The 143,097-nt window shown below is 45.5% G+C and overlaps 1 protein-coding gene and 2 long non-coding RNA genes across 25 annotated transcripts; 1 reads left to right on the top strand and 2 right to left on the bottom strand.

Moving 5' to 3' along the window:
* Window positions 1-22,337: 22,337 nt before the first annotated feature.
* Window positions 22,338-32,672, bottom strand: LOC135579210 (uncharacterized). Its single transcript, XR_010471898.1, has 3 exons — window positions 31,417-32,672; window positions 26,706-26,866; window positions 22,338-24,056 (listed from the first exon to the last, which is right to left on the bottom strand). It is a non-coding gene; the product is annotated as an uncharacterized LOC135579210 (long non-coding RNA).
* A 7,898-nt stretch (window positions 32,673-40,570) lies between these two features.
* Window positions 40,571-52,355, bottom strand: LOC110360836 (uncharacterized). 2 transcript variants are annotated; one of them, XR_010471893.1, is made up of 5 exons: window positions 51,191-52,355; window positions 49,303-49,456; window positions 48,432-48,487; window positions 41,339-45,202; window positions 40,571-40,987 (listed from the first exon to the last, which is right to left on the bottom strand). It is a non-coding gene; the product is annotated as an uncharacterized LOC110360836 (long non-coding RNA). The 2 variants fall into 2 exon arrangements; XR_010471894.1 differs by having other exon boundaries at window positions 42,692-45,202.
* Window positions 52,356-52,765: 410 nt separating this feature from the next.
* SERTAD2 (SERTA domain containing 2) lies at window positions 52,766-137,456 on the top strand. 22 transcript variants are annotated; one of them, XM_065059790.1, is made up of 7 exons: window positions 52,767-53,284; window positions 54,752-54,857; window positions 56,950-79,993; window positions 100,283-100,464; window positions 100,689-100,782; window positions 111,798-111,905; window positions 131,870-137,456. In XM_065059790.1, exons 6-7 carry the CDS (start codon window positions 111,886-111,888, stop codon window positions 132,816-132,818), a joined length of 969 nt encoding a protein of 322 aa, XP_064915862.1. In that variant the 5' UTR covers window positions 52,767-53,284; window positions 54,752-54,857; window positions 56,950-79,993; window positions 100,283-100,464; window positions 100,689-100,782; window positions 111,798-111,885; the 3' UTR covers window positions 132,819-137,456. The 22 variants fall into 22 exon arrangements, 21 of the variants coding, with proteins under 21 accessions (XP_064915870.1, XP_064915872.1, XP_064915873.1 ...); XM_065059786.1 differs by having other exon boundaries at window positions 54,752-79,993; XM_065059785.1 differs by having other exon boundaries at window positions 53,679-79,993.
* Window positions 137,457-143,097: the final 5,641 nt, after the last annotated feature.

Genomic DNA, 143,097 nt, shown 5'->3' with positions numbered 1-143,097 from the left:
GTGAAGGGAATTAAAAAATACTGATGGCTGTAAGAGAATCAGGTCCTTCCCCTCCGTGTTACAGCACCAAGCAAGCAGAATACAGGACTTATTTTGAGTCATTTTCCTCAGAAAAGGTCCCACTTTGTGTAGGGAAGTTGATACCGAGACCTCTCTGAGGAAAGGCTGACAATTCCTTTTTCCTGCTGCTCATTAACTCCCACTGTTAATCTTTACCACACTCTTGCTGCAGATCAGTGGGATGGACACTTAGGATGGGATCTGTGTAATCTAGCTGTTGACAGCTAGAAATTCCATGTCTAATTCTTGCTTTTTCCATAGTCAACAGAGATACAGGGAAGGTCTTTCCCTTTTAAAAGATGTGTCTGATGCAGATGAGGTGAAATTTTCATCTGCTTTTGCCCCCTGGGTATGAGGAAGACCTAGACAATTGGTTTAGGATACCCACCTTTCAGGTAATTTCTGTCATGTGACATCCCTGACTTACAATGCAGGTCTCACCAAAACCAGACTGTACAACAATATCATAGAAAATCATCATTTTCGTCCCTCTGTGACTTCTGTATATGTTATACTTACCCAACATTACAGCTCAAGATGATTCTTTTGTTCCTTGGAGGAAATTTAACCTGGCAACTGAATTCTGTCCTGATTTTTTTCTGCCCCACCCTCTAAAATATAAATGTACCCTGGTCCTAAGGACATCCACATCTGGAGCTAGCTCTGAACTTCACAGTGAAGAACTTCACACTATAATAAATTCGAACCTCCAGACAGCAACACCTCTGATCTCTGGAGAAAGACAGATTTGATCAATAACTTCACAGTGCTGGTCATCTCAGCCAGAAATGAAGGTGCCAAAGACAGCTTCTGCCTTGTGAGTTTTTTTGGAGGGAAAGGAAAAAAGTGGAATCCACTCTGCATTACTTTATGGTATCTATCTGTCCTCCTGCATATGTCAGGTATTATTATGTACTACCATGAAGCACAAGCATAATAGACTATATGCAACAAGTACTTCTGAAAGAACAAAGCCCATGTAATAAAGTAGCACACAAAAGTGCTCCAATGACATTGATTTCAGAGGGTGGAAAAGCCCATGAGAAACAGAGAAGAAGGTTTTCCACACCTGAGGAAGGTCAACACAAGGTCTGAAAGAAATCAGACTTGAGTTTCTTTGCAGGGGGGAAGAGAGGAAGGCCTTCAAAGAGCTGTTTCCTTGGGTCTCACACCTGATCTGTGCCCTCTTGGGACAGGTTAGAGTGTCCCTCAGGCCATGTTTCCTACAAAACTGCAAACCAGCTGTGTGCAGCAGGAGTGCAGTGAACACTCATGGTGCCACTTTGCTTCCTTCGGTCTTCCTGCCACCATCTCCCTCTTCATAAGACCGGCAAAGTCATCTTTGGCTTTCAGGAGCTTCCTTGGCTCTGGCTGCTGTTTACCCTCTGTTCTTGGGAGACCAAGTAGAAGCCTGTAGGCTTAGAAAGATGTCATCAATCAGACCGTCTCCCATGACTGCTTTAATTTGAAGTAGTTTGAAGACTGACGCCTAAAAGGCATGGTGGGGGAAGGAGGGAGCAACATGAAAGGGGAGACGGCAGGAAGGAGTTGAGGTTTATACTTGAGTTTTTCAAGAGAATCTTGAATTAAGGTGCTCCTAAACATCCCAATGGAGATGTTCTGGGCAGCCTGCACTGTCCCAAGGGTCTTTATTACAAAGTGGCCTTGTTCTGAGGAGAACACATGAAAAGTGTGTGGAAGAGAACTTGCTTTCCACCAGGCAAAATGAAGTCCTCAGAAGAGGCACAGCATGCCATCTGAGTCAGGATGGCCTAGAGCACTTCCTTGGCATGCAGACTTTAGCTTGGCAAGTAGACTTTGTTGGGTCTGGGATGCCAAATGATTTGGACAGACTCCAGCCCCATCACAGACGTGCTCTCTGCCTGCCCTGGGGAAGAACATGAAGAGTGTTCTTCAGCTCTTCCTGGTGCCACTGGCCTCATCACCCTGTTGCAAGCTGGATGCAGGACCAGCCACCCACACGCGGCCACCTAGACTTATCAGAATGAGCCTGATTTCAAGACATCCAAAACCATGGAAAGAAAACGCCCTGACCCGCAGTGATGCCAGATCCCAAGAATATTCCTCAGGTCCTGCTGCACATATGTTCCTGGCTAGCAACCTAAATAATCCCGTCCCAAACACAAACCTACCACAGTGTCACACATGGATTTACTGTCTCTCCAAGCTAGGTAAGCTCTCATGCCTAATAAAAAATATTCTGAGGATGAAAATATAAACAACACCACACTGCCTTTCTGAGTGCATTTTCTAAAAGCAGAGGCAGGTAAGGAATTCTGCAAACACCACTTGCTTGCCCAAACTCCAACAAAATATAAACTCTGCAGACAGGGGTGGTTGACCTAGGGTAAATATTTAACTTATCCTCTAAAGGCACATGCAGTTTTACCAGCAAGGAGATGAAAAATATAGAATAATACCCTCCCAGACGCTTTGTTTACTCTTTTGAATCATTCTGGAAACAAAGTTGTGTTGAGCCAGGAGTAAATTTAAAACTAAGTGTCTTGTTTTCAAAACCCTAATCATGTACAAATGCGAAGAAAAACAAAACAAAAAGGTGTTGAAAAACAAAAAAAAAAGCTGGAAAACAAGAGCTGTGACTGCCTCCCAAGAATATTATTTTCTTCTTTGTAGCTTCTCCCTGAGATTTTTCTTTGAGGGGAAAGAGAAGGGAAAAAGGGCAACGATGAGCACAGATGTTCCAGATCTTGGATGTGTGACATCCTGCCCCAGCAGGGGACGTTGCCTCTGGCTGGCAGGGAAATGCAGGGTCAGGCTTCTCAAAACAAGCCAGGATGATCCAAACACACGCTGTGTGATCTCCTCTCACGGTGAAGCTTTGCTACCGAAGAAGCAAGGGAAACGACTATGGAAAACATGCTTGCATGAAGAGCTCATGAGTGCTCTAAGTAGACGTGCCTGCTGATTTCTCCCATGGTTGTGGGTTGGTAAAGTGCCTCGCCGGCTGCAGAAGGTTGGTTAGACAGCTGAGGGTTTGCCTGGCATTAACATTAACACCTCATGAATACATTTAGCTTTCCATTTAGCTATAGCTTTATTCAGCATGGCTGTAGATAAGGGTATCAGCAAACAATCATTGAATCTTAAAGAACCTTTTAAAAATAAGCACCAAGGCCTCATATTTGTTCTGAAGCTGTTGGTTTTCTTTTCAGGGAATACTGTCCCAATGGCACTCAGGAATTAATACACAAGCAGAGCACGACTTGATTTGCATCAGTTGTATGGAATATGCTATAAAAAGCTGTGTTAGGGAGAGAAAAAGCACGAGTAATTTCTGAACATTGGTTGTGATTCAGTGGCTAGAAGCAGCATGGGGAAATCTCTGCTCTTACACATTTTATCCCTGATCACGGTATGACAATGAATGCTGTATCCCTGGTTATGTGTGACAGTAAAATGGGATGACAGCAAACAGGAGTGGTAAAGCTTGTGCCAGGGAACATAGGGGACTGTGCTTTTTGCCCGCTGGCCTGTGGGGATGTCTTCCCAAGCTCCCAGCTTGCTACTGGAGTGTGACAGCGGCCACAGCAAGGGGCTGCGGGAGCAATTGTGTGGACCAAACAGGCCTTTGAGAAGTAACTGCAGCTTTAGAAATCCTCAGGGCCATACAAAAAGAGCAGCAAAATATCAGAAGAACAGTCATACTGGGAAGGAAGAACATAAGAATAAGCAATGCAAGAACATTCTGGGAATATTATACTTCTGAAGTACTAGACATTCTACAGCTCTGATGCTTCCAGGTGCAGTCCTTTGGATTTAAGAGCCTTCCATGCATTGGCCTCCTGCAAATTTGTCTGCAGATTTTTTGAACCCTGTCATCTCTTTTCCAGAGGTGGTGTTAGTCCCGTACAGAGCTCACTGCCTGCTTTTGTCACCCTCCGCACCTTTCCTGGCTCTTCCGTACTCCTCGAGACCAGAGCACAAGAGTGTGGCATGAACTGATGATAGGTGGAGACTCCTCTCTCCCCTTCTAGCTACAGCCGAGGCAGCAGAGCAGCAGGCAGGAGCTAACAAAGGCAGCCCGTTACAACCAGAGGAGTTGTTTCCCTACTTGATGCTGCTACATGCAATGCCACCAAGGTCCATGGCTGCAGATTCAATCATGGCCAGTAGTTAGAATCATAGAATCATTTTGGTTGGAAGAGACCCTCGAGATCATTGAGTCCAACCACTAATTTAACTCTGGCACTAAACCATGTCCCTAAGAACCTCATCTACATGCCTTTTAAACACCACCAGGGATGGTGACTCCACCACTTCCCTGAACAGCCTGTTCCACTGCTTCACAACCCTTCCCATGAATAAATCTTTCCTAATATCCAAACTGAACCTTCCCTGATACAACTTGAGGCCATTTTCTCTCATCCTGTCACTTGCTACTTGGGAGAAGAGACCAACCCTCTCCATGCTACAACCTCCTTTCAGGTAGTTGTAGACAGTGATAAGGTCTCCCCTCAGCCTCCTTTTCCCCAGGCTGAACAGCCCCAGGTCCCTCAGCCACTCCTTGTCAGACTTGTGCTCCAGACCCCTCACCAGCTTCATTGCCCTTCTCTGAACTCTCTCCAGCACCTCAATGTCTCTTTTGTAGTGAGGGACCCCTTGTAGTTACAAGGCCCCTTATGGCTGTGCATGGATTAGGCCGAAAAGTAACCTGCCTGGAGCAAAGAGCAATTGCTCCGTGTGTGTACGTGTTGCTATAATGCAGTAACAGGAGTAAAAGTGCTAAGGAGAAAGCAGGCTACTTCCATTTTCCAGGCTGCTATTTTAGCACCACACCACTTCACCTGAGATTGTCAGATGTGGTGTTACTGTAACAGCTATACTTCATCAGCGGGGGTATCTGAAATAATGTTGTGCCAGTGGCTAGCATAGAGCCCTCCCTTACTCCCTGAAGAATTAAGTTTATACCTGATTGGTATAAGAAGTGGAGACTATTGAAGAAAAAAAAACATTTGGTCATTTATGCCAAGACCCCAGGACTGCACAAATCTCTTCTAGGGCAGTGAGAGGCAAGTAGCTACCAGGACTGCATCTGACCTACTGCAGAAGATGGCATCTGGCCAGCCACGTGTTCTGCCTTGGCTGATTAACCGAGTGGGTGTATTAACCACCTGTGTAAAGTATCAAACCACTAAAAACTTGCTGTGTTTGCCATATCCACAAAATACAGATTTAGGAAAGTGTTTACAACTTCTTTGCCTCTGTCCTCCAAGGCTGCCATTCCGCCACTGGGTGCAATTCCCTCCTTTGTGACAAAGGGAGTTTGGCATTCAGGCCCAGGAGATGCCTAAGACCAACCCATTCAACAAGGCTCTAGATCTCTGAAGCTGTGAATCCTCAGATTTCTGCTGAGAGGTAATCTCAGACAGCTCCTCAGTGGAGCTTTTATGAAACTCACAGCAATGCACTTCCCGTGAGATCTCCACCCTTTGGTGACATTTTGGTGAAACTGCATGCTAGAATCAGCATCTACTAACGAGCAACAGATGGATGGAGCCACACAGGGACACATATCCCAGTGCATGTGCCAATGTACAATTTTGTAGGAACCAGGCTTAAACTTACCTTGTGTCTACTGTTGTCCCAATTCTGTGTGAATCACAAAGTAGTTGTCCTAATATTGGAGAAAGGGGGAATGCAGATTTTCTCCTTACACCTGAAAAGTTACTTAGAAATATGTGGAAATGTGGAGGAGTCACATATACATAAGGAAAATGGTAAACACATACTTGATGCTTTCCTGGGCAGTGAAATAAAAAAGAATTATAAAATAATATTTTTTTTCAAGTTAAGAGAAAGCAGAAACACAGAAGATCATGTAATGAGAGTGCAGTATGAAAACATCAAATTCTTGAGAAGTCACAGCAGCATGTTGCATTACCACTCTCTCCCTTTCCTCCCATCACATTTACACCACAGCAAACAAGCTTTTTACTGCCAAAGTCCACAGTTTTGGATGCTTTTCTTAGCCAGATCTAGAAGAGTACAGGGGTACCTAATGTCTGTCTGATGGCTGTGATTCTGATCTCAAAGCCTTTGAGAATCTGAGCTTGTCTAGGCTGTCTAGGCTACTTGCTAATGTAGGTATCTGAGAGAACAACTGGGAGCTCCAGAGGCTCTTTTATTAGCCTGAACTAAAGCAATTTTGGCTCCCTAATAAAGTAGCATCATTATCAAATCCAGGAGAAAACAAACAAACAACATACCCGTGCAGAGCAGATTACACAGTACTGTGGCTGCGTAAGAGTCCTGTCACTGCAAGTTTCGCGTTAACAGCCCTGCTGGGAATTAAGGCGAGGAAAACAAGGCAGGAGGAGCACGCACTTTCCACCTGCTGTAAATCAGAGCTGAGACCTCCTGCATCAGGGAGCTCAAGGTCAGGCTCTGGCACGGTGCAGCCCCGGAACAGGACGGCAGCCCCGGGCTGAAGGCCCCTGGTCCAGTGTGGGGGCTGCTGACCCACAAGGCTCGTGTGCTTCTCGGTCCTGACTCAGCCTTGTAACCACCAGCTTGCAAAGGAGCTTTAAGAAAGATAACCAGAGGCAAAGCCATCCTCCACCCCTTACACACCACTCCTTTTTGGAGGTGGAAGAGTGGCTCTGTGAGCGGCAGAGGATATGCTGAGCAGGGTCACCCCATCTTTCTGGGGGATAAGGAGAAGCAGCAGAGGCGGCAGCTGGAGCACGCTGAAAGCTTTTTCTGAGTGCAACAGGAAAAGAAACCATTATGCAAGCATGCTAAAAGCCTATTCATTGCTAAGGAAAGGGCTACTGAAAAATGTGGGATGCATGCCGAAAGCTGCCAGCCAGAGCGACAGGCAGATTATTAAAGCCCTTTGCAAAGACCCCTGTCTCCTTCCTTTGGCAGTGGCGATTCTGGACATGGAGTCATTTCAGACCTACCCATTGAAACCCTGTAAATAGCTGTCTGCAGGGAGGGGGAAGCTGGGTTACAGCTAAGGGGGTTTCGTCGTGTGGGAACTGTAGGTAAAACACCCATATCATGGCCAACTATGGTTGTGAAAGGAAGGCGAATGTGCACCCTGGAGAAGAACTCCTTGAATTATCAGACCTTACAGGGAGTGACTTGAACTCATAAAGGAAGCAAATGTGGCTGTTTTCAGCTGTGCTCCTCAGCAGGAAGCAATGCCAGCCTTCTCCACGCTGGCTGCTTGTGCGGAGTCTGTGCACACAGGAGGCTGAGGCTGGGGAAGATTTTCAGTCTTCAAATGGGAATAATTTGCCTTGAGTCAGCAGCTACCTGTTCTGACAGACAAGAGAGATGTCTCCTGCTTTCTGCCTTCAAATTAGTGTCATTCTTTCCCACATCCCCTTCCATTTCTTTCCCTTACCCCACCTCAGCTCTTTATCTTCCTGGAGCTCTTTGGAAATGGTGCCTGTGAGACAAACCCCAGGGAAGGGGCACCCATCCAAGGAACATGCCTCCTACAAGCCAGGCTATGCCCTTTGCCCTCTAATGTGATGCTGATCATGTGGCTTTTGAATGAGATTGCTGTGCCCATAACTATTACCTTTTAGGACTCAACATCGTACCTCCCTGCAGGATACAAGCTGGTGGAAACCCTGTGGTGGTAGGTGGTGGTGTACAGACATGGCAGATAAAAGTCCTACCATCACGGGTTTCTGTGGGGAGAGAAGAGAAACTAAAGCATGGGGAGGTAAAGCAACTTGCCCAAGGTTAACCAGTATGTCCAGCTCTTAGATCTGCTTTGTCCCATGCTGTCTCCTCCTTGGACCTGTACCACATCTTTGGAGGCAATAGTGTAGCTCCAGGCTGGGCGCCTTGTGTTCCTGCCTCTAGGAAGGGCTTGGCAGGGAACCAGCATGAAGGAGGAGGTGAAGTGATATCCTCATGGGGTTGCGGTGGTCTGTTGGCTAATCTTGCCTGCAAGGAGACTCCAACATCAGTGCTTTCATACCCAAGTGCTTCAAAGTCATGAGTCTGTCTGGTCCCTCCAAAATCACAAGGCTTTATGGTTTAAAAAGCACAAGGTTGAAAAGAAAAATAAGCCTGTACTTAATTTGGATTTGGATTTGGAGCCCTTGGGTCATATTTTTGAGCTTTCTGCCAAAAAACCACAGTATCTATTCTGCCCTTTGGCTAGGGAGCAGAGTATCTTCCTTTTCTGCTCTTTCACACATATTCATGAGACTTTTCAGAACCTGAAGTCTTTGAGCTACCTAACTCTCTGTCCACCTTCATTAAATTGGGCCAAGGGATCCAAGCTATGGGGTAATCAACTGGTAGACATATACATATCCACAAATAGTACATTAAATATACCCTGTGTCCCTAGAAAACAGCCAAGAAGTAGAGGTGTGAAAGGTTAGTGCTAGTTTTTTGAAGGACAAAACTACATCTTCTCAGAGTGGAGGAGAGGAAAAACATGAAAACACTTAATGTGTTGGAAAAACAGCCCAGGTACTGGACTGGGCATCTCTTTAGAAAGGCAAAAGCACATTCAATAACCAAGCTCAGCTGAAGCACAACCATAGAAAACAAACTGCCCACACCAGGAATTTGGGGAAAGGGCCAATACTGGGAAAGGGGGAGAAAAGAGCGCAGAGAATTATTTAGTCCAAGTGAAAACAGAGCAGTACATCTGAAAAACATAACAGGGAGGTGCATGTTACAACTGGCCAGGATGAAAAGAATCAAAAAAGAAAGGAGAGACAAAGACAGCTTTAGAAGTAATGACAGGGAAATCAGATTTTCAGGCAGAGCTCAGACATGTCAGCTAAGCAGAGCCTTGTGAGTGCTGCGCGATGCTTAATCCGAAAGGAATCCCAAATTCCAGTAATAATATTCACTTCAAGCCAGCAGATGCACTGTCTCACCTACACCCTTGAGGCACAGAAAAATACTGGTGTTTGGAGGTTTGCCCTTCCTCGCATCCATCCTGAATCCTGACTTACCTGTGCAAGGGCTGCAGCTTCTAATGAGGTAGGAAAGGAGATATTCAGCTGGGCCTGGCTGAAAAAGGGGTCAGAGATCTGCCCGCAGGGCCTGTTATGATAAGTCGAGGGGTAATGGTTTTAAACTAAAGAAGGGGAGATTCAGGCTAGACATAAGGAATAATTTTTTTACAATGAAGGTGGTGAAACACTGGAATGGGTTGCCCAGATTGGTGGTAGATGCCACATCCCTGGACAGGGCTCTGAGCAACCTAATCTAGGTGAAGATGTCCCTGCTCATTGCAGGGGGGTTGGACTAGATGACCTTTGAATGTCCCTTCCAACTCAAACTATTCTATGATTCTATGATCCTAAAAGCTTTGTGTCATTTTCACCCCAGTGTGACCAGGAGATGCATGGTTGAGATAGGACTGAAAGTCACTTTGATCTCCCTGGTTACCCTCCCCAAAATTAAAAGACTGAGTTCTTATCACAGAATCACAGAATGTTAGGGATTGGAAGGGACCTCAAAAGATCATCCAGTCCAATCCCCCTGCCGGAGCAGGAACGCCCAGGTGAGGTCGCACAGGAACATGTCCAGGTGGGTTTTGAATGTCTCCAGAGAAGGAGACTCCACAACCCCCCTGGGCAGCCTGTTCCAGTGTCTGTCACCCTCACTGAGAAGAAGTTTCTTCTCAAATTTAAGTGGAACCTCTTGTGTTCCAGTTTGAACCCATTACCCCTTGTCCTATCATTGGTTATCACTGAGAAGAGCCTGGCTCTATCCTCCTGACATTCATCCTTTATATATCTGTAAATATATCTGTTCTCCCCCAGACCACCATGCGTGCTGCCAGGGAGAGCTCAGACACTTCCAGTTCTGCAGCACATTTGTGCAAGTGGTGGCTGGGTAGTACTTGGTCCCTTAATGTTCTGGTGCTGAGCAGAGAGAAAGGAGAGCAGCCAAGGTACCTCAGGCCCTGCACAAGGATGAGCTATGGCCATGAGCCCCGTGACCAGAGACTGACTGCCCCTTGCCCTCAGCTGGAAACAGCCAGAGAAAGGGTTCAAGGCAAATTGTGAAATCCAGCCTGAGCCGAAAACATGAAGCTGATGGGGACAAGAGGTCAGTACCGTGGGTCTTGCAAGGTAGGACATTCCTCTCAGGTAAACCACCACTGCCTCTTACTTCTGCTCAATCCAAAGTGCAGCATGAGCAGCTGGGCGCAGACATGTCCTACCCACGGCAGCATACTCACCCATCTTGTTGATTCAGTTCATTCCCAGTAGGGCAGGATGAGGCAGAATTTGGCCCTTTGTCTCTCAGTGTCTGCTTGCAAACAGTGAACCGTGAAAAAGGAAGAGTTGGCAATTAAATGCTCAAAATCTGCAAGGACTTTGTCCGGAGTGGGTTAAGCAAACAAGTACAGATGGAGCGACCTATGATCTGCACTGTTAAGGGTGTACTCTATGCTATTTTGTTTGTTTTAATCACACTAATTTACGACCCAGGTTTCTTGCTTAATTAGTCAAATAAATAATGAGAAGTGAATGCTTAGAAGTAAGCCTCAACTTGTCCAGCTGGCTTATAACCTCTATTACTGAGCTGGGAGGGTTGATTTGATTTTGTCTGTAAGGTTTTATGGGCCTGTTCTCATGGTGCAGAAAATGGTGAAGAACCTAAAACAAAGGAAGGGGCTGAGCTTTTCAATGACCCTTTCTTGAAGACCGAGGTAGTGATCATGGGATGTTCTCAGAAGGATTATTTTGAGCAAAGAAGGATGCAAGCCTTTGAGATGCTGCTGTGCATGCCACAGCATTTGCCTGCAAACCTGTAGCAAGGTTCCTGCTTCATCCACAAATAATCACCCCAGGAACTCAAGGAATTCACTACAGCTTAGTGTTTCTCCCAGGAGAGCATCTCCAGACAGCTCCAGCAGGTTCCGGACACATTTTCCTTCATAGGACGTTGATCACCGTTGATCCTGTTCATGTGGAACAAGGCGATACCATCTCTCATGCGCCTCCAGGCAAATAAAGAGGACCGTGGGGAAGACAGGAAAAAGTCTTCCCTAGGTCAGTATTTTCAGACAGAAAGCTGTTTTCAAGGCATGAATTCTGATTATAAGGCAGAGTTGTTTTTTTCTACCTTGAAACCAATTTTTGTATAGCTTCAGAGGGTTGTTCCCTCCATACCGTCAAATAGAAAAAGCAATAATAAAAGAACTGTTGCAAATGCCTCCATTTTCTTTTTTCCCTACCCTCTTTTTCTTTCGACTGCTTTTGATTTTTTGGACCAGCTCTACTATTGGATAATTGCACTATCTAATCGCATTTAAACAGTTTTATCAAGATTGGGTAATTACATTCAGAGCAATTGGTGCACAAAGAATTTGGTGGAAGTATTTCACAAGAGGCTGAACCAGATAAATAAGAAGGGATGTGTTAGTTTGTGTGAGATTACACCACACATGTAGGGTACAGAGATCTGACTCAAACAGGGAAATATTATATTCGGGACTTTGAGCCCTTCTCGAGGACCTGGGCTCTATGCAAAGCAATTCCGACTGGCAGTGGGAGAACTAAATCTATGCTTAGATTTTCATTAACACCAGATAAACCAATTCCAAAAGCCAAAAAACTCACAAATATCTTAGAGGCTTCTCTTGTCATTGTATCAGAGGCCTCACTGGCAAATATAGCTTTTATTTCTGAATACAGCTGGTGACATTCAAATTTCTAATAATTAAACTGTTGCGTCCAGGTATGTAACTGTACTCTCAGCTCTCTTGTAACCAGCAGGAAGACAGCAATTCTCCTTTATCCTTGTGCGTATTAAAAATTATTTCCTGGGAGCTTATAGCCCACCATTTGTGAAGCAGGTATCCAGCATGAAGGGGACACAGGAGCTTTAGCCAACCTCTTGTTGATGGTTCCTCCCTTAGCCCTCCCTGTGGCTGGTTACTGTATGCAGAGTCTCCACCTCAGGAAGATGGGAAGGCTGGTGGGAAAGGTTACAGATTCTGGTGGAGGGTTTCTGGACAAACCTTGAGGTTCACCAGCCACGTGGAGAGCTGTGATGGAGCTTTGGACATATTGCATGGTTGTGCTGCTTGTCAGGGCCCCACGGCACACAAGCAGGAGGGGTCATTTCTCTTGCCTAGCACTGTGCTTTGGTCCTGGCGAGGAAATTAAATCCCCTCATTTTCTGCTCCCAGGGAAGGGTTAACCAAGGAGCAGGCAGGAATTGCGTGTCAAAAGCCCACTAGTAACATCTCTGATTTAGCCAAAGCAATTTGCAGAGCCTGGGATGAAACCTGCACCAGTCTGCCTGTTTACCCATCTTTCCTCTATCTCCCTCTCTCATCTGAAAGTGAGACACAAGTTTGTGAGTCACAAGCAGCCTAATTTGAGAAAAGCCGAAGCCACTTCTAAGAGCCTCTGGCTCATGGGCGAGACTCTGGCCCTGTTGGAGCAAACCTCCCGCCAGTCCCACCAAGGCAGCTGACCGAGATAAAACATCGCAAAACACTTCTCATTAAACGATCCTGGCAGAAATTGTTTCATAAAGGGAATCTTGTTGATGGTAAGTCCTTCAGGCCAGGGCTATGAATCCTCTGCATTAGCCATAATGTCCACACTAGGCATGAAGAGGAGCAATGGAGAGCAAAGCTGGGTGGACAGACCTGAGCCAAGGGCTTCAGCCTTGGGGCTTTCTGAGCGTTGCAGCCTGTGTGGGCACTGGACAGGCACAAGTCTGGGCGAAGCTTGACATTTCGCAGCTGCGTAGGCAGAATTTAGTTTTGCCACCAAAAGGATGAGGAACTAGGGCATATGCTGCATGGGAGCGGAATGGTGGGGACAGCCTTTGGGCAATGAGTTTCTGCTCCTCTTGGAGGGAGAAAAACAGGGGACTAGCGGGGCTGATCTTAGGAGAAGCTGGCCCCTCAGGCTCTGGCATAGGTGACAAGACCATGGTTGCCTTGCGTGATGATGATAAAGCCTCACCAGTTTCACTGTGAGGGCAGAGTTTGGCTTTTCTACCAGCAAACAGAAAAACCACACCAACATCAACTCCTGCAGCTGCAGATGTTGTCACGTGGTGCTCTCCTGCTATTGAGTACTGTCCATCCAAACAGAGCAGATGCTGAAGGCTGAAGGTCTGGCCCATGTTGCTCATGCCCCTGAGACCCAGGGGCTCTGTAAAAGGGAGCAGGGAGGCTGACGTTATGTTGAGGTCTTTGCCAGTTTGGATGCTGAGGTGCATGAAGGCAGCTTGCTGTGGGGGAAATGCTGTTTTCTCACACCCAGACATCTCCCCTGGGACAAGAACCCCTTGTTTACCCAGCTGGTCCCAGTAAGATGAATCGTGCTGGAGCTACACTAAAACATATGGCACTGCTGTCAGCAAGCAGGCTGAGCCAGCCCCTAGCTAGCATGAGCTAATGTAAAACCACTGTTTCTCTGAAGCTAGGCTGATGTAGAAACTGTAAAGTGCTGGTGTAAAGTCCACGGAGTCATTTCCTTTAAAATAAAGAAGCGCAGAGTATGACCATGACACAGCTGTGAAAGGAGACACACACAGACACATACTGTAAGCACAAGGTGGTCAGGATTGGTCATGGACTGGAGTTGTAGGAGCTGTCATCCCTCAAGGTGAATGTAGTGATACCTGGAGACACCCGTCACTTGCTCTGATCTGCAAAAGTGGAGTCTGCTTTGTAACTGTCAAAGATGGAAGTGGAAGAAGAAGTATTATCCCAGCGTGGTTGTGTACTTTGCTGGTGTAGATCTTTTGGGGTCTGCAGTGAGTGTCCACCAGGTTGCATGAAACCTGTGTGTGCTTGTCCAGCCTCCCACTGCACTTCAGGGGGATCTGATGTCCATCGCTGCCCCCCCTGTGTGTAGGGACCCCCTTTGTGAGTGCTGCAAAAGACTCCTTTTCTCTAGTCTGGTGCTGCAAAAGAAGCATGATTATTCTCCCTAAAGAAGCATAATTATTCTCCCTTCCTCCAAACATCTAAGAGAATGAAGGATTAGCTCCTGCACAACTCCAAGGCAATCTATAGCTGCCTGCGGTCTCGGAGACGCTCTCTGTGAAGGGAAGCTTGGTCCCACATCGCCACCATAAGCAGGGTCATCCCAAGCCCTCCTCATTGCCGGTGCCAGCTCAGGCCCTGCCAAGTGAGACTGAGTATTTCCAGTTCAGAGGCTCTGCTTGCATTTTATTTCCCAGGCATGACTTATATCCTTGCTGATGATGGATGTGTCCACACAGAGTGCCAGGCTGGACACAGCCTGTCCTCTAAACTGAGCCTGAGGTGCTGTGGGCACAACCAGCAGCTCCCAGTGTCACACAGTGGTTTTGGCTCTTTAAGATGTGTGTGTTCCAGTTTACTCACTTGGATCTTCGTCTGCCTCAGGGAAGTTGAACTGGCCAAAATGTGACAGAGAGTGGAGGACCCCTGGATAAAATACCGTCCAGGGAGGCAATGTATTGTTGTTTTACAAACCCTCCAGCACTCTGATGGATACCACAATACTTGGGCTCCCTAAGTAAAATGTGAGCACAGTGTTTTGCTCCTAACATCTTATTTAGGGGTCATTTCCATTTAGGGCAAAACCAGAGCTTTGGCAAATGTGGATATACCCTTGTCCTATTTGAAGAGCCAAATAGAAGTTGTAATCCCCTACTGAGCTCTTTAAACATTGCTGCTTTGCTCCATGAACCATAGAAGCATAGAATCATTTCAGTTGGAAGAGACCCTTAAGATCGAGTGCAATCATAACCAAACGCTAGCACTAAACTGTGTCCCCAAGAACCTCATCTATACATCTTTAGCTGGTCCCATTTCTCTGCTTAGATCAGGGGCAGCTTTCCATCAAACAGCTCTTAGCAGCAGCACAAGTCCCGGCTGCAAACTCTGAGCAGCTCCTACCTTCAGCCCCTTGCAAGCTCACAGAGCAGAGGCAGGAGACACTGACACCTCCTGGTACAGGGATCACTTGGAAACAACTCACAAGCCATCACCTGAGAAACTCTGGTTTGGGATATACCCAGCACCGCACACTGGGTTTTGCTCTGGTGTGTGCGCCACCTTGAAACTGGGTCGTCCTTTGACACATCAGGAGATTCTGCATTTTTGCCATGAATACATGGTGGTTTTCTCATTATTTCTGTAGCGTCCCACTGTTTCCCTGCCAAAGGTGTGTATTAGGTAAAAAATGACATTCAGCCTTTAAATACAGTTTGCCATACAGCTCAGTGTTTGCTAATATCACAGGAACTTTATTAATTTCTTTGAGAAGGTGGGTTTCATGTGGGCTTGAGTGCTCTGCCAAGCCCAGCAATCTGGGCAAATGTTTCTGTGTCCTTTCCCCGAGTGATGAACCATCACATGTACAAAAACACAGTGTTACACATAGACCGCACCATCTCGCTGTCGTTTGCTTGCAGGCAGTTCAATTTAGCAAAAGTTTTGCAATGGGAGTTAATTATGGAAACCCTGCTGGTGAGGAAGTCCTAGAGCAGACAAAAGCCAGACCTGAATATCTCCATTGCATTGCTAACAGAAGAGAAATGCAAAATAAAATTATTGAAACAGGTGCAAATCAAGATCCTCACCAACCTTTATCAAGATTCAGTCACAAGACTGAGTCGCAGTATTTTAAAGCTATTTGTAGGAGAGAGTGTCACAAATCAATACCATCCTGAAAAGGTGGACCAGCAATTATTCTCTGTGTTTTACAAGAAAAAAGGGGAAAAAAGTATCAACCATACTCAGTTTTTCCTAATAGATGCTTCTTGCTCCTTAAATACAATTTAAAAATAATAATGAAAAAGACAGTTATGAAGAGCACAACTCAAACCAGGCTCAGCCTTCAGAGTAACTTTGACATTTCTGATTTTCCTAGCAGGCAGCCCGCAGTTTGCTATACGAGTTCCCCTCCGATCCACCTCTTTGAGAGGCTGTTGGTGTGAAACCCATGCTCCCTGCCCCTCCGAAACCGCATGTCTCAAACCCCACCAGGCTGAAAAACGAAAATAGTGGAATAAAGGGGAAGCAAAGCTATTTTGATTGCATAGTGCCACCCGCTGTCGGAGAGACAGACAGCACCGTGGCTGCTGCTCAGGCATGGGCTGCGCTTGCTACTCAGATAAATAACTAAGATGTATCTAAGACAAATCATTCAGATATCTAAGACAGACAGGATATCTATAAGGCAGCTCTCTATATACACACAGCTATATACATACTGCTGGGGCCAGGCAGATGTGCATATTGATTCAAACAACCGACCTGAGTCTGGATGGGGCAGAGAACGCCAGTGTGAAGTGAGAGGTCCTGCACCGGCCTCACTGGAAAAAGCTTTGGACAGGTCTAGGGTTTGCAAGGGGCTGAGAAAACTTGTCACTTGGGTCCCAGCCCCGCTTGGTGGCCCGCAGACATAGAATTGATGGGCAAGGAGACTGGGAAGGGATGGAGAGATTAGGTATCAGCAAACAAGGGCTTATGCGCATATATCTTTGGTGAAGATGCTTAGTTTGTTGTTTGGATTTTATATGCACTTTGATTAACTGGAACACAGGATGTTCCACCTAAATACGAGAAGAAACTTCTTCTCAGTGAGGGTGACAGACACTGGCCCAGGCTGCCCAGGGGAGTTGTGGAATTTCCTTCTCTGGAGACATTCAAAACCCACCTGGACACCTTCCTGTGTAACCTCATCTGGGTGTTCCTGCTCCAGCAGGGGGGTTGGACTGGATGATCCTTCGAGGTCCCTTCCAATCCCTGACATTCTGAGGTTATGTGTGTTGGGACATAAGGAAGTATGTGAAGCATTTCCTCTGTCTGGATGTCAGGTGGAAAAATTTCACCCAAAGCATCATGCCGTGGCCTGGACTATGCCATTGCACATTTACAGTCCATCAGTCTGGCGAGAAGCTCAGATCAGAGCATCCCAACACATCCCTAAACCTATGAAACAGAGTATCCTGGAGGAACACCAGGTTGTATTTCTCCATACATCCATCACCCACGGCCAAGGGCAAGTCAAGCAGTCGGATAACAGGGCGTATGCTGATGAGCTGGGAGCTCTTGTGGGCTGGTGTACTCTTCTGCAGAGGTGCCCTCAGAGAAGAGATCTTTCATTAAGATTGTCACTTGCTACCATTTCCAGCCTTGCAGAGACTGCCTCCTCCTCAGCAGGCACTGTCCCCGGGAGGGGAGCACTTGTGAAATATTAATGCATTGGAAGAAATTACATTTGTAAGCACGGACTGCAGAGTGAGGAAGTGAATTAAAAAAGCCAGAACCCAGGAAATTAAAGGTAAGTTGTGATTTCCATCTGCAGAAAAGCGCACTGAGTCTCCCCAAGGTGAGGAGCATCCTGGGCTCTGCTGGGCTTCACTTCTGGTGGCTGCAGAGATGCTCCAGTTCCCATTGGGTTTGGGAACGCAGCTGGCTCTGAGCATGTGGAGCAAATTGATTTTCTACTCACCCAGGGATGGCTAAACAGCCTTTGCATTTGTGCTTCTGTGAGGCTGGAGAATAACCTCACCTGAACTTGTGCAAGAGGCAAAACTATCCCATTGAGTTGTTTGGGCATCTCTGCAGGGGCTACCCCAGTTTTAAAGGACTAAAAAAAACCCCAAATGCACATTTTGGGATCTTTAGTCAAACTGGATTGAACAACGGAGGAGAATGCAAAGCCAAGCTCATTTAGACCTTCACAATGGGAGGCTTCAGGTCCGTGATTCGCAGGACACAGCTGGGTGCTTGGTGCAGCTCTCGGGTATCTCCAGCACGTAGCTGCAAATCTTTTACACCATGTTGGAGCACTATAGACCCACGAGCATAGTGTGAGACCTCCAGGAGAAATGCGTATTCCCTCCTAAACCACCTGCTTTCTTTTCCTCTGCTCCCCATGTCTCACACTGAGGACTAGATTCCGTATCAGGGCTGGGAAGCTAAGATCTCTAACAGTGACAATAATAGTAAAAACAGGAATAATCAGGTTATTTTAGTGCTGTGATCATTAGGATCCCCTCATTGCTGCCGCTGTCTGTTGCCAGCTTCTGCTTTATTTACCTAGATACCTATAGGGAAGGAGTTTGAAAGCATCCTGTAGATGCTTTCTCAAGGTTTTTTCCACCCCTGCATAGGAAGAATCCTTACAGCCTCCCTAGCTTGGTCCTCGCCTCCCTCGCAGGAAGCATCACACACACGCTCGCATGCTGCAGGAGCAAGTTCTGACTATTTTAGGGACTGAAATTTCCCTGTCGGCATGGCAACTTTCAACTCCTCACCTCTGACGGAAGCTGCTTAAAATAGAAAATCCAGAAAGCGGGCATGGCGCCCCGTGCTCAGCAAACCCGGCTCTGGCACGGAGAAACTCCAGGGCTGAGGAGGGTGACCCATGGGCCATCACAGCCCACCCGCAATTTTTAAAACGTCACCTAAATCTTCGTGATCTCTGCTGTCTAAAGGTACTGTCTCTCTCTCTATCAGCCCTTCTTTACTCAGCAGAGCTTTGTCTGGTTATTCTCAGGTGCACCCAGAGCCATTGAACCTCCATCTTTCCACGGATGCAGATTCCATCTTTGATATATTTTCCCTTGGACCTCCAAGGCTGTCCAGTGCCATGAGATTGTCATTTTGATGAAGTCTTGCCAACCTCTCAGTTTCCTTTTAATCATGACTTTTTTTTGCTTTGGAAAATGCATTTATTTTTGTGACTGTTTTTTCCCAAACCATTTTTTTTCCAAGCTCACATACAAACAATGGTGATTGCACAGGGCCAAGCAGGCATGTGGTGTGTCTCCTCTAATCCCTGCTTAACCTAATTCATTTTCTGCCTAAGAACAAAATTCTGTGAGATTCATTCAAGGAGCTTGGATTACGTCTCTCTCAGCCTACAACACTCACATAGGATTAGGGAATGAAAAAACCTAGAAGTCATTGGTGAGCCACTAAACCTGCAACAGCCCAAACACCTAGAAAATCCCTTTCTGTGCCCAGATTTGAGCTGGGACCCAGGATGCAAAGGAAGAGCTTCTCCATCAAAATGTCATTGTCACCTCAGAGTCCAGTTCTCAGAGCTATTTTTAGGTCTTTGAGGATCTGGAGCGACCTTGCTGTCATGTTTTGTTTCTGAGGCTTTTTCCTTTTTTCCTCCTCTCTCTTACCCAAAGTTTTCTGAAGAGTTCAATGGGGGAAGTTAGGATGTCTAGGGGGTTTTATTTGTCTTTCTTGTGGGAAAGGTAGGTGATCTGAAAGTGGAAAAACAAAACCAATATTCTATGTAGGGAAGAAAGGCTTGTTTTGTACAAACACAATCAGTGCTGCTTGTTTTTGCTTCCAGGAGAGCTTGTTGACATTTTTCACTCAAAATACTTTCCACTCTCCCTCCAACTGATGTCTTCTTTTCCTGTCCCTTCAGTGCTGGCTGGTAAATAATATTTAAGGCATATTGTTTTTTTAAACAATTTATGCACTTCCACTTCAATGGTGTTTTGGAAGTACAAAAAATGTCCAAACATTTCCCCCCCACCCTGGGGAAACTGGGTAGTGAATATTAATATAAGGAAGTGTTCTCTCTCTCCTGGCTTTATTAATTCCCATCCCTGCCCACTGCTTCCCTCCCTCCCTCCTGTACCTGTCAAAGCTGCTTCAAGCAAGAAAGGGGCAACTCCCAGTTCTCCTCCAGAGAGCCCAAAGCACCCCACCAAGCAAGGTTGGGCCAGTAACCTTTGCTTTCCAAGGTAAAAATTTATTCACTTCTTAAAGGATTCCACTTTTCCTTTCATTTCGTAATTTGTGATCCGCAGATGCTCAACTGAGCCACCTTTAACAAGACATCTTTTGCAAGAGCCTGGTGCAGGCTCTTGGCTCCAGGGGGAAGCAGGAGACAGCTGGGAGGAGAAGTCACCTCCACATAGAGGAGCAAGCTGAGGACACTGTCCCCTGCAGCTGTTTCCAGGTTTTTAGGATATACAGACTCCCTTAAAAGCTGCCAGTGGAAATGGGGATCCCTGTATTTTACCTGACTTGCTTTTCTCATCACTGTTCATAGCTTCCCTTAGAGAAAAACCAGGGATGCACATTCCCCAGACTACATAGAAAACCAGGGGTTTGCATTTCTTACACATAATGCCAGAGGACATTTAATGCTTTACTACCAGGAGTGTGTGCCCTTGTTTGGCCTAAGAGGCAGTAAATCCCCATTTCCCTGACAAGGCTCCTCCTGAGCTCCTCTAAGCACAGGGGAGATGGATGCTACAGCCTCCAAGGAAGCCTGGGAAGAGGCTGGGATATCAAGAAAAAGCAGCCAAGCTGGGCAAGCAGGTACCAGATATTCACCCAAAGGACCTGTGGATAAGAGAAAAACAGCAGAAGAAATTCTGGAAGAAGAATGAAGGAGAAAAAAAAAGCACTTACAGTCTAATTTCCAGGCTATCATGGTGTGAGCCCTGCCAGGGCAACAAATTAGGTGTTTGGGAGTGATTTAGCGAGGTGTACTCATTCCAAATGAAAGCTTTCCTGGAGCTATTGAACAGAGAAGCAAAATGAATGTATTCATGTAGATGCGTTTATATGTGTGTCTACAGTGTCATTATTAACACAGTTAACCCCCAGGAGCTTTATTTCTTGATTCCGCTGGAAGGGACATGAGTCCTGAGGTGCCCTGGACACAAAGCCTGTCAGCCTGGTGCTGTGGGTGGGTTCCTGCAGGGGCGGGAGGGCTACAAAGGGTGCCTGTGCTCGGGCTGCCCAAATAGACAGGGTAAACACCCTCAGCCCTGCCTATTATAGGCAAGGGTGAGCCCACAAGTCCTGACTCACTCCCCGAGGGACATCGGGCAGAGGAGACCGTGGTCACACACACATCCCTCCTGCCCCACCACGCGCCTTTGCTGTGGCTGCAGCTGGCCTCTCGGAAGAGCCGAGCCTCTCCGACCTCTGCTCCCAAGGGAGCGCACCCCTCCTTTCCCAAATTCACCCCATTTGCCTCCTGCTTCTCCTCCCACACAGTCCCGGTTCCTCCTTCAGGTGCTGCCTCCTCTGTGGCAGAGACTGGAGGTGATCGAGCTCCCATGGAGCCATCCCTTGGTTAAAATTAGTCCATTGCTCCCTACTTATGGTGTTAATCCTGATGTGTGAGCAGAGGTGGAAAAAGCTCAAGGAAAATAAAGAAAAATTAAATATGTAAGTCCCCTCCCTGGTTTCAAACTTCTCAACTAGCCTCACAGCCTCACCAGCTGGTCAATTGCTGGCCATGTAATCATGTTGCTTTGAGCTTCGGCACAACGGATGGGGTAGGGACTTGTGTGTGTGTGTGTGTACAGAAGAAAGGGGATGGCTACAGTGAGGAGAAAGGGTTGAGGAGCAGTGCAGCAGGTTTGTCCCAAGGAAGAACGTTTCTCCCTTGCATCACCTTCATTTCTGCTTCCCTCTTCCCAGCCCTTCTCCATCCACCAGCTGAAACCCAAACCAGCTTTGAGCACTCAGGCTCTGTCTGAGGAAACAGAAACATGCCATGAGAGGCACAAATACTGGGATAAAGGGAGGCGGGATCTCTTTAAATTATTTTAAAAGGGCAGTTACTACTTAATATAGAATATGTTTCTAAGGAGAATTGCATAGGTGGGTTGTACTACTAGAAAGTTCCTTCCATACCTCAGGGTTAGTCTGGCTATTTATAATCCCCTCTCCCCCCTCCCCAAATACCCCCCTGACTGCTGCTTCTTGCAGGACATCTGCCAGAGAAGGATGGTACGACAAAGAAGCAAACATAAATCACAGCCACTAATTGCAAAGCTGTATGTATCAGTCCTTGCCCTTTTGTGCCTTTGCCTTCAATCCATGGCTTGCCCCTCCAATCTGTTTCCCTGTCATTACTGCTCTTTCACATCTCTCCATGCTGCTCCTCTTTATGTTTTGAAGCACAGCCTCTTCTTTTCCCTAGTCAGCTTGACTTCTTGTGTCTCCGTCCTTAAGCACCTCTGGCGTTCTCCTCTTTGCCAGCTTGTTCGCTCCTTTTGTATTTCTTCTCTTCTTCTTCCAGCACCATCATGCTCCTCACCTCCCTGCTTGTCCCTCTGAACAGACACAAAACATTTCGCTCTTGCCATGCTTTCCAGACATAAACTAATTACAGTCTACGAGCCAGCAGGCCAGCAGTATGATCCTTATTTTTGCAGTCCTTGATCCCACTGTGTCAATGCACCCATTAATGTGCACGGAGAAAGGATGAAGGTCTTTTGGGGAGATGGTCAGACCCAGCCACTACAAACATTTAAAATCGGTAAGAAAAGGCTAGTTCATACTGTAGAAGCACCTTATTGTCAGCACAGGCTGCTCTTGCTGCTCAAGAGAAAAGCCACATCAGCTGCGCTTTAATGTCAGTGTTAGAGAAGTTCCTTTTCCCTAGGATTCCCGTAGCAGAGACTCATGCATAGATTCCAGAAATTCTTCTAAAATAAATAGTTTATTCACAAGTTACAGCGTAGAACAGCTTGAGCTGGGTGCCTCCTGAAGAGGGACCCTTGGCAGAAAAACACTTAGACAATTATACCCCCACAATCCAAGACCCCCCATATGTCAGTCTGAGCCAACTGCAAAATTAGAGACTGGGGTCTCCCCTTTCTTCATTGGATCTCTTCATTTTTGTCAGGCAGGCTGTCAATTAAAGTTCTGACCTCCAGGTGCTATTTTGTACCCGCAACTGAGGAAAATAAGTTATTGGTAACAGCCTGAACAGCAAACAGCTCCTCTTAGATGCCATTCTGTTCCTCACTTTTCTACAAGGACGAAGCTCCCCTTATCTTCTAGCTTGAAGACTCTGTGGCATTTTTAACTTAACGAAGCAAAAAGTTCAAAGGTTCACAGCTTGCAGAAGTTATGCTAAACAAACTTACTTATGCTAAGTAAATTCTATATAAGCAGTTTCTAAACAAGTTATATAAGAAGCAGTATACCAAATAATTCAATAAACTAAGGCACTCCATTCCCTAACAGTCCTCCTGTGGTTTTTGTTAAGCATCTCTGCTGATATGTGCAGCTTGAGGTCTTTTACCTCATCCTTAAACATCAGCCAGCTTCCAGATTTCCAGGAATGGGGTTTTTACTGACCAGAAAAGTGTTGGAGGGCTAAGAGAGGCCACAGTTTTACTTTTAAGTGATTAAAAAATCCATGAGAAACAGATTCCAGGGGAAGAAGGAAACCTGTTAGGGACAACTAGGAATTAGCTTAGTGCTTCCCTGGGGGGGGAAATAAAATGCTGGGCAAACCAAGAACTGTCTCCAGGACACTGTTCGACTACCTGCAGAAAACGATGCCCGACATTTGCTGTCAGTGCTTCGTTCAAGCCTGAATCACCTCCACATGAGCAAAGTTGCTCCACACATTTCAAATGCTGAAAAATCAGAGGGAAAACAGGGTTAAAATGTTTAGAAGAACAAGGTAAACTGGAGAAGTTCTTCCATAAGCCAAATACTGTTATGTTTTGTGGCATCAGTGGGAAACTTCTGGACTATGGGACCTCAGTGCTAGCAAATCTTGTTAACAAGCTGCTCAAGTGTTTGCGTGAGGCAGCAGAAGAATAGGTTACGTGGCTTATTGATTTAATGACAACTATCGCTGCTAGGAATTGATGCTTTCATTAGAGAAAGCAGATTAGCAATAGGATTGTGGATGTTTGGCCAACTCAGGAGATGGCAGGGTACGAATGGTTTCCTCTATTGAAATATAACTTACAGGAAAGATCTAACAGAGGAAGACCCTGCTAATATCACAGTGCTATAACACAGCCTCAGTTTACTGGATTAAAAAATTCCACAGTTGCTGATACCCACTGAAGATTATTATTATGATACATTCCTTTAGAAAAGAGAGGTGAAGTATCTGATGAAATGTAGTGCTTGTCGCTGAATATCTTGTTGCTGAATATCTGTCTCTGAAGCCTCGGGAATAAGATTCAGCTTCCCCATATTGGAAATCTTGACTGATGATTCCAAATATCTTGGCTGATGATGCCTAGAAAAATATAGGCAATGTGAGGCAGAGAAGGCTTCCTCAGTTGGGGAAAAATAAAAAAAAAGAGACTGAAAGGGAATCAGAGAGTCACAGAAGGGTTAAGGTGAGCAGAGATCTCTGGAGGTCATCTTGTCCTACCCACCTGCTCAAGCAGGGGCACCTAGATCCAGTTGCCCAGGACCACGTCCAGACAGCTTTTGAATATCCCCAAAGATGGAGACTCCACAACTTCCCTGGGCTACCTGTGCCAGTGCTCAGTCACCCTCACAGTGAAAAAGCATTTCCTGGTGCTCAAGAAGAACCTCCTGTGTTTCCCTTTATACTCATGGCCTCTTGTCCTGTCATAGGGCACCACTGAGAAGAGCCGGGCTCTGTCTTCTTTACACCGTCCCTTCAAGTATTTATATACACTGGTGAGATCCCCTCTGAGTGTTCTTTTCTCCAGGCTGCACACACCCTGCTTTCTCAGCCTTTCTTCATGTGAAAGGTGCTCCAGTCCCTTCATCATCTTATTGGCCCTTTGATGGACACTCTTCAGTATGTCCATGTCTCCCGCACACTGAGGACCCCATAGCTGGACCCAGCACTGCAAGTGTGGACTCCCAGTGCTGAGCAGAGGGGAAGAACCACCTACCTCCACCTCCTGGCAACAGTCCTGATGATCACCTCATCCAACCCAATCTGTTGGCCTTCTTCAGCATGAAGATGCATTGCTGGCTCACATGCAACTTGATGTCTACCAGGACCCCAGGTTCTTCTCTGCAGAGGCACCTTCCAGGCAGTGAGCCTCCAGTGTGTACTGGTGCCTGGGGTTATTCCTCCCCAGGAGGAATACTTCCCCTTGTTGAACTTGATGACAGCTCAGTTCTCCAGCTTGTTGAGGTACCGCTGGACAGCAGCACAACATCTGGTGTTCCAGCCATTCTTCCCAGTTTTGTGTTGTCTGTGAATTCACTGTAGATGCACCATGTCCCATCAATGAAGTCACTAATGAAGACGTTGAACAGCACTGGCCCCAGTTTCAACCCTTGGGATTCATCATTTTGCCTGCAACACTGTCTGCAACATTCTGGGCCCAGCCACTCAGCTGGTTTTCATTCCACCTCAACCATCCACTCATCTAACCCAGGTTTTTTCAGCTTGCCTATGAGCGTGTTACAGAAGACAGTATCCAAAGCCTTTCTGAAGTCAAGGCAAAAAACATACACTGCTCTCCCCACGTCCACCCAGTCACCTTGCAGCAGAAGGCAATCAGGTGGGTTAAGCACGAGCTCCCCTTTGCATTTCCCTTTTTCTGCTGAAATAACAGCAGAGCCCAAGGATGTGATATTTTAAGAAAACTGTGAGATTAAGAGACAGATGCTAAGTGTTCGCAGTGCTTCTGACAGAGATAAACTGCAGTATCAGTTTCTATCAGATGGAGAGCACACAGCCCGCACTTCAGGGGAGAGGCTTAATGATTTAACAGGGCTTTTCCATCCCTCGCTAGCAAGGTTCAACTGCACATACAGGTACATAAGCATCAGGCAGAAACAATCGCAGCTGTAAATACATAATAAGAAGACCTAATTTGGGGACCAAGCGCTGGAGATGTTGTTTGGGCATATTTCATGGAATATGCAGGGTTTTCCTGTGTCAGTTTATGCCACACCTCCTAAGAGGAGGGATAATGTTCAGCTCTCTTACTTCTTTCTACCACCCTGGGGCTACTGCCTGTATTTTGTTTGGTGTTTCAGGCTGTTTCACTGGCATTTAATGTCCAGGGGAGTGTACAGTGATCACACACAGGGCGGGAGGGGGGTTGAAGAAGAATTTTCTGGCTTCTGCTTCCTCTCTTTCTTCTTTTTCTTGCCTGTCTCCCTTTCCAATTTGGCTCCAGTTTCTGTTTCCCAGTGGAGCTACTCCACGTTACCCTGCCAAACAAGGACATCTCACAGCCTGGCTTTGCAGGGGTAGCCTCCTCCCTGACCTTTGATTTGGTGGCAACCTCCAATCTTCAGTTAGATGGAAAACAAAGAAAGAAGATAAACTTCCACACGGTTGCTTGTGGCACAGTTTGTACCATGTTTGCTGGGGAACAGGGACTTAAACCTCTGGCATCCTCCCTGTCTCCGTTAATGAAGAGGGATGTCCTCTGCAAACTTCATCTTTGCTATACAATACTGAGGCTTTGGCCATTGAGAGCCAGTGTTTAATCATTTAAACATGACAGCATGTGTGGATCCAATGAGACCTACCAAGTTTTATCTACAAGGAGAAGGAAAGCTTGCAATGGTACCAACCACTCTATTTTGTCTTAACTCAGAATTGTCGACATGTATTTACTATGGCAGCTAATAATCAGGGTTTAACTTGCTAAAATTAAGGAAAGGGAGAAGAACACAGCTAAAGATCAAGTATACAGATCATCAGAGAGGAAAAGTACTGAAAATACCCCAAAACCTACCAGACTTCCTTATTGCTGCCACTGGGGAATGATATTTTTAAAGTACAATGGTAGATGGCAGCAAACAGACCAAAGAAGGAAAGAAAAAGATATGCTTTCAATGACCCCCTAAGAAATCCTCCTCCTTGCGGAAGCCTATGTGAAGCTTCACCATCCTGATTATTTTTCAACATCTTGCTTAAACCACCATACTGATTACAAACCTGATTCAGTTGCTCCTTAAAAATCAGAGGGTCTACACTAATTTGCACCCCAGGAGGATATGGTCCGAAATCCCACAGAAGCAGCTCCGGCACTCACACGTTTCACAGGATTTTTGGGTGCTCACCAGCTCCCAGGCGGGGTGTGTCCTCAAACGACAGAACTGAGAAGAAAAGCGAAGGGAAGAAAAAAAAAAAAGGCCTTTCAAAAACCAAGTAAAACCTGCTTGTGATGCAAAATTAACATTTGGCAGAGAAGTGACTCACGGGGGCTTCGTGCATCCCTCCTCTGAAGCAGCCAGGATCTTTTTCTGGCTTGTGAATCACCAGAAAATGGTAGATAAGCACGTCTTGACCTAAGCAAAAACTGAGGGTGTTAAAGAAGATGAATGGCTCTTCTCTGCTCTCTGAAATAGCACTGCTGGCAACCTTGTGATGCCAGGAAGAGGGGAAATAGCATTTACAGGGGTGGGTTAAGACATGGAAAGCCTCATTTAGAGCGGATTCTTGGGCTTTGGAAAGCCAGGCTGTGCATGGAAGGTGGATTCAGCTGTATGCAGAGCAGGCTCCTGCATGAGAAGGAGATGTCACTTCCTTCAAGGGCATTATGCCTTCTTTTCGTTCGTTTGGTTTTTGTTTGTTTTGTTTTTTTGCAGGACCCCACGCTTTAGAGGGCCTGGCGTATTTTCCAGATGCTTTTGTGACCCATAATCCCTCCCACAGTCTAAAAACCTACAGACTCCTTTGGGAAGAAATAGTGGGAGTGGGGGTCAGGAAAGCACCTGAGCATTAGCCTAAACCCCATCTATACTCTCTCCCTTCAGACACAGCCCTGCATGAGCAACACTGGGTGAAGCAGAGCCAGAGACTCGAGGACACACCACATGAATTACAGTTTCGCCAGATAAATTGCTATAAGATAGAAGGAAGGACATACGTATTTATTAAGTACAGCACACAAATTATTAATTTGGGTTAGAGGCTGACTGTGTGAAACTAGGGCTCTGTATGTCCCACAGGATGACATGCCACCAGTAGACCCAGCAGCTGGTGGTGGGCAAGCACAGCACCACCCACTCCACGATGCATGAAGCTGATGGACACATCTGGCTGTCCAAACACTACCCCAAATGCCCCAGATATGTTGCTCTCTTGCTTTTCGCCCATATGGTTGTGCTTTGCAGAAGAATGTCCTCAGGACCCCCGGCTGTCCAGGCAAGGAAAGGTAGGAAATAAATTTCATTTGTGATGGAATAGCTGTCTTGACCAGGGTTCTTGATTACTGAGGTGAAAACATCAGCCCTTCTTCTGCTCATTGTTTCATAATTATCTGCCTTGTCATACTTCATTCCTACATCTCCTTTAATTAGTTTTTAAATCCAGTTGACTCTCCACAGCAGCATCCTTGACTCAAGCAGCCTCTTGTCCTGTAGCACAGAGCTGATGATATTTTTTTTCTTCCTTTCATGTAGAATTAAGTTTTAGCTTTTGTCATGGCTACAAAACATTCTCTTCTCTCAAGAGAGGACTCCCTTTGGATAATGGCTCACCACAAAACAGCACCTTTCCAAGCATCCCTCATTAATTATCTCTCTGGTCAAGATTTCCAGAACCACCGCACTGCAATAGCATCATGACACTGATCTCATGGTTTAACCTGAGCTCAACTTAAACAACCTAGCTCAAGTTTTGTGGGAAGCATAGCCACGACTACAGAGAAGTACTCAGGGTGGTGGTGGGGGAAATCTTATCTGAGCTCTGTTTAACAGCAGCATTATGGTATCAATGCTGCTAAAGGCACCTGAAGGATGCCTGGGCAAGAGAGTGGGTACATTGTTCCTTGTGACTGCATATGTACAGGTGTGAACGTAGGTGTGCAAATTCAGGCTTTTGTGTTTCCCTTCTTCATACATGAAATGAAGGTGAAAATCACTTCTCCCATCACAGGAGAGCCATGTGGTGCTGCTGCTGAAGGGGACCCAAGGAGGAACCCATGAAGGCTTTCTACAAGGATGCTATGCTGCAGGATCGTCCACCTGCCGTAAGGTACCTGCTGAATCTTTTTGCCAAGAGACAAAAGAGTGATTCACAAGCAACATTGGTCCAGCCACACAGATCTGAGTACAAAACACTGCTTTAGAGAGGCTGCCACGTTGAGCTCTTCAGCTAAGCACGGCAACAAAGACAGGAAAAAAAAAGAGTAAAATTCAAATACTGCTATTGCTTTCATGGTAATGAGCACAGCATTATGCAGAATGATTTGTAATTTTACAGTGATGGCTATTATCTTCTGGCAGCAACCATGACTTAAACAAACGTCTGATATTCCAAGGGGCTGGGTTTTTTGTGCCTTTGACAAGAACCTCACCACAATAAGGAGACCAAAGAGAGGGAAACGCTGTTCTGCAGTGTCTGTTTCTCTCCTGATGTATGAATCATGGCAGCCCTTCCTTGGCGCTTATTATGCTTGGTGCTTACAGTAGCACTTTGATGTCAAACTCCCTTGAAGAGCCTTTTGCATAGCAATAGAAGAAACACACCCAGTGGACTCGCTTCTAACATTCTCCCCTTTCTTCAGATGGAGAAGTGCTTGGAGTGAGAGGGGATGCAGGGATAAACTCCACAGCTTGACTCAACACGATGTTAGGCAAATTCTGAATATGAATAAGCAATGTCAGAGCAATATCCAGTCTTTCAGCTGAGCAAACACCTTTCTTTATTCATTCATTCATTCATTCATTCATTCATTCATTCATTCATTCATTCATTCATTCATTTTTAGAATGCTTTTGAGATGGGCAAAGCGGGTAACAAGTGCCTGGGTAATAAGTGACTGAATGACTCTGACTGCACAGGTTAACTGCAAACCATCCAATCTTCCTTATGACTCATACCACCAGAAAAAAAACCCAAAAAAACCCCAAAGAAAACAGAAAACAAGAAGCGTGAAAGAACAGAGAGAATGAGAAATACTCTATTTTGCCTTTACTTTTTTCTTGCCTTTTAAATTATATTTCTTAGAAATCCAGATTTCAAACTACCCCAGTGACTGGGAGAACTTCAGACTCATAAGCTGTCTGGTCCTGGACACTGAATAGGATCAAACAGAAAATGGGATGAGGCTCCAGAATTAGAATTCTCTAGTTTGGGTTAATTCATAATATTAATATCTCCTGCCATCAGGTCTTGTTCATTCAAGATGCCTGGGTTGCTCAGGCTCTCCCAGCAACCACAAGAATACCCTGTCAATCCACAGGGATTTCCTATAGTGCTATTTTTAGAAAAAATTGAGAGTTTTCAATCAAAGAAAAACTGCTTAGTTCAGCATTCCACCCGTGCACGCCTCTCTGGTTTTCGATCAATCTTTACATTACATTTTCAAGTTGTGATACAAAATAAAGGAGGACTGAGCACACTCTCTAGGAAAATTTTGTAAGGAAAAATTTCGCCTTTCAAGCGAAAGGGCCATAATTTGCCCAAAGCTGATCCACAGTTGCAGAACCTCTTTGGTTTCTGGGGATATTTCTGTTTTTCGTCTGGCTACTTTTGATGGTTTATTTAAGGTGTTGTTGGCATGTATGAAGTATTTCTGGGCACTTTTTTAAAGCTTTTAAGGTTTTTTTGCTTTTATTCTGGAAGCGTTTGCGTGCTCAACAGCTGGCAAGCTGCTTCCAGCTCTAGTAGCTTGTCCAATAAAATATATTAACATTCCCTACAGCCTTGATACATTTCTGGGTTGCTCAGAAAAATAAACAGCTACCATTCCCACCTCGAAGCTTCTCACCAAGTACTCTGCCTGATATGTAAAACCCTGCTGTCCTGAGGCATTTGTAATTTAAAGTTGAGGGGATATGATGTACTATCTCCTTCGATTCCCATTGGGCCAGATTCAAGGTCATCTCCCCAGTATCTTCAGGAGACTTTGGCACAAACCCATGGCTTCTTGTTTTATAATTATAAGCCGCTTTTGAAAATCTTGCCTGATACCACTCAACGTCCCTTAGCACAAAGAAAGATGTTCTACAAAGTTGTTTTTTCCTTGCAATATTTTATTTTTTTTTCTTTTTTTCCAGGTAGGGGAGGAGTTAGCACCTCTTCAAGGCAATGCATGTTGGCAAACAGATGAAAGCCACAGTGAGGTGGTCTCCCAAGACAGAGGGACAGACTTCTTGGGTGGCTATGACACGTCTGTCTGGGGTGCCATGCCTGGTGGCCCCTTTCATCTGGAGGCAGGTAAGCCTGGCCAGCTGGCGGGTCAGAGCATCAATCTAGCCCCATTCAAGTAAAGCAATTTTTGCATATTTCAAAGATATGGCCGCTCTCCTCAGCCACTGGCAGCAGGCTTGGCTCAGTAGCCTCTCCATTCCCCTCCTCCTCAAGCCTTGGCTGGGCCCTGGAGTTGTCTAGTGTTTGAGAGCTTCCTTTTGATCTCAGATTTAGCCTTGAGAAGGGTAAACTCTTCCCCGCCAGGCCGGAGCCATCTAGGAGCTACTCCCCAATAAATATCTTCTCCTTTGTTTCCCCCAGGACTGTTATCTGGGTCATTGTTTTACCTTACCTGCTCAGCCATTCTTGAGGTAACCCAAAACCATATATAAACCATAATACCAGCAGCTCCCAGTTTGCAAGGTCTGTCTTCACCCATCCTTTGGATGCCCACCTCACCTTCTCCATCCTATTTCCCACCACATCGAGATCTTGCGAAGTTACTCACGTCCTCATGGTGATGTGTCACCAGTTCCCCCGTGGGTAAGATTTGCTGGGGTAACTCTGCATAGAGGATGTGGCCAGATCCTCACCCCTCTATGGCATTTTGGGGCAGAGTAGAGTGTCCGTCATCCATTTAAACAGTATTTCTGTGAAAAAAAAAAAACAAAAAAAAAAAAACAAAAAACAAACAAACAAACAAGCAAACAAAAAAACACACACACACACACACAAAAAAAACAACAACAAAAAAACAACAACCAAACCAAACCACAACCAAATATCCATAAGGCTCAGCTCTAGAACAGTGAAGATGTCTGTAAAGGAAAAAAAAATTCACATAGAGTCGACTTTTATTTCTCTGCTCAGCTACGTGTTTACCTCTGAACATGCACTTATGGCAGGGCTGCATTTCTGTATATAACACACCCCCCTTAGATAATGCACTTAATTGCTAGTGTTGGTAACTAGTGTTGGTGACTGGTCTACCAGGCTCCGTCATGATTATGGTGACGATGCTTGGGAGCCTGGCAGGTCCAGCACGTGTTGTCGGAGCTGCATCCCGAGGATGCCTGGCTGCCACTCGTGTCCCCAACCTGCTCCATCAGCAGCTCTGGGAAAATCAATAAGACCCACTTTCTGCTAGGGTGGGATGTAGAGGTCTGCCCCAGCGTGCAGGCTGCTCAGGCTAGTAGTTATCTAGGAGGTGGGAATAGCCCCCTTCATCTCAGCAAATTAACTCTGAAAGATAAAGACAATGACAATGAAGGAGCTGAGAGCAGCTGAGTTTATCACAGCTTTTAATTTAGAAGAAACAACCCGCTAATGTGTGCTCTGAGCAGATGGACGTCACACAAGCCAAGAGTTTTAGGAAGCATTCCTGATTTTTCCAGGCTTCTCTTCTTAAGACCTTCCCACTAACTTTTATTTAGCCCCATGGATGTTGGCAGGGGCCAAGGCAATGTGGTGGTAGACAGGCAGCCGGGGAAAGGTAAGAGGGACTGGCTGAAGCCCCTCCAACACAAGGATGGGTAGCACTGAGGCTGGTGTGACTTCTGCCCTGTGGGGATCTGCAATGGATAACCGTCTCCCATGAGCAGAGAATTTGCTCCTGGAGCTGTTGTTTCTGTGCTCATACTGCTTTTCTCACCAGGAAAACACCCTCTTTGAGGGAAGGACCTCACAGAAGCTTTATGAAGGTGATAGCTTGGCCCCAGCAGATAATTGAAATGCCAGATTTGCAAAAGCCTCTAAAGCATTTCATTTATTCCTCAGATGGAGTATAAAGAGAATTTCTGGTTTTCTGCCCTATTTTTCAAACCATTTTTTTGCTCTCAGGTTAGTTTCTGAAATACCCAACCCTGCAGGAAGGTTAGCAAGGGCTTGGTGTTCATGCCTTAGACTACAAGCCGGTGTGTGCAGGCACACAATAACTCAGAGCCTGCCTGGCTGCTCACTTAGGGATTTGCTCCTTGATGCACATAGCACCAGGAATAGGGTTTCACTGCCAAATAATCCTTCATTCTTTAAATCATCTGCCATGGCACTCTGAAATATCAAGCAATAAATGCTAATTTCAGCGATTCCCTGAGCCACATTCACAGAGCTTGTTCACAGCGTTCATCTGTATCGCTTCAGCCAAAAATTGTCGTAATACTTCTTCTTGGTAATTATTTGAAAAAGCCATTGCAATGTGCCACCTGCCCCTTTACACAATGTGCCTGTCCTGTTCTTTTACTGGCAGCTACAGGAACCAGATGCCAAGGTACGGAAGATAATTTCCCTGTGGCAAGGAACATCTGGCTCTTTGGCAAACTCAAAAGACCATTGCACCGAACAACCTCTCCAGCATCACTTTTGGTTGTACAATGAGGTTGTATGTGAGCTGGCAGCAAAATCATGCAATTCTAGGCACCTTTTGTCTTCAGGTGACTTTTGCATGTAGATCTGTTGCTTTGCTCAAAGGACGTGGTTTCTTGAAAGCTTCTCAGCTTATCTGTGTTGTCTTTGTTTCTCAGCTGAACTTTTTTGCTAGCTTCAAACCTAACCACTCTTCTGCTATTTACAGCAGCCTCTTCTTTAATTGTAAAAGGTTTATATTACATACGACACCAACATTTACAGAGCTTTTCCCCATATACCTCACATTTGCCTTGTGTTTGTCTCACTCAATTTCTAGCAGTTCTCTGAAACACCTAAATAAGCAGTTTTGTCATCCTGGGGTGTCCCTATAGACAGTGGCCCAGAAGATGCAAGAGACATTTCTCCCAACAGGACCCATAGTTAGGCAAGGTTGTCCTTTATAGGGTCTCTTTCCACTGGCTCTAGATAAAGCCTTGAATGACTATGGCCCTACCTTGGGCAGCCTGATGATGAGATGACACCAAGGGTGCTTTGACCAGACCTCAGCCAGGCATCACACAGGTATGCAAAATGCTAGGAGCTATGGGGCAGGGTGGGATTCCCCAGGTCCCAGATCAGAAGGACTCTGTGGATATGTGCTTTGGGGAAGCACTATGGGTATAAAACTCAAGGAAGCTTGGCTCAGCTTGAGAGCCAACAGCCATATGAGGTATGACGTGGCAAAGAAAGTAGCCTTCCAATAACGTTATTTTTTGGCTTATGAAAAACACGCCTTCTGTCTTCTATCAAATGCACTGAAATGTAGAGGCATTACATTAAATAATTTCCTCCTGATTTTTTTTTTTTTTTTTTTAAACCCAGCAGGTTTTTTCATATGTTAACATTTGCTAAAGTAGAGTGGTGAATTATTGTAGTAGAACTAAACTACTGTGGCTTGAAGAGTTTTGCAAAAATAGTTGTTTTATATTAGCCAAACATGGAGCATTGGTTAGTCTGAGGTAGCAGCAAATGAGGCAGAAATAAAAAACTTGGAAAGTTAAGAGACTTCTCTCTCTGGTTTGCTACTTATAGAGGAAGCATTCTCGATTTTGTAAGAAACTTTATTTACACCACTCCTTGAGCTGATGTTGTTCTTTGCCAGGACCTAGAATGTAAAAATTAGCAATAATGGACTGTCCTGCATCAATTTTGAGACATTTACATTTTGAATGTAGCTTATTGCTATTATTAATCTGTCATTAACCAACCTTTTCCCAGTACAGATTGGGAAAACCAGGCTGTTTTGAAAACAGGCTTTCCCTGTGCACTGGTAGAAAGAGGGATGCTGGACATGGTTTTCTGGGATCCTCATCTGGCTGTTCTTGTGGCACCTCCTGCCTGTTCCTCCTGCTTGCAGGGGAGAAATCCAGCACTGTGACCGACAGGCCAGAAGTCATGGTCTTTTTCAGCAGGTTTCTTCCAAAATCCATCGAGATGCAGGAGGGTTTCTCCCTCAGGGCTTTTGTTTCAGCAGCTCTAGCTGAACAAAGGGAGAGAGACTACCAGGTCCCTATCACAGCCACAGGCAAAAGTCCCAGGAGACCAGGCCAGTGAAAAACTAGGTGTGGGACAGCTGCTCTTGTGAAATGGCTGCGGGTTAAGTGTCTGAGTGGAAAAACTTTACTAAGAGGTGCATTGTGCTGCCTAAAAATAACTACTGCTCCATTATCCAAACCACATCCCTCCAGAGAGCTCCAGTATTTAAGCACATTTGGATGCTAAGAGGAATCCTAATCAGTGAGACATTTTGCTTTGGCCGCAGACCTCTCTGAAGTCACTGGGAAGCATCGGCAGAGGCGATGGGAGAACTTGGCCGTCACCCATGCCTACGCACTGCAGCCGTGAGTTTGCTGTTTTAGTGGTTTCCTTTAATTGGGGTGATCGCTCGCATGCAGACGAGCAAATTAAAATCCTATGAACTGGGCTATATAAAGAAGTTCACAGCTAGATGGACAAGGCTGGATGGACTCCGACAAGCAGGAGGCACCACTTGTCACCACATCATCTGCCCCATGGGAATACTGTGTGCAGTTCTGGTCACCACAGGATAAAAAGGATATAAAGCTACGGGAGAGTGTCCAGAAGAGGGACACAAAGTTGGTGAAGCGTTTGCAGGGAAAGCCATATGAGGAGAGGCTGAGTCACTTGGTTTGTTCAGCCTGGAGGAGACCGAGGGGAGACCTCATGGCAGCTCCAGCTTCCTCACAAGGGGAGGAGGAGGGGCAGGTGCTGAGCTCTTCTCTCTGGTGACCATTGATAGAACCCAAGGGAATGGCAGGAAGATGTGCCAAGGAGGTTTAGGTTGGACATTATTAGGAAAAGGTTCTTTACCCAGAGAGTGCTGGAGCACTGGAACAGGCTCCCCAGGGAGGTGTCACAGCCCCAAGCCTGACAGCATTCAAGAAGAGACTGGACAACACCCTCAGACACATGAACTGTGGGGTTGTCACATGCAGGGACAGGAGTTGGATCCAATGATCCTTGTGGGTCCCTTCCAACTCACAGGACATTCTATAATTCTATGATGAAAAGGCCCCTCCAGACGCTGAGTTTGCCTTTTCAAGAGTCTTTACCTGGAGGGAAGAGGCTCCCAGGGATCTGGTGTCTTCCCATGGGCTGTCCACAGCATGCTTTGAGAGGACCACAACCCAGCACACTAAGCCTGTGCCTCCAAGCTTGTTCTTCATCTGCCTCCCCATCAGCAGGACTCCTGGATCTTCCCCTCAAGCAGGTAGATGGGATTTTGGGTGGGAAAGGCAAAGGTACAGTTGAATGCAGCAACTCCCATTTCTCTGCCACCCTCACCCTGCTGGGGCTGCCCTTTATGGAGCTTGGCTTTGCTCCTTCCACAACAGCAGAGGATTCAAATATTATTGCTAAAAATAAATAAATAAATAAAAATTTGTCCCACAGCACTTCCAATCTCTAAAGCACCTCTTTTTCTTTCTTCCCAGCGACTTTCTCTCTTTAAATTTAAGATGGTGCTGGTCACCTTTGCTCCAAAAATACACAAAGCTGCTGCATAACTATTTTCCAAATAATTAATCTTTCCAGTGGAATAACTTAAAGCCCCACGTTTCCTGTTATGTTATACAGCTGCAATTTGTAACGAGAGATCCTGCACTGTGCTACGTGGGCAGAGGGCCAAGGACATGGCGCTTTACCTACACAAGAGCCCTACACAAATAATCCTTAGCCACAAGTTAAACAGTCAGGTACTGTTCGGTTCAAGAAAAAAGGAGATGGAAAACAAAAGCCTTTCTTCTGGTTGTAATTTCACAGTTCAGCATTAAAATTTCAGTGGTACTTTGTTTTATTTTATAAGTTTTGGTGTCTGGGAATGCCACTTCTCATGTGGCAGAGAAATACATGCACGGTTCAATCACCAAAACGTGTTTTCATTGGTTAATTTGCGTTCCAAATAAATATTTTTTTCTGCCATAAAGGTTATAGCCTTCTGCTTAGCTGGGAGATCAAGAGACACTTAAGCATAAGCATAGCAATCCTTGCTTAACTGCCCCAAACCAGGCTTGGGGTGGAATCCATGGGAGATGGCCAGGAGATAAGGGAAGCACCAGTTGCCCTGGCTGGGACAGTCCTTGGAGGGCCACCAGAGCCAGGCATAAATCAGAGCCACCCTGAGACAGTGAGAAAGGGTGCCAAGAGCTGTGCTGGTCCCCTGCCAGCCACAGCACAGGGGCAGCCCCGAGGTGATGCAAAGCCTCCATTGGCAAGACTTCTTCCCTCTTCTGCCTGACACAACAGGCAGTGCCGTCACACCAGAGCATGATGAGTCTGGACTCCTGAAATTGCTGAGTCTCACTTGCCACATGTGTTTTATACATCCATGATAACAGCATCACATGTTGCGGGGGGGGACAGAGGGCTTAGCTGCAATACTAGCCATGTTTATAAGTATCATAAATCAATGTCATTAGTATCGTATGTACCACTGTTATACTTCCCGGATAATGGTGAGAAGGACTGAGGTATGGCAAAAAATCTGCTGTTAATCCTTGTCTTCCCAAATAGAGCGAGAGCATCTCAAAAGCTTATATCCCCAGGTTCCAGTTCAGCACAACACATGGACACGGTGTGCGTGCTCCTGGGTCAAACTCCCAAGGCTACTTCACCCCTAAAGACACAGCAAGGAGCTTGTCAGAAGTTTGCTTTGGGATGGGAAGGTCCAAAACCATCTAAGCCAGTTTGACATCTAACTCCACGCTGTCACTGGGATTTTAAGCATCTATTTGCATTTCCAGGCCCCTAAAGATCCTTGGAGCACCTAACCCGTGGTTAATAAAGGGTAATGTGAGCAGGATGAGATGGAGTGGAGGATATGTAAGAGTAGACACTGGCTGCTTGCCTCCTCTTTTTGGCAAGGAGACAAGGATCTGAGTGCACTCCCTAAAATCACAGCTCAACCAGCCCAGCAAGAGAGCAAGCCCAGAAAGATTACTGCCAGCCCTTGCCAAATTTGCAGGACAGTCCTACATATTTCAGGGGGTACCATCAGACCCCTGGGTGATGGAGCGGGCTTGCTGGGAGGAATGAGCGAGGAGACCAGAGGCTGTGGATTCCCCTTGGCCACATCCACAGCTCCTGCTCGTAATGAGGGGACTTATCCCGAGTGATGGAGAAGAGCCTGGTGCCCATGTCAGGGTCAGATGTGCTGCCCTGGTGTCCAGGACACACGGTGTCACATCAGCTGCAACGTGCAAGAGTAACCCACCAATAGGGAAACAATTTGAAATTGGATGAACAGGAGAACAGCTTCCAAAAAGCATGAAAATTATCTTGTTTCATGCTTAGAATAACCCCATTACCACAATATCCTGAATGAATTATGCCATACTTTCCATGCACACACATACACAAAAAAAAATCCCCCTTTGGGCTACTTAACAACAGTGAGAAATTTTAGAAGGGAAAGCTTCTGAAAAGAGGGAATTTGAATAAAAATTGTCCTTTGGAACGTAACTACAAAGTGGGTATCATCCCTCTTTGATATTTATAATGGCAATCGTTCTCCTCATTGTGAAATACGTTTCTTTTGTATCAGCAAATTCTTGAAAAAAGCTTAATCTCGCACACACTGTGCATTAGGAACCTACTCAAATTAAGACCTCTTTGAAACACTGATCAATGCAGCCATTAGGAAGGCCGGGAAAAAAAGAAAAAGAGTAGCTCAGAGAGGGAAAATTATTTCCTTCTGACAACAGAGGGCTATTTATTGTAAACATGGATGGCGGTAGCTTATGGTGTGTTATAAGCAATAATGTTTGTGTCCTGATTTTTGCTATCCAAGACTGTAACTGTTGAGCTTGCACCCAGGCAAGCTGTCCATAATAGACTCAATCCCTCCTCAAGAGCATATAATGTCCTCCTTTCACAAGGGTAAGTACCCCACATGCTGTTAAACTCCAGGTGCCTAACGGAGCTGCCATTGCAGAGCTGTAGAAGCAATTAAATCATGGTCATCCTATCATGTCTCAGTGGCCAACTGGACTGTGATGATGGAAAAATGAAGCCCTTGCAAGCAGGCTGAGGAAAGAGATGTTCAGAAAAGAAGAATGAACATCCACCTTGTTTCATTAGCTGGCTCCCAGTAGCTAACAAGAGCATCAGCATGCTCATCAAAATTTATAGGTCCTGCCTAAAGCTACCAAAATATTGACTGAGCTATCAAAACATGAAGGTTATTAACACAAAGACCTCCTTGCTTTATAGAAAGCTAATTTTGGGGGACCAAGAGTGCAAGTTCTCAGGGAATTGCCAGGCATGGCTGTGACCTCTTGGTTTTGCAAAAATAAATAGCAGTGGGGGGGAGATGTCTTGGAATTAGCATCATGACCTGACATGCGCAAAATCAACCCTTCATGGTGCAGAACGGATCTGGTTCCTGTACAGTCGGTATATCTGAGGGTTGTGTGAGCCCTGGGCTGTGCCCTGCTCTGTCCTGGGCTGAAATACTGCACATGGAGAGGGACAGGTTGGGGAGCTGCTGCTGGTCAGTTTTGAGAGCTACGAAGAAGTGTAATGTTGCTGGTGATAAGCGAGCCACTTTCGGTAAGTAAGTAAACAGGTTGGTTTTAGTACCACTAAGGGGTTCCTTTAGAGATGGGGCTGTGGGTAAATGCGTTAAGGAAGGATATGCCTTGTAAAATCAGGTGTGAATTCAGCTGAAACTTTGCAAATCACCTTTGGGGTCAACCGTAAAGGGATCTTCTTGGGTTTTTTTAGCCATTTGAGCTTTACAGGAAGTTTTCCTACAGAAAGCCAAAGGTCCTTAAGTGCACATCTCTCTCCTGACATCCCCCTCTGTCCCATGTCCCCAGCAGAAACCAAATTCAGCAGATGGAGAAGGCTATGTCTATGCCATGAAACAGAAGCAGACCAGCAGTAGGATGCCCCACTGGCAGCATTGCCGGGCTGTGAGCTGGTTCCCTGGCCCAGATGGGATGCATGGTCTCCCAGGACAGAGCCAGGCTCAGCTCTGGAGCCACTGGTCCCCATCCTCCCATGTTATCACAGTAAGGTTTTGCACCTTGAACACCCTCATGCCCTCCCACCAGAGGTTTGCAACACCCCCTTCCCAGTCATGCCATGAAAACCCCTTGTTGGCAGGTGGCAATAGAGAGCTCACACTATTTTAATAACCAAAAAAGCTCAAATGAAATATAGAATGGCTTTGCACTAAATGGGGTGCTGCACAGGGAACATGCAGCCAGGCTGGTGCTTGGCTTTGGGGCTGGAGGCTGCTCTCAGGCTCTCTTCTTTAGCAATATGTAAGATGAATGCACAGAAAAGGCTTTTCTCCAAGGTTTTGGGTAGAAGAGGCCTGATGAGGGAAAAGCTAATGAGCCGATATCTTCCTGTCTCCTAGGGGAGTCCCACAGAATCGTGGTATTGCCTACATTGAGAGTAATTCGGGTACAGCTGAACTTTTGCTGTGGCATAGTCTGGGTGATCAGCAAAACGCTGTCCACTTCTATTGCTGCATTTCTAGCACGATCACCACCCAAACAAGCTGCAACGCGGAGCTGTGGGTGTGTGGGCAACCTCGGCCCAACCAGCGCAGCGGCATCCGCAGGAGCTCCCCGTGGCCAGCAACTGGGGCGAAAGCTGCCTTTAGGGCTGCTCCTGATTGAGCACTGCCCATGGATGGTGAGGGCCAGGACAGAGTAGCTGGGGCCGGCCAAGTCCCTGAGCCAGCCCGTGGGCAGAGCACACCACGGCGGATTTCAGCTCCTGCCTGGAAACAACATCTGAATGGGGAGTCAGCACTATACTCGAAGCAGGGGTGCTGCTCCAGCATACGCTTCTGATTTAATAGAATTATTCAGGTGTTCTATGAAGCTTTTCTCAAAAGTAAATTACTTGTTTTCATTTATTTTAAATTTAACATCTTCTTTTCTTTTCCAGCAAGGAAAAGACAGAGGGAGAGAGAGGCAAAACCAGGTGAACACACAGAAGCCAAAATGCTTAAAAAGCATTGACATGCTTAAAAAGCATGGACATTTTTCATTTCAAGGCAAAAAAAGCACAGAGTAAAACACTAGACTCACACGAAATCCCTGTGTTTCCGTTGTTCTTGCTGTTAGTTTCTTCTTCACATGTGACAAAACCATGAGTCCACCTTTTTCATCAGAGTCATCCCAAAGACTGCGTAGCACCTGGAAATGGCTTAATGTCAGCACAACTCTTATTAGACATCAGAGAATCCCTGTCAGCAAATTGCCCCAACCTCGGAAGAAACTTCTGTCAGCTCTTGCATGTCATTAGACATGGAAGAGACACAAATCCAGGGTGAATTTGGCTTTATTTTTTCCACCATTTACAGTTGGGTAGTTTCTCCCAAGTTTGAACCAACTGGTGGCAAACAGGCAGAGAAACGTGGGGAAGAAATGGAAAGGACAGGATGAGAGATCACGTACGGCTCAGGGAAAGGGACATTGCAAGACAGGTGATGAATTTGTGGGAAAAAAAAAAAAAGGCAAACCAGCCAAAAAGTAAAATAAACTTACAGAAACATGGAGGAGTTCCAGTAAAAAGGGAAAGAGAAACAATCTGAAATGGCAGGCCACAATGCAGACGGTATATTTAGTTAAGCCACCGGCACTTTCCTCTGGTGGGAAAAGTGACAATTGCAGGGCTTAGGCCTTAATCTCACAAGGGAATTTCAACGTGGTCTTATTTTTAAACGTGTGAGTAATCCTCATCATTTAAATTCAGGAGGGTAGAACCCAGCTTGTACAAAGTGTGTTGCCAGCATGGACCTCCCTGTTTTAAAAAAAAAAAGGATCTCTTTTAAGTCACATGTTTTGTTTTCCACCATGAAAAGACATACATAACCAAATTTCTTTGGATTAAGAAGGACATGGTGGAGGCTGCTGTGAGGTGGGGAAACAGGGTTTGAAGTTTCCTTGGGGCTGAACAGGTCCGCCTGTGGAGGCTGCGCTTGCCCTGGTTGCATTTTGGGGACCAAATCAGTGTGATGGAAACACTTCCGGCAGGATGGAAGAATGCGAACAGCCAGCGGAACATGGACACCCAAGATACCATGTCCTTGGAAATGGGGCTTTCCTAGTGCAGAAAATATAGAGCAGGGCACAACCGGCTCCACTCCAGCCTCTTGCAACCCGTAGAGAGCTTGGCAGGAGTGCGAATGGATGCAGAAGAGTACATCCAAGGGTGAGCCTGCCTCCCGCATTTGGAGCTTGAGCTGTGCCTGGGGGCACACACTTTATCCCCAAATCCCCTTTGTCCTCTTAAAAGTCATCTCACCAGAAATTTCACGTCAGTAACTTTAACCACTGGATTTTAGGGTGTTTTTTTTTGGAGAGGGAGGTGGGATCACCAGTTCTTTCTGCACTCATCCTTTGAAAATGCTCACAAAACTAAGTGTTTCAAAGCTTAAACTTTTTGGACATTAGGAAAACAGTGATGCTTGGAGTCAAATGCTCAGCTTGGGAGTGAGTTATTCCTCCATGGGGATGGTCCTGCTCTCTCTCAGTGGCATTTTATCACCTGTTGTAAGCACTTCAGTCGCCCCTGAAATGGCAGAGCCCACCACGTGCTGCTCTTTAAGTGCCGGTGGCCTCCATCAGATTAACCCCAAACAGATTAATCTTATCCCCCTCTCTCTCTGATGGGTTTTGCACTGATAAACCCACAGGGTGTTCAAACATTCACAGAGAACTGCTCTTAGCCAACTTCAAGCTGCACCGGGCCATCAACATCTCCAGGAAATGTAGCAAATAAGGATCCCTGGAGGGTTCTTCAGTTGCTGGATGCAGTGTGACTTCACAGAGAGATGGTTCCTGCACTGGACATTGATGGCAGACCCCACAGAGAGCCCCAATTCTGGAAGAATTTACCATCTTCCTTGAAAAGGAGGATATCTCACGGCATTGGCTTGGTAGAGAGATGTGCCAGTGTCAGCCTGGCATCTTTGTGTTTAACAGGTTGATTTTTGAGCAAGTAGACCCAGACAGGTAGAATTCACCAGCAGGTTACTCCACGTCTTTTTGTTGGATTGACATGAACAATTTCCACAATGCTCTGTAATGAAAAAATTTCTTTTAGGAGATGGTTGAAACCAGTGACATTTGGACAGTCCATCCTCACCCTTTTATCAGCAGCATCGTAAGTCACTGAAAGTGGTGTCTGATAAGGAGACCTCCATTAACTGTGCTCCTGGAAATACACATCAAATTGCATCTGAGTTTGCAAAACCTACCAGGGAACAAGGAACAATGAATGAATATAAAGCATGTGGAGAAGAGAAGGGACTGAAATAAAGCAGGTCAGGATGCTCAAAAAACATGGCAGTGTTGCTAAAAAAAAAAAAAAAAGGAAAATTACCAGAGCCTCATTTAAAAAAAGTGATCCAGTTATCCCCATATTTATGCAAGCATTTTATACTGTCTTAGATGTGAGCTCTTTGCAAGAAGTGCTTTACCATAGCTTGCTGCATCTGAGCGGCTGATAGAGGGAGCTCAGAAAATGAAGGCACCAGGTCTTCTAACACCCCAGCCTTGAAATCTCAGTTAGACAGCAATGGTTTAAAAAGACCAGGTAGGAAGAGCAGCCTTATTTACGAACGGGTTATCTCCAATGGTGTGGGGAGGTGGTGACGAAGGGGTGAAATTTGGGCTAGAAATCCCCTCTAGCATCCCTCAGACTTTTGCCTTTAGTCACCTTTGAGAACAACATTTAAATCTGCAGAGAAGGCATCACTGGCTGGTGGCACTGAACCAACCTGCCCATTTTGCTGAGCTTACTCTATCACCTCTTCTTCCCCTCCCTGATCTTAGCATGGGGTGAGGAGGAGCAAGGCAGGAGAGCAAACAGCACGGCAGGAGTTCAGAAATCCCCCCAACATCCAAGTCAGGCAGAGATGCAGACCCTGGATGCCCATTTATTACAGGAACAGGTATTTTCCTGGTGCCGACTGTGCAGCCAAGGGACCAAGAATCAGAATACGCTTTGCAAGACCCAGGTGAGGCAGCTTGTAAGGATGCGTGGCTCATCTTTCCCCCCATGTTCTCTCCAAGACAGACTGCAGTAGACAGCATGCAATGCCCCTGGCCCCCTGCTCCCAGCTCCGTCCCTGCCAAGCCAAGCTGCTCGGCTCTGGGTGCTGCGTGGCTGCTGCCGAGCGGAGCCGGGGAGGGCCATAATGACGCACCCTATTGGTATTAGAAGACTTCACCAGCTATTTATAGGCCCCTGCCGACCGCAGAAGGCTCTCGGCCTCTCTTTTTCTCCCTCCCTCCTTCCGTCTCGCTCAGTGGCTTTAGCTCAGCAGAGGAGAGGGAGCAAAAGAAACGCTGTAAATAAGCTGGTGGGTCCAAGCACAACATTCCCAAGCACTGCAAGGTTTTTGCCCCTCCGTTATCGAAATCACTTGGCAGATTCAGACTGAACAAATTATTTCCAGCACACCGGGCTTTTTGCTCTGGTGTTCTTTCCTCACAGCTTTTCAGCTTGGATTTCTTTCTCTTCTTTGCCGTTTTTGTTTTTTTTTTCCCACTCTGTCTTTGCACAGTTTCACGTTCCAGTTCCTGGCACTGGCTCAGCTATTCCTCGGCAGGGCTGGATAAAGCCCAGAGAGGGGGAGACCTCTCTATTGAGCTCAGCAAATTTCCCCAGTTCCTGCCAAGCACATCCCCCCCCACCCTGTGTCTCTTCCCATATTCAAGGCTGAGCCTTCACCGTTATTTTGACCTGCAACATCTCCTGATGCTCTCCTGACCACAGGGCCAGGCCACAGCCCTCTGAAGGAGAGACCCCTCAGTCAAATACCATTGTCACCCATGTGTCTCTTCAGCCACTCCCCTGTTCCCATGATGATGGTCAAGTTGATGAGGACCAAGCTGAACCATGGGTGTAAATGGTACCTGTGCATTGATCCTGGGTGCTCCTTCAGCGTGGATAACCACAGCAGTAAGTTTTGAGTCACTGTTGCAGAAGCACAGTCTGCCTCAGTTCACGGCAAAGGCAGCATGTGGAAATGTGAGTAAAAAATTCAGTACACCTGGATATAGGCAGCAAGGTAAAAACAATGAATAGTGTCCAAAGCAAAGGCATTGATGGAGAAGTAAAGCCATTTATAATCACTTCAGTGAAGTGCAAAATAGAGGTCACTGGAGGTGCACATCCATTTTTTTTTTTAACAAAACAATGCTGATTTTCACAATATTTATTGTCAGAAGCATTTCTAACAGAAATGCTGCTTCCTGCATGCACGCCCTCAGGTTTACAACAGAGGTAAGGGAGGACAACTGTGGGAACGAAATCTGTAGCAAGATGTTTTCCTCCTGCTTTCATGTTAAATTAACCATTGCACTGCCTGGGAGACTCGGTTCCTTGCAGCTCCATCAGCACTGCAGAGATAAAGCAATCAAAGGGCGGTAGTGTCTTCTCAGGAGAGACCAGGCTTATCCTTAAGTAAATCACTTTACTTAAATCACTTTACTTTTGTATGGCACCCAGCTCCCTGCTTATCTGCACAGACTTGCAGGCTCTGGGGCTGCCTCCTGCTGCTGAGTAGGGATGTGCAGCACCAAGCCCAGCCACATCCCTCAGCGGGGGTTGAGGCTTGTAGTGATGCTGGCAAACAAATAACCGTGTCTGGGTCTTTCTCCTTGGAGAGAAACCACATACCCAACTGCAAATAGCTAGTCCCAAAGCTAATGAATTACGCTTTTAAAATTATTTTTATTTTTTAGCAAAGCTTTATGATCAGGTTTTAAAGCCTCAATGTGCATGAGGCTCTTGCTAAGGACGTCTTACTGGGAGCTCTGTCATGACTGAGGCTATGGGTCTGAAAATTGAGTAAGAAAGATCAAATTACTTTTATCACTATGCAGCTCTTTTAGAGGTCTCATAAAATTGTGCTTGCTCTCCCTGCTAAGGTGAGCTGACTGCAACTGTTCAAAAACAAGTTGATGGGAAGGGGATGGGAAGCACCCTGGCACAGGGAAAGCAGCCCTTCTAATCTGACCACACTGGACGGTCCACGGTGTGATACTGAAAAGCCACATAACCCATGGTCTGCCCTCCTCACACCACTCCACTGCAGAGCTGAAAGCCTACAGACCCTTTTACAGAGGTGGGTCAGCACATACGGATTCCTCTTGGAGTGCTGAACTCTGTGCCATGACTGACAGCCAGGACACTTGCCTTTTGCATCCTTCTCAACCTGGAGATGCTCCAGCCCTGCCTTGAGAACTGCATGGTCACCCCACAAGTGTGGGATGAGCCAGTAAAATGTCAGGATGTCTCCCAAAGGCTGTTTTAAAAGGAGATCAGAACCAACAGCCTAAACAGGAAAATTTTGTTTTGTTCTCCAGTTCTTGGTTCTTCAGTTTTGGAGAGGCACAGTCATAAACCGTAACATCAAATTATCCCTCCACCAACACAGATCTAGCCTTGACCTTTCCACAACATAATTAAAATGTGAAAGTGCTTTGCCAAATTGCCATGTGACTAGAATTGTTCCTTTCATTTATACCGCACTTTCTGCCAGAACCAATGGGTAAGGAATTGGTGGTTGTGGCTCACAACAACTGTCTGATAGCTGTCCTAAAATAAAATCCTGATTTTGATGAACTTGTAATTTAAGCTGGACAAACACCTCATAGGATATAATTTCCTCTTGAATTCAGTGTGCTTGTCCACAGGCAGCTTAATTTTCTCAAACTTTTGTGTTTGATATTTTCTCAACAGGTATTTACTACAACTAAATCTTGTTACTATGGACCATGCAAAAGCACCCCTGCCACAAGTACTTGACACCTAGTGTTCGGCACAGGAAGTGGGATTGGTTCACTGCTACTATTTATTGTATTTTTGTCGTTGTCCCAGTTCTGCCACTCCATTCCTAAGCAGGAAAAAAACATATGGCCCCTGCCCTGAACAGGCTGCAGTCAGATGACAACTGGAGGCACTGAGGTGCTGCAGGTAATTTTAAACCTTCTGGCACACTTGGCTGTGGAAGTTTGCAAACAAATACCCTTCAAGCATTTAAGAAGCCTGTGTAAAAGTTATGCTAGTTTTCATGATAAATGTTGGGGAAAAAAAATAAAATAACATATTTAAACTGTGGTTCAGACTTCGGACTTAAGAGTGAAGTGTTCAATATTGTATTTTAATATAAAAAGTTTCATGTGGTTTCTGGTAATGGAATAATATAAGTAACTCAGCACATTATACTTTCATGTATTAGATCAGAAATGTTTGTGAACTAGGCAATAAAGCTGTTTGAGCAGAAGTACTTACAATATACTAGTGAAATAATTTGGGTTTTAAAGTTACATAAAAAGTTGGTGTTTGAGAGTGCTGTCTGGGGACACAGTGACACTGGACAGAAGAAACTGTTAACCAACAGAAGCAGCACAGTATGAGGTGTATGAGCAGCTTACAAACACGTGTGTAAATGGCATGCTTTAGGGATAAAAACCACTACAGATTTTTTTCTTTTTAGGTAAAGGAGGGTCTGTTTTCTTGCAACAAGAGCTCTGGATCTTCTCACTTGGGCATTTGCTAAGCAAAGGGATCGGGAATGTGATGCTAAAGTGCAGGAGCATGCACATTAACCTAATTATGTGATGGGAGTAAGGACTTTAAACTTAAATCTCAGTCTTTTAAACTGCACAATTATACTGTATGTCCTGTAATAAACCTGGTAATTTTCATATAACTATTTAGAAAGATGAACCTGATTTAAGAAAAGTAAGTATGTTACATTGGTATACCTTTGTTTCCAGTTCTACCTAACAATTGCGAACAAAGAATAAAAAAAATCTGAAGATTTACATGATTATTAATTATTAAAATGGCAATTGACTCCATCTCAGCACTCAGTATTGTTATTTTTTTGCTAAATTCAGATGGTCTCCAAGAATCTATAAGCTCTTTGCAGCTGGACAGTGTTTACAGACATATGGCAGAGGATGGTTTTCAAAGGAATTTAAATATTGCAGGGAGTGGTTTTATATTGCAGGGCCCCAAGTTTGCCTTGTGATAGCGGTTTACTTTCACTGTTGCTCAAGAAAGGGGCCCTCTGTACAGAGAGAAACACGGAAGGTGTGAAGCAAAGAAATAAAATGTTATATTTTCCATCCCTGGCACAGCAGCACAGCAGAAAAACAGACAAGACTGGATGAACAGGAGAGATACACGACCTGAACAAATCATACATATAATACTGGTTTGCGTTCCCTGAGTTCACAAACATAAATTAACACCCAGTAAGATGACTGCGTTCCTGAGATAAAATTTTGCTTTCAATTAATACCCTCTAAAATGGGCTTAAAATTCTTTCCATAAACATTTCTAGCCGCTAATCTAATTGACTGGAATATTTTCAAAAAGCAAACACAGCTGAAGGAAATTCGCTGCTTTTATTCACATATAAGCGAGTATTTGCAGATTTTAAAGGTATTCCCTGAGGTTGATAACTAACTAAACCACCTTATTTTTTAAACAACTATGGTGCAGTAAAATAGCCAGGCTCTGAGGTCTTTGCTTCAAACTATCTACCAAATCATCTCAGTTACACTCAAAAGAAGAAATATTTATAGCAAGCGTTCACCTGAACACAATACACACCTTTTGATGCTCCCTGGAAGATGTAGCTGAACATGAAGTTTATGTCACCAAGGCACCTGCACAGGGAACAAAGATTTCTGACTGCTCCAGATGTGCATGGACGCGAATGGGGAGAAATCAGGCCCCTCTTGCCAGACTCTGATTCGGGCTTTGAAATCTCAAATCCATGGGCTTCAGGGGAATTCCTCCCTGGTATTCACAAGGCTGGGAGAGCTGCATCAAGCTCCTGGGACCTATCCCAGCTCCAGGCACACTGTGCACCTCAAGTAGACCTGGTTGCCTCAGCTCCTTTTACTTCTGGTTTTGTGATTTGTTTCTTTAACGACTTCTGCAGCAACAGCTGTGGAAACCTACAGGTAAAGCTGGAGCCAAACCCAAGACGCGGGACATTCCTCCAGAGTTTTGCACCACACACAAATTGCGAAGGGAGGGCTACTGAATTTCCAAGCCAGGGACAGCAACCACCCCTGCTGAGCTGATCCTTACCTAAGTGGCACTAGTTTAACCGTAAGCAGTTTTGAAGCAGTTTGCTAGAAACGCTATAACTTCTAAACCCAGTCTTAACTGAAGAGTAGCTTGGCTCAGCTCAGCTGAAACAAACATGCTCCCTAAACAACTGACCAACAACCAAACTCACAAAAAAAAAACCAAATCAACAACCCACCAAAAAACCCAAAACAAAGGACTTCAATCAGAAATTGCCTTGTAGCAGCGGGTCGCATTTCCAAACTTTTCTCTGTAACTGTGAAATTGAGATTTTAAAAGTAAAAGCTAAGATCCTCTTATAATTGCCTCCTTGCCAGCACTGGCCCTGAAGAAAAACTGCTGTACATTGGGAAAGCTGCCGCACTGCAATGATATGAAATATTACCTCAGCTGATGTCTCCAGGAGCGTGCACGCACGAAGCCCTTGTAGTAGGTTGTAGCAGTGGAGCAGGATGATTGCTTATAGACTTTCACCCTCCAGAAGCAATCATGCCTAAATTCACCAGCTGAATTTCTGTCTCAGTTCTGTCAGAATATTGCTGTTAAAGAAGATACAACTATTAATGCAAAAAAAGGCAATCTACCCAGAAAGTCCCATGCCTTTCAGTTCTTCGAAGAGGTGGGGTGTATATCTATATCTATAATTGAATGGTAAATATTCTATTCTTCATTTTATTTGCCAAATTGCATGGAATCTGATGCAAAGCCATCTTTTGTGCAGCATTCACAAGTTGCTAAGCGCCAATCAGTGTGTGAGCATTGCTGAAGGTTGTAGAACCTTCCAAGTGTTTTAACCTCTTACTATGGCAGGGAAAAAAAAAGACAGGAAAAAAAAAAAAAAGACAACAGATCTTAAATTCTCTGCTTTTGCTATTAAAATATGGGCATCACTTATGGAAATCCTTTGCTATTGCAAATGATTAGCTGAAATGAATCCCTTACACCAAGGTAACCCTCCTGGGTTTCAACAGAAACAGGCCTGTGCCGAACAAAATGCATGTTCTTATTCATAAGTTTTAATGCAAACAGCCAATCACTCCAAAGAAGAGCAAAATACAGTATGCGTAAGATAAAATGCAATAAAATAACAATAGGGAGGATTCAGTTTATTCTAATCCAAGAGCAGTTAAAGCAAGAGCATTTACAATAGCAGAGCTCAGCAGATTCCAACAGAAAAGGAAATACTAATCAACAAATCCTCAAAGTTTTATGAACGTGTCAGTCAGGGTGGAGAAGCCTTCAGATGCTTTTGAAGTGAAGAAACAGGGAAGATGTGGTAGTTATTATTTTCCCAACATTATGTTAGAATTGAAAGGTTTATGGCATTATGCAGCTGATAAGGAGAGCAGTGTCACTGCCCAAAGAATTCTGCATGTAAGAAACTCCCTGGACCCTCAGCATGACTGAGAAAGTGTTTGCAAGCAACACCCTAAAGCATAAAATCAGGTATGCTTCATAGTGTTTGGGGGTAAACTCAGAGCATCAAAAATTATATGTGTGTGCCAGCACTAGATACTCAGGAAGGCATAAGACCCCACTTCTGATCTTTCTTTGATGAAAGAAAAAATTCCACTCAAAACCTACATCTGTAAGCCACCACTTTTTTTTTTCCTCCTCCCCTCCCCCCCCCCAATGGCCTCACTGGTCTTGTTTTTCTTCCCTGTTCATACTAGAGCAATTTGACTACCATCCATCTGGGATTTCTTGCAAAACACTACGGACTATAGGACAGCTGGCAGGATCGTGCCTTAGATGCTCAGAGACAACTCAGAAGGGCATTTTTTCGGTGTGTGATTCAACATTCCTGTTTCAAATGAGGAACTGTGAAATCTTCATCTCTCTGGATCTTGATAAAAGCAAGCAGGAAAAACCTGTAATTAATCCCACTACTTCTAAACTGAAAAACAAGAACAAATTATTGCAGGTTATAGTTTTTCAACTCTTCAGTTACCGTGGATGTCAAAATAAGAAAAAAAAATCTTTATGGCACTCCGTCCAAGAAACAAGATGTAAAGCAAATAAAATTGTGTGTTTTTGCAGCCTGGGAAAACACCAGTGTAGTCCCCTATTTCTATAGCATTATCTCACTATGTTACAGAAGTCTATCAGTTATTTTATGCTTTTAGTGCAAAAACAGGTTTTAGTATAAAAGTTTGTCTGTAGAGATGAAGAGGTGAAACACAATTTGAGTATCTCACTTCCTTCACAAGCATTATATTTTTGGTAAGGCTCCAGCATTATTTGGAAACTCCTAGCAGGCATTACTTCCTCACTCGAAATAAATTCTTCCGATGTTAATCACTTGTGAAAACAGCGTTGCTTTTTTACACCATCGATACTGCTCCTCTCTGTCAATTCCCCCCAGCAGCACAAGAGGAATTGCTCTTTGTCAGCTGTCTGTGCTATTACTTTTACTTTTTCATTCATCTGGTCAAATTCTGACATCATGCCGGAACCTGAGATGTGCTTTGTTCTGTCAGAAAAAAAAAAAAAGGAAAATATATAAGGTGGGGGAGGGACGTGGAAATACTCAGACCTTGAGCTGTGACACCTGTCCAACACAAGCAAAGCCCAACTTCTTACTTCGAAACCCCGGGGTTCTTTGGGGCTGGGGGAAGCCGAGGCTGGGACAGCCGAGCTGGCTGCAGTCAGCACCCCCTCAGGCTTTTTACCCCCCAGCCGGCGCCCGCCTGGCCCTTCCCCGCCCGGTGCCGGCGGAGCCACACCGCCTTCCTCTGGCTCAGGCCCCAGCCCCGGTCTCCTTCCTCCCCCGGGAAACGACCTTGGCTCCGCCGCCCGGCCCTGGGGCAAGCCCACTCCGCCTCGGACACCTCCCAGCCGCCGGCCCCGCTCCGCACGCAGCCCCGGGGGGAGCCATTCCCCACCCCGGCGTCGCGGAGGAGCCGCGCCCGCTCCCTCCGCCCCGCTCGACTCCGCCTCACTCACTGAGGCAACTCCCGCCTCGGCGAGCTGGGTGCCCCCGTTCGCTGAGGTAACCCCCGGCTCAGCCAGCTCGGTGTCCCCCCTCGCTGAGGTAACCCCCGCCCTGGCCGGCTCGGTGTCCCTCCCCTCGCTGAGGTAACCGCCGGCTCGGTGTCCCCATTCACTGAGGTAACCCCCGCCCTGGCCGGCTCGGTGTCCCCGTTCACTGAGGCAACTCCCGCCTCGGCCAGCTCGGTGGCCCCCCATGGCTGAGGTAACCCCCAGCTCAGCCAGCTCGGTGTCCCCGCTCGCTGAACCGCCGGCTCGGTGCCACCCTCCGTCCGCTCGCTGAGGTAACCCCCGCCCCGGACAGCTTAGTGCCCGCCCCCGCTGCTCGCTGAGGTAACCCCCGCCCACGCTCTCACACCGGAGCCGGCTCGGCGCCCCCGCCCACCGCCCTCGGGGCCGGCTGGATGCCCGCGCCCCTCCCCCGGGTCGGGCCGCCCGCCCGCTGGCTCTAGTCACGCTCCCTCCCCCGCCCTCCACTCTCTGCGTGACCAACTCCCGCGGAGGGGGCGGGAGGAAATGCTTCTTCCCCCCTCCTTCCTCTTCCCCCGCACCCTTTTGATTGGGTCGAGCCGGGCTGCCCATCAACCCAATCCTCCATGCTGGTTGGCCGCGGCGGCAGGCCAGAGCGCAGCTCCCGCCCCACAGTGGTCCCTTCAGCCCTCCCCAACACTTCGCGGCAGTGTCCTCAGAAGACTCATTGGGCCGAAGGGGCCGCTCCAGCGCTGGCGGCAGATCCGTGCGCCCATTGGCCGGCCGCCGCGCCAATCCGCCGGGCCGCGGCGCCTCGTAGGCTGGCGGGTGTCCCGGGGGGCGGGGCGCGGCGGCCTCCCCCCCTCTCTCCGGTCCCGCCCTGTGACTAACTCCCGTGTGTGAGTCACGGCGCGGCCCGTCAGCGCCGTTAAATGCCGTGTGCGGGCGGGCGGCGCTGCCTGGGCTGCCCCGGCCCCCTGCGCGCGGGCCGCCGCCTCCCCCGCCTCCTCCTGCGGTACATGGCTGGCGGGCCGTACTTGTCACGGTGTCACATCCTCCCCGCCGGCTGCGGCCCCAACTTCCCCCTCAGCTCGGCTGCAACTGCTGCCCAGGGCCACCGCAGCGGCATGGGATAGAGCACAGCCGCCTCAGCGCCTGGCCGCCGCCTCCTCCGCCGCGCACCCCGGCGCCTCGCCGCACGCTCATTTTAAATTAATTCACCCATCCGGTTTAAATCCCTCACCCGTGTTCCCCGCCCTGCAGTCCCCCCAACTGCCTCCTCACCCCCCGCGGCGTCCCCTCTCCGTTGACTCTTTTTCCCGCCCCCAATTCGGCCGCCCCCCGCTCCCCTCAGCGCCTCTCTCAGCGGTTCTCAACAGCCCTCGCCGCGGAGCCCCCCGGAGCGGGTGAGTGCCGGGCACGGCCTTCCCGGGCTCGCTCCTTTCTGCCTGCCGGGGCTGGGGGGTGCGTGGTGGTGGGGGGTGAGGGGTGGGTGACGGCCGGGGCAGCCGCCGGTTGTCCGGGGAGCCGGCGGGGCGGGCTGGGGGAGCGCGGCGGCGGGTCCGGGTGTTTCTGTCCGCTGCCAACTGTTGGAAAGTTGGGGGTATTCGCCTCGCAGCGCAGCCTGGCACCGGCCGCGGCGATACTTTCCACCTTCGGACTGGAAAAGAAAAAGGGGGAAGAAAAATAATAATAATAAAAAAAAAAACAACTGGCGTCGTTGCCAACTACAAATGCGTGTCATGCTGCCGGTGATACATTTGATTGTAATTTTTATGTTATTTTTCCCCCGGTTGAAAGCACGGTTGAGGCTGTGATGAAGGTTGATGTGAGGGGCAAGGGGCTCCTGAAAGATGCTCTCCGGCCTGGGCCACTGTCCCTCTCTGAAGACCAGGGAAACCCACCTTTTTTTATTTCCAGGTGCACCATCCTCCTCCCCACCTTGTCATGTTCCAGTATTACCTGGGCTTGACTTGGCTTGGCAGGACAATCCGTGTAGCGTAGGGTGAAGCCATGGTCCACAGCAGGGACTTCTGGTGGCTTGTATTGATATTGGGAGCACTTAATGTAAAATGGTTTTGTCTCTGTTTCATTGCTATTGATTTTTTTTTTTCCTTCCTAATGTATTTTCAGAAATGTGAATGTTCTCATGTGCTGTACATTCAGAGTAGCTAAAATAAAACATACATGGAAAACCCCAGCAAGCACAGCAGCATTTCCATACACAGGGCGTCTGAAGCCTTAGTACTTTGCTGGGTTTAGTTATTAATATTAATTGCTTGGTCTTTGTAATTCATATGATATGGAAACTAATTGCTGAATTGAAGGTTTACCAAACCTCACAGCACTCCAAAATCATCTTTCTCAGACATCTGAAAAATAAATCTACTGAACTTCTGTTAAGATGAAAGGTAAACACTCTTGTAAATGAGAAGTAGAAAAGTATGGCTTCAGTTCAGTGACTACTTAATTGTAGTTTTAAGTATGCTTATGATCAATAAATTTGTAGAGGAAATGAAATCTTTAACAAATCTTGTCTTGCTTCTATCTATAAAGGGAGGGAGGGAAACAAAAAAAATCAGCCCTGAGATTTTTACCAAACAGTAAATCAGCCTTTATCCCAAGGGGTGACTTGCTCAATATAACCCCAAACTTCCTAAATGTCTGTTATTTTGCCTTTACGGGGGGGTCCTTGAGCTGTGGCCTGTTAAGTCAATTTGCTTCTCCTCTGTTACCACTTTTAGCACCAGTGTAACTTCGTTAACCTTAACGGACCAGATTTGCATTGATGTGAAAAGTAATCGAGAAACCCATGTTTTCAGAAAGGCCCCTATAGTAGTGATGTGACAAGCTCTGATTCATTCTCTCATCAGACCCAATTACGCCACCCTTACTCACACCGAGTGGTACTTTACTGCGCAAGAGCTCCCTGCGATGCTTGTATGACTACTTGTGTACTACAGTACCAACCTGGGTGAGGTAATGGCGCTTATTTTTTTTAGAACTATTTTTTCCCTTCCCTTGAAATAAGAACTTATTGGATAACTATTTTTCTTGGGTTGTGAAGAAAACTGAGGATTAAATGTAAAGCTGCTCTGTTAAGTGACTATACAAAAAAAAACCCTCTGAGATCTGTGCTACCAGTGAAACGGGCAGGTAAGTTTTCTGTGTGTTTAGCTTTCCCTTGTTGCTATGGGAAGTAGGAAAAAGATTGGTGAGAAGTTCATTATCTTGTCCTGAAATTTCTCTGTGCCTGAGGGAACCCATACCTACATGTGGTGTTCAAGTTAGGGTTAGGTTTTGTTTTTTTTTAATTTCTCTCCTTCTCCAGAACCCCCCTAAACATTCACATCACATTGTTTAAATGTTTGCTATCGAAATCACTGACAGCAGGATCAGGCCCTCAGTTGTTTTTCTTTAAAGCAGTTGATAATGGCTTGGACATGATGTTGTAGAAAGATAATATTATCTGGTGTGTCCACAGCTCAGATCCACTGTCTTACAGTCTCAGAAGAAAGCTCCCTACTAAGCAGCTTGTAAAGAAAATACATCTAATAAAGCAGAACTGTCTTCTGCCTTTATGTTCTTATTTATAACTCTCTTGAAAGTTTGCTTGATACTCTTTCAGAACAAGACACACTTCTTTCGTGTTTGTTTCATGTTTTCACTTCCTTGTATGACTGTGTTCATTGCTAAGCTTTTGTGTCACTGATTGAGATGTTATTGTAATTAACATTAATTAAGCAAACTAGATTGTTTTTAGAGGCTCTCCAGACCTGTATTGATACTGTCAACTTGTTTGTTTGTTGAACAAAAATACAAACATTTCAACATTCTCAGAGGAAATACATTAACTGGTTCCAAATCAATATATGCATGGGAAACCACAGCAAAATTAAGCTGTTTTTCCTCAAACTGCATATTGAATCTTGATGGAGGTGCTGAATACAGTATGGTTGGATCTGAAACATCATGGCAGGGTAAATGGAGAGAGCAAGAAAAGGGACTTGTGTACAGCCATTTGAGGAGGCTTACACTGCAGAGTTCCTCCACATTCTTTCCAGATAGACAGTACTGGATTAGTTGGGCCAGATCCTGCAGTCCCTAATTCAGCAAAACTCTTACTGAAGTATCCTGGAGCTGTCTGCTTGGTTGTGGACTGCTGGATTTGTTCGAGAAATGGAGAAAAATGGCAGAGTTTACTTCATGAATTATTTAGGACATTTTGGATTTTAGACTCAGAGAAGATATCTTCCTCTAATTTGGCTTAGAAGGTGTTCCAGGTTTATTTTTAAAGAAAAACTTATTAAAAAAATCTTTGAAATATACATTCACTTATAAAATAGTCCCTATAGCAATGGTAACATTGTACAATTTTTTTTATAATGTTAATTATAGTGACATTCGCAAGAGTCTCTATGATTCCGAATCACCCTCTTGAAACACTTCTGAGCTGTGAGAGACTTCAGAATCAGTCCCTAGAAATTGTAATTGTTGCAATATTTATATGTTGTATAGTTGTGTACTCTTAAGGAAGAAAAAGCAAATAGGAATAGAGAGAAGAGTTGAAACAGGGATTTGTTGTCACAATATCTGAAAATCTATGCAGACTAGCAGATAATTCCCTGCCTTAAAAATTAAGTCTCTCTAATTTCCCATTTAAATAAGCAGAATTTGGTTTGCAGTTTGCTTTGGGTAATGAAAGAGAGGTTTTTTGTTTCTACTTTTGGTTCAGTGGTCCTCTGGAAAGTTAGAAACAGCGCCCTGGGGCTCAGCGAAGTGGAGGGTGTATAATTATATGGGAAGGCTCCATAGCATCAGTGAATTAGCATTAGCAGCTGAGTGAGTTTGTTAAGCTGTAGAGATGGTATTATGGAAATCAATAAAATGCTGACTTCTTATTGCAGATTCCATGTTAAAAGGAAGATGGTATTTGTTCATCTGCCTTTCATGTAGACATGCCAAACCATTAGTTGATTTGGACAGGGAAGGTTTTTCAGTTCAGAAAATAAATAGTCAGATTATTTTTTTTTAACTCTTTTGAATATTTATTTATTCGATTGTCTTCCAGAAATCACACTAACATCCTGGCCTGCAAGTTGCTTCAAGTGTGTCTGTTTGTCAGCAGAGGCAAGAGTGAAGGTCACTTATTTTTCTTATGACATGCTGGTGTGGCATTGTTTGTTGTAGACCAAATGCTGTATGTTCCTGACATTTCTGCTTTAAATTAGAGTATCTCAAGTGTTTGGAGGGTTCTGATGAGATGTACTGAAATCCACGCTAAAAATAAAAGAGAAATGGTGACCTTAACTGTTTTCAAAGATATGAGTCAGGAAGGCTGATATTAATCACTATGAAATCTGTAATATGCATTGGCCTTTATTTCTTTGTCTCAAAGCTTCTCCTGCTTTTATACCAGAAAGACAAGTAACCAGATCATTCATCACATTAAGCGCTTATAGCGAAATGACAGATCGACAGCCTTGTGTTGAGCACTGTGTAATGTGTATGATACATTAAGTTCTCATGATCTATAGAAAACATTTTAATTGAGAGGAATATTAAATGGGAACGGCTGTCTTCTAATCCAAGGACCTTGTTGTTTGCTTGTTTGTTTTTAATTCTTCCTGATTGAAATTAAACTTAAGTTCATGTTCAAATTATTTTATATTTAAAAATCTCTATGCTATGACCCTTGATAAAATACTCTGAAACATTTTATTAAAGAGAAGATACACTAAGGGGTTTAGGGGAATGTGGGAAACTTGGCTGGTGGATAGGAGAACTGACTGTGATCCAGGGGACTTTATAGAACTTTGAAGGTGCAACTTGCAAGGCAGCTTCTTCGGGGATGCGGCAACGAGCATCTGTTTTGTGACATGTGAGCAGCGTATGTACAGAGTTCAGATATCGTGAGGCATGCGGAGCATGTTCTTGTATGAATAGAAACAGTTCAAAATGCTGGGTTTATGATGCAGGCAATAGTAAAGGTCAGCAACTTGGAAAATTAATAATATGGTTCATGTTGACATTTTAGAGGGAATTCTGATGGGGGCGTGTAAGCTCGTCAGTCCGGCAGCACAGATAAATAGGCAGCCTTCGTCTTATCTCTTTGGTAACCCAAACCTTTTTACTGAGAAACTGGCAACATCATGTTTATATTCTCCCTGTGCTTTATTGTTTCTGCTAATCTCTAATTAAATAGAGCTAGTGAGGGCCAGCATGGTGCTTTTAGTGCTCGACTACAGCTTAGAAATGACACTCTGCTTTCTAGTGATTATGAGCAGGTGAAGTCCCAGGAAGGGCAGAGGAGTTGGAGTAACATAGCATGCAAGTAAATTCCTGATTTGCTAAAATATTTGTCTGTAGTTGTAGCGATCCTCAGTACTTCATATCTCTGGTATTGCCATGGGTGTCCAGTTAAGGGCTGTTTAAGAACACAGAAGTGGAAAAACAAACAAACAAAACAAAACCAAAAAAACAGGGATGAAGAAGTCTCAGTTGAACCCGGACAGAACCTTTTTAGCTCCTACCGTGTAAAATAGGGAGGAAGGTCCCAAGAAATAACAAGGATAAAGTCTTTTGTAACTGTAAAATTACAGTAGTGATGGTGACTCTGAAAAGTAGCTTCTAGATAGAGAATTGTAGTCACTTTTCTGTCTTTTTGTAAGCTGTTACTAATGTAGTTAAAGCATTGGTTCTGAGAACAAGTATGTTGGTAGCTTGGATTCTTCCTCTTTAAAATTTAGAAGTCTACATTCATATGTTTTCTGTGGAGGAAAATAAAATACTGCTTGTTTGATTATGCAAATTCAGTGTTCTTATTAAGAGAAAATCATGGACCCTGTTTTTTGTTGAAATGAAGTAAAATATTCCTGTGGATGCCTTTTTCATGTTTGGGTTTTGTTTGTTTGTTTCCTCTCTTCTGACTGTCTTTTCATTGCCCACTCTTCTTTCTGTCCTCCTGAATTCCTTTTCTGTCATTGTTTTTGATTCCCTCCACTTCTTTCCAGCCATTTTTTTTCCCCATTTGTTATTGTTCTTTCCAGCCTTAATCAACTACTGGTGTTGCTGCTTTCTTACAGAATCACATTAACAGCTCCCAATAACAGTGCTCTACACAGGGTACAACTAAATAGCAACCGATCCTTCCTTAAAAAGCTTACAGTGGGAATGTGAAATCTGGGGGACTGACATCCAGCTCCTGTTTTTCGTGGCCTACACTTCTTGGTTTTGGTATGGAGAGCGGTTGTGCTGCTGTCGTGCACGTGCTAAGGCACATGTTGAGGTATGGGATGCCAGTAATATTTAGTGTCCTCTGCTCTTGGCAAGGAAACGGATCACCAACGCTGACCCTTAGTCCGAAAGGAAAATGTGAAGGGAGAGCCTGTTGGAGGTGTGACATGAGCTGGTGCAGTCACCAGAAGGAGTCAGGACCACAGCCAGGAATAATACCCAGGTGTCATCAGCTTCAGACACGTGCCCTGGGCTGTAACAAAGAAAGTTTTTTACTTCTTCTATGGTTTGTGGAGCTGGTTTCTATATTTTTTTTTCATCCTTCTGCTTCTATTTATTTGACTGTCTTCTCAGTTTTAGTCTTTTTTTTTCTTTTTTTTTTCTTTTCTTTTCTTTAATATGTCATGGCTACTAGGGATCTCTCAGACTGCAGCACAGGGATGTGAATAAGATTTAGTGGGTTTTCCCTCATCCTGCGCTGGAATATTTGGCTGTTGCCAAAGAAACTGAGGTCAGAATCAGGGCCTCTTAAGTACCATGTGCCAAAAAGTACCTATGTATGCATTAAAGGTATCAAAATACTCTTAAAAAAATAAATTGTGACATTAAAAAGCTAATGTGCTGTTTGTGATGCAATATGAGAACCAAAATATAGAATGCAATAGGTTTTCTGTGGTGATATAAAGGTAAAAGGTGCAGCCTTTTCAAGAGAACCTTTAAGCTATTAAATCTTTTTAAGGAACACACCAATCCTTTGCTGAACCTGCTAATTTGAAGGTTTTGGAAGGTAAGTGGCCCTCCTTCTTGTGATAGGGAACATATGGGACAGCAAAGTTTCTAAACAGAGCTGAAGTCTCTCAGCCTGGTGCTGGTGATGGTTGTTGCCTAATATCAAGGGAAAGATGTAGCAGCCACATATGCAATGGGAAAATGCCCAGGAACAAGGCATCCTTCCAGCATTCAGCCAACGCAAGGAGGCTGTTTTAACTGCCCTTTGATTTGGAATATATTTTATTTATTCCCTGTTATTATTTCAGTGCAGATTCTAGAGATGGGCAGTTTCTGTCCTTTTAGATTGGCAATTTTTTTGTGGCATTCCTACCTTGGAAAGTCCAAAGGGGAGGGGGTTCAAATTTCGGGTATCGTCTTCTACTCTCCCCCCTGCCATGTTCAAAATGAAATAGTCTTCCCTTGTTCTGAATAAAAGCTGTGATAATTGATTTCCTTTACTGTGATAATCCATTGCCCAAATGTCCTGGTAGCATAATTTGATTGTGGCGCTTGGACAGCTATCATATCACTCCTGTAAAACAACATTGTTTGAAATGTTATAATCCAAGAAATCCAGACTTAAAGTGCTTACAGCAGTGACTAATTGTATGCTAGTGAGTGCTACTATATCTTCCTGATTTATGTCCCTCATTGGCCAAGACAGACTTGCGTATGAGTTCTCAACATGTTATTTAACAAGATGGTAGTGCGCTGTGTTTAAATTGCTTCTTGTTGTGTGGGGATTTTTTGTTTGTTTTGTGTTTTGTTTTTTAATTCTCCTTTCCCAATGTGGGGTTCAGACCTTATTGGTTTTATGGGAAAGCCACGAATCTGTATTCCTTCAGGAGCTGTTGCAGCATGAGTGAGCAAACTGCGTAGGTTCTTTGAGGAGCTATGAAAGTAGCCTGTGCTCCTTACCCAAGAAGAGTTAAGAATTGTTATTAACTCGGTGGTTTTGGTGGTGTTTGTTGGTTTTTTGTTCTTTCCTTCTCTTCCTCACTTGAACTCTGATTCTAGAGGAGTGGGAGCAATTACCCAGCTTGTCTTGTATCTTTCCATTCAGAAGAGAGTAGGATGAGAAAGAAGGTCTGCTTTGGACTGCAGGTGTTCTCTCTAGCCCTTTTGCCACTCACAGGTCACATTTCTTTAATCTGCAAAACAGCAGAGGAAAAAATCCTTCTTGAACACTTCTACTGGCTTTAATGAGAGATTAAGGAAAAATCCTTCTTTTAGAAAGAGAAGTAGTGTAGGTGAATGCATTTAGCACCCTTTAGGAAAGGGTCGCCACCACAGGAGTGCTGATAAGAAAGGTTGCCAAATCCTCCCAAACTCTGCATCAGGTTGTTATGAAAGACCCATATGAAATGAAGAAGTTCTACAGCCAGTGCATGCACGCATATTTTTGAAGGTTTATGCTGAATTGCTGCCATGCCACAAAACTGATTAGAATAATTTATAATAAAAAGTGTATTTCAGAAATGGATAATGTGATGGATAATGTGAGACTATCTGCTCCCTCCCAAAGCGCTTTTGGGAGGATGCTCAGGGGCTGGGGTGTGAAATGGTGTTGTAGAAAGCCCCTCTGCCCTGAAGAGTGAAATACTCCTGCATATTGGGGCTCAGTACTGGAAGGAGGGAAGTGGGTGGCAGGGGATGCAAATCTGAAGTTTTTCCTGGTCAGTGGATGGTACCCCAATGTGTAGATTTTCTACTACTGTCTGTAGGAAGAAGCTACTGCCATCACTTTTCTTGTCAGAGATGACTGCTATATGCTCGGCTTAAAACATTAATACAGATTGTGTGCTTATGCATTGCTGTTTGTTTATTTACTTGCAGTAGGACTCGGAATATTCCAGGCAGTTACGCAGTGCTTGTGGATAATCTCTGCTCCAAGGACTTCACAAATCTGAGAAAGGCCAGGGGAGAGTAAATAGGTGGGAATTTACAGGTGTTAGTACAGAGAAACAGAATGAGATTCATAGGATGTGGGGCCCTTGAGAGGAGTGTGAGTGTGTGGCAAAGGAGCTGTGCAGGTGAGGTGGGAAGGAGTATACGTGTGGTGCCCTCCTTGAAAGAAACGGGCACCATGCAGACAACTGCTTTGACTGCTGAGTGGTCTGTTCTGCATTTATCAGCCATCTAGGCCTAGTAAATGTGTGCATTTTGGTCCCTAGTGTGCCTGGAAAGAAAAGAGATCCTTTGCTTTCCTTCTGCATTACAAGTCAGTCCTTGGTCAGTTTAGAGCCCCTGACACCTGATCTGTCTCTTGGACGCTTTCCCCTGTATTTGTCATTGCGTGATGTGATGGCTGTGTAAGTGGAGTTATTCTGTTGTGTTCTGTGCAGAGAAATGCTGTCAAAATGAGAAAACGGGGGAATAAGGCACGTGAGGTGTGTGCGTGCAACATGAGGCTTGACAAGGCCAGCACTGGGGTTTTGCACATGCATTCCTTGGGGCACAAAGTGTCATCGTCTTCAGTTCAGTTTTTGCTGCAATTAAGGCCACTGAGCATGTCTGTAATACAAACAGAAAACAAAAAGAAAATGTTTTCTCTCCATCCATCATTCTAGCATTGTTTATGTGTGTATGAATCATTCCTCCTCCATCTGGAAGGATGAGATGCAGAGCTCTTCTAAGGAGGTATCTAACGTACATCCTCATAGCAGCCAGCAATTGGCATGACAAAAAGGTTACAGCTAGTGGCTGGCGCTTTTCCCATCCATCTTGCCACTGGAAACATAATGCTTTTGCAATGTGCTTGTTCTTCAGGCACCGGCATGCAGAGCCAGTCCTCGGGACACACAAACGGAGCAGTTGCATGTTTGCTTTTGTTTATGGTGCCTCCTTGGTGACCCCAGAACTAAGAAGCAGGAGTAACAGCAATGAATGTAACATGGAGTGAATGGGAACAGTGGGGTACTTGTAGGACATCCCCAGGTGTGGGAAGGGGAGTGAGCAGCAAGGCATCTGGCACTGCCAGTATAACATCAGGTGTGGCACAAGACCCTGTTTTGCTTCTAGCCTTGTATGCTTTGCACAGGACAAGACAAAATTTAGTAGTATTGAGTGCACAAGGAAAAAAAAGTTGTGTGGTTTGTTTTTTTAATTAAATGTCATATGTGATTCGTGTAAACTGACTACCTTATATATATATGTTCTGTCCTTCACTTGATTTGCAAGAAGACTAAGGCCCTAATTCAGTTAACTTAGTCTCAAATGTTCCTGTGATGTCAAGAAAGAATTTTATTGCCTGGGATTTTGTAGAGGGGTGTTTAACGTGGTGTCAGAATAGGCAGTAGAAAGAAGGCCCCCTTAATACTCTGCTTTAACAAATCTTTTTACCTTTCTCTGTTGCTGAGTGTACCTTAACATCTCATCTTGCACCAGTGATGAACTCAATATGCAGTTCAAATCTACATGTAGAAGCTGGATATTCTTCTGCTGAAGCTTCTTGAAGCATTCTTGAAACTCACCAAAACGTGCCCACGGTATTGGACATGTCTTCATTGCTTCCTTCTTTTGAAGGACAGTTGGTGATGAGGTAGGGGAGAGTCCAGGATGTGCTGCCTGCCCCCAGAGCCTTTGGTGCATTTAATGAGCTGGTGTTTGCACTGGTTGTTCATAGAGCTGGGACCAGTGGCTCTTTCTCCCTGGGGGAGTGCCTGTGCAAACAGTAAGAGCCTTTCTGCTCTCCTTCTCATCTCTGCATTCTAAGCAGTGTCTGTTCTGCAAGACAGGCTCATTAGTACTGCAGGAGCTGAGAGTCATCTCCCCATTGCCCACCAGATAGTCTGGAGGTTTAGGGCACTGTTCTTTGCAAGACCTCAGCTGACTTAGATTGAGCTGGAAATGGCAGGGATGAATTCATCAGCCTGCCTCACCTGAAGGAGTTAAATCCTGCTCTGCTGCATGGAGGGTAGACTTGGTAGACTTGTGGCTGCTGCTGCTGTCTTGTATATGAAGTGAGGAACTTTGGCTTTTTGAAGGACAGGTTCCTGTGTTAGTGCATGAATGGAGGAATTTCTTTTCTACTTTTTTGTAATGGGTGGGTTTAAGATGCAGTCCTGTTCTTAATGTCTCTTATTAGCTGGCTCTAGACAGTGATATGCTGATCTCAGAGGTGCGAAGTACTGGCCTGTTGTTCCCTAGCATATTTTGCATTTGGGTGAGAGGGAGATGGCTGATGTGGCCTGTAGGCTTTCTGCGGCGGAGTTCCTGTTCTGGGGTGATAACAGCTATGCCCCGTCCTTTGGAGTTGTTATGGCAGCAGGCAGGGACTGTGAAACCCTCCTGTGGCTCTGAAGCTGGATGCTGTGTGCGAGAGACTATCTGCTCCCTCCCAAAGCACTTTTGGGAGGATGCTCAGGGGCTGGGTTGTGAAATGGTGTCGTAGAAAGCCCCTCTGCCCTGGAGAGTGAAATACTCCTGCATATTGGGGCTCAGTACTGGACTTTGTATCTGGGGAGAGCTTTTCTTTCACCATGACTCAATCTTCTGCTTTTATCTTTCCTTGATACATAGTAGCCTGGAGAAGACCCTTTAGGTAGGTATGTTTTGTTACTTTATTTAGCTTCATGATTGATGTTTATACTATAGTGTAATAAACACAATTACCATGTCTGCCTTATTTCAAGGTGTGTGCTTGTGTGTGAAAAAGATTTGGATACATTAACTCTGCCATCTTTCCTACCTGTGCCTGAGATATTATCTGCTTGCAATCTTTTCTGATACATAACAGCTATGGAAAGGTAGTAACACTCCTTATGCTCTTGGAAACATTTCAGTAGCTTGACTTTGGTAAGCAGTACAGCGGTAATAGGAATGAGGGGTGACGTGCTTTGTCTTGCTTTGCAAACTGTCTTCTGGATCCTGCAGAGCATGGTTGGCAGTTGGAGGTTGTTCACATTGCACACTTCACCTGCTGTGCCCACTTGCAACACACTCCATGTATATAAATTCGTGAGAGGTTGGAGTTCGAAGTCTGGGGACCCCTGAGGCAGGATGGTTGTGTATATGCATGTGTGTTTGTATGTGTATGCTCAGCGGGTGTATGTTCTCCAGCTTGAGTCAGCTGTGGCTATTTCCACTTGCTGAGAGGCTGAAAACCAGGTTCCCATGGCCTAAATTCTACCTTAGGCTCTGTGCTTGAAGGCCAGGAGTCAGCTGGAAGGAAATAAAAGATACAGAGACTTAGGTGCAATTTAGGGCATGTGAATCTGGCTCCTCTCCTGTGATACTGGTGTACCATAAGCATCCAGTGTAGGAAGCTTGTAGTGAACAGGCCACGCCAATGACTGTATCTTCACTTTCAGAAGTGTTTCTAGACATACCAAACTGGAGTCCGCACCTCTAACCCAGGTCCAGTCTGAATTCTTAAGCCAATCCCATCAGTGTTAGACAGAGCAAAGAACCTGATCCAAGCAGTGTTGCTTATTCCTGGGAAGATCCAGACATCTCACAGCATTTACCTTCTAGAGGGTAACTACAGGGCTGGGGGAGAGGCCTGGAGCTGTGCTGGTGCATGTGTTGTATTCTGGCTCTGGGGGAGGTGGTGGTTGTTTTTGTGGGTTCTTTTTCCCTCTTCTAAAGTTCGAGTGCTTGCATTGCACTTGTGGCCTAGAAAGACTAGAAAAGGCTGTTACCTGTCAGCACCATATAGATCTGGTGTTGAATGAGGAAGATGCTTGGGCTCTCAGACATGGGGTGCTGAGGGTGCTTTGCAGCATTTCCAGCATGCTTGGTGGTGGGGGAACTGAGCCCTCCCAGGCTTACTTGTGGCCATAAAGAGTGTGATCTCTCACTATGTTGGCCCTGGTAATCTCTGACTATCAATCATCCTCTCCTCATTTGGAAGAACTTTGACTTAATAATAATGAGAGATACATCAGCTTGAGTAATTTCTGTTTGAAGATATTAAGCTCTGTGAATACTGAAGAATATCATATCCTAAGCTTTTGAGCAGTTCTGACTGTAATGTAGTGCTGTTCTTGGAATGATTTGTTTCAACTATAGGGCCAGTTTAAATAGAGCTATTTAAGTATATGTTGCTGTTCCTCATACATCAAAAAGTGAAGTTCAGTGAATAATGGGTTATCATGGGGCACCACAATGAGATAAGAACTCATCATAGCTTTGCAATAAATGACAATGTCATTAAAGGAAAAAAGACTTTTTGTCTGTAAGCTTAATTGGAAAAGCCAGAAATCATGAGTGGAGATTTTTAGCATGCTAACCAACTGGAATATATTGCAATAAGAGCAAATTTCTGTGTGCAGAGAGTATCCAAGATTTTTGATTGCTGTGTGAGCCACATAGCTGTGGGATATTTTCCCATGTGTGCCTTCTATGTAGATAAGTGACAGTACCTGATGACTGCTCCTGGAGGGGAAATGTAGTACGTTATTATTGAACAGCTTTCCAAGATGCAGCAGTTGTCATTAGAACTCAACAGTGGACAATGGAGCTGTATTTGGCAGGTGTTGACTTTTTTTTTCTCTAACTTTTAATGGCAATAACTTGCAGTTATGTCATGCTGTAGTTTTAAACTATGCAAGGCAGTTTGACTCGTTTATGTTCTTATTCAGGTCTTTAATGTTCACACAGAAGAAGATGACTTCTGGGCTTGCTGATCATATGGGTTGGAGGTGGGGATAACTAGTCATGGTGTACAGGGCTATTAGGCACTCGTTCTTTCACTGGGCTTTATAACAGCCACTACGCCTGAATTTCCCTGTCTGCAGAATGAGTCCATCCTGCAGTTTATAAAGAATTTGTGGTGCTTACTTTAACTTAGTGCTTTTAGTAAGTAGAATCATTGTATGACTGTGGTCTCAGTTGTAGTTAGCAGGACACTGCGATTGGCCCATCTGCAACAGCTCTGCCGGAAAGGTCTGATCTGCAGGAGCCCTTGTTTGCTCTTAAGAATGACATGCAATTGAGCATCTGGGAAAGTCTGCTATGGTAGAAATTAACTATAAATTTATACTTGAGGATTTTTTAATTGTTAGGCTTAAATTGCTTATTTCCTACCAGTTGTAGGACTTCTAAAACTTGCTTTTTCTCCTTACATAAGAAAAATGAGTTTGGGCAAATGCTATGCTATGGGTAAGATGTGGCAGCAATAGTACATGAGGAGAGGTGTGAGGAAAAAGACAGCTTCCTGCTCTGTGTTGTTTCTGATTTATTTTTTTTTCCCCTTCCTAATTACATGGAGTTATAAGAATGAGCTGGTAGGATATGAATGTCGCCATCCCATTATAAGAATTGTGGTCATGGGTGCCATGCAAGCATGAAGCTTCAAGAGACCGGGATGTGTTTTGAGCACAGACCAGGAATAAATCAGGCCTGCACATGGCTTTCTCGGGTAGAAGGTAAGCTAAGGGAATGTCTACAAAGCTAGTGCCCAAAACTGGAATTATGCTTCCCATTCCAGTTAAACCAATACATAAACAAACCAGCTCACTTGATGTTCCCATTAATTTGGACTGCTTACCTTTCCAGTTTTTCCAGCTTGTGATTTGGGCAGAATGAGCCAGTCGGAAAAATGGCAGTCTGGAACTGGCCTGACTCGTCTCTGTCTCTCCCCAGAAAGCCAGTTTCTTTTCTACCACCAAAATAGGGACTGGCTCCACAGCTATTGTTTAGGACGCCTGAGACTCCACAGCAAAGTCATCTGCCATTGCCTAGAAAAAGGACAGAAAAGGAAAACTTGTAATCATTTGCCAGCTCCTTCTGTACCTCTCTACCTACTAAAGGCTTTTCTCCACTGTACAAATGGTGTAGCAGCTGTGGCTTGAAAACCACTGGGGCTTTCCCCTCACCCTGGGGTATATTATTGTATCCAGCCCTGGCACATTTACAAGCCCAGGCAGCAGAAGCTGCGTGTGGGGCCAGTGTCACGTCTGTGCTGAGCCTGCTGCTTCTGACAGACCTACTCTGCTTGTGTCTCCTTCCAACGCGGCCACAGCGCATGAAGCAGGACAGCCCATGGGAAAATAAGTTGTGCTGTTCTTCTGAGTTGAGGCTTTCAATGACCCTGAGCCTCTTGCCCCTCAAGATGCTAGGGTGTAGCACAAATAAAAGCCTTTCCTTTTTAACGGAGGACCAGACATTTGTGTTACTGAGGGATCTCTGGAACTGGTTGGAGTGGATTTTCCCACCACATGTACGTGTAAGAGGGAGCACAGTACAGAGAAGGAGACTAGGTGCTCAGTACAACATTTAATTGTGTAACTCCACTGCAGTGGGCTGTGTCTCTGACTTAACCAAGAACCACTGAAGGTGCATAGCCCCCCTGTGTCCTCCTTCTTCCAGGAAGTCCTGACAAGCTTCTGGCTAAACAATCAACAAGTCCACAGAGTCCTTTTGGTGTTTTGATGCCTGTGGAAAGAGAGGTTGGCAGTGGGAGTAATTTTCTATCTTGTGTTGCTGACCGTGACAAAAAGAAAGTTGGCTTTCTTGACCTAGAATGATGCCAAGGCTGCGTGCAGGCTGGAGAATGAAGCCAGCACTCTTCCTTCATGCCTTGGGTCTTTTGAAAGAGATTTCTTTGGTATCAAAGTAGACCCTAACCTTCCATGGGATCTCCTGGTGGAATCCAGAGGTCTGTAGTTGAGATCTCAGGCCTGCCTCCTCCTCAGGCTCACCTTGCTATCAGTTTTTATATAGTTCTGCATGGGGCAGTGGTATAGATTTTGATGTACTGAATTCTCACCATCACTAAGGGCTCCATGCTTTTGGATGCTGCCTGTGTATCAGTGGATGCAGCTGGTACGCTCACCTACCAAAAGTGTTTCGTTTCTTTGCTATTGCTAGAAGCCATTCTTAAGTATGTTCTGCCAGACAAAATAAAACCTGTGAATCTCAAAAACTTGGAATCTTGAAGAAGACCAAGTAGGGAAATTGTATCCTTGCCAGCACCAAGGCCCTCTGACACAGCAGTGATCCATGTCTGCTGAGACTCCGGAGATCAGGGGCTGGATTTCTCTTTTTACACTAAAGGTTGCCAACCTGTGACCAACAGAAGTGGGGGGGCGGGAGGTGGGAAAGTAAAGAATGAAATACAAGTTGGTTTAATTGGTGAAAGAAAAAACAAATATGCTGGAAACCTGTAAGCAAATTGGCTTGAGCTTATGATCAAAAGTCTTGCAGTAATTGGCTATGATCTGCTGTAATGTTCACACGTTGTACTGGGGTGGGATTTTTGTTTGCTGCTGGCTTGCTTTTTAGTCTTACATGCGCATGAAGAGGAGGAAATAGCCTGTCAGGTGGCCAGAAGCAGGAAACCATCTCCTACATGTGCATGTAAGGGACTGATTTTTCAATAACCGAAGCTGGGAGTAAACTGCATCTTACACCAGGAAAAAAATAGATTAAATGAAGCTGCTGGAGTCGGTGAGTGTGTGGAATCGCCTGGCAGAGGAGATGCTGCCTGCAGCATTGCACATCATTCTGGCCTGAGTGATGTTGTGTCGGGGAGCTGGAGAGGCTGAAATCCTCTGTGTTGGTTCTGAACCTGGCACACGTCATAACTGAGATTTACTGTAGGTTCCGGTGGGAGTGAGTGGGAGAAACTGAGAGGATCGCAAACTCCCAGAACGTCGTTTGGATGCTGTGTGTACTTGCATGAGGAATACCACTTGGGAAAGAGTTACTCCTCCTTCTTTAGAGGGAACCAGGGATCAGCTGAGAACATTTGCTCTAGCGTTTCATAGTAGTGTAAAACTCAGTCATGGGATTTTTATTTTTGAATAGTTAGCAAATTAGGGAGTAGTGATAAAAGTGATTAGAGCCGTGATTAACTATGTTGCTTTTGATTTTGTGGCTGAACCAAAAATATGGAGTGGTTTGAACTGAAAGACGAAAAAATTCTTTTGCTAGCATGAAAAATTACGATTTTTGGGTAATCATAAAATTAAGTATTTTGGATTGCCTAAAATTCTTCAGGTTAAATAGTAAATGATTGAAAACCATTTTCTAGTTTTAGAGAAACAGGAATCTTAAGGGCTGTTCATCAAATTAAAATTTATTTCAGTGCTCCTGAATCCACATTTTGCTGAACATCATGTGGGACAGATTCACCTGCAGAGGGAAAGGGGGCTGTTGTCTTCCCAGCTACTCACTACATTAGCAACTTGAATATCTCCTGTATCGAGGAAGTGTAATCACAACTGTTCAGCTCCCTTATTCAGAGAGTGCTGTGCACATCCTTGAAATAATTCCTGAGACCAAAAAACTTCCCAGCATAAAAGACAGATAAAACTGAAAGTCAGTCACAGTGAGAAACAGAGGGGTTTTGTTTGTTTGTTTTTCCTGAAGAGCAGTATGCATGTGGAAGGCAAATGAAAATGATTCCCTAATGAAAAAGCAGTAAAAGAGCTGAAGAGCACAGCTAAACAAAGGTCAAACCGTGTTAGACTGAATGCAGACAGAGGCTAAACCTATTTGCAATACATAGAGAGAGTGCAGTATAAAATGAAGGTGGCCAGCCCAAGGAATATTACTGTGCATAGATGATACACATATATGTAGATAATATATGCAATCATATGTTCTGAAAGCCTGTCATCAGAACAAATTGCAGAGCACAGAATGCGCATAGGAGGTCAAAAAGATGTAGCTGGAGAACATAATACCAAGATCACCACAGAAACTGTGTTCCTTGGGGGTCGCTTTGTTTAAAGCAACCCTTTAAGGCTTTACAATACACAGGCAAGCAAATTCACAGAAAGTGAATTTCAAGGTAGATGCTGGAGGTAGGTCCAGTGAAATTTCAAAGGCATGAATGCAGAAAGGATTTGTGCCTTACAAAATCGAAAAAATAAGCCCCCTCAGATTGAGCTGCTGGGCACAAGGTCAGCCCATGTGGCAAAGCCTGTGTTGGCAGGTCTGTATAAAGTTTGATACTATTCAGTAGTGCTTTGTTATGGAACAGAAAGTCTCATGAGCCTGATTGGAAACACTCTGCAAACACGTTTTTACAAATTTATGCACTGAGAAGTGTTTTCAAAGAATACAAAAGGCATTTCAAGGAAGAGTGGATTAAGGAAGTTGTGTGAGATACTGATAGGGGCCCTTGCATCCCAACAGTGTATATGATCCATACTGCATCCCCCTTGTCCTTGAGACATGAAACAAAAGGTGAAAGTTTTACAAATAAGTGTTGCTGATTGAATGTAGTTTATTAGCGTATGGTTCTGGTTTAAAGAAATAAATGCTATTTTGAACTCTTATCTGTGTACAGAAGGCCTAAATGAGGCCACCTTGAGAACCCTTTACCCCAGTGTGGTTACATGAGGAAGGTACAGAGATGAGAAGACTTCCAAAAGAGGAAATAGTGTCTAGACTTCAAAATGCCAGTTCTCATTTTTGTTTGAGGTGGTGATATCCTGTCTGGTATCTTTGAGCCTGTATGGAGGAGAAATAATTGACCGAGAGAAGGAAACAGTAACATAAGATGCCATATATCATTTCAGAGTAAAAGTTCCGCAACTTTCATATTGAAAATTGTCACCAGCCCTCAAAATTTGTCACAGTCTAGAAAAGCAGTGTGTATGAATTTAATACCACTAGCCAGCGGTGATGGAAAATGTTCTTGTGAAGGTGATCTGCAAAGTCTTGACTAACTTGCATGCTGTAGCCAATGTGCCTTCTTCATACATTTTATGTTAAAGGTTAAATATTTTGGCTTCTTTCATGTTTTCTTGGGGGTTGGGATGGATATGCTGATTTCTGGTTGTTTTTGGTTTTTTTTTAATAGGTGACTTGATAAATGTAAATACAGGATATTGAACCTAAGGGGTTATAGTCTCCGTTTCCAGTAGTTCAAATAAAGTTCCCCCAGTTTTGGATATTTTTTGTACTGTGCCACTGATGTTGGGGGGGGGTGGATCTCAAACAGCGATTCCCTTAAATGAGGAGGAAAACAATTATTTATGTTGTTTGTCGTTAACCTACACAGCAGTATTAATGGTATGTAAAACCTCTTCGGATAGTTGACTCAATAGAAAGTTTTGAGAAACTATTTGAATTTGAAATGGAAGTTCCATGAGAAGACAGGATAAGACAGAGTTAAAATCATCAGGAGGGTGAGTTGGTGTACATATGAAGATCCTCTTGTGATGCATTTGTGGTAAGTAAGAAAGCAGAGGAGTGTGTATTTAGATGCTGAGGGGAAGAAGCCATTAAGTGGAACCAAAAATCTTCAGTGCAGTTATTTCTTTCACTCAGATGATAGTGGTGGTCCACACAAATGCTGGAAACTTCACTTGAGGTGCACATAATTGCATTTTGTATTCCTCAAAGTCAAATATGCTGGAGTGTTTTTCCAGGTAAAAATGATAGTGTAGCACTTCAAGCTTCAAATGGGTCCTTACAGCCACCAAGATAATAATATTTTTAATGTGTAAAAGTTGCGCTTGAAAACAGGACTTAATGCTGTCGTGTATCTTCTGTCCCTTCCCATCTGCACACATTCACTCACAAATGAAGTCTGCGCTTTTACCAGGAATAACAAAAACGAACAAAAGGTGTGAAAAAGTCAGACTTGGCTGATTTTATTCCCTCCCTCCCCCCAGACTCTTAATATGTTTTAGCGTATTTTCATACAGCAAATTTTAATTAAGTAATGTTACTTTACAGTGACTAGGGCTTTCCTAATCTTAGAAGAGGAAGGCAATGCAGTTACTCTGAAAACTTAAATAGTCCTAATAAAACATAACTATTTTCTCTATGCTGTCAAGTATTCAAATTTTCACCTCAGTCCTTTTATTGATGGACAGGCGTTGTTTTTTTAATTATTTAACTGTGTAAGCTTCTTTGTAGGAGTTTCAGGGGTATCCCAAGCTTTCTTTTACTCCGTTATGTTTTCATGATTATTTTCATCCATACTCTGATAGTTCTTGCAACAAAACCGTCAGTGTTTCCCTTTCTCTCCTTTGCAGTTTCTGAGAAGATGGTACATTGCTTTTTTTTGTTGTTGTTGCTTTTACTCCTGATATTGCAGTGGGGGAAAAAAAAAGAAAAAGGCAAGTGGCTTTTCCCCCACGTTTTTGTGTGCCCACAAATAGACACACGTGCAGAGTCTTTTCTCTCCCACATGTGTGCATGCATGCAAGCACACAGAAGGAGTTTCGTCTTGCCTGTGCGCAGCCAGAAGAGGCCGGACACGGCTGTCTTCAGCTCCGTGGAACTTGGCACCCTCCCGCCTCCAGTAAACAACGGCCTGACGTCAGCTCACGCAGCGGCGATAGCAGGAAAACTTGAGAGATTTTTTTTTCAACTGGCCAAGCTGTTGAAAGGCTATCGCTGGGTTTGATAATCTCTGGCTGCACTTGAGAGGAATCGGTGCAAAGGTGGGGGAAGGAATGGTTGGTTAGTGACAGAAATAATAGAGCAATTCCTGATAACTTCACGTGGAGCGGAGGGGTGATTTTTAAGTGTTACACCAAAGGGTGTTTTGATTCCCACCTTGTCAGCTGTAGTTGTTCTCTCCAGTGTTATTCCAGGTTCTGAAATCCTGGCTGCTCTGTATAATTCACATGCGTTCTGTGTTGGAAGTCGGAGAACAATTAAAGTACCGTATAACAGTCAATCAAGCAGATGATGAAATTTGACTTTCCTATTGTGTTGAATTAATCACTTTCATTATGATTTTAATTTCTGATGTTTGCTTTATTCAGCTGTAGATATAGTTCAAAGAACTGAGCCCAGTGATGCTAAGATTTTTACTAGTTTCTGTATATTCGATTTTTATTACTGGCATAGAAGTATGTAAGTTTTTGAGCCCCTAAATTGCAATGACAACATTCAGACAAAGTTTACTTCAACTTAGGCTAGAATAAAGGTACCATTTTGTGGTGTTGCTGTAAGGCCTTTAGAAAAGTGTCTGTTTTCTTGCAATGCTACCAGTGCCTTGACTGCAAGGTTAGTGGAGCCTCTGTTGCATTTCTGAAACAGAGCCACTGTGACTTAAATTTAATAACAGATGGTTCTCCTCATAACCCAACAGTTGAAAGAGACTTTTCTATTGTTCACTACTACCGCTGAAAACACATTTCCATTATGAACTTACAGTACTGTTATGCCAAAACCAACAGTTAAAAATGAATGGTTTGCTCTGGTAACAAGACAAAACAAACACGAAAATCATTGTGTTGTGTGACAGAATATCAGAATATTAAAGAAGTTGATAAATCTACCAGAATAACTATTTGATGGGCTATTCTTGAATCAGTGGCACTTCTCAGCAAATATTTCAAGGGTATAAAGAATAGTGCCTTGACTTCTGCTTTGTTTCTTCTGCTGCTGCAAAGATAGCAAAAAGTTCATATTTCATTTAGGTCCTGTCATGAGGGATTTACAGAGTTTTGTGAAGTCCTGGAAGGGAATGTGAATAACTGCCAATATTAACATTTTCTAATGTACAAATTTTTACATCTGTTTTTGGGGTATATTCAAACTAGATTAATCATAAAATCTGTTTTAGTGGGGAGGGAGAAGAATCCAAGAGGCAAAGAAAAATTGGACTTTTTCTATGATGGTGTCTGTCTTGTTAGTAGCTTTTTAGCCTTTTGACCAGGCCTGATGGAGATGCACAAGTCCCTAAGGTTCACAGCTTCTGTGAAAGTGGGCAACAAGGCGAAGATCCGTTTGAGCCCATAGTTCTTAATTAATTAATTGAGATCAAAAGCAAATGCAGGATAGATCTGTGCATCTCTTTAAGAGAACGATACAACTGGGATTGCTGATCTTGCAGAAGGGAAGGAAAGGGTGAACAGCAGCTCTTTCAAAACCAGGAAAGTCCTGACTTTCTGTGAGTGTGACTGACCTTGGAGACTCGTGTAGCTGCTTAGCATCCTGCTCCCCAGAGGGGCTGGCATGTGGCAGGGCCTGACTGTTTGTGATTTAGGACAAGAGACCAGAAGTCAAGCTGTTGAAAAGTGTCTGCTTGAGAGCTTGTGGTAGCACAAGAGTTAACAGCTCAGGTAAGGAACTTGTTCAAGAGAAATTGGAGAGAGCAAAACTTTCCAAAATCTCAGGTGAAGTACCTGGGCTGGCCATAGGTGAGTTGACAACTGGCTGTGGGCAGCATTGAAGCTCTGCTGCGGGGCAGGAGATGTTTCAGGTGGGTGGGGAGGTGACCTTCCCCCAGCTGCAGACTTCTTACATTTCAGGGCCCATGGGCAACTCCAGCATCACAACTTGGGACCCATGCAAATGTGAACTTGCCAGTGTGTAGGAGAAAGGCCTCTTCAGTTGTCCTTCCCAGGCAGGTGTGACACAGGCAGGACGGTGTTACCTGTGCACAAAGTTTGGAGCAGGTTGCCTTAGCCATGTTTATTATCTTTTCCTTTTTCTGTGGTCTGGAGTCAGGCTGCTCAACTGTGAGGCTGTCGCATTTTCTGGGGTCTCCCTTGCGCCTGGGCAGGGTGAAACTCTGATTTGTAGGACTGTGAAACTCTTACAGTGGACTTAGCTGAGAAGGAATCTCATCCCAGGTCACTTCAACAGTATTGTGTGTTGCACAGGGCTTGCCACAACCCTCAGCAGAACTTCCCCTTCCAAAAATCATACCAGCAACTCACAAACGCAGTTAATCTCTCAGCTGCAGTCTCACTGAAGGTCTGTAATGCCATGAATGGGAGCAGATGTGCGGTAGGAAAGTTCCTTTTTTTTCCCCCTTCCTTTACTGTCTCTCATCTTGTCCAACCAGCCTGCTACTGCTCTAAGCAGCGCTATGAGCTGGTGGGAAAGACCTGTCCATTTTGCCTCTCCCTCTAAGTGGGTAACGTTTGCATTTGCTGCCAGCAGTAAGAGTTACCCAGTGCTGCTTGCACTGGCCTTGAGCTAAACCACAAGTCAGAGACGCGTTACAGCATGTTTACACTTGCTGGGAACCTGCAGAATGGCCTTTCGGATAGCCAGCCCTGCTTGGCCCTTTTCTTTATGTAACAAAAGTTACTGGATGGTGGTTGAGGTTACGGTTCACTTTGTACTGAGTGGAGCATTAAGTTTACCTTTAATGTGGCCAGGGATCCAATAATACAGAATTTTAACCAGTTGCAAATATCTTGAATTTGCTTCTGGTTTTATAGAGATAGTCCTAAAAAGGCTCCTAAATAGGCCGGTCTGCTATCAAGGTGTAATTTTGGTACAATTTTGTCATGCATCTTAAAAGGAATTATCCTTCCAGAAAGATTTAGAAAAATCTTGTGGTCAGCCCCATCAAAATAATGTTGCGAGGCTTCCAAAGGAATGATGCTGAGTACTTCTTTTTGTTCTCAGGTTATTTCTTTTGATCCTTGCAGATTTATATTTTCAAAATTTTATGTAATCTAAGGGGCTAAAAAAACAAAAGACAGAGTGAAGTTTTCATTTATTCACTTCTCCGTACTGGGCAACACTGCACGCTGCTGCCTTTGCCCCTTCTGTGCTACTCTAATGGTTACAACTTTTCTGAATAGTGAAGAATCATCATTAAGGATGGGCTCTTCCCATGCTTGATCATGATGTGAGATGGAGCAGACTGCACAAACAGCTCTGGGCAAGACCGAGGGAGGGTTCTTACCAGCATTTACTGCTGGAGCTTTGCTGCATTATAAGGCCAGAGCTGTTCCCTGACTTGTCCTGTGTCTGCTCCAGCACTTACATCAGTGAGTTAACTAAGGTGAAGGTCAGTCCCCAGTAGATGTTGTGGATTTGGTGTTTTCTTGTTTAAGACACTCCTACAAAGTTGAAGGAGCAGAATAACTCTGCAACTTGCATTGGCTCCATCTAAACTCACCCCCCACCCAAAATTTGCAGGTTTGGTTTCATACCTTGGCGAGGTCATCACAGCTTGTTGGCATAAAGTCTGGGTTCCAACTTATGGAGACCAGCAAGAGCAAAAATGGGGGGAGCCACAATGATTTTGCTTATAGCTTAGAGATGGCCACCATGACCCGTTCCTTCCTTTTTTTTTTTGTTTTTCTTCTTTATTACTATTATTTTCCCCCTAGAAGGCACAGGCTCCTGTGAGGCATGTGGCACCTTCACAGCCCCTCCCTTGCTCATGACTCACCAAACAGGAGACCAGTCCCACCCAGAGGGATCCCAAAGCTCCCCATAGCCTTTTTCTCGGACTGGAAAGGTTCTATTCCTTATTGGCCTTTTTAAGGGCAGTATTAAGCACATTAAACTTACTGATTTCTTCTTGTTGGCAATGTCATGAGAGCCCAACAGGGAGGAGGAAGACGTCAAGAAAACCAGAGCAGAGGGTGAGGTAAACTGGTGAGCAGGAGGAATCTGACTTTTATGGATCTACACACAGCAAAACAGGGATTTGTGTGTTATTAGGACAGTCAGGTAAAGTACACAGCACTCCGTTCAGCTCGATGGTACTGTTGCTCCCTGTTGAGGCCTCCCCAGTTTTACCTTTGCAAATGCCATGGATAACACAGTATGGTTTAAAAAAAAAAAAAAAAAAAACAAAAACACAACAAGCAAGCAAAAAAAAACCCACCCCACGCAACCAAAAAAAGTCTTGCAGCCAAAATGCCTGTTTCTACTGCTAAAAACTCAATTTTATCAGTTCTCCAATAATGTGTTGAATTAAAATGACTGAAGACTTTAATTACAATACTGATTTTATTTTTGTTTTTGGTAGCAATAGCAGTCAAGCAATGGCACGCTGACAAAGACAGCTCTGAATGAGTAGCAATCCTGAGGGGTGCCCCATCTCCCAAATCTTGACGAAGAAAGCAAGTTGCTGCCTCTTCAAGATTGTTTTCTTGTCCTTTCTGTTGGTGACAGGCGTAAGTGTCAGTAACATCTGCTGGCCTCCGCTTGCGTCTTTCTGCAGCTCTGCTCTCTGGCAGGGCTGCGTGGAGGGGCCAGGAGCCCCGGACACCCTGTGCCAAGCACCCAGGGTGGCTTTGCCAACCAAAGCCTTCAGCAGAACCTCGTCTGCTGTAGCCGCAGCACTGGCTTGGCACAACTGGCAGGGCGCTGCTTATCTTGTGGTAGTTTATTAGGCCATGACTCTCAGAAGCGGCAGATTTTTTTTTCTTATTTTCTTTTTGAATAATGAATGTTATTTTAAGCAAAATAGAGGGCTAAACAGATCAACATGTGAATCTGAAACCATTTTCTGTTAGCTTTGACTTTGAGAGTTACTATAAATGATAGATATTACAGAGATCACACTTCTTTCACAATCCATTCTTTAACTGGTTTCTGCCTTTCAACAATGTTTTGTGAGTGACTAGTTTTCTTTCTTTGCTCTGTCAAGTTTCCTTGATGGTGGCAGTATTTTCCAGAGCAATTGGGAGAGGAAGTATATCTGCATATATTTTAGCAGGGACATGGCATCTATAAAGTCACAAGAAAATAAGCAGACTGTAAAGACAGATGCAGGCCCTGCTTTATTTATTTAGTATTTGTTTGCTTCAGAGTTGGCTGGGTTTCCTTTTGGAAGGATGGGACCAAAAGTATTTTGGTTTGCTTTGCTTTTTTGAAGTAAGGCATAGGTTTCTCTGCTGCCTCCTAAGACTGGTTGATTAATTTTAATTTTTTCATTTAAAACAAAAAAAAAAGCCATAACCAAAACCCTAAAGGAATATGTGGAGATTTTGTCTATTTTATGTCACATGTGAAAACAATGTAGAAAAAAAAGTGCATCTGAGAGTCAAATTTCCCTCAGACTTGTAAACTGCTAACAAGTAGTGATCTTACTGCTTTCTCTTGGGTTGTACAGTACCTGTGATATACAGAGGAAAAACAGGCAGTAATGCGATGCTGTGCTTTAGATCCATTTTGGGGGGGAGGGAAGGAGGTGATTTCCCGACGTTATTTTATGTGCAATTTCCTGATGGTGAGAAGTTTTAAAGACTCTTGTAATGATTTATCTGGAGACTTTCTTCTAAGAGCAACATGCAGCCTGAAGTTGTGCTATCCTATACTTCACACAAAACAGCCTTATACAATAATCCAGTTGTTTCTTCCTTCTGAGCACACACCAAGTGCGTGCAGCGATTATCCTGGAGTCTGCAGGCAGCTGCAACACAAAAGGACTTTGCGTGGTTTGCTTTTGCTTTCTCTTCCTGTTCCCTCCATTTTCATATATGTTTTTCAAAAGGCTGAGTTTCTGATGGACTATTCACTGCAAGATCAGTGGAAAGTGAAACTGTGTTTTGGGGCTTGTTTTGTTAATTCTTTTGGTTTTCATATGGCGCATTATCAAAGGCACTGTTCTTAATATTAAAAACAACTCAGTGGACTGAGAAATTAAAAATGTCAATTGAAAGAAATGAAAATCTGAACTTTATCTATAGGAAATATTAATGAGAGGAGATGCTGAGTGTGTCTTCCCCCTGCAGAATGCCGAGCGTAGTCCCTTTGCGTAATTTAGGAGTAACCCTGAACTACCTCTAAGTAGCTGGAAGTAAAAAGATTAGAAATAAGTTGATAACACAGTTTCTCTTCAAATGCTTCCTCTAAATGTTCAATACTGTGTCCCTGAGGAAGTCCCATTATTAAAGCTGAGTGACTATGAAATCACCTTGACTGTGAGGTGTAGATATTTGAGTTATGGGGATTTTCCTCATCTCACCTTTACAGCTTTCTTTCTGTGGTCTTCATTGCAATGATTGCACAGTTACTTGCAAAACTTGTCCCTCAGTGTTTATATGATCTGCAGTCAAGGCTAATTGACAGGGGTGAGAGGAATTACTACGTGTAGTCTAGGCATATAAACTCAATCAGGTTATTAACTGATCCTAAAGGTTCCTGCAAACTTTTTCTAACTTGTTCACAAATAAATGCTGAAGTTTCTGTGCTTTTGTTCACAAATAAATGCTGAGTTTCTGTGCTTTTCGGACACCTTTTTCCCCTCGTTGTATTAATAACAGTAACAAAAACAACAGTGCACACTTCTAATTGACCTACAGAAGATCCTAATGCACTTTGCAAATGATATATACTTGAACATGGGAACTCTTCCTCTCCTCTCTGACACAGCCTGGCGTGGGGTGGAACGCAGCAGCTGTTTGACAGCGTGACAGCAGATGCGCCATTGGGACGAGAAGTAGGAGAACTCCACTGTGGCCTGTAGAAACTATGAAGAATTTAAGGTAACCCAAAACTGGAAGATGATCAGGACATGAGGATTTAATAGTTGGCTGATGGAGAAGTTTCATTTCTCTGCAAAGTGCATACTGTTGTGTTGTTTTGTTTTCCCTGAGGGATGAAAACCTGCTCATTTTCTGGTTCAACTTTACTTACTCCAGGCTTGGTTACAGGGCAGTTTGTGAGCCAAGGCTACACAAGGTGACGCGCAAGGTGTTCTGCCTTATCCCTTCCTATACGGATAGCGTGGTATCTGCTTTGAAAGTGCAGTTATCCATGTTGCGTAAGGGCATGTGAAGCCTCCTTCGGTATCTACACAGAGAGCTGTTAGGCTGTAAGATACCGTGCTGTAGATATGCAGTAAAGCAGTTTCCCTGGGGGTAGGCAGTGTGAGAGAGAAGAGCAGTGCCCCTGCCTCAACACCACCTCTAGTATCTGCAGCACTTGAATTTTTCCCTGGGGGCCTCTCCATTGCGTGTTGACCCAACCTGACCCTGCTTGCCTTGCAGGAACTGCCTAGATCACAGCTAAAGGTGGTATGGCTGTAGGCATGAAAGCATAGGGTCTGACGCTGATTGTATCAATGAGCAGGAAGCCTTATACTGCTCTATGTGTTCTTAGTGAACGCTGAAGCCAAAACGTTCATGCATTTCTCTTTTCATCTGTTATCAGTACGGCATATTTAACAATTGTCTGAAAACTACATGTTTAAAAAAAAAAAAAGGCCAAACCCCCTCAATTAAACCGTTTCTAAACCGTTCTCCTTATTCAGGATGGGCATGAATAAGGGCAGAATACTCCCATGATTTTCTGACAGGATCATTCAGCCTTAAACTGAAGTGACCTCATTCTGGAGGGACGCAAGGAGCCCAGGCTCTGAATTCTTTCTTGCTGTGGCTGCTGCTGATGTTTATGCTGTTAGCAAGACTTTTGGTGGGTGATGTACCAAAAAGCTTGCAGTGACAAGAATTACCTCTGAATTCACCAAAGGAAAGCCATGTGTGCGTAGGTTCAAAGGAGAAGAGAATGTCTTTGGATTTTGGTTATTTTGGCTTGGGCTTTGGTGTGTAGTTTCAGTTTAGTCCCTTGAGCTGCCACTCTCTGACAGTGAGTTCACGTTTCAGCTTTTTTTCGGTTGATTTGATTTCGCGTAACAGGTCAGATTTTTCCTTTATGATCAGACAGCGCTGAGGGGTTTAGTAGGGCTGGTTTTGAGGTATAACTCAAGGTATAATGTGGTCCTTTGTGTTCAGGTATATGTGAGAACAGAAATATTTTTAGTGACATGTGTTCCCACTTGAAGTACATACTCTTCTTAAAGCATTTGTTTTGTTTGGTCGTATATACCAAAAATGCTTTCTCTTCTGTTTTCCCTCTTTCTGTTGCAGAAACGACTGGTCAAAGATTTGTTTGACTTCAGATGATTCTTTTTTTTCATGAATTTTCCCTTACCTTAACATTTCCTGGGGTGAACTGGGGCAAATTTCAGCAGTGATTTCAATGAGCCTGACATAGAATTAGGCATAAATGTCACAAAATTCAGTATTCGTGCATGATTTCAAAGCTAAACCAAGCAAAACTGAGCAGCTTGGTGTTCAGAACTGAAGAAAATTCAAATTGCAACGCAAAGCAAAAAGAAAGTCTGGTACATCTAATGCTGCTGAAGTTAGTGAAGCTTTCGAAGCCACCAGCCATTAAAACATGCTGATTACTCCAAAGAGATGATAATATTTTTGGAAGTCAGGTGAACAGTTGGTGTGAAGCTTGGGCCCTGGAAAGTCAGCTGCTACTGACTGTAATGGAGTCAGTGTCCCTTGCTGACCTTTTTTAAAGGGTTTGGACTCCGTGTGTAAAGAGAGTAGAATATATTTTCCTTTGCATAACTGAAGATATGGGTGTGTGACTGTAAGAGTTGCCACTGCCCAGGGGCAGAGACTTGGAGTAATTTAGCAGGAGCACAGACACCTAAAGAGAGAGAGACTTACCAATAAGTAGACATAAAAAATTAAACCAAACTGGTGATTCTGGTTTCAGGTAGTGACTGTACTGGTTTCGCATGAGAGAGACACTGTACACAGGGAGCATTAGGTTATAGTGCTAGCAATAGCCTTCCAAATAGCACTCAGACAGCCACAATTGATTGATTTTGTACCTCTAATTTTGACTTCTTTTGATCAGTGGGAAAAACAGATTATTCTACACCAAGGGACCAAACCCCACTATCTTGCAATCGTGAGTAAAGCCTGGTTCTCTCCAAGCTGCATTGCAAGTTCTATCATGTGTGACTCATGGCCTAGTTAAACGGTGTCAAAAAGAATACAATCCCAGCATTAGCTGCATTTTCACTAAGCATATCCAAGTATTTTCTGTCTCTTGGAACGTCAGATAACGTGGTATTAAATCATCTGCCTGCCTTACATTGGGTTGCCAAACCAGAAGTGATATCTGTCGTGAACGTGCAGGACTGGGTTGTCCTGTGAGCACGCTGGATGGCTGCCTGGGATGACTGGCTTAGAAGGGGAAATTTCTGGGTCTTATCAACAAGTACCAGCACCGAAGTGTTAATTGGGCCCTTACTTTTAGGATGTGCATGTCTGTGTTAGCGTATGAGAAAAATCAGCTATGGAAAGTAAAGCTTCCAATTCTCTGTGTGAGTATAATGGAGGAAGGAAGCAGCAAAATGTATTTTGCTTAGCAGAATAACCTGAGGAGCCTCAGCCCTGTGTTTTCAGTGAATAACTACTGGGTAGTCAAATGAAGTCAGGAAAAACATTCAATTTTGTCGGGTACTGTGCATGTGAAATACAGAACCTTGACTTAGTGTGTAGGGTGCTCCAAGGGATGCATAGCCTTAGTGCCTTTTTTGTTTTTAATATGGTCCTTGGTGAAAAGCCAGATGTACTATAGGTAAAACTTCCATCTGTGATCCTCCCGTTTCTAACCTGGATGATCTCTTAGATCTGCTAATGCGTAGCTCTGGGTCTCTGCCTGCAGCAGAGTGGCGTTTGTGCATCTTGCACTCCTGTTCCTTCATCAAAAACCAGAGAAGTGTCTTTCCAGGCTGAGGTGCTCTTAAATGAAACACCTAATTTTTATTGTTTGGTACCTAATGTTTTACGACTACAAACTGTTATGAGAATATCGATGACTTCAGAGACTTCAATCCCTTTGAATTATTCTCTTTTCAGATGTGTTTGCTTTAACTCTCACCTGTTACACGTACTTCCATCTTTGCTGCCCCAAATTTGTCACAATTAAGCTATGCGAATACCTTTTTTGGCTTTCAAAGCTGGCTTGTGTTGTTTTTTCATTTGGGTTTCACAGTTTCTTTAGAGGGGGAATTTTTTTGGTTAATACTGAACCTACCAAATAGCGTAGATGCTTTGCAGAATAATTTTTTTTAAATTGCCCCAAAACAAGTGTCTCCCAGGGGACTGGAATACACGAGAGGAGAGCAGGTGGTGTGCAGGATGGGAGGGCAACTCAGAAGAGCTGTGTTCAGTGCCCAGCCTTTAAACATTCCCTTTGCTCTGTTGCATTGCTATTCCCTTTGCTGTGTTTAATTTCTAATGATTGTATTTCCTTTTCCCATCCCTCTGACATATCTGTTTAGCTTCTGAGACGTGCGGCACAGAATTGTGCGTCCAGGCATGGATGTATGTGGAGAGCAGGACCCCAGTGAATCTCCCACCTCAGGGAGAGGACAGCAGTGACTGCGTTACCATCCTGCCGCTGCCGTGATTATATTGCCGCCTTGTGAGCTCTTGTATTTGAGGTTGCTTGTCTCTAGGTAACTCCTCAGTGTAGGAGCAAGAAAAACACACTCTGCAAGTTGCTGCAGCACATACAGCCATAGAATCATAGAATAGTTTAGGTTGGAAGGGACCTTCAAAGCTCATTTAGTCCACTCCCCTGCAATGAGCAGGGGCATCTTCGACCAGATCAGGTTGCTCAGAGCCCCATCCAGCCTGGCCTTGAATGTTTCCAGGGATGGGGCATCCACCACCTCTCTGGGCAACCTGGGCCAGCGTTTCACCACCCTCAGTGTAAAAAATGTCTTCCTTATGTCTAGTCTTAATCTTCCCTCTTTTAGTTTAAGGCCTTTACCCCTGGTCCTATCACAACTGGCCCTGCTAAGAAGTCTGTCCCCACCTTTCTTACAGGCCCCTTTTAAATACTGAAAAGCCGCAATAAGGTCTCCTCGGAGCCTTGTTCCAGGCTGAACAACCCCAACTCTCTCAGCCTGTCCTCACAGCAGAGCTGTTCCAGCCCTCTGATCATTTTTTGGCCTCCTCTGGCCCCTCTCCAACAGGTCCATGTCTGTCCTGTGCTGAGGGCTCCAGAGCTGGATGCAGTACAGGAGCATCCTGCCACATCCAGTCATCTCCTTCCCCGAGGCTTCGTGATCACTTCGCCCCGTATTACACACGCGGTCTGAGGAGGCACAGCGCTGATTATCTGGGAGCCCCAAACTCCATTAACCAGACCCATCAGGGTGACTTCACTGTTACCCTTTTTCTGGTGAGGTTTAGGGGATTTGCTGGCCCGTCTGCAGGTGTTAAAAGGCTTTGCTACTTCACTTCTGTCTCGACAGATTTCCCTCTGAAAGCGTTGGAGCACTGCAGCTGCATCTGGCTCAGGGTGGCGTTGCCTAATCTGCCTGCTGCTGTGAAGCCTCCTGGCCTTTGCCATCTCTGGGAAAAAGACCTCTGTACTAGTAATGTGCTGCGTCTGACTTAGAGCTGCAAGATGCCTTCTTTTTTTTCCTGCTGCATCCTTCTTACATTTATTCAATAACCAGGGAGTAGGTGCTTTCTGTAGCTGGTGCTTTCCTCTGCTGTTCCCTCGCTATCAAACGCACATCACATGATTGCAGGCCTCACCCAGACCCAAGCGGCTGCAGATCACAGCCTGTCGTCAGCTGGCACCGTTCCCAATTCTCCAGAGCTGGCAACTGTCCTCTTTTCTTTGAGCTCCGATAACGGGAACAGATTAGCGGTGGGAGCAGCCAGAGCACTGCTTTGTGGAGCTTTACTCCTGTATACCTCCGGTTTTCCACATATCTTGCCAAGTGAGTTTCCTGATCGTGGGCTATGTCATTTGCTATGCTCCCCTTCCCTGCCCCCACCCATTTCCTGACATCACTTTTATTTTAAATCCTTCTGTAGCAGTGGTCCAGTTCTGCTGGAACACTCCACCCAGGACTTCCGAATGTAGTAAATCTTGCAGATCAGGAGACTCGTGCGGTGTACGGAGCTAGAAAAACTACAAAGCTTTGTCAAACTTAGGAAAGAAATCCTAATAAAAACGAAGAGTATTGAACTTTTCTTTTTTCCTATACTGTCTAAACTTCATTTGGTGAGGCTGCTCTACCCTAAGTAGAAACAAACAAACAAAAATCTAAGTTAGTCTCTATTGCAACCTCCTGCAGCAATTTTTAAATGATCTGGCACAAAGGAATAAATAAAATACATTCTCATTGTTTTAAGTGGTCCACTCACAGTGCCTATCTAGACTGTCATCGTCATCTTATGAAATGCCGTCCGCAGTATTTAGTTTGCCAGTGGTTACACCGTCTGGCCTCAGAGGTCGTTCTGCACACAGTCCAAAGCAAAGGTTTGCAGTGCTGCTGATTATGATAATCTCTTGGCAATTTAACTGCCATATACCATGCTAACGGAGGCTTTTTATTCATACGGAAAATGTTGGACCCCCCCACTGGCATTATGACCAGCTACTTTTCTGTTGGAGGTCTGTAAGATCCAGGATTTCCTACTTTGCTGGCATTTGGGCTTGTCCCGTGTGCCTGCTGATTCAAATAATAAAAATAGACACAGGCTGGATTTTGCTCTTTGCTTTTCTGTTAAGCATGGACACTGGGAGTAAAAGGACTTGTCAAATTTTGAACATCATTTTTCCCCAGTGTAAAGTCAAAGTCTTTCTAGCTGCATAACAGGGGGAGCGATCAGATGGTTTTGAGTCATGTGTGTTCATAACTGGTCCCAGCGTGCACCTGTTCCTAAGAAAACTAATTTATTTAAACAGTGGGCAATTAATGGAATTTATAGCCCAGCACTATGTATACAAGATTAATAAGCAGTGTCCTGTAGGACACCTGAAATTTGCTGCCCTGAAACACTGTGTAGGATCAAAGTGCCCTTCACCATATTGCCCATGAGCTAAGAATGCTGACCAGACGCTCCTGCAGCCCAGGGCATGTTTGCTGCTCTTTCACAGGGAGGAGAGGAAGGCTGAAGGGGGTAATTTGTGTATGAAGTGCCCTCAGGTCACTTCTTCCAGATCAGTTCTCTGATGCAAACATGGCTACCTCTTCTGCCTACCTTTGCCTCCTTTATTAGCCACAGTTCAATTTTTGCTCATTTTGTATCTGTCTGAAGATACCTGCCTTGGTAGTGCAGTGTCAAAGCCCTGGAGAGAAACAGCGCCTGGCGGAAAAAACATCTTGTGTGGATTTAAATGGCTTTGAATACTGCAGAAGGAGTGATGGTTGCTGGTGAAATTTTTTAGGGGACCCTGACTGTTTCTTGGCAGGGGACATCGCAGTTCTGTATGTTCCACCATTGCGATCAGGCAAATGCTCCTTTTCATTTTTGTGTTGCTGAGGATTTTGCACCTTTTTTTTCTTTTTTTTTTTTTAATTGACTGTAGTTATCTCCCTCACACTAGGTTGAATAGCAGCGTGACACTTTATCTGAATTATTTTTATTACATCCTATGTCAGAAGACAGTGGTCAGTTGTGAGCAGAACATGTTTGTGTGACACACTTGACACCCTCATCTTCCACACTTTATTGTGGCTCTCAGGTTACTTGCAGGGGGAATTCTGAGGACTGACTGTTGTGGGGAGCAATGTCATGAACACACCAGGATCAGTCTGTGTCCAAGGTGATCAGTTTCTGTGTGTCCTCCCCAGAAGTGACACACAGTGGGGATTTTTCTGCTATGTATGCAAACTAACACTTGCAAATGATACTGACATGGGAGGAGCTTTGAGCTTTCTAGAGAACAGGTTTAGGATTCAAAATATTGACCAAGTAGAGAAATCACCTGAAAAAAAAGAAAAGGTGATTCAGAAAAGGATGAGCACAAAGTTGTAAACTTGGGTGAGAATAAGGGGCTGCCCAGATACAGAATGGGAGACGGCTGAGCAGCAGCGCTGCAGAAAGGGGCTGGAGTTGGTGGTGGATTCCAGGTTAACCATGAGTCACCAGGCATGTATACTCGTGAGAAAGGCAAGCTGGGGTTTATAAGGAAGAGGGTGCAACAAACCTTTTACTCAACTGAGCTTGGTGAGGTCTCAGCCTGAGTCTTGAACCAGTTTTCTGCTCACAGCCATCAAAACCAGCAATACATACAACTCAAAAGTGGGCCAAAAAAACAACAAACTAGAGGAAAATAGCATGAATGAGTGATTCAGCAGACATGACCTCTGAGGAGAAAAGGAAGGTATTGGGGTTGTTCAGTCCATGGAAGGAAAAACTGAGGGGATGGATGGGCACAATAGCACCTGTAAAATGTAGGAAGGAATAAACTGTTCAGCACAGATGCTGGGAACAGGTCTGTATTCTTGTGTCTCGGGGGAGCTTTGTGCAGAGCTGTCCTGCTGACAGGCTGTCACCAGAAATCCAAAGAAGACTCTTTTACCAAATGTATTTCTCTGGGTCTGCGTTTCTGTGGCAATGTCCCTTCTCCCCCTCCATTGTGTGGCGGTCAGGAACAGTGGTGCAAAGGGATCCTGTGCTTCCCGTGACGGGAGAGCCGCTGACGTGCGCCTCTGATCGATACGTGCCGTGGCAAAGCTTGCCCTGTGCTGAGAAGGCAGCGGATTAGTATCCAGGTGTGGCTCCACAAATGCTTGGTCAGAGGTATGCTCTGACATCAGGCAGCGAGATTTTTGGCTCTTAATGCAGGGAAGTTTGGCTTGCATGAGAAGGCCAGTCCTTTTTCTCCAGGCAGCTGAAGGCAGTGGAGGTGACCAAGGGGAAAGCAAGAATGCTGCTTTAGGCTTGCTGCAGGACTTGGTGCTAAGAGCACACGGCTACAAGCTCTCAGGATATGACAGAGATGCCCTGGTAGATGACCCTTTAGCACTAGCAGTCAAAATATGGTGGTTGTGTTGTTGTGAGGGGTTTGTTCTCATCTTTTAGGGAGATTTTTGTCTTGGGGACAGGCTCATTCTCCTCCATCATGTGGCAGCTACCGCAGCAGAGCAATATTAGGAAGTAACATTTTAGCTGTCTTCCGCGTGATTAGTCCTGCTTGAGGGAGGGGGAAGGGCCTCATACTCTCTATTAATCATTTCTTCTTCCCTCCTCCCATCTGCTCAGTGATTCCCCTGCTCTTGCATACACCGCTAATATTTGATCACTTTATTTCTCTCCCTGCCTCTCTCCCTCTCCTTGTTGATTCTTTCTTGCTCCCGGCTTCTTGCAGAGATGCTACTTAATGACCTGATTCTCTCCCATAGCTCCCTTAAAAAAAATAAAAAAAAAAATAAAAAAAAAGGAAAAAAAGAAAAAAGAGGGGAAAAATTAAAAAAAAATATTCTGAAGTGTCCAGCGTCTCATTCCCCTCTCCCTAGACATTATTTCTTTTCCTAGTGGTCAGCACCTTCAGCCAAAGTTGTGGAGCACATGTGGGCAGTGCCTGCTTCCCTCTCCTCCTCTTTGTGCCCTCCCCAGCGGCAGCAAGCCCGACTCCTCCTCCACCTCCTTCTCCTCCAGCTGCTTTCACCAGCCTCCTAGCTCTTCTTGGCAATGAGGAGCCCGGACATCTGTATAAGCAGCTGGAAGCAAGATGGAGAGCCAATATCCTGCAGCTCACCAGATCTCTACAAACCTCAGCTCAGGAACCAACTGCTTAATTCACTGTGTTTCTGTACTATTTAGTTTGCACTGCACACTTCTTGTTTCTCAGCATCCCAACAAAGCCATAGCATTATTGATACATGTAATCTCATAGCTATGGCTTGTTTTTTTTTAGAAATCTTGTAGCCAGTCTGTAAAACTGAGTGCTCCTATGCTACAGTGGAAGAAAGCAAATTTAAACTTTGGTTCTGCCTGGATATTCAACATTACCTACCAGTGTTACCATATAGCTCTAAGGACAGGATTTAATCCTGCATTAACTAAAATCTGACCTCTGTCAAACCACCAGTGCTACCACAAAGTCATATTCCTGAGAACGCAGCAAAAGTATTTTGCTGGTTCGCTGTCGCTTTCCCGCCTGATTTACGTCAAAACCTTCTTGTGAAGACAACTCTGTTGATGTTCTGAAAGGTGACATAGTTATCTTTGCCTGTAAACACTGGAAGCCGGCATTAAACTGAGCTCAGCAAGGCTGGCCTTCGTACAAAAAGGAGCATGAGAGGTGCAGGATTCCTGCTACCATTGGCACAGAAGTGGGAGAAGCTCCCGGGTGTCTGGAGTTGCAGCGCTTTGCAGCAGGGCTTTTGGGGATGGGCCCCTGAAGGGAAGCTTGCGAGTCGTGTTGCCGTGAAAAGCCTCACAGCGTGTTACATGATGCAAGCTACTTGGCAAATGCTGTAATTGTGTCACTGGAATGGCTGAGCCACAATGCTCAGGGAGAAGGTTTTGCCATGTGAGTGTGCGAATGCACGATACCCTCCCCCGGTGCAGGAGGGCAGGCTGGGAACGCCGGGCATGCTGCAAACTGCCAGGAGTGCTGCCTTTGTGTGCCGTTGCTTATATTCTGGTTTGGGATTTGAAATTTGCCGCTTGCGTGGCTGAGAGCATGTAATGACATATAACTAGAGAGATGCTTTAAAAATATCTTTTCAAAGGACTCAGAAAGATGAGCATGACGATTAGGGACATTTTTATAAAGCCTTCAGCCTGGCGTCCTGTTTTACTCTTGCAACAAACTGCACTTATGCAGAAAGCAGCTATTGGCATTTTTAATGTCTCATTCCCTCAGCAGCTAGTGGTAGCTGTTTGCTTTTAAATGTCATTATTTGCACCCACAGCAGTTGGAACTCAGAGGTTTAAAATGAAGGGGATGGCTTTAGAAATCAGGCTTCAAAACACCAGCTCTGACATGGCTGAGCAGTGCGGTGTAGCACAGACAGGGGTAGGATGTGTGGGTACAGAGCCTGCATGGGTTGTTCCTGTCAGGTGTTAAAGTTCAGTGTAAAGCAAATACCATTACAAGTAGCCCCAAAATGTGTCTCTTTTTGTTCCCTGTCTCTAACCCTTTGCCATGAAACAGAGCTCTCATATTTTCCATTCCTAATTCAAGAGCTGGAGGGATCGCTAAAGCCAGGTATCAAATTACAAGAGAAAGAGTGAAGACATTTGGTTGCAGCTTCACCGGCTCACACAGTACACCCAAGCGACCATTTTCATCAGCCCCAAGTCAGTGTTAAAACCGTGTAAGGGGAATCATCTTTTCTCCAAGTCTGTCCTTGGGAAGGACAGTGTCTGCAAGGAAAGTTCCTATGGATAGAGGTGTGTGAAGGCTGGGAAGAGGAGGAAGGAAAAGCCCTGTAATGTTCAAAAAAGCATCTCATCCATAGTACAGGAAATGTTGTTCCTACTCATCTAAGCTACTAAAAAAAAAGGTTCAACAATAACAATTTTCAAATTAAATCCTTTGAATGGCTCATGTGTGTAGTTTTAAATGAAAATGTGACTCAGCCAGGAATTGTTACTATTACTGGTACTGTTTTAGCTTTTAAACTGAGTCTACTTCAAATATTTGCCATGTCCTTGGTTGTCATAGGAGGCTGATTAGAGATGGTGGGAAAATATCCTTTATGGCAGGGGTGTCAAACTCATTTTTGCCAGGGGCCACATCAGCCTCACAGTTGCCTTCAAAGGGCCGAACATAATTTTAGGACCGTATAAATGTACATTCGGCCCTTTGAAGGCAACTGCGAGGCTGATGTGGCCCCCAGCAAAAATAAGTTGGACACACCATGTTATGGGCTGACCAATTCAAGCTTGGATCTCTTCTGCTGGAACTGAGATTTGAGACTCTCTTCTTGAAGTTAGACATGAACTTGAGCGATAATTTTAATGTGTAAAAGAATACCAAACGCCTGTATTCTGTTTTTTCCCTGCTCATTACCGTTTTTTCACCTTCTTGCTAGCATTTGTTTCCTCGTTGGTGTTTTCCAGACCATGGTCAGACAGAGCCTATTCTCTTTTGTGTTTGGATGCTTTCTTCAAACCTTCAGCTGCTTCTCTTCGATTCTTAAACTGGTGTATGTATTTGGCTGTTTCCTTAGTAGCTGATTCCACCAAAAGACAGAGCCTCCTTGCCTTCTTTTCTTTTCCTATATATTTTCTTGGTGTTTCCTCGAGTGCTGGTTTTCCTTTCCCCGATCTCCATGTGTTACTTCTTTTCGTCCCTCAGTTGTACTTGTCTGGCTGGAAGAGATCCTCAGCCAACTCCTGTACCATTTCCCCACCTTGCCTTTCCTCTGGTAGAGCTGATGGGAAATGCCATATTTCCCCCTTCCCTCCTCCCACTGCTGCCTTCCTCTCCTGCTTCTCTTTCTCGTAGAGCTAAGTGAAAAAACGCTTAACAAAAAGGACTTTGGCTAAGAGAGGAGCAGAGCAAGCTCAAGTTATTTCCCTGTATTTTCTACTGTCTGCCTGTTCCTGTGAGCAGGCACTCAGCCTTTGAAGCTGGATATTCTTGGGAGTCAGTTGAGATTCATTTTGGAAAGGGTGGTAGTGGACTGACATTTGATTTCCTTGTTTAAGTGTGACTGTTACCCATATGCTGGAGACCACATGTGACTTACAATGCCCACTCTGTGTTTCCTCAGTTTTTCTGCCCAATCTTCAGTTCACATTTTGGTGGCTATCTTCACCATGAAAAGCGGTAGTAATTGTTCCCTTTCACATTTAAAGCTTAGGTTAAAATTAAAACATGTACAGAGCTGCAGGAGCCCTGGGACACATCTACAGCCCCAAAGGCCGCCTTATACTCAACTCAGGAGCTGAAAAGGAGAATTTCAGTGTTGTACACAAGCATTTTCCTTCCCTCTACTTATGTTGGCAGTTGTGAAGGTGCCCCTAAACTGTAGCAGTTGTGAGTGTGTGATTGCTGTATTGAGATACTTTGTGAACTATGTGAACCCTAAATGCAAACCAAATATGTAAAAGCTTGCTGAGATGAGAGGGGAAACGTAAATGAATCTGCATATTTTCAGCCTATGTGTCTTTATTTTTCCCAGTGTAGCGGACAGTGATTTGTTGCGTGTGTGCCATTTGTGTGTTGCTGAACATGAACAAAGAGTGTCCGTGCAATATTAAAGACAGAAATTGAACTAAAACTGTCCAGTTCTTCTCCTGCTCCTGCCACTTTTCCAAGCCATTTTATTTTTCCTGTGTGGGCTGTGTGTTGTTGCTTGTGTGCTTCCAGAGCTCAATGAAACATGCAGCACTTCTGGATAACAGACAAAACAGAATTAGGTGCTTTGTTGTTACGCATGCGCCCAAGACTAAGGATAAGAAAAGACTTGTTGTCTCTTCCCTTCCTCCTCTCCTCAGACCTTCAGCGCAAGGAGCCAGAGTTTGAAGAAGCTGGCTCAAGGGAGTCTGAGTTCTTCTTCTGTCTAAGTCACGGTGGGAGTGATGTGATGTAGGACTGAGCAGAGGCACTGTGCTTGCCTAACTTTGGACCTGGGTAAGAGGAAGAAATGCTGTGAGACAACCTCTTGTCAGCAGCTTTTCCCTGCAGTCCTCCAGGCAGGCTGGCTGTATTCCTGATAGACAGGTCATATCCTGCCAGACATGAAAGACATGGAGTGAGGCTGTACAGCCTATGCTCTGCAGGCCTGCAGACTAGATAGGTCCTTTGAGCCTTTGCCCATGAATACAGGAAGGATGCACTGTGAAACATCAGTTATGCAGGTGCCTTCATATAGGTGAGGAAAAAGGAAGCCTAAATAACCCGCCCCTTCTTCTGTCTTGCTCTACAAATGCCTCCTGCAGTTGCTATCCCGTTACTGGGAAGCACAAGACCCATCCCTCCAAGGGGCTGTGGACTGGGGCTGGTGAGTGCTTGCACTAGGGCAGCCTTGAAGAGCCAAATCCCCTTTGAGAATGAGAGGAGGATATGTGGATGGCACTGACATGCCCCGTCATGCACCCTGATGCTCAGGACGGGATGTTACTAGAGACCTGTAACAGACAATGCTCAGATGAGCAAATAGAGATGTCAAACATAATGAATAGCTATCCATGCTGCCCCCTACCATAACAGAGGTATCAGAAGGAAATGTGCATCTGTACCTTCTGTAAATGAAAACATAGCCCCAAACTCCAAATTGCTGGTTTAGTTGTTGTGTCAGATGGATAATGTGAGATACAAGCACGTGTTGTCTTCTGTCAGTGTGGGAGGTTCCTGTTGTGATGTGGGAAGGATGCTTGAGGTGAGACAGCTTAAGAAGGCTCTGAAGAGCTCATCTACCTGTGCTGTTAGTCAACTGCCCGTCCTTTACTCATACAAAGCCGTGCATGAGTTTCAGGTTGGCTGCTGTAGCTCGTAGCCTGACGCCAGATTCACAAAGTTTACCTTCTAATGGCGAAATGGAAATAGCACCATCAGATTTCCTCTGTGCTACCTCTTGATGATTTCTGCACCAACAGTACTTGGCTTACCAACTAAAATCCTGATCCTCACTACTTTTGTGAAGTATCAGTGTCTATAAGCAATCCAAGCACCACAGTGTCTTTCCCCAGGCCTGAGCCTGGATTGCAGGCTTTGCAGGCCGGGTTTTGCTTCCCATTGCCGCCGGTGTGTCAGGTAGTGTTAATGCAGAATAGAGTACTTAGGAGAGCAGTTAGCTGTGCTGGAGATGGCAGGTAGGGCACAGCTGCGGGAGGCCAACCAGCTCTGGCCCTGCAAAGGTTTCTGGTGGTGTTGTGGCCATGGGACAGGACACATGGAACAGCCACCTCCTACTTTAAACATGAGGGAGAGATGGTTGGGAGCAGGCAATACCCAAATTGTGTTTTAAGCGTCGCAAACATTATGTGCATTGTTCAGATGTTTGCTGAGTGTTTTTTGCTTTCGGACCCCTACAGAACTGCTGCATTGGAATCTGATCTTTTATTTTCCTACACGTGTTGGCAGATGGTTGGAAGAAGAGCCTGCCAAGCATGGTGCATGCTTGAGGGCAGTGATTGTGAGGCAAGTTGTTGAGATTATCTGATGTTTCACATTTTCTGTAATTTAATGTGTGTGTGTGAAGGGAGTATTTAAAACTTGTAGACAATAGTTTGCCGGGTTGCAGGGAATGAAACCCCTAATGAATAGTCCATTGTTTACACCAATTTGAGGCTGTTTCTTTGCTGAATTAGTGCCATGAAACCTAGCTTGCAACTCTGTTGTTTTTCACTCCCTTCTCCTTACCCATCCCCCTTCCCATTCCTGATGGCTGCTAAATTCTGCTGTTATCTTCTCTACACAAGTTTTCAAACTTCCTTCTCTCCTCTTGATTTCCCTCTGCTTAAACCTCTCATCCAAACTGGTTCATTTTCTTCTCCTAATTTAGAACATTTTCCCATCCTTGGCCTCTTGGACTCACACATCAGTCATTATTTTCATCCAAATGAATGTGGGGGAAAAAAAAAAAAGCACCAAAACGGTTTCATTCTGTCATAGTTAGGTCTATGTCCTGCACTTCTTTGCCTTTCCCTCCTCACCTCCTTGCTTTGGAGTTCTTCCTCTGTCAGTTTGCAGCTGTGTATATGTATTTTTATTTGATCTGATATTTGCCTGCAAGCCCTCTGCCCAGCTTTTAGGTCTAATTTCTATTCAAATACTTTCCTCCCTTGCTCCATCCATACTGCTCCGTGCTCTGATCTGTGTGCCTTCTTCTGGTGACCCCTACCACTTGAGGTATGGATCAAGCATACCATGAAGGTACTGGCCCTGCGAGTGCCCCTCTGCCTCTCGGCCAGAGCATTCACACAGCTCATGGAAGAGTGAGGTCAGGACACGACGACTGCCTTGCTAAATGCTTTTCGTGCCCATCTCTGGTGTTCCTTGTGCGATTGAAACTCATTCAGTGAAACCTGGCTTCTCTGCTGGTCTTGAGCAGCGTCTACTGGGGGGTAGCTGCCTTTTCCCCGTTTAAACAGATAAGCGTGGATGGTTGACAGAGTTGTAAGCTTTGTAAGCTTTCTTTTCTGTACTCGATTTGTAGGTGACCCTTTCTTTGCTAACTGGGGCTGTGTAGCTGTTTACCTGCATGACTTGCTGGAGTGATTGCTCAGACTGATGCATACCACACTCTGGGACAGTTTCTTCTCTCTCCAGCCCTGATTTATAGATAACTGAAGAAGGGAATTCTTGGTTGCCCTGTTCTGACAACCATTACACTGCAGAAAAACTCATGAAATGAATACAGCAGCTGATACAAAACCAGGCCTATTCAGTTCTCTAGTTTTCCCCATCAGAAAAAGCTTCCACTTATTATTTAAACATTAATCTCCCTCAAATGATACTGCAAGAGATGTAGGGACGAAGGCTTGTCTGCTTTTCCAGGAATTCCTGGAAACTGGAAATGGAGAGATTTCCATAATCACTAGAAGGAATAGGGTATTTTGGAGCCAGCTTTTTTGTTTATTGTATTATGTTTTTTTCTGGATAGGCAGCGTGCATGTGCGACATAGTACAAACCAATGACAGCTCCATAGGGGTTGTGTGCACAAACCAAAGCACCAGGACGGCTTATCTACAGGGATCTACAGAGACTTCCCTGTGGCTGAAGATAACGGCAGGTTGGGAGGGCTGGAAGGCCCCGAAGATTTCAAGAAAGTACATGCAGACCAAGCAACAGTCTCCTTAAATTAAAGGAGCGCTATGCCTTGTGCAAATCAACATCTTTTGTTTCCCTTTTCTTCACAACCTCTGAGGGATGTCCTCTGGATTGTGACTTAAGTCAAGAGTGTAAATTTGTAAATATTGTTTGTATGTGTAGGACAGTGCTGGTGTCCTTTTGGGTTGGAGGAGCTGCTCTAAAATATGGCAAAATTGTCAAGTGACAAGAAAACCAACCATGCTTCAGCCTATGCCAAAAAAAGAAAATCCTGCAAGAGGGAGAGTTGGCCGTGAAAATTTACCCTGTTGCTACAGAGCTCATCTAGTTGTGTATAACACATCAGAGAGGAGCGATGGAAGAAATGCTCCACCTGGTAAATGAACAGAGAATACATCTGCCCCAGTTACAGGACAGCTTATGCATGCATAAAACCTGGGACATCTGGTAGTGGTGCTGGGCAGATACTGTCTGTTTCTGTTCAGGTGGGGAAGCAGATAGTTTTTGAATGAACTGGCTCACTGGAAGGCTGGGGAGAAGGGAATTTCCAATGTCTTCAAAGTATTATATTTTACCTTTGTGATGCCATGTGCTGTTAAGGAAATCAGCTATTTGGGAACATAGGTGCTATAGGCAGCAAAAGTTTCTGCTTCACACAGTGGGCATGCTTTCTCCTCCTTACTTCCACTCCAGATTGGCGGTGAGGTCCCGAGGCAGTGACACGGTGCATTCAGTTTGACCTCTTACCTTCCCCCTGACAACACAGAGCCGGCACACAAGATTTAGGATTCGTTCCTGACTTTCTTACGATTCACTCCTGTTCCCCTCCTCCCTGTCACTAGACATCGCACATTCCTCTCAAACCAAACTTCTGTAGCCCAGAAATAGGTCACACGCCAGCACCTGGACAAGAGATGTTGCTTGCGTCATCCGTCGGTGTGACGTCTGTTGAGACGCAGAGTGTGTTGTGTGAGCGCTCTGTTTGCAGGACCAGCCTTCCCAGAGAGAACGCCCCTCGTGATACCTGCCATATGGGCACTGATGACGGGAGAGAACTCCCTTTACTAAAGGGAAAATAAAATTTAAAAAAAGTGTAAGCTAACTCCATCAGCACATGGATTTTCTGCTGGCTGGTTTGGATGATTTATAGTGGTATACAGAGCTTTGTCACCTTTATGCTGACTCGTTCCAATGCTGCCCAGAGGTCGGCCTGTTGGCCTGTAAAAAATGAGTTGTTGATCTATGTTGCTTTTCTGAGCGGCCACGGTACTGGGGCTGTCGTCAGTCCTACTGCAGAGCTCAACTGGGGGCTGGAGGGGGCCGCCCAGGATAACCACTCAGCCTCTCCATACTGCTGATCTCAGTTTAGGCATCTTTACAATGTGACCTTATGGAGGACATAAACAAATCTTTTTACTTAGCAGGTAGAAGAGCAGCAATGCCCACAGCTTGGACTTGTAGCCTTTGTGCAAGAAAGTGATTTCTGGTCTGCGTGGTTACCTTGGGAAGCTCGCAAGAGAAGAGCGTGCTTTCAGTTCTTTTCTAGTGGGGTTCGCATGGAGTGACAGGGCCAGTTGCTGGAACAAATTAGCTGCAAAGCGGATGGGCACAACACAATTGGCAGTAGAGATGGAGGTGTCTGCAAGTGTGCAAACTTTTTCGTAGGACACATACACTGTGCTTCTCCTTCCTGAGAAGTGCTGAGAACAAATGGTCATAGAAATGCAAAATACATTGTTTTGGGCTGAGGCAAGAAATGAGGGCCCTATAACCTGGAGAGGCGTGTGTGAGTCTGCGTGGGGGAAATGCCCCTTAATTAGATGGGTTGACAGATACTGTTTCTCCTGCTCCTTCCACAGTTAGCAGCATTCGGTCTAGGAAACACCTCCCGAATTTGCCCACTGGTACCCTTACAGAAGGCCTGACACGTGCACCCATGGTCCTCTGTGCCGTACAGCTGGTTGTCACCAAGACCCAGAGCGTGGCCTGTTTGGCCCTGGGAGAGCAGCCCAGCAAGTCCCATGCCCTCCACACATTGTGTTCTTTAATGCTTCTTCCCAGCACTGGCTGGTTTTGGTGCGGAGGGGACGACGTCTCTACCGACGGGGCCTGGCCAGGCGCTGGGGTCGAGGCTGCATCCCCTCCTCTGGCACTTTGAACAGCACTTCTCTGAAGGTCACTTAATAGACACGCTAGACTCTATCTTGACAATACACCCTTTTCTTGAGAGAAATGAGAAGTTTCAATTTCAGTCAGTAGCCTGTTTTTCATTAACCTGTTTTAGTCAGCAAGTCATGGCTTTACTGTGCCACCCTCAAACTGCTGCTCGTAAGCCAAACGAGATGGTGGAGCAAAACTCCTGTCCTCTGCAGAAAATGCAAAGAGCAAACAAGTTTTACCCCAAATGTTAGACGAGGCTCAGTCAAATTAATTGTACAATAAATGTCAAATATTTTGAATTTACAGGGTACTTTAAGCCCCAAGTGGGTGGTGAGAGGAGGAAGGGGGGAAGGGATTGCAGTGAAGTTAATAAACCTTTTACAACTTTTGACTTAATCTTTTATTCAATGTTTGTATAACTCAGTTATCTGCTAGTTAATACCAGTATTTTTGATACCTCTCCAGAGCCAATACACTGCAAACCTTCAGCCTTGTTGGGTATTTGTGCTACAGCATATTTAATAGCCATGACAACAATTCAACAATTGTATAGCAGCCTCCCCTCCCTGTCTGAGTGTTGCAGGCACCAGAGTGTCTCCATTGGAAAACCCCTAAACATACAGTTTCAGCCAAAACTGGTTTAATGATAGTCTACTGAGAGCTTGACAGGCTTAAAAAAAAAAAAGGAAAAAAAAAAAGCAAGCATTTTTTTCCCTTTTCCCCCCCACCCCTTGTTTTTTCTTAACTTGGTTGCTTCTTTTGAAAAAGCTGCCACTGTAAAATACAAGGCGAATTAGAAAAATAAATTGCTTTAAATTGCTTAACAGGCTTGATGAGACAAAGACTGGTGTGTTGGAGTGGCTGCAGGGAGCTCTGCGGCTGCTTTTGTATGATTTCAGAGGTGAATTTAGATGGCTGGAAGATAGATGGGTGCCAGATGCAGTTTGACACAGATTCCGGCAGCTGCTCCTGCGTGAAGTTTCATTAGCAGCGAGTTAGCCGGCAGCAGAGCTCCGGCGAGGCCCCAAACGCTGAAATGACAGCGAGAACAGCGAAACAATACAATATTCGCTAAGTGATTTTAATCTAGGAGATTAAATGACACCCAGTCGGTTTCCCTACTTAGGAAGCCAACAGGGTATAAAGCCGTTCATGGCACTCACTCTATCCAGGCCCTTGTCACATACATTTACATAGTGAGTGTTTCCCTCCCCACCCTCCACCCCCCCCGCCCTGAAATGGGAAGAGAAGGGTTGATTTTGTGTCGCAGTCATATTTTTCCATCCTAACTGTATAATGTGTTTTTAACTGCAACAGGAAATATTGGCCTCGCTTTGACAAATGCTTATATTGGACTGAAGTGCTCGTGTGCTTCTGCTAAGCACAGGCCTAACTGTTTGAAAGATTAGAGCTGCGGTCCGTAAAGTGAACAGCTTCCTTTTTAATGGATGGGCAAGTCCCCAAAATCAGGAAGTCATTGATATTTACAGGCTTGGGGCATTGGGTTTGGTTTTAAGTAAACCAGTGTACTACGGTGGCTGACTTAATAGAAATGGCAGTGAAGCTGCTGTTCTTGTTCTGTCCCATATGAAGGGACACAAAAGGTTAGGATTTTGTGAAGGGAGAAAAAATGTTATAAAACCTATTTGCAATACAACCCAGGCTGACTGTAGTTAAAGATTCTTCTGGGGTGCTTTGTGGGCTGTGTTTTTGGAACCGTCGCTGTGGCACATTTACTATGTGGTTATTTGGGCTTTGTATGAAAAACAACTTTGTGTATTTCTGATTGCTTTAACAAGTTAATCCCTGATTAGCGGAAGATGTTTTCTCTCCGTTAGTCAAGGAAAAGTATATAGGGAAACAAACAAAAAAATCTCTTCCCTTTCACATGTGCCACCTGAATATTGCCCTTACTTATTTAACTGCTTGATGTCAAACTACTCTGTTCACTTTGAGTCATTTGCACAGTAAGCAAACAAACCAGCTTTATTTTTTCTTCTAATTAATATGCAAGTTGGATGTTGTCCTTCAGTCTCAACTGTTGTTTGTGAATGTTACAATTCTGTATCTAGATGCCTTTGGTAAGTACCCCATGCATGGCTTCAATTAAGCTTTCTATATCGAGCAACTATGCCTTAATTTAGCAGGTTAAAGATATCTCTGTTACATCAGTTTGTTCACAGTGTGTTGTGACCTAATCAACTAGGGATGTAAGCCATTTCATGAGGAGTAATTACTCAACAACAAAAAATGTGTCTCTTTCCTAATAGCTGTGAGTGAGTTGGCTAATTTGAATCCATTTTGGTGGTGGCAGGTCAGCAATCAGGAGGTGACTTTCCTGGCTGGCGTCTAGGCGGGAGGGAGAAGCCGGCAGAAACTGAACCAAAGAGCGACAGCTTCCCGAGGCCACCGCGAGAGCATCGCTGCCCTTTCCTTTACTGATGATGCTGTGAGACGGTTTGGTCAAAACCCTTTCCTGGAAAAGGGAAAGAATTTGTGAGTGGGTTGGAACTGCCAGATCTGCTCTCAAGACTTGTGAAAGGGCAACTGTTTTAATATCACTGGGGGTAGGGGTTTGCATTGAGGACATTATCATGTGATGAATCTCCATCGCCTGGTTAGGCCTTGGTCAGGAGATGGTGGGAAGTTTAGGGATGTTGGCTCATTGTGTCTCTACTTGGGTTAACTTATGACAGTGACAGAGCAATTTTTGCTTTCAGTGCTTCATCACTCAGGAGCATGGGCTACCAATCCTGCCAGACCCTACTCGTTGCTGTCCTGTTTTTCTGCTTCACCAAGAGAGAGATCATTGAGGTGCATTCTGATTTTTTTTCCCCCTTCTTTGGCTTCAAATCTTGCTGAGAGGGAGGTGGAGAGGAAAATCCTCATGAATTAACATTATTTCCCTGGTGGGCTTTGCTGCCATTTTATCTAATTACGCCTGCTGTTTTCCAGATCACATTGTAAGCATTTGCATGAAGGGGCTTTCACTTACCTCCTCAAGTAAATTAAATAACAGCCCTTAGGCTGGGCTGACAGCATAATCCATTTGCATGTGGGAGATCAACAGCTCCCATACCTTGAGATGGGAAACTCTGCAATGACAGGGAAGCTCTGCGCTTTTGTCTTGAATTAGGGCAACTGGATCGAGTTGGGGCTACTTTGCAAATGCCTGCTGCTGACTCTTGTGGTGTACGGGGATCAGTGGGCAGAGAGGGGCACACAGGAATCTGACTGTGGCACACACCGAGAACTGACTGTGGTTTTAGGCTCCTGGAGATCCACAGGCTACATGTAAGATGTGCAGGAAAGCCAGGGAAAGCAAGCCTGCTGTCAGCAGGTTTAAACGCACAGCTCTGTTGGAAAGCGTGAAGGGATCTGCAAATGAGGAAGGACTGGTAGCCACAGACATGAAGCAAATGAGAGGTGCAGGCCCTGCCCTGAGGATATTTATAATGTGACTTTGCAGATGAGGAAGGCTGGACTTGTCTTCAGTGCTCTGGAAATCAAAATGCATGGGCTTGTCTTTCATTTCTACAATAGGCCATCCCATAGTTTCCCTGTGCTTCATTTCTTCAATTTGCAAAATGAGGCAGTAGTCCGTCTGCTGAAATGACAGTCTGCTGATCTCTTTGTCTGACCCGTTACTCCCATCAAGTATCCAGCCCCAGGAACTACCCTCCTCCAAATGTTTCAGAGCTCCCAGGGCCCTTTGTAACCTCAGCCCCGTGAGATGATCCAGTTCCTTCCCAGTCATATGTGGTATACATTGGAAATGTACCTCAACCCCTTCCTGGCTATGGTTACTGCTCCATTTCTTTGACAGAGTTGAGAGCTTTTGAGGGGCAGAAGAGATCAGGAACAAATGACTGTGAAGAAAATTCAAATCCTGATTGGCCCAAGCTTGTCCTGGTGGAAAAGAGGAGGTTGGTGGGAAGGTAGAGAGAGGAACTTCAGCTTCACCAGCCATTAGGTTTGGACAGACCTGGGATGGCCCAATCCTCTGATGTCCTCTTGCCTCTGCCTTCGCAGGATGGTTAAGTGTGCCCAAACTGGGGACATGTAAGTAAGTGGGCTGACCAGTAATGCAGCCAGACTGAGTAAGCATTTAGTGAGTGAGGAGGAGGAAGCAATGGATCCCTTCAGCAGGTAGGGAATTTAATCTCTGCTCCAGCTTGCTTGTGTTGGTCATGAATGGGAGTCAACAACAGGAGAGGCTGCTTAGCTGGGGGGGTGTGTGTGTCTTACATGGTGGGGAGCCTTGTACACATGTTTCCTGTAAAAGGAGAAAGACTCTCTGTGTCCTCTGAGTTTGCTGTAGCTCTGTGTTGACAGCAACCCTCTTAGTATTTTATCCGTAATGTTGAAGTACCTTTTAGCTTTCAGGGCTAATTCTTCTTTCCCTGTGTTGTTGGGTGGAGATGAAGGAAATATCGCAGATCACTAAGATCTGCTTGAAGGAGTCTGCAGTGACTCACTTTTGTCTGGGGACATTTGCTGAAGAAATGCAGTTGACTTGTTTTTCTTTTCAAATCAAGATTTCTGTTCCATCAAAACATAGTTCCAGGTTGAAGGTGGGGGAGAGCTAGAAATGTTAGTGTGATGGGGGTGTAAACACCTTTTAACTTGCATGTTAAAGCATCTTGGCTCTTCCAAGTAACTAGAGAACTACTTTGTGATGCATTTCTGTGTCTGAGATGAATTTTGAATGCCAGCGAGATAATGAGATTTATCAAATAAAAAGCCTGTCTTTCACTTTGTTCAAGCTTGGCCTCATGCCTCAAATACATGGAGTTTAGCTCAGAAGCCATTTGTAATTTGTATCACAAAACCACCGTGTGTAATTCATGATGGATGGTAGCCACTGGATACCAGAGTTTTGCAGTTAGGATGTGCTAATGGCGTTCACTGACATTTGTGTTTGGTCAAAGTTGCTGCCACAGGATAGAGGAGAAGTGGATGGTCACTACAAGCTTGCTGTGGCAGAGGCTGAAGAGGTGTTCGCCTTCGTAAATCAGGAATTCAGACTTAATGTCAATCATTTTTTAGCATGAACATGCATGATATTCACCATGCAAGACACATTGCTGCTTTTAACACATTAGGAGAGATGATTCAGGATTGAAACAGCTTCTTCAGTGATCTGGTAGTATACATCTCATTATTATTATTATTCACTTCCCGCAGATGTTAGAAAGCTTTCTAACAATTCACAGTATCTCTTAAGCTCTCATCCCTTCCCTCTCTTTAAAAAAAAAAAAATTAATTTAATTTCATTATTATTATTATTATTCAGATTCCTGCTGTACGCATCCCCCAAGCAGGTGGGAGGGTGAGTTGGTGGGAGATGACTTGGCTTTGTTGGAACTTCACTTAATGCAGGGTGGGGGCAGAGAAAATGAAGCTAAATTACGCAGATCCTGAAGGCACAGCGAGTGTGCTACATCACTTGTGAGCATGACTAGAACTGAAAATGAATCACAGCCTTGTTAGACACTGTATGTGTCAGTGCATGTGGGCAGAAATATCATTCAGTGAGAGAGAAAAAGACAGAGCGACTACATCTTTTAAAGTGTGCTGGTCCCACTGAAACTGTAGTATTTAACCTAATGGGTGAGAGCTGGGAAATGGTGGGACAGCTGCTGTAGAATATTTTGCTATGTTGATTTTTCTTCCTTTCTGAAAGTTCAAGCGGAGTCCGGACCTCTCATCTATTTTCTAAACCAGAAAAGGCTATAATTGCAAGTTCAGGTTTGAACCCACTTTCGAGGACTTTATAATAAAACCACCAAGATTTATTCTGGGCTAGATTTGAATGTGAGCTTGCTTCAGCCTGCGTGTTCATTTTGCATTAGGAAGCAAACTTGATTTACTCTTCCTGTAAACTTTTGAAGGCGCACACGCACATGAACACACAGGCACACCCACGTGCACACCAAGCTAGTGAACATATTGCAGCCACAAAAATCTAGTCTGGATCTGTAACCTTGATTCTTGCAGCTGCATCATTGAAACATGGCTTATTTCTAAAATGGAAATGGGTTTCCCAGGTTGTAGTGTGACAGAGCCACATCAGGTGATTTGATGGAGAGATGCTGGAAACAGCTGACCACTAAAATCTGCTGTTTACATGTTTGTACTCCAGAAGACACCGCAAATAATTGCAACGTTCCTAAAGAAGCTCTCCCTCCTTCTGCAGAGACCGATCTGTGGCAGCTAACAAGCAGAAGCCACCTGAAAAATCCCTACCCTAGCACACCAGACCCACACTTTTTCAAAGCCAGATGGAGTCAACTGGTGTATTCTTTCAGAATTTTGGTTGTGTGTTTTTGTATGTTTTGCTCAGTCCTGCAATCTGAATTTTCTTTTACAAACCCTAACTCTGCTGCTTCTTCAGTAAAGCAAAGGGGCCCATTTTTGGACTATCAATCAGATTGCCTAGTGCTTCTGTCTTCTGATCCAATACTGACGGTTTTGTATAGTGATAGTCTCCTCCCATTTCTTATAAACTAAGGTGTGTTTGCATCCTAACAGAGATGAGAGAATCTGGCCTGAGTCTGCAATATACATGTTTTGGAGTTGTACTTCTCCAGTGAGAGGGCAATCTTACCTCTCTTAAAGGGATTGCATTTAAGTTTCTTTGAGGGTGAAAAAGAGGGATTTACCCATTCTTGAAGTCTGGGATCATCTTTGTTCAGCAAAAACTGCAAGCTATGGTAGGACTGAGGCGTGTTCCCAAATGACACTTAAGGGAAGAGCTTGCTTGTTGACACCACCAGACTACAAGTGAAAACTTTAAGAAATTAGAAAGCAAAACAACAACAAAACCAACAGATTGTTCATGCTGGTTTTCCTCAAAGCCTCAAGAATATAGAACTGTTTGTGTAGCTATTGTGGGCATTATGGGCTCCTGTGAAAGCGGCTTTAGATGCTATTGCACAGCCTGAGGTTTAACCAGACCAAACTCTTGTTGTGTTTTGTTGTGTCTGGGTTTTGTTTGTTTTTCTTCCTGTTTATATTCCCTTAGTTTCTCATCCATCCAGTACCGGTATAGCTAACTTTCTTTTAACTAGAGGTTTATATACTGTTCCAGGGTGGCCTGTGCTGCTTTTGTCCCCTGAGTAGGCTTTTACCTTTTACTCACCCTTCTGCCTGAATCCACACTAGACATGATTTCCTCCTGGACCAGGTCAGAGCACCTTCTCTTGAGCAGAACAAGGTGCATCTTCTCACACTCTCCTGCCTGAAGAGGCTGAAGACATGCAGCTCCAATGAGCTTTGCTAACACCTCAGCCCTCTCCTAGTTGGGCACTAGGACTGTTCCTACTGAGAGGATGAACCACAGGCTGGGAGGAAGGAGAGAATTGAGGAGTGGGATCAAGTGGGGATGCTGTGGTCCTATCTGCCTACCCCATACAGTGAAGGGAAGCGTGACCTGTCAGCCCAGCAGGGTTAATCTGAACTATCAAAACTCCAGAAATCCTGAGGTTGTGGTTGAAAATGTTTCCTCTACAAAGTGCAGCTGGTGCTTCCCATGTGTGGCATTTGTCTTATGGCCAGGTAAGATCCTGGTGCCCAACTGTTCTGCTGAATTTGGGAAGACTATGCAGGAGAAGACAGGTGGTCTTTGCTGGTAATGTTTGCCCGTGAGTCTTCTATAATTTCAAAGCTGATGATTCTAGACACCAGCTTCATTTTTTTTTTAAAGTGGCTAGAGAGACGTGGTTTCTCCTTTACCCACCTCCCCACAGACCAGGTGCTCTTTACTTTCTGAACACAAAGTGGTTTCTGAACGTTAAGAAGGATGTAAACTGTTCACAGCAGAGGACACAATAGCATACCTCCCCTTTCCCCCCAAAAAAAAGGTAAAAAAGCCAAAACCAATCAATAACTTTTGAATATCCTAGTCATGCAATATTCCTAGAATGTCCTTACTTACTAAATGAAATGGGAATAGCTTATGATTTTCCAGTTCTTACATGTGACTGTTTTGGGAGAAAGGCGAGGAAGGTATCCATATTTGTGAAAAGCAAAAAGTTTTAATTACTTAGACCAAGAACATGTTCAGAAAAGTAAAGATTTTAGACTTAATGTGCATGGAACAAAAGGCCGTTGTGAGCTATGTACAAGAGTTGCTGAGAGTTTGTATTCTGCTCTTTTTTTTTTCTGTGGGAGTTATTTCCTGTTGTTGACGAGAGTTCTTTATTTAGAACCACCTTAGCTACTGAATGATGGCTCGCTTGCAAGAAGAAAAAGTGTGATTAAAACTTGCTAAGGCTTATTTCAAGATCTCCCCGCTTCCATTTATTTAAGAGTAATCTTTGCTAAATTAAAGAAAAAAGTTCAAACCAACGAATGCATTTCCTTCTCATGATTTCACCCGTATCAGCTGTGACAGGTAGCAAAAATATGTTGGGAGTCTGAAGTCTTTCACCTGAACAACTCATGGAAGATGTCGTTTCTGTAACAGAGGTGGTTTGTTTTAGGTGGTTCTGGTTTTGAAACCAAAACAAACCCATCAAATGCCAGGCCTCCCTTCTTGCTGGTAAGAGTAACGCACTGGTGTTTTTGGGATGGGGCGCAGCTCTTTCTAAGAACCCCACAACTAGAGTAGGAGTGGGCACTTGCACTTTCCCAGCTGCTCAGATGAGAGTGAGTTTCCTTTGAAGAGCACAACCAGCAAAAAGGGGGTTCTGTCTGCTGACCTGCATGGGAATAGTCTTGTTTGTGTGTGTGTGTGTGTAGTCAAATTATCAGCACCTTGACATCTGCTTAACAACTTTTTTTGGTCTCATAACAGGGGCTGAACGTCCCGTTAAGAGTTAAGGAAAATTAGCAGAAGACCAGGTTGGGTAGGAAATAAATAAATACACAATAGGTGTAGGTAAGCAAACAAAGTAACCGGGGGTTTATTAGGCCTTTTTTGCTTAGCAGGAATCACACTAGGAATGTCCCCTGCATGTGGATGATTAGAAAATGCCCTGGGGCATGAGGTAGAGCAGATGGACAATCATCCCTGGCTGGCTGTGAGCCTCTTGCAGAGGGTGCCTGTTCCTGCCCAGCTATTCCAAACAGGCCTTTCTGTGAGTACCTGGGCAGGTTGTGGGACAAGAGTTATGGGTCAGGACGGCCACTCACATCTTTCCTTCCACAAATGAAACTGATAGAAGCTGCTTTGTAAAGCTGGATCTCTGCAGGAAAAAAGGCACTCTTCCTAAAAGAGAGAGGGATCTGGGAGACTTCTGCCCATCCCTTTGTGCTGGGAAAGTCTGTGGCTGGGAGAAGACACAGGGGGAGCCTCAGTGGTATTTCTCCTGGTGTTTTCTTCTCCTGCTGCTGTCCAGAGATGAAACCAGAGGACACCTCGGACTTGGTAGCAGCCCCATCAATGGGGATGCAGCTCTTCCCCCTTGTTTCTTGGGTCTACTCATATTCCTCTGCCTGTTCCGCTCTGTACTTCTATCATATCTCTGTTTTGCTCTCTCACCAAAGCTAACCTTTTAAAAAAGGAGGATTATTACTGTTTGAGGTACTTATGGCTATCTCAGAAACCCACTGCTGGCTTTAGGGAGCAGTATGCCACATGTGGGGTTTGCTTCCCTAGCTCAGTGCTGTCCTGCTTGTGCTCACATGTCTTTTCTTTTCCCCCTCCACACATGCTGTGCTACAAGAGAGAACCCCTCCCGGATTTCAAGGGCATTAGCACCCCAAAGCCACTGATGGAGGAAGAAAGAGAGGGTAAGAGGTGTGAAAGGAAGGCAAAGATACGGACTGTGATGATCAGCGGTTGATGCTCAGCTTTTTCTTTGTCCTGGTGGTAGATCCTAAATACTGGGTGGGTTTGCAGTGACTTAGTGTTTCATCTTTGCTTGGGAACACTAATTAGGTGTAAACCTCTTTTAGCCTTTGGTTAATGGTTACTATGAATGAACAGCTTCCTTTAAAGTGCAAGAGGATAAAAAAGATGAGGGGAGAACCTAAATTAACTTGTACAGTTCCCTTTTTCTTCAGAAAGCTAAAATGCGTTTCTGACCGTTACAGGGGTGGTTTCAGGTAAAGTTAACAAATACAGACTTCACCCACAGTCTGTTTACCTGCACGTACAGTACGAGCATTTGCTGACTCTTAGCTGTGCTAGCACGAGGGAATGTAGAGAAGCAAAATGAATCATCACCACAGGCGCAGTCAGGAAAAGCATCTGATGTGCTCATTCAATCTTTATTTTTTTTTTTATCTCTTCTCTGCACATAATCTAAGAAATCACACATTTTGTGAAGGGTTAAAACAGGAAGACTTGTACATTCACTGCATTGACTCAATGAGTTCAGTTCTAGATGATCTTCATTTATTTGTAGTGGAACAGAATGGCAGTGGGAGTTTATGCTACATTTGATGTTCTTGTGCGAGGTTTTTTTGCCAGCTTAATTTTTTTCCCCTTCTTCTAAATTTGGCCCTGCAGATTCAACTTCTGCTTTATTGTGTGGTTCTTTTTTTTTTTTAAGAAGTTGTGTGGGTCACTCACTGTTTACTTAAAATTGGACTCTCAGAAACCTCTCTCTGTCTGAAAGGAGTACAGATAAACCTCGTCTGTAAAGAATTTTGCACCTGGGACAGTCAGAGGAAGCATTTGTCATTGCAACTTTGAATTACCTTGAAAAAGGCTCTGTCTTATTTGGTAAGCATTGCTTGAATCTAGTGGTTCTAAGCAGCTGCAGAAACTAGTTTTAAACAGAATACCCAAGCCCCCCAAAAGGAGTAGAAGCATTAATATGCTCTACAGGTTGTATTCCACCCAGCAGAAGTGCTAGAGGTGGGTGCATTCATTTGGATGTCAATGTATTAACTCATGTTTCTGTGTAAACAAGGATTGAAATAGTGGTGTGGTGATGGGGTTTTTTTGTTGTGTTTCCCCCCACTCCCCTTTAATGCATCTGCGCATGAACGCATTTAACTCTAGTTATATGGTTTTAAGTGCTATATAACATATTGCAATGCTACATTAACTCCCTATATCAACACCATAGCCACAACACCATTTTGGCTTTGCCCTCCCAGCCTCGAACACATTGCTACTGCTGTACAATTTTTCAATGCAACAAATCTGAGCAGGAGCATCTACTTCTAGAAGCCTCTAGTAACCCTGTTGGCGGCCCCGTTTGGTCTGTCAGGGCTTTGGCATCTCGGCAGGGTTGAGCAGTGGTGAACATACTCCAACTTGCCTATGCAGCCAGGCCTCTTCCAGGTTTCAAGAGTGTTTAAGAAGAGTGTGGCGGGGGCATCTGTGCTCCAGAAACGTATGGCTTCATGGAGAGTTCTGTTAGAGCAGCTTTGCTTCAGAAAAGGGTTGTAATATGTGCAGTGCACGTGGTAAGCCACATTAGCAGAGCCGCTCTCCCCTGGAGAACCAGGAGCAGTTAGTCCGTCAGCGTAAGGGAGATGGTGACGACCTTTGTACTGAAGCGCCTGTGTGGCCGGAATGTTTCACAGCCCCACGTTGGTAGGATTTTCAGGCTCGTGTTGGGTTCGTGCTCAAGACTAGTGGGTGGCCGAAGTCTTCTGGCTTGATTGCAGTGACATCTGTTTACACCAATGGTTAATTAGGCCTGAAGACTGGCCATCTCTCTGTATTTTTCCCCAGTGTTCCCGTGTTTTTTTCTTTAAGAAAAGTATTCCCTCCTTGGTTGTAAAACAGAGCCTTTGGTTTTATCTGCAGATTTTTTTCTTTCTTAATCCACTGGCCCCAGGATGAGATGAATATCAGAACACCAGCAAAGCCTCTCTTCAAAAAAGTAACCAAATGTTCCAGAAAAGAATGACTTGTGCTTTTGATAGAGACTGCAGAGGGAGCACTGAAAGGGAAAGAAAAGCAGCCTAAAATTGTTTAAAACTCTGCAAGGTACAATCCACTGCGTCTCAAGAAGCAAGAGTGGAGAGACTGTTTTAGGAGCCCCTGTGCTGTACAGACTGTCAGTGTGAACAGCCTGGCCTGGGTCAAAAATGAAGCACATCTTGCAGGTGATACAGCCTGAATGGGATTTGGGAAAGAACATGGATGTTTACAGAAAGGCAAAAACGATGTGAGAAGATCTGCAACAATGGTAGGCAGCCCGAACGTCTGCTTTAGGACAGAGTGTTTCAGCTGGAGCGAGGATGATGCACACCAGCAGCCTCCAGAGGACTGGGAGTGCACAGGGAATTACAGAGGGAGGGAGTCATCTCCGTGCATGAGGGAGGAATGCAGCAAAACCTCCTCTGACTAAGCCAGCTAATGCACGCTGCGTTTTTTTTCTTTCCTGATAATCCTGTTCCATAATATTTCCTTAATAATTTAGTATGTGAAGAGTAGCTCTTTTGAAAAGCATCTAAATCACCAAGTCTGACTTTCAGATGAAATCTTGCCACCCTTGTCCTTGACACGCGCTGGGGATTTTTAACGGGCACGACTGTTTGAGTACTATCTTGGCATTAAGGTTGTTTTTTTTTCTTAATTACTTAATGAATTTACCATGTGGCACAACCCTTGGTACTGCCAAGCAACAGCTTTCTATTACTAGACTGTATGGGCCCGATCCTGCATTACTGAAGCCAAAAGCAGTTATTTGGGAACAGACGTTGGCATCGAAATCTGTAGGAAGGCTTAGAATAACTATACAAAAGGGGATAGTTGCACTCAGAATATTGATTCATGAGCTCCATGGTTTTTTGCCTCTCTGTTCATTTTACCCAAGTAAGAACAACTGCCCAACTGGACATATAATATATGATACTGCATTAGAACTAAGGCTGCATTTGGTCATACTCATTAATTAAACTGATTTCTCCTGTAGGTTTTTTTTTTTCCTAGAGAACTAACAGAGAATGATAATTAAGCATATTATGCATTCTAGGGAACGGTGTTTCTCCTACTGCCACAAAAACATTAAAGGAGAAAAACATGAGCTAAAGCAGAAAATGAAGGAAGGAAAAAAAAAAGCTAAAATTGGAACGAAAAGGGAGGGAGCATTCCTTCATTCGGTTTTCACCGGTTCCTCTGTGCCTTGGGATGTGTGGCAGCCTCGTTACAGTGAAGAGTTGCACCAGCAAAAGAAGGGAAAAAGCAATTGAAATCTCAAGGAAAGGAGCCCAGCTCACAGGTGCAGCTCCGTCCCTGCCAAGGTACAGGTGCAGACTACAGTAACGCAGCACCCCAATTTTTTTTTGAGGGGCTTGCTTTTATTCACAGCTGAGCCTCACATGAGAAGGGCCTCGCACTGGAAGGTCAGTATTGATCCCTGAGGTGGCCTGAATGGAGATGGCATGAGGTCTTAGCAGTGTTTAATCATGCCTTTGCTTGTAGCATGCTTACTTCCTACCCGTGAGACCCACGTTGCTTGGTGGGGAGTGCTGCTCTAGCGGAATGAGCACCTTTGGCCCTTCCTTTAGCTTTTCCCAAGTTATCGGTGCTGATGGGGTCTTTCTTTGCAAAAAATGTGCCTGCTCTGGGCGCAGTATTAGGTATTTGCCTGCAAGCTTCTGCACGCACTGAAGCAAAAACATTCAGGGAGAAAATGGAGATGTGTTGTACAATTACCAGATGAAATCTCACAGTATTAACCTGTACTGCAATTAGAAAGAAAAAGGCTAAGGATGCAAATAGAAACATAGGAAGCAGTTCACTGGCTCTTTTTTTGAAAAACATGAGGGATGCCAATGTTTCAGCACACTAAATGTTGCCTCTCTTTTCTAATTAGCGCATGTGTTGACAGGCAATTGCCCTATGAAGTCTGGTGTCTGTTTCCCCCATCCCAATCTTTGATTTTTGTTTGTTCATTTATTTATCTTTAACACAGGAGGGTTTTTGAATGATCTACGAGCGACCTGGCCTCAATCAGGCAAGCTTTGACCATCCTTGCTCAAAGAGAAGGCTGCACTCAGGCTATGCCTGTGGCCCACGTCAGGTCAGTACCACTGTAGAAAAATGCAGTTTGGTTCCTTCACTTTTAGCACGTTGTCGTCATGTGTGAGCAGTCGGAGGGTCTGTGTCAAGGCTATAACTGCACAGTTACATGTGCGCTACTGCTCCTCGGGAAGTCCTTGGGTGCACTGCTCCAAAAGGGGATGCACTTTGGGTGGTTCCTTGTCGCAGACACACAGACTTCTCCCCGGCTCCTGCAGGCTCTGGAAGCCTCTGCTGACCCACTTCCTCGTACAGTGTTTTGTGGCTCAGTTGCAGGCTGTTTCTCTGCACTTACCAACATGTTTGGGCCTTGCAGACACCTTCTGGCCAGATTGCTCTGGGGCTGCAGAGCAGAGTTGCTATGGCCAGAAAGGTCTCATTAAATCACATGCGAGGCAATGTGAGAAGCGGTCAGATTATTCATGTTGCACAGCCCAACGTCGTCCCACTACAACGGAGCCTCTGCTGTGGGCAAAGCATAGGAAGGAGCTTTTATTGATTCGTATCATGACCTGTGCTCAGCTGAGAGTGCTTCTGAGTGTGGATGCAGGTTGTACTAGTTGTGTTCAGAGGAACAATCTGAGTTACAGCATGACTATAAACTCCTGCCAAGAAAGGCCCAGGGGAGTTACAGTAGGAAACAGAGGGGCGGTGAGTTTTCTCTTGCGCTAGTGTAAAATTGGAGCAACCTAACAAAGTCAGAAGCATTTAAAACTCAGACGATATAGGCTCAAGCCTTTTACTGCGGAGTATAACATGGCAAGACTGGGGCCATGGATATCGGACTGGAGCCCAGCTGCTTATTTAGCAAATGTTTGTGGTTATGCCTATGGTGCTGGCGATAGCGTGCACACACCCAGGCACAGGGACTGTAAACCTGCTGCGGACTTTGAGCTCCGGAAGGCAGGCGCTGCTTAGCTGGGTGCATCCACAGCACAATTACGCAAGGCCAGATCCTGCTGCATTAGAAATCTGGTGTCAGGGAGGGCAGAATGTGGTCCTGAAATGTGGTGGATCTGCCATGCAAAAAACAAAAAAAAAGACTCATGTAATTTCAAGAGGGGGCTTGTTTTCCCGAGTAGAAGGACCAAATTTCAGCGCTTGGCTGCTGGAAAGTATCTAGCCAGGGGAAATTCTGGTTTTAATTTTTGACAGCTCCTGAGCAATTCACAAGTCACTCGTCAAAATTCAGTCAATGGCTGTGAATTGCTTTGCAGGTCGGGTTCGGGGCTACCTCTGTACTGCAGACAGAGGATGAGGGAGATCCAACACTCCGCTCTGGTAGCACCAGTGGCAGGGGAAGGTGTGCCGAGGCCTCCAGAACTGGCCAAGTCAAACACCAGTTTTTAGGTCTGACACTCATTCGTCCTGTTTTAGTGGCTTCAGCAAAGTATCACCTGAAATACCAGTCTTGGTGTTAAACCCGAATTAGGTGGGGTCTTTTCAAGTATAAGAATTTAAAAAATCATCACTTTAATCTCCTGTTTTGGCATATTCACTTTTTTTTTTCTCCTTTGTGGACTTTTTGACATACAATTTCCAGGTTAAAGAAATCTTCCCTCTAGAAGTATCCCGCTTTTCTGTTTTCTAGCTGAAAATGGAACTTAATTTCTAACAAGACCATCAGCTTGATTGATCGCAAATCATTACGAACCATTTCGAGCATAATACCTAAACGAGTCGTGGTATTAATGACTAATAATCGCCTTTATGTTAGGTCTTAAAGCTTTATTGTCCAGAAGTACAACCGGTTTAGTGGAACATGAAAGGCTGGAATGATTCGAGATGCTCCTGGGGCTGCAGCCAAAACTGTAAGGTGTTTGAATCGCCTTTTACAGCGCTGGCTGGGATTACAGACCCTTTCAAAACACAGGGATTTGAGGTAACTTAAAATAATCGTCTTCTTTCCAGATAGCGCCTGGCGCGCAGCTCTCCCCTCCCTTCCCCCAAGTCTTCGTGCGCTCCAGCATCTCCGTTTGGCCTCATTTTTGTGCTTCGGTGGTATCTGCACATCCCAAATTAGAAGCGAGGATCCCACAGAGGGGGATCTGCCGCCTGCCTCGGCTCCCAGGTGAGCTCCCGGGGCGGGGGGCGGCCGGCAGCGCCCCGGGTTTTCTCCAGCCCCCCAACACCCGCTCTGCTTGGCCCGGCTGGGGGCTGGCCCGGGGCCGGGGGGGTTCGGGGTGACCCCGGGGCCAGGCCCGCGGGGGAGCAGGGCTGGCGGGGGGCAGCCGAGCCCCGTCCCCCGGCCGGGTCCTCGCCGCCGGATAGCAGGGATACTTGTCATATTTGCGGTCGGGGCGCGTTGGCACCCGCCTTTGTCCCGGCGCGGGGCCCGGCGCTCCCCGGGGAACCCCCGGCGGCGGCCGCGCTGCGGGGGCCGCGCCGCCCGCCCGGGGCACAGGCTGGCGTGGGCAGCCAGGGGAGCCGCGCCGGCGGCCACGGAGCTGGGGGGGGGGGGGGGGGGGGGGAGGAGGAGGAGGAGGAGGAGGAGCAGCGGGCGTGGGGGGCGGGGGAGGAAGGCAGGCCGGGGCGAGGCGGAGCGTTGACGCGGGCCGGAGGGCGAGGAGCTCGCCGGAGCCGCCCCTGTCGTCAGTGCTGGCGGCAAGTGCTGGGAGCCGGGGCTGGTGCCTCCTCCCCTCTCCTCCTCCATTGTATAATGCTGCGTGATCACAGCCGCCGGGGCACAGCAGAGGCTTAAATCCTCACGCCGCTTGCGCCTGCCTCCTCCACCTCTTCCTCCTCCTCCTCCGCATCCCACCCGGCCCCTCCCCGGAGCGGCGCGGCGAGGGAGCGACATATGGAGCTGCTCTAGGGCGAGAGTTTGCGACCTCCACCCCTCCATGCGTTAGTTCTCAGGTGGAGCTGCATGTGGTGAGTGGGGCTGGGGGGCAGGGGCAGGCGGCTCTGGGGGGTGGGGGGACCGCGGCACCCACTCCCCCCGCCTCAGCTTTGCGAGTCACCGGGGCTTGGTTTATCTCTACCTTTAAATTTGTGCCTGGGCAGAGGATCTCGGGGCGGGTGTCTTCCCCCTCTCCGGGGGCAGATCGTGCTTCAGATGAGCAGAGGAGGGAGAGCGGCGGAGTTGCTCTTAAAATACCTCCCCCACCCCAACGCCGATGCGCGGGGATCCCGGGCCGGAGCAGGTGCGTGCGTGTAGTTGGAATACTTTTTATCGGGGCTGCTGTGCCGATAGTGCGGGCGGTTGTGCTCTCAAGAGCCACGCTCCATCCCACTCGAAGAAAACGGCTTCACCCCGGTAAGTCAGAGTGTGCGCCGGGGGGGCCATTAAAGCGGGAGGCTGCAGCCTTGCTCTTTTTTCTCAGCCAGAGCGGGGACTAGGGTATCCCTAAAAGTGCGTGCGGTGGTGCCGGGAGAGCTCAGAGGGCCTGGGGGAGACTTTCACTCCGGTGGAGCGAAGCTGACATATGGCTGGGCAGGACCCGGCTGGCCCCGCTGCTGGACCTTTCCAGGGGTTGGTGTTAGGGCGGCAGCAGGACAGGGGATTAGCTGGTCTTTTCCCTGAGCAGTACCGCACTTGCGTCTTCCTTGGGAGCACCGCCAGCACGGAGGAACAGGCGTTTGGGGGGCTTTTGTGACCAGGGTGGTTCATCTTTTGGAAGCCATGGCAAAAAAAAAACACAACTGTTTATTGGGATTTCCTTCAGGGTGAGGAAAGGCTTGAAAAAACTCATTTTGCGATGCTAGTTTCATTTAGAGCGTTTGCTACTTCACTCATGTCGGAGTGTCAGGATCTGGAAAGATAAGTTCTCCTTAAGCTTGAAAATAGGAGTGCAGTTACCTGCTGTCACTTCGTGCATTTGGTGAAGTACAGCTGGAAAACCCAGGGCCACTTTTGTTGAAGATCTATGGAGGGGTTTGTGTCCGGTCCCCTTGGGACTCTTGGTGGCTGATTTACAGCTGCGGGTCAGCTGCCTGTGTAAAATAAAGCGAATGTGCCCATTTCATCTCCATCTGGGGGGGCTGTCAGCCCCTTTAGCCGAACTTGAGCGCAACTCGCCGGAGCTGTTGCGTGTGGCAGTCTGTGTCCAGACAAGTCTCGAGATCAGGAAAGTCCAGGCTTTTTCAGCTGGTGCCCGGTGAAGTCAGCAGGGTGGCTCTCCATGCTGTTGGTGGGTGCTGGATTTGACCACTGTAGATATTGCTCAAACAGTGGTGGTAGAGGGCTTGGCTGCCCCCTAACATCACTTTTTTGGTTGTGTCTTCTCAAATGGAGTAAACTGTTTCTATTTGTGAGAGTTGAAATGACGCTTCCTTTTTATCCTGATTTTTAGGGATTCACCTCCATAAAATACTCAATCCAAATTAAGGTGGTTGTGTCTTACAGGCTTCTCGCAGGGTACAAAATTGACCCAGGCACCTCAGTTTCCATCTAAGTGGATGGGAAGCTTTCATATGGTAAATCAAACTGTAGAAATTAATTGTGTTTCCCTAAAAATTGCTGCTTCATGTACTTAAATTGCTGTAGAAATTAAGCAGTTTATTAAGCAGGATAAATTGAGAGTATCCCTTTCTGCCTGAAGTTAAAATGCATACATTTTTACATCATAAGACGGTATCTTTGGAATCTGATTTAACATAATGAGCTAGTGGTGGTGGTAGAGATAGGAGGAGGATTAGCAGTTTGTGCTGCCAGACAGGTATCTGAGAGCGTGTTCTAGGGAATGCTCCCATTGTCCAGGCAAGTACTGCAACATCTAACAGCTGTAGCTCTTCCTCCTTTTGTGACCGGTCCTGCTTCCATTTAAGTTGGTAGCAAAAACCACCCACTCCTTTTCTGCAGGAACTGGATTGGACTGCTAACGAAGGAAGCTAGACTTTGTGCATATTAAAACACCACTTTGGTTTTCATGTCAAGCCGATTTCTTTCTCTCTGAAGCTGATTAGAAACAAACAAAAAGAAACTTGCTAGCCATAGGTACTTCAGATTTTGTCTGTAGGTGAAGCAGTCTTAAAGAGCATTAAATGTGTCTGTAGGTGCTGGTTGTTAAGAATTGTAATTGTATTCCTTTATACACCTGCTCTTTTTAGTGGGAAAGATGAAATAATGACAGTTTCTCAGTGTTTTGGTAGAAATAATAATATAAATAATGCAAGCACTGCAATTGTCTACCTGAGTAGCATCAAGGAGTTTGAGATAATGTCCTAATATCAAGGAAAACCTCACATTTAATATTCAATTTTTTTTTAGCTTCCATGAAGTACAACAGATCTTATGCAATATCTAGTTTGAAGGATTTTGCCATCATTTTCACAAGCTGCTTTTATTTTTCCAATAAATAATTCATAGGGAAAAAGATCTTTTTTAGGAACTCTGACTTCTTTCACACTGATGTAAAACACTCCTGGCACAGTTCATCTCCAGCAGTGCTAACACTAGACAGGTGATCCAAAATACTTGTGACTATTTTTGCTTTTATGTAACATCTTAAAGTGTAATCTGTCAAGCAAGGAGAATGCAGTACTTTGAAAGTGTAAGTAGTCTTCTGGTGATCTACTTTCTATAAGGGCTGAGTAACAAGAGAGACACCATCTTTTAACTCAGCTTTGTGTGTGTAACCAGTTCATAATGAGGCAGCTCCAGTTGCAATGGTTCCTTCACACGCACACAAATCTGTGCCAGAAGCGGCAGCTTTCAGTTACCAAGTCCAAAGATCAGGAGCGTTCCAAAGGAGAGAGCAAGGTCCAGCTTAAATGTAAGCAGGTTGGCAGTAAGCACAGACCTTTAGTGTAGATGAATCTCTTGCTAATTAATGGTTTGTAGATAATGGAGTTTGTCAGTCTGAGAACAGTTCTCCTTTTCTTCGGGGAGATATAATTACATGTTTTCTGCCACTTGTTTTATTTCTAAACTTCAATCAGTCGGAGAAACTGTGCTGTCATGAAGAAGTGCATGTTCTCTGTAAATGGAGAGAGACCCTCAACATGTGTTAGTTCTTTCATTTTTATAAACAAACTCAATTTTTGTGTTTGCTGTAGTGGAGGCTTAAGGTTTGTTAGGCATTGCCAGTGCAAACACTAGATAACAAAAAATGGCAATGCTGATTATTCAACACAAGTAGGGAAAGAAAGCCTTGTAAATGCAGTGCTCACTTTGCTGTTGGGTTGGGCAAAACAGAGTCCAAAGCGAATGTGTTTCTGGGAGACAGCACAGATACTTTGGAAGAAATAGGCCTGTATGTCCTGAGTCTGTACAGCACCCATCACAGCAGGTCCCTGCCCTCTGTCCCATGGTTGTTGCATGGGTATTAAATGGTGTGTTGGGTATTAAATGGTGTGTTGTTGTGTAGAATAGAAAGTGTATGGTGACGTTTGCTTTGCTGGTGGCTCCAGATGAATGTGTCAGATGCTCTGTGTCATTGCAAAGTGGCCAGGAACTATGAAGATGCAGGAGACTTGCAGCTGTGAGATTCCTTCAGCGAATTCCATGGTGAGGAAGAGCTGCTTTGAGGGGCATTTCCAAGGGAGAGTAGGACCCATCTCCAGGGGCATGGGGCAGCTGGCAGTAAACCTCACGGGTCTTTGGAAGTGGCTTTGGTGAGGAGCAAGATGGCTTGACAGGACCAAAGAAGTGGTCAAGTCACCGGAGAGCAGATTTTTGGTTTTCACGTATCCCTTCTTTGAGGGTGGCGGCTCAGCTGGCTCAAGTGAGACAGCAGCCACCACCACATCAGAATGACTATGGACTCAGGCTGCTGCAGTGATAGTAAAACCACACTCAAGTCCTGTCTTAGACGAGTTCAGGCCATTATTCTTCCAAATAAGGGGCTGGGTTCAGCACTCTGCTTGGTACCTAAAACCGGAGCTGTTGCCATACATCTGAAGTTCCCAACCTATATGGACATGATCAGTGTCTTGAGGAGCAGTGGGCTTAAAGAGGAATTTCTCATTAATATCGCTCTGGAATTGAGCTTTAAGTGGTGTTGAATAACATGGGTCTTAGTCTGTGTAATTATTAGGAGCCAAAGCCTGTTTACTTTGCTTTCATACCAGTAAGATATATTGAATTTCATCTGATAGCTTGTGTTTCCATGAAGTTAGAATAAAAATTGTATTACGGATATAGTAGAATACAAAGAGAAAAGTGCAATTGTGGGTTGTTTAATGTTATTTTTAAAACTGGGCGCTATGTGGAACTAGCAGAAGAAAGAAGTTCCCTTTTCAAAGGAACCCTGGGTTGGTGGAAAGATCTGAATCCACCCTTAAACTTACTCTGGCGATCTCTAGCGAATAAAAGTGTTTTCCTGATCTCAGATTTTCAGTCCCCTGCAGGAAACCCTTGTGGTGTTTGAGCCACACTCACCTTTAATGGAAACGTGACAATTATCGACTGTTTTCTTACAGGTTCTTACGGTAGCCTGTAACATTTATTCTGTTAAAAACTCCTGTCGTGCCAGGCAGGCAATAAGGTTGAGTGAACTGTGTGATAGAAAGAACCACCCGTGATTGGAGGTAAACTATGCGGATATATGTTGGGGTGGAGGTTGAAAGGAGCGTGGAGGGCATATTTGAAGCAGACTGTGCAACTGCTACAGCAGGTCTGACTAGTTTGAGGTGCCTAAAGGCAGCTTTGTCTTGACTTCAAGTAGCTGCAAAGTGAAGTTTTAGAACCTAATTCAGAAATACATCATCATCTTCCGGTGCCTGCACAAACTCTTTACTTTTCACGTGTTTTCACAGGCAGCCTTTCAGTCTTGGAAGAAGTGCTTAATAGATACACGTACACGTGCACGCATATCATTTGCGTATTTTTCAAATATACATTTAATCAAGATAGGAGGCTGGCATTCATGCACAAACCACAGTGTTTTTTTTAAACAGTGGTAACATTTTCCTTTCTTATTGCTCTGTGTATATGTGTACATGGAAGACGCTGCTCTATTTAAGCATTTTTTTTTTTGTATAGCACGTTTTTTTGCCACTTTGTTCTTGTACCTTCACTTGTCCCTGTATAGGAGGAGGGATGTACAATTTATTAGTCTGTGCTGCGGACGAGGGGATTTTGGTCAGGACTGCTTTCCTTCTGGCCGTCCCAGGGGTGCAGTAACCTGCTTAGGTTACCCTCCTGTGGTCAAGCTCAGTCTCCCTTACCCTCCTACTCCATCTGTTTGGCAAAACTTGGTGTTTCTAAACAACCCTTTCCTCCCTAGCTAAAGTATTCCAGAAACAACTTGCGAATGAATAGAGGAGAGAGAATATTTTTTGTGTGTGTCACATATAGTGTAAAGCTTCCTGTTGCTGCTGTGCCTCCCCTCGCTGGCAGTGGAACGTACGTGATATGTATGTGCTCTAATGCTTTTTTTTTTAGCGTTGTGGGGAAAATCAGTGTAATAGTATCTTGGGTGAGCTGAGTGGGTTGTGCCTGACTGAATATGAAATGAAGTTTAACACACTGAGTTTCAGTTTCCTGATCTCTTCTCCTGTGTTTTCCACTCCCAATTTCCAAAGGCTTAGTTTGTGGTTAAGTGTGTTTGTTCCATGTTAATTGACCCTGTACTAAGCCTGCTTCAAAATACAGGTTTAATACGCATGTTCTTAAAATATGCTATTAAAAGGGTGTCTCCATATAAGTTAAAATGATTTATTTGAGAATGCTTAAATTACTACACATAAAAGTTATGTGAATCCCATGGTGTCTGTTTTAAAGGGTATCACTTTGGTGTAGTAGTTTTTATTGTGAAATAAAGCAGGTGCCATGAAAAATGGTATCTCCAACTCAGAGCTGTTACAGGTTGAGAATAGTTCAAGGCTGGCCAAAGTTCCCGTTATCAGTTTTCGGAAGGCTCCTTCATGAAAACAAATGCTGTATTTCAAAGCAGGAGCTTTAGTACACTGGATGGAAAGGCCAACAGTTATCATCTCGTCTAACATCACTTAACGCCATCTTAGCAAACTTTTCATGTCAAACTTCAACTACTTTTGTTTGTTTGTTTTCACTGCTGGAAGTGCTTTTTCACCTCTTTAAGAGAAACTTGGGGGTGAGTAGATGCTTTTTCACAGAATAGATACGTTTACAGGGCTGTGTTTAGTTCATTTAAGCAAAAATGTTGAAAACTATTCATGCCGTATAGCTGCTTGAATAAATGCCAGGGAAACACCTTTTTCTTGCCTCCTTTTTAAACTCTCAGTAGCAAGAAACTGGTTAGCAAATAAAACCTGCAGGCCAGAAACTAAATTGACTTGTCATTGCTGGGATGTATGTTACATTTTGCAGTATACATTTCTTTGGAGGTGTTTTTTTTTCCCCTTCTTCTCTTCTTCCCGCTGCCATTTACTGCTTTTCAGTTTGACTGTGATAATTTATTCAGCACTGTTTTCAGAGCAATAACCTACTTTTTGGCAAACCATTCAGTTCTTTCCACAGTAGCATGGGTATATTTTTCCCCATGTGTTTATTAAGGGTCTGCGACAAGGGGGAAAAACAAGGTATCTTTGGGGAAAAGATGCCATGATACGCTTGAAAGCAAAGATTCAATCCAAGTAATTATACATACACAAGAAAAACTCTCTCATGATACACAAAGGGGTCTCGTCTCCCTTGGATGCACGCACAATTCTCATTAACCTTTGCAGGAATTATACACATCCACTGAAGACGGGTCTACAGTAGTCAGTCCCTAAGTATGCTAAAAATATCAGCTAGACCATGACACGTGTGTGCAGATAGAGATGTGTTGTACAATCTAACACAATATTGCCGTAATCTATTGTTCAGAGCGACATTGGATGGAGGAGGGATGTATAGCCGCTCTTGCCATTTCATCATTCTCCCTTAGAGTCTGACCATGAGCATCTTGTCATTGCAGGCGTGTCATTTTAGCAGTGAAAAGGGAGACTCTGGTCGCTAGCCTGTGTCACTTTCTGCTGGCCGCGCTAGGTTTTTTGGATTGTTTTGAATTGTGATTTACAAGTAAGTTGCCTCTTTTTTTAGCCACTGCTTCTGCTGTGCCAGTGCCTGCCGGCTCTGCAGCAGGAAAAAATGGAAGCAGTCAGCCCGTGGCTGAGCTGGGCCCTGGAGCGGTACACAGCTGCCTTAATTGCTGCTGCTCCCCGGCTTGAAGCGATGATATCCCTCGTTCTCCCAGCGCGGAGCTGCGTGCCGTGGGCTCCTTGCCCACCGGTGTGGAGATTTCATCGTGCTGTGGTCCTCCTTGCAGCACTGGTATCTCTTGCTTCTCTCCAGAGAGGCCCGGAGTGCTGGACTTGTGAAGCGAAACCATGGTGTGGAGCAGGAGGAGCTTCTTGGCTGATCTTGGGGAGGCTTGTGCATAGAAGCCCTTGCATATTTTTCAGGTGACAACAAGCAGAGTCTGCTGAATAATCAGCTAATCACGTAGTAAAGTCTGAGGAGCTGGCCTAGTGCTGTGCCTGGTTTTATTTACTGCAGCTCTGATTTCCTACTACAGATGCCCAGGTGTGTAATGCAGCTCTCAGTCCTTGAGCTTTTGAGATTGGCAGCGGAGTTGCTCAGCCTGTGTGTACACAGCACAGTGTAATTTGATTCACGCTTGGCAAGCCTGGCTGCTTCCTTAGCGCTGCCACGTGGAGACACAAATTTTGGAATAACCTCGCCCCAGCTCTTCTGGGTGGCTCTTTGAAGCCCAGAGTCTCAGCCAAGCTGATCCTGAGTGAGAAGGCTCCTGTGCAGTGGCACGGGCACTGTTGGGAGTAGATGGTGCGTGTGGCCATCCTGGGGAAGGCTGTAAAGAGGATTCGGCACAGAGGTGACCCGAGGAGAGGGCAGCGTTGCCGTCTTGCTGAAAATCTCTCTCCCCCAGTGACTAAACCCGATGAGACAGCTCCTGGTAGTGAGGAGGGGGAATCCTACACCCTAGTCTGGCTCAAAGCAGCTGCTGCTGGGGTTGGTGGTCAGCAGGGCCATGTCTGCACCAGGCCTGCAAAGAGCTGAGGTGACATCAGCAATTTTAAGGCTGAAAAGGAGCAAGCTGGGCTCTTGTTTGCATCTGCTGTGTACTGTTGTAAGGATGCTGATGGGAAGTTGTGTCTGAAGCAGAACGTGTGAGAACTGACATTTTGGCTGTGCGAGACCTTTTGAGGTAGAAATGACTTCTGCTGGGCAATCCAAACCTGTTCTTTTTTTTCCCCCTTCCACTTTCCTGTACATGAATAAAACCTGTTTTGAATAAATGTTTTCTAGCTTCTCTGTGTTACAAAGCTATATCACCCCCCTTGCTTCGTACTGAAAATAAGTTGTCAAGAGTTGCTCAGAGCTTTTGCTCTTGACTTCAGCCTTGCAGGCGGTTTGAAATCCGCCTAACCAGCTTTCCATGCACAGAACCTGTGCAGTCTTGTTCACCACCTAATTCTGCCAGGGTAGTCTTTAATGGTTTAACGAGCTAATAAGTGCTCGTCTGATTTAAACTTGCATTATGTTCTGCTACCCTGATAGAATTCCTAATATTATAAACACCCTTAATAACACACCCATAATCTAGAAACCTGCTCTCTTTTTTCCAAACAATTACTTAATGAGGCAGTAATTTATTATAAGCTATATTTATAGGAGTCCATTCCAGCTTTATCAGACATACTCTGCTTGGTGTGTGCAGTTAGTCAAAAACATTAAAACTGTTCCCCTTCTTCCAAGAGAACATGTTACATTTAGCAAACTGACAGCATTAGAAACTGTTTCCAATTTAATAGAAGCATATGTTTCCTGCAAGACTTAACACACTGCAGAGTCGGAGATTGCCTTAGACTGCGGCTTTGCCTTTTTTTCAGCATGATAAAAAGGAGCTGGAAACTGAAGGCAGAAGTGGAGTTTGTAGCCGTGTTTTTGGTTGTTTTGCTTGCTTTTGTTATTCAGAGAGCCTTCTAGCAGGGCTTCCATGGGCTGCAAGTTTAAGAAACTATCAAGAAAGTAGCGTGGGCGGCTCACGTAGAGCTCTCGCTCGAAACGCAGTTTCTGATCATTAACAAACAGCAAGAGCTTGCTTTGCCCTCTGGGCCTCAAATAGTACAGTATGCAACAAGGGAGAGCAGGCAAGGCACGAGGATGGAAACAGTAGGATCAGATTACAGTTTCAAAATATCGCTGGAACACGTTGGCTGGCGTTACACTATTGACTGACTTTATAATTGCATTGCTTATTTGCTAGGGAAGGCTTCACCTTACTCTCTGATTAACATGGACACTTCTTCAGGGACCTGGAGACTCCAGGCTCCGAGTACCAACGTCAAACCCCTCAAGAACTGTGTGACTTCAGATGCTGTTGGAATGAGAGCGAGTTTCCTTGGATTTCTTGTCTCCTGTTTGTCGGGAGGTTTCCTTGTGCAGTAGCTACCTCATTATTGCTTCGATTAGCCTCTGAAAATCACCCACTATGCTTTCTTCTCTTATTTCAGTTTTAGCTGGGGTCTAGTAAAGATCACTGTCAGCTTGCTAATTGCTTGCCCCCAGTCTTTACTTGTGGGTGCCTAAAGGTGCGTTTCCAGGTGTGTGTGGGGGACACCTTTCTTGTTAAATGTGGGAGTGGGGCGCTTCCCAACAGGGTGCCGAGTGGCTTTCTTTGCCTCTGCTTCTTCTGGAAGTGCCGAGGTTCACCCATCCACCACAGGAGAATGGGAAGAGTTAGAGCCCTATAAAGTATATGTGAAAAATACCTGCCAGAGTTAACTGCTGGCACCGACAGCCTTGCAGCGAAGGCTTGCAAACATAAAAACAATTCCCTGTGCTCTCTGGAAGCACAGAGCTACCCAGGAGGCCAATTTTTTGATACAGCTCTAAAGGAGAGTTTTGTAAGTGCTTATTAAACCTCACCCAGTTAAAAGAAAAAAAAAGGGCAGCCAGAATTAGTGTAAAATGTAAGTGTCAGGGAAAATAAACCTTGTAAATAGGTAATGTCTGAGCACTGTGTCTGGAGAGGACAGAAACCCCAGCACTGCTCTGTTCCCTGTATCTCTTGTCTAGGGTTGGGGGTTTTGTTTTCTAACTTGTGTGATGTGAGACCCAGCTCTTAGCAGGCAGCAGTTGTCAGGAGCCCTCTCTAGCCAGGCAACATGGGCACATTACCCTTGAACAAGTAAAATCTGCATCAGAGCCCGAGAGGCAGCCTTGCAAGAGGAAGAAAAACCCCAAAAAACAGACAACCCCACGCCACCCATCAGCGTACAAATTGCGAGCCAGCTGCAGCATATTGAACGTAGCCGTGTGTTACTGTGTGGTACATGCTGTACTAGCTCCCAGTGATGCTGCCGTGCCAGGATTTAAAAACCCCGGTGTCAGTGGGTGAAGTCTTCAAGGAGGGATGATTTTCATCACACAGTGGCTGTCGGCTCTGAAAGTCCCCATTACTTATTTGTTCCAGTCCTGGAGTTTAAACCTCGACACCTGGGCTCTTTGACTTTCTTCCTTGTTTATTGTGAGGCTGGGAGAGGGTGCCAGATTTATACTGGTGTTCCCCTCATCTGTTTCCCTTCTTTTCCAGCTTTGAACGGGAGGAGGTTGCCTGTACTCTCAGAGGGCAGGCTGACTCCCAGTTCACAGGGCAGGTTTGCTCCGCTTTGCCAGGATCCTGCAGTACAAGGAACATTGTTCTGTGGCAGATGAGCCTATGGTCATGCCCCGAGGGGTCTTCTCAAGATGCGACTGCTCTCCCTCTCTCTGCTGTGGCCTTAGGGATGCAGAAACAAAAATGGGGAGAGAGATGCTTACCTGTTTGCCTCCCTAGCTCTAGGGGACAGATGCTTTGAAGTCATGGGGACTGGCTACAAGTTCAGGTGGTCCCTCAGGCTGGACCCAGCGGCACTGAAATGCCTCGCGGCAGCCTGGGCCACCTCTGCTAGCTCAGAGGATCTAGCCCTGTCTTGCCAGTTGAACCCAGTTGGCACAAAAGGCCTTTTTATTTTGGTCCTGCAGCTATCTATGCCAAATCCTGATCCTGCTGAAGTCAGTAACAAAACACTCATTGACTACTGTTGGGCCAGGATACAACCAATGCAACCCTCAAGGATGAGGAGTGAGGGATGGAGGAGAGGAAAATAATATTTCATGTGCCAGAAGTGACACAGAGCGCTTGCGTAATGTACTGGATAGAGTCTTCAAGAAGCCCTGGTAAGGTTCATTTACACCTGAGGTTTGGAAACTTGGTTTTGGGCATGAAATGTGTAAATTTAGTACTCTCTTGTTTTGGGGAGCTTTTGTGGTATTTGTTTGTTTGTTTTGTTTTCTGTACACATGTGTGTGTGTGTGTGTGTGTGTGAAGTAGTGTTTTTTTTTAGTTCCCCCAAGTTGCCTTGTTTCTTCTCTCTCCTTTTATTCCCTCCTGTGGTTTTAATTACCCAAGAAATCAGAACGTAACTGGTCCTGCTTTAAACTCCGCTTTTTGCACAAGTCCCGTGGTTCACATCTGTCCTTCGGCTTTCGTCTGCGTGGAGAGGAATTGTTGCCTGTGGACTCTGGGGTTCGATGCTTTTACCTTTTTGAGCAATGTGGCGTTTGTTCTAAAAGTGGACCTCACTGTATTAAGCTGTTCAACCCCATGACCAGCTGAAACGGTGGTGTAAATACCTGAGTGAAAATTAACTTCTTGAAGATCTCTTTCCGCCGTCCCTCTTGATGTTTGGTTCCTCTTTCTGTTTTTTCACTCCTGTCTGCCTTGATGAGTGGGGAGGGACTAGTGGGTTGTGGAGTTGATTTCCAGGAAGAACCCTTAGTCTTGAGAGATGTTTTAAACTAAACTGTTAAAAGCCTTTGAGAATTAACATTAAGGGGTATTTTTATTATTAGTGAGATAACAAATCACTTATTTTCCTCCATTGTTATAAACCCAGTGCTTCCCAATGCCAGACTCCCAATTATTAAAGACATCAGAAACAGTCCAGCAGTGACAAGGTATAACATCCTGAGTACAATCGATAAATGCTTCTCTCACAATGTGTATGTACCTCTGTCCTCTGGAGAGTGAAGGATTCGTCACTGAGTGGGCTCAGAGACATAGTCAGGCATTGCACAAGCTTTTCTGTGTTTAATCAATGATGGTTGACTCCAGAGAACCACCCGCTCCAGGCTGATTATCTCTTCTGTTGAGCCCCAACTGCATTTTGTTCCAGCTCTGTCTGAAGAGCATGCAGAGCCAATAAAGGGAAGCTAAACGGCATGCAAATGAAAAAAATATATATTACTTTTGTTTTTCAATTAAGAAAAGCCAACTGCCAGACAGTGCTGGGGTTTCTCTGGCTCTGAGGCGCGTGCAATCACCCTAAATGGGCAAAAACACAAGTTGAATCTTTCTGAGCAACAATGGTTCAGCTTTTGGGTCTGGGTCTTCCAGAGCTGGAGCCAACTGGTGGGTAAAATTGGGGAACATCTCCAAGTAACTCTTCCCACCCCAGTCCCTGAATAAATGCAGTTTTTCCATTGCCTTTCTTCAGCTTTCAGGTTCCACGTACCTAAGTAACATTGAAAACTCACTTGTATATCAAAACACCCTTTATTGAAACAACAAAACCAAAGTGACATCACAGCTCAGCTCTTAGCACTTGGCCCCAAAATGACGTTTGCTGGCAGGCAGATAGAATTGCAGCAGAAATACATCTGGCTGGGATTGTTGCTCAGCCAAAATAGATGCACAGAAGACCGTCCATGGATGTGATCCTTTGGTGTGTCCTGTCCAGTCTGGTGTTTTGGTGGGTTGCTGTTGTCTGGCTGTTCCCAGTACGGCCGTATGACTTGGTTGGCCAACGCTGTCCTCTGATGCTTGGGAGGGTGTGAGTATATCTCACGTCATACTCATCTTTGGCCAACCCGATCTCTAAGCTTTTCCCAGCAGAAGCTTTGGCTGGAAAGGCTAGAGGTAAAGTTTTTGAGATGTACAGAACTGAACCAGATCAAATGTTGGAATTGTACAGCTTGCGCCTTTTTTTTTTTAATGTTGTTTAGTATCTTAAGATGTACAAAATCAATCTCTTTAATGTAGGCATGAAACTCTTGATTTGGTGTGAGCTGTAAAGAACAATCAGGCAATGTTGTCTGAAGCTGTGGCAGTCAGAAGCTATAAAATTCCTCTATGGAGATCCAGAGAAAGGCTTGCAAGCCTGAAAGCCTGTCTTGTTTTTACCAACTCTATCAGTTGGCCTAAAAAGATACTACTGCCTCTCTGCTTTGCTTAAAATGAACAAAGTGATTTATGGAAACTGGAGGAAAATGTTTTTACAATTCCAATTAGCATGCCAGAGGAGAAGGGGATAAAATAAAACTCTACAAAGCTGAGAATCTGGAGGTGTTCACTTGAGCCCCCTGTATTGGGGAATAAAATCTCCTTGCTTAGGGTAGCATCCTTGTTTGCCACTTTAATGGTTAAACTTGCTCAAGGGAGAATTTCTGGGGAAAAGGAAACCGAAAGCTGCGCTGAAAAGCTAGTAGGTGAAATTGGAAGTTGCCTGATCTATTTTATCTTTTAAAAGAACAAGCTCGGAACCACACTACGTGAAGATCAAGTGAGATGTGAAAGCTTGACAGTCATACATACAGGAAACCTTGAATCATTTCTGAGCTTCCTGGAAAATGACGTAGTGAGTTGTGTTTACTAATGATGATCCTGTAGCCTTTACCGATCAGCTTAAAAAAATGTTTTAACTACCAGCACCTCAGTCTTGGATGCAAATGGGCTCGATTGGGTTAATTTGAAATGCCTGCTGGCGTCCCTTGACAATTAATAATCAAGTGCAGGGAGCAGAGCGTGGCCACCCGAATGGGCTGTTTTCTTTATCACGGGGATGGAGGTTTTCTGTGTGCGGTGAATATTTTTATACATTCCTCGCAGAGCCTGACAAACTTCAAAACTCTCCTAGTCCCCAAGCCATTTAAAAATTTCTTCTTTAAATAGAGCGTTGCGGAAGGAGCACTGGTATGTCTTTAGGACAGAGTCTGTCTTTTTTCAGGGGTAGGAGATGGTAGGAAGGGACAAAAAGCTGCTAGTTCTCCTCCTAACCCATCTCTGCTGTGAAAACGCGCTGGACTTGGGCAGGGGTTTCGATTCTTGCCAGCCCGGTCCTCCCTTTTTTGCTCTGTCTGTCCGAAGTGGAAGGAAGCGTGTCTGTCGTGAACACTTGAACAGCAAACCCCCCCTCGCACCCCAAACCCACGTGCACAGCTCTGGAGTAGTCCATGGAAGTGACACCAGGGAGCAGAGAAAAACCAGACTTCAGCAGTAGTGCTAAATTTCAGAGGTTTTGTTCACCCGAGATTCCAGGCGCGGGGATCGCTGGTAGCTGGCCAAGGAGCTTGGATGGCAGCCTGCCCGTTCCTCAGCTCTGCTCAGCTTGCTCCCTCCCTACTGCCTTTCTTTTTTTAATTGCATAATATGCTAGAAAATGATCTGGATTTGGGACTTATTTTTAACCAGAAGAGGCTCACTTCACCCAATCTGATTTTGGATTTAACATCCAGCAAATGCTTTCTGAAGCTCTTTTTGCGTTGACACCTTGACTTCTTTTGCCCCCTCTCCTGCTTCTCAAGGGCTCTTTGCTTTTAAATGTTTGTCAGGCATTCTTTGGGATGTTTGCAAGTTCTTAGCCACTGGGGGACCGGCATATGACGATAAAATTGGTGTTAGACCTGCCTGCTGCAGTCATTTCACAGGGGTGGATCCCATTGGGAGAACTGGGAATTGTACTCAAATACGAAAGATGAGTTTTGTCTTGCAGACAATAGCTAGGCAATAGCTGCATAATAAAGCTTGTATGATAGGAGTCAGGTTTGGGGTTAAAAATCTATATGCCTGTTGCAGCTCCTCTCTGGGTAGGTGGGGCTGGAAAGCATTGTCTACTTCTTTTTTTTCTTCTTCATGCCATTTCATTAGTGTTTTCTTAAAAGGAGGGAGCGATGCAGGGATGAACAGGGAGCTGTGATCCTATTAAAAAGGTGACTGGATTAGTGCTCCAGCACCTCACCACTCTGCCTGGGAAAATGTGAGAGGAAACCCAAGCAGCCGTAAGACATGGAAGACACACGGGGTGCTGCTTTGCAATCCTGCCCATGTCTCTGCAGGATTTTACCTCATCTGATTTGACGCAGCCCATTGGAAAGGCAAGTCAAGTGTAGTGATGGCCTCTGCTCCTTTTTGGTTACATGTAGATGTGATGGAACACCCTGTCTGGTGAACTCAGTCCATGCAGGTAGCAGGGGAGAGAGTCAGAGGGAACCTGCCATCTCGTAGGCACCGAAAGAAGTGCCTGTCATGGCGACCATGCTGTCTCACCCAACTAATCACGGATATTTCAACAAACCAAACCCTGCCTGTTCACCAAAGATGGGTGGTGGCGTGGAGCAGAGGGTTTCTGACCTTAATGCCCTCCCCCTAATGTTGGGTCGCGCCTCTGTCACAGCGCAGCAATTCCTTCGTTCCTTTGCGTTTGGAGGGATCTTCATGTTACAGAAATAATGGTGACAAAATGAGGCTGGGACTGTGCTGTGTAGAGGAGCATATCCAGGCGCTCTGAAACATCCTGGAAGAGACAGCACCAGGGATTCAACTGCCCTACTTACTCTTAGCTCAAAAATGATTTATGACGCAGGGCAAGTTTGATAAAATTCCCTTTGTTTCCGTCTTCAAAATCTGCCATCTGACCAGGAGAAAATCACATGCATTTATGCCGACTTTTGTTCTTTAGAAAGCCCTACGGCATTGTTTTGTTCTCAAATGAAACCTGACATAGATGTAGTCCTGAGTGAGGACCACACTTCTGATGGGGGAGAAGCGAATTACAAACGGTGCATCTGGAGTGATGCATCCTTGCTCTGGTGCAAAAGCTTTTCTGCTGTGGCTGGCAGGCTCCTGGAACTGTTACCAGAGGAGGCAAAGGCTGCTGGCATCGCCTTAGCCAGGCAGAAGTTGAAAGATTTCAAACACTGCCTTGTGAAAATGCTTCCCATATCCAGAAGAGCAGGGGGAGATGCAGCACAAGGGGGCATGTGCAGGTGGGGATGCGGCGCAGGGGGGATGCATCACATCCTCCCCTAGTGCAAGGGTCAGGCCCTGCTCCCATGTGGATTCAGGGTGTGGGGCTGGGGATGTTGCTGGGGGCCTGGTTCCTGGAGCGGGATGTGCTGAACGCTTCAGGAGACAGCAAACTCCTTTGGAGCTTTCCTAGGCAGATGTCCCCATCCTCAGATGGGGAGCCAAGCACTGTCAGGATCAAAGGCCCTGGCTGCAGCAGCAGAGTGCAGTGCAGAGAATGGTCTTGGAGATTAGACTGAAAGACCTGATGGATCTTCTTCATCTGTAATTTATCTGATTCTGAGTGTAATAATTGAATTTCCTGCTCTAGTAGTTCAGTCTTTATGTGATCAGTTAAATAAACCCACGAGGTCAGATATGCATATATGCTGGTGTGCCAGAGGGTTGAATCTCCTGACTTCATGAGCTTTGTTTCCATATACAGTTGCTTGAGCCTCGCTGCCCTTCCCCCTGTGAACACACTTTCAAATAAAAAAAGGTGATTAGTTGCTGGAACTTTGCCGTATTATATCTGTATTGCCAGACATAGTACTGCGTCAGTCAGGAAATTTAAAGGAACGTTTAAATAGTATCTGTAGCTTGTCCACCTAATGCACAGATATTTGGGAACCATACACTTGACATATGCAACAGTGAAATTTGCCGCCAGGGGTGCAAGGGCTTGAGTTTTACGTGAATTCCTGCTTGGAATTTGCCAATGTAGCTGTGCTTGAGCACAGCGGACCAGAGCACTGCATTAAGGCGGCTTCTGCCTCGTCATCCTTCTGCCGTGGGCCTGGAGTGAGTTACTTACGTGGGCAGATTTCCACTCGTGACTGTTTGGGGTGAGCAAGGAGGGGACAGAGTGGCCAGTCTGTCCAAAACACCTGTGCAAGGGAGATGGTGGATTGGGGGTGATGATTGAGGCGGGAAGAACAGGTTCTAGGCTTTGCCGGCTTCATCAGCCTCTTCTCTTTGCTTTCAGATATATGTTGGGGAAAGGAGGAAAGCGGAAGTTTGACGAGCATGAAGATGGGTTGGAAGGCAAAGTGGTATCTCCCACTGATGGTCCCTCTAAGGTGTCTTACACCTTACAGCGTCAGACTATCTTCAACATTTCCCTTATGAAACTCTATAACCACAGGCCATTAACCGAGCCGAGCTTGCAAAAGACAGTTTTAATCAACAACATGCTGAGGCGAATCCAGGAAGAGCTCAAACAAGAAGGCAGCTTGAGGCCCGTGTTCGTCACCGCTTCGCAGCCCGCCGACCCTCTCAGCGACAACTTCCGCGAGGCCCAGCCGGCGTTCAGCCATCTCGCCTCCCAGCCCCTTCTCCCCGCCGACTTCATAAGCACTACGCCCCTGGAGTCCTGCCTCACCCCGGCCTCTTTGCTCGAGGACGACACTTTTTGCACTTCCCCGACTGTCCAGCATGATGGTCCGACGAAACCACCACCTCCTGCTCTCCAACCAGTAAAGGACAGCTTCTCCTCAGCCTTGGATGAAATCGAGGAGCTTTGTCCAGCACCTACCTCCGCAGAGGCAGTAGCAGCCGAAACAGCAGCCGATGACTCTAAAGACCACCCCAGCGAGTCCGGTGTTCAGAAGCCCGAGGGCTTCCCCGATAGCAGAACGGCCGACTCGAAACTCATGGACTCGCTACCCGGCAACTTTGAGATAACAACTTCCACAGGTTTCCTCACAGACTTGACCCTGGATGATATCCTATTTGCTGACATTGATACGTCCATGTATGATTTTGACCCCTGCACATCTGCCACGGGGGCTGCCTCAAAAATGGCTCCTGTCTCAGCAGATGAGCTCCTAAAAACTCTGGCTCCGTACAGCAGTCAACCAGTAACTCCAAATCAGCCTTTCAAAATGGACCTCACAGAACTGGATCACATCATGGAGGTGCTTGTTGGGTCTTAAAATATAGAAATATAGCAACCTTTTTTTTTTTTTTTTTTTTAATTTTAAATACCAGTACTTGGTAGTATACACTTGGTAGTATTTCCGTAGTCCCTCCCACCCCCAATTCACAGCACTGTGCATGCGTCCTTGCTTGCCTTTTTTGAAAAGAAAAGGATCACACTAGTTTTTGCTTCGAGCAGAGTTGGAGTGCCTTCATCCATGTATGACCACTTCTAATGTATTTTTTTTAAAGTGGTTCCTCAAGGAAGACTGAATATCCTGGTATAGGAAAAGAATATGTATTGTAGACAATGTTATGTTATTACAAAAAAAAAAGTAAAAAAAAAAAAAGTAAAAGCTAAGCACAAGGATTATGTTGGGGAAAGCTGTAAATTGCATGTGCATATTTGTCTATTTTTTCTATAAGTTTTATTGCAAGAGGTAAAAAATTTTATTATTTAGATAATCTCAATACCATTTTAGCCCTGTATAGGTTGACTTAGCAATTCAGCCTTTTGGAGGCATTAACCTGCTCCTCTTTAAGTGTTGCATTTACATGGCTGTTTAGAAACTGCTGCCCAAATTTATTTTATATTTTTGTACAGATTCTGCAGTTTATGATATTGTTTTTTCTAAAAAACAAATGCTGTTTATACACACAAAAAATAGCTATTTTGATAGGATTTGCTCACATAGTTCCTGCATAATTCAGATGTACAAGAACCACTTGTACTTTTATACAGAGTTGTAATGTTTTATATGTGTATGGTGCAAAGAGAAAATTGGATCAAATAAGCCTGCAGTCGGTTTCCCTGAGTGCAAACAAACAAACAAACAAACAAAAAAGTGCTTTAAGAAAGGGCTGGGAGCTGCTTCTGTAGGAGTTTCACAAGTGTTTGCTCCCTGCTGTACCCACTGCACACTACTGTGATTCCTGAAACTTAGAGCCATGTCCTTTTCCAACACCTACGTGAAGCAGTTGGCAGGAAACAGTTGTGGAACTTCACCCCAAGAGGTCCCAAGTGCCACCGCGGCTGCAGCGTCCCAGCGCCGGGCAGGGGTCCCCGGGCCCGTCCATCCCGCGCGACGTGGAGCGGTGTGGATCAGCGCTTCACCCCCAGCTCCTGGGAAGGGTTCTGAGGGGGGACGTGCCCATCACTCACCCAGAACCAACCTCTCGTGTCAACCTTCCCTCCCGACGGGCGCGTGTGCGGGCGGGCGGGAGCCGTGACAGCGGCCACGCGCCTTTCTTGGAGCATTTCTCCTCGCGTCTCCCCCACCTCGCTGTGCTAAGTGCTGAAAAAATGGCAACTTCAGTATTACTGCAGTGAAGCTCATCTCTGACCTGCACTGGATGGACTCGCTTTAAAATCCATTGCTGTGGAAACTGGAGCTAGTCGTGTTACATCACTTGGCATCTCGTATAGGGTTGGTTTCTTGTATCAACTGTGTTACCTGCTTTACGCTTTATAGACCTGTTCTACAACGAATATACAGACACAGCTTTCTATGCATGGTCCCGTTCCCCGTAACGCCTGAGAAGTCTTCTCATTACTGCACCAATAGCATTTTTTAAGTTCATTGTGGTGTACATTTAATTTAAAAAAGAAAAAAAAAAATATTTGCAATGTATCATGCCTATTGCTGAAGTTGCTATGGCATTTTAGTTTCTTTTCAATGGTACTTTAGCTGTTGAGCGCCGGTTACAACCTATATTGTTGACATGCCTATGGCTTCTTTAGGAATAACTTTTATATTTATTTAAGAAATTTTAAATTATGTTTTACGTCATTTGGCAATATTCAGTCAGTTCTGCTCCCTTCTTGTCATGGATGAAATTGGGTCTTGTCTGCCTTTTATTTCAGGAGGCAGCTTTTTATAAATTGGCACTTTAAAACGGGCCATATATATATATATTTATTAGTATGTAGCTAGAGAGATGTAACATAGATAGGCACACAGACACAGTATAAAAGCAAATACGTCTTTTGCAATGAAGGAACTCCTCATCGAAATGAAATGCATCATGTACAATTACGAAATGCGCTTCTGGCTCCTAATTCATCTGCCAGGGTGAGACGTGGGGCTGGGGGAGGGAGGGGGGACCAGGCCCAGGGAGTGGGTTTGTTTCCTTATTTTTTCTTTTCCAAGCTGAACTCAGTGAAGCAGCAGGATGCTGATGGATTTGCAGTTGTTTCCTTAAACAGATTAAAAAGATAATAATAATAAATTTTTAAAAAATCATTGCTTCAAACAGAAAACCATTGACCAAGTGTAGCTTTAAGGGACCATCAGAAGCAGGGGGTGGGGAGGAGGGGGCTGCTCCATCTCACCCCAGCAGTGACGGGACGTTGCTCGATCCTCGTAGGAAAACCAGCAGCCCTGCGCTCTTGTAAGCGGAAAGATGTTTGTGTGTCTGTCCGCACACGGTAACATCAGCAGTTTCACATGGTAACTTGGTAAACGCTTGCCTTACCATGGTTAAAAACTCATTTGCAGTATGCTGGAGATGCCCTTTTCTTTTTTTGGGGGGGGGGGGGGGGGGGAAATTAATGCATTTAAACAAATACTGTATGCTAAGGAAAAGTTCACATCAATGCCATTTTTGGAGAGCTACGCTCTTAAGTGGGATTAGTTGAAGTTTTTGTATCTGCAGAACAGGAGATGAGCTCTAAATCCCCTTTACCCCTGGGAAGACTCTGTCTGTGTATCCTGGGTGCGTGTCCCAGGGCAGCGGCCGTACGGGAATCCCATGGGACACAAACGTTCCCAACAGCAAGTGGTGCTGGTCTGGAATGGCGGCAGAAGGGCCCCGCTGTGGCTTTGTCCCCTCACCGTCACTCAGTGTCACCAGCGTGGCCTTCGCCCAGCCACACGTGGCATTTCTCCGAGACCTGCGCCAGGGGTGGAGATTGACATTAAATGTGCAATGAAGTGACAAGATGGGAGCAGAATAAGAGCTTTGGATTTGAAGTGATTTTTTTTTTTGTTTTGTTTTTCATAAATTATTTATTCTTTTTTTTTTTCTTCTGTAAATATATTTATTTTATTGTGAAGCTAACAACATCTGGATTGTAACATGTACAGAATGTATGGTAGGAATGTATTCTCTTGTAGGAATGTAAATCTGTATGAAAAAGGGTATGGGAGCCAGATTCAGAGAAAAATGAATTGAGTTCCAGTCAGGATATGCATGGTTCACATGACCTCCCCTCCTCTCCCTCCCTTTTTTTCTAATATGGGTCTGGTTGTTTGAAATATGCAAAAGAAGGTATGGAAAGGGGCAGTTTTGTGTTCAAAATCAGTCCTAGTCCGGCTCCTAACCCTGTCAGCTTCTCGAGACAGGGCCTCCCCTGGCGCTCTGCTGGAATCTGCGACCAGAGCCAGGAGCAAACGCAATGGCCTCCAGCCTGCTGGCCGCCTAAATGTTTGAAAAAGGTGATTTTTTAATTTTTATTTAACGTTTTTAAACACACACGGGAAGCCCAGCCTGGGGCTGGAGGGCTGAGTAAGGTTGCAGGGTGTCACCTCCAGCCCCTGAAGTTGTGACGACAGAGCTGACACCACCTCATCACCAGAAGGTAAGGCCAGGCAGGAAGTCAGGAGCACACTTTGCGGGGGGTTCCAACTCCCTGCACTGGTCTGTGTGTCCCTCCACCTGGTCCTTGGCCACCACAGGTCCCTTCCAGAGCCCAGCGGGACCCCACAACCCTGTCCAAAGGAAGGGGAACTTCAGGAGAACATCTTGAGCAGCATCATGTTCTGATGCATCCATCTGGCACCTTCCTTGAGGCCTCCAGAGCAGCAAGGCAGTAAAGCCGCCCTCTGAAGCAATCACTGGAAGAATAAATTTGGACCTTGTGAAAGGTGATTTGTTTTTTCCTCAACGCTGTGTGGTAATAACCTGGGTTGTTTAAAACCAATGCGTTTTGAATCCAAAGTTTACACTCTTAGCACCATTAAATTGAGTAAATCGTAATGGGCCCTGTCTGGCAAACGGTTTAATTCAGTCTGGCATATTGTGAAATTTGTTACAGGGTTTCTTCTGGTTTTGGTTTAGGGTTTGTTTTTATTTTTCTTCCCTCCATCAGGTTTCAGTATCCTGCTTCTGTGCAAGTCGCTTTCAGTGCTTCTATTAATTAATGAGACTGAACATTTTTGAATAAATTACTTATTTTTATAAGCACTTTTTCTTTTTCCTGAAAATTAGCCTCATGTAAGCTCTGGAACCTCTTTGAAAACACACATTGCAGATAAAAATCCCAACCTCAACTCCTATCTAGTTCTGAGCGTAATCCGTACTAGCGCCTGTAAAGGCCAAATTCTGGAAAAGGTGTAAATAGTGTGACATGTTCAGTGCATGGTTGTTTGAACAGGGCTTGTTATTGTAAAAAAAAAAAGAAAAAAAAAAAGAAAAAAAAAAGGAAAAAATATGGAAAAAAATAAGAAAAAAGGCTGTATTTCCCCTCCCCTCCCACAGACCTTAGAGCTGTGCCTTTTCTATGCAATATTACAGACATATACATCTGAAACCAGATTACTGTATTCACTTGTAGGTATGGGCTGTAATCAAAAACCAATTGGACAAATGTACATGGAAATGAGCAGTCTTACTTTTGTAGTTTTATATTATACAATAAACAATTAAAAATAAAACCTGGCTTTGTTCTTTTCCTCCACAAAACAGGACGGTAAGGGAGAGATGGACCCCACAAGTCAGCAGCCTGCGAGGGTCTCACCTGCAGGGGACAGGGGACAAGTTGGGGACAGAACAAAAGTCACCTTGTGCGAGGCCTGTTCTTGGTGTGGGGCTCTTGTCCCCGACACCGACGCGCGCCCTCGGTGGCCGCATCCTTCAGTGGCTGTTGTTGGGCTGTGAGGATGCTGAGGACGCTGCGCTGGGCTGTGTTTGCAGCTCAGCGGGTGCCGCTGGGCCAGCCGGGAGCGCGATCCCTCTGCTTTTAATAGATACAACACTGTCCTTCGGGGCACTAAATCGCAGCAGGAAACACCTGATACCTCAAATCGCTGCTTCACTGACCAGTGCTGTCCCCCCACCTCAGGTGACTGGTGTTTGCTTCCAGGGCCAGCCAGGAGGGAGATCTCGCCCCTGCCTTTGGCTCAAGCCTTTTGTGTCGATAAAGCAGCGAGTGAGTGTAGCCGGGGAGAGCCGCTGGGGCTGGCCCCGGTTTGGGCTGGCCCCGGCTGTGGTGTACAGTGCATGAGTCACCCCCCTCCCGCCCCCCCAGCGCACACTTCACCCGGCCTCCCACACCCATAGAAACACGACTGCTCCATTTTGCATTTACGGCGAACCAAAAACCAGACAGAAAAGTGGCAAGTTTTCCCTGTCCCGACATGCCGCACATAGCATCTCGGCTGCAGCGAACTGGCTCATGTTACCGGCGCGGCACAGAGCCCTGCGCACCAGCTGCCGCTCGGGGACAAATGGCTGCGGGGACACGAGGCACAAGAAACGCAAAGAAAGGAGAAGTGCAAGAATTAAAGCCAGCCCAGGGATTGAATTTCTGTCTGCTCAGCAAGCTCAAAGGGGTGAAACACAACCGGGACTGTGGTGCAAACGCTTTCCCCAGCAGCTCCCTGCCTTCCAAGGCTACTACGGTGCTCACCCTGCACCAAACGACTGCCATCTCCCCTACAGACATTTCCAGTCGTCCCTGCATCAGCCTCACGCAGGACATGCGGAGATGCCACTGTTGGGTTCCTAAAGGTGCTCCAGTTTTGCTGCCACCTACCTTTTAAGATCTTGTTTTCTCACTTGGGACTCGTTAGTAAGATATACCTCCAGCCCAAAAGGCCATGGCTGCAGGCGGAGCCCCGCTTACCCCTTTCTTGTGTGAGTGACTTCCCACCTGCTCCAACCTTTTAGTTTCCCAGTTCAGCAAGACCAAGCCCTTGCTCTGGACTTTTTAAATGGGGTACCTGTGCACGGAGCTGGTGAGCTGCACCTCCCTCTCGTACCTGCTCTGGGCCGGAGGGCTCCCCAGCTGCCAGGCACCTCTCCACAAACAGCCCCTGCTCTGAGCTCGCCTATGCGGGGGCACGAGAAAGCAGGTTTGGGGTCTGCAGTGGACGAGGTTCAGGCCTGAGGTATCTCATACTGACGCCACAGAGGAGAACACTTACTTACCTTGTTTCTTGGGGTGACAGAAGTGTGGGGTGCCCTCAGGACTGAGGGACAGTCCCTCCCTCTCCCAGATGCATCGGCTGATGTGTCCCAGGAGTGGGGTCTCCAGGCAGAGGAGCCACCTCAGCACAGAGCAGCAGCTCCTTGCTGAGAGCGATGGCCTGGAGCTGGCCCAGCTCTGCATTCGGCTCTGCTGCTGCTCCGTATCACGTTGAGCCAGTGTGGCAACTCCACAGCTGATGACAGCCACTAAGAGTGGAGTGTCGCAGCCAGGCAGAGTCACTGGCTTTCATAAACCTTGCTCAAGCATGTGCCATGTGGACAAAAACACACTCGAACGCAGCACTGAGGCAAGGAGGGGCAGCAAAAGGCACTTGCTCCTGGTGCCCTTGTCTGGGAGGGATAACGCTCCCTGCCTCCAACCTGGTGTCCAACCCAGGCAGGAGAGACATGCATTCCTCCCCTTGTTGGCAACAGCAGTGGCCCCCAGCCCAGCCCAGCCTGCACAGCAGAGCTGGCTTCCCTGGACCATCTCATACTCGCCGGAGAAACCACAGAGGGGTAAAGCCATTGAAAAAAAACCAACAAAACGCCTCCAGCCACAGGCAGTGCCTCGTAGAGCTGTTCTGAACCACAGCTAATTGATCAGCTGAGCCAGGTCTGTAGGGATGCTGGCTCCACGGCAGAGCTGTTTCTCGTCACCCCTTCCACTTCACCCCTTTCCTCTGGGCTCCTCCACCTCCACTCCAGCTGAGCCCACAGTCCCTTTTGCCTCCATTGCTGGTGGCTGCAGGTTTATGGTGTGCATCATCTGCCTCCTCTCCAGGCAGCTCCCTCCTTCCACAGCTCCTCTCTCTTTTGAAGAAACTGCCTTAGCAACTGGCAGCAGGCCAGCAAGATCATGGGTTTTTCCTCCCACTCCCCCTCTCCTCCAAATAACGAGATGGCCGGGGAGGGGGAAAGATCTGTGAGACCAGGAGCCAGTGTCCCTATGGATCGCAGCAGCAGGAAGGGACAATGCTCCAGGTACACCAGGTGTTCTGGGTTCATGGGCAGGGAAGTTTCTGGTCCTCTCGGGATCCCCATTTCCAACCGACATGTACCCCAAAGCCAGGCAGCTCCTCCCCAAACATCTCCAGATCTAGAGCATCTGCCAGGGAAGGCACATCACAGGGCACAGAAGGAACAGGTTTTAAATTGCCCGTTTCTGCAAGGATTTCCTTCCATTCTTCTGGCCCTGCCTTACCCACCTCATGCTACTCTCCCCAGACTATTTCCGCTCACGTTTCCTCTCCTTTTCCCCCTATTCACTGGGCTTCCTCCCCCTCCTCCTGTTCCTCCCCTTGCTTTCTCTCCCTTGTGCAGTTTGTCCTACAGCCTTTGTTACTCGCTGCCTTTGCTTCTCCCTTCCTGGTGTGAGTGGGAACGACATGGATTTTAAGCTTGCACCAAGCTTTGCACTTATTAGAGAGAGGAGGGGGGAAAAAGCCACAAAATCCCGAAGTTTGCTACAGGACAATACTGAAACATCACTCTCAGTTTCTTTGCGTGCTGCCTTGTGTGGGGAAGGGATTTTCAGGCTGCTCCAAACAGTGTTTATTGTCTCACTCGCAGTTCCCCGGCAGAGCTGAGGTGGGCAGGCAGCTACGGCTGCCGGCTCCTGCCTGCTGGGGGGTCTGCACTGGGGTGGGAGGCACAGAGGGGTGAAACCCCCTTCCCTCTGCCCTCATGTCATCACTTACCGCTGCCTTTTTCCTGCCTCGGGCCTGCCAGGGGTTAATATCATTGCAGCCAAGGTGGCACGTTCCTTCATTCAAGGGTTTCCTCCTAAACCATATATAAATTATACAGTCCTAAAATTACATTCAGCCCTTCGAAAGCAACCATGAGGCTGATGTGGCCCCTGGTGAAAATGAGTTTGACAGCCCTGTCCTAAATCCTTCAGCGCTGTCCCTCCTAGTGGTCTGCATCTCTTCCCCTGGCTGCCCTCTCGGTGGGAAAGCTTGGTGAAGACATCTGCCTAATATCACCTTAAATTAAGGGAGGGGTGTGGGGAAGCAGGAGACCCCACTGGGAAAAATCCAGAGAAATTCAGCATTAGGGCCCACGGACCTGGGGACCGTGGATGAGGGGGGCTTGGAGTCCTGCCTGCTTTAGTAGACAGCAGCATTTCCAAGCAGCTGGCTTGGAACATGGACACGAGTGGCTACTGATTTCAAGAAGCCACTTTTCAGTACAGCACTCTGCTTTCACACCTCCCACCTCCAGCAAACGTAAAGAAGGTGCTTCTGCCACCCTGAATGGGACTGAGGGTCAACTCTGCTACCGATGGCTGCCCCCAGCTAGAGAAGACAAGTTAATGCTCTAATTCCAGGGCTGAGGAGCACCTGTTCTCAATTTGGGGAACATCTGCCCTGCATGTAACTCCTCAGCTTGTACTGGATGAAAGCAAGAGTGGGCTCTGGACTCAGATCATCTCCCCAGGAGGAAATACATTCAAATGGAAGCAGCAGCAATACCCAAAAACCACAGAGGGGCTTGGCCAGCGCAGCCCCGGGATAATCCAGCTCCAGCAGCAAGGCTTGATGCCAGCTGTGGAGCTCTTGTCCAAGGAGGGGCTTGGAGGTCAGGACAGGAGCAACTCAACTCCAGGATCTCTAAAGCCTTTGGGGGTTACCTGTGGATCCCAGTGGCCTCCACAAGCAGGAGCTGCTCTGTCTCCTGCCATCGGACGCTGCGAGAAAGCCAAGCCCAGGGTACAGCATCAGCACGGGCCCGAGCTGGCCGTGCTCCAACAGCGTCACGGTCACAGTCCCCCCAGACCAGTTCCTCCTGCTGACGAACCTCGCGAGCGCACTGACTCACAGCTGCCTTAGCCAGGGAGGGAAAACTGGATTTTGCTGCTCTGGGAGCCGGTTGCTCCCGCCGTGGAAAGGAAAAGGATTCAGGGAAGCAACAGGGCAGGGGACTTGGAAAAGAGCTGAGCTTGCAGTTTGCTCATTTTGAGATCTCAGATGGAGGCAACAGCTCTGGCAGAAGCGATGTTGGCACAGAGTGATGCCCCTGTTTAGATGGCCCTCTGCACCATTTGGCAACAAGCTCAAATATAGAGAGCAGAAGCAGCTTTAAGCAGAGTTCAAAACACCACCTCCATCCCTCCAGTGCTACAGATTACTTCCCAAACACAGCGTGGCCTTGCCAGTCTCACTGGAGTGCTATAAACTGAGTTCTGGATAGTTAGGTTTGTCCAGTTTAAGTGAATAACCCTAATGCAACCAAAAGGAAAAAAAATTAAAAAATCACCTAATCACCTCTGCCACTCAAATTCTGTTATTGAAAAGCCTCGGCTTAATGTGTCAGGGATCATCGGGACACGCAGAATTACTTGCAGAAAGGAGTAGGATTACGGTTTGTACATCCCCGCTGTGTGATGGGGCAGCGCCTGGTGCATGGCGGGGGCTCCTGGGCCAGCAGCGATACAGAACAACATCCAGCACGCCTGTAAAAATTGCAAGCTGCTGACAGACGCTGCGGGAACCAAGCGAGGGCCGAAACGGATCCCGTGAATCATCCACTACGGATCGGTTTAACCAGTTTTAAGTCCCACACCCGAAAGCAAAGACACCCCGGGACTGTGTAATCCTGGTGAAGGAGTGGGGGAGATGGGGAGAGAAACGTGCCGGGCAGGAGGGATGGCTCTCCGACCTGGCCCTGGGGGTGAGCTCAACAAGTCCCAGCTTGCTCCCTCCTGCCAGAAACTCCTATTCCTGCCTCTCCTCCCACGCTCCATGCTCCTGCCACGACCTTCCCCCCGCCACGGCTGCCGCTGCCTCCAGGCTGGACCTGGCACCTGCAGAGCAAAGGGAGCCTAAAAACCAGGTCTCCAGGAGCAGAGGAGGTGTTGGGGATGAAGTGAATGAGACCAGGGAAGAACTGACCTTTCCACAGTCCACAGGCTAGTCCTGGGGGTAGTGAATCTGCTCGGCTCCCACTGACTTCGTTTGTGCTTTGACCTTGAGCCAGGATCAGTGCTGTCCAAAGCGATAAAAAAATAGTAATTTAAAAATAAAGAGTGCCCCTCTCGAGTTAACCCCCGCCTAGCTGGTGCCTTCCTGGCCCTGCTTGCCAGGTTCAGAGCGTGCACGGCGG

Source organism: Columba livia, chromosome 3 (genome assembly GCF_036013475.1).
Source record: "Columba livia isolate bColLiv1 breed racing homer chromosome 3, bColLiv1.pat.W.v2, whole genome shotgun sequence".
In the NCBI taxonomy this organism is placed as follows: Eukaryota; Metazoa; Chordata; class Aves; order Columbiformes; family Columbidae; genus Columba; species Columba livia.
Note: the sequence above shows the minus strand (reverse complement) of the source record. Positions and strands in the feature narration are given on the sequence as shown.

What these genes read in the sequence shown, in the direction of transcription:
- SERTAD2 (XM_065059793.1), top strand. Translation starts at nt 111,886, where the DNA reads ATGCCTGTGGCCCACGTCAG. An exon ending in ATGCCTGTGGCCCACGTCAG is followed by an intron (nt 111,906 to 131,869) that starts GTCAGTACCACT and finishes CTTTGCTTTCAG; the next exon opens with ATATATGTTGGGGAAAGGAG.